At 41.4% G+C, this 144,179-nt stretch overlaps 1 protein-coding gene across 1 annotated transcript; it reads right to left on the bottom strand.

Annotated features, from left to right (window-relative positions):
* Positions 1-43,855: 43,855 nt before the first annotated feature.
* On the bottom strand, positions 43,856-116,639 carry LOC128700665 (zinc finger protein 84-like). Its single transcript, XM_070079966.1, has 2 exons — positions 116,540-116,639; positions 43,856-50,636 (listed from the first exon to the last, which is right to left on the bottom strand). Exon 2 carries the CDS (start codon positions 50,080-50,082, stop codon positions 48,610-48,612), a length of 1,473 nt encoding a protein of 490 aa, XP_069936067.1. The 5' UTR covers positions 50,083-50,636; positions 116,540-116,639; the 3' UTR covers positions 43,856-48,609.
* Between the last annotated feature and the right edge of the window lie 27,540 nt (positions 116,640-144,179).

The raw sequence follows: 144,179 nt of genomic DNA on the forward strand, positions 1-144,179 counted from the left end.
GGTCAGTTCTAGCTCCAGTGCTATTCTTGGTATATATGAATGGCATGACAGAAGGGATAGACTCAGAAGTGTCCTTATTTGCAGATGATGTGAAGTTAGTGAGGAGAATTAAATCAGATGAGGATCAGACAGGTCTACAAAGAGACCTTGACAGGCTGGACATGTGGTCGAGCAACTGGCTTCTAGAATTTAACCCTGCCAAATGTAAAGTCATGAAGATCGGGGAAGGGCAAAGAAGACGGCAGACAGAGTATGGGCTAGGCGGCCAAAGACTGCAAACCTCACTCAAGGAGAAGGATCTGGGGGTAAGTATAACACCGAGCACGTCGCCTGAACCCCAAATTAACCAAATAACTGCTGTGGCATATGAGTGCCTGACAAACCTGAGAATAGCGTTCCGATACCTCAGTAAGGAATCGTTCAAGACTATACACTGTGTACGTCAGGCCCATACTGGAGTACGCAGCACCAGTTTGGAACCCACACCTGGTCAAGCAAGTCAAGAAATTAGAGAAAGTGCTAAAGTTTGCAACACGGCTAGTTCCAGAGCTAAGGGGAATGTCCTACTTAAAAAGGTTAAGGGAAATCGGTCTGACGACACTGGAGGACAGGAGGGTTAGGAGTGACATGATAACGACATACAAAATACTGCTTGGAATAGATAAGGTGGAGAGAGACAGGATGTTCCAGAGATGGGACACAGAAACAAGGGGCTACAATTGGAAGTTGAAGATTCAGATGAGCCAAAGGGATGTTAGGAAGTATTTTTTCAGCTACAGAGTTGTTAGGAAGTGGAATAGTCTGGCAAGTGATGTAGTGGAGGCAGGAACCATACATAGTTTTAAGACTAGGTATGATAAAGCTCATGGAGCAGGAAGTGGGAGGACCCAGTAGTGGTCAGTGAAGAGGCGGAGCCAGAAGCTGAGTCTCGACCCCAGCAACCACAATTAGGTGAGTACACACACACACACACACACACACACACACACACACACACACACACACACACACACACACACACACACACATGCCTGAGGCATGGAAGACAGCAAATGTAGTCCCAATCTTTAAAAAAGGAGACAGACATGAAGCATTAAACTACAGACCAGTGTCACTGACATGTATAGTATGCAAAATCATGGAGAAGATTATCAGGAGAAGAGTGGTGGAACACCTAGAAAGGAACGATCTCATCAACAGCAGCCAACATGGTTTCAGGGACGGGAAATCCTGTGTCACAAACCTACTGGAGTTCTATGACATGGTGACAGCAGTAAGACAAGAGAGAGAGGGGTGGGTGGATTGTATTTTCTTGGACTGCAAGAAGGCGTTTGACACAGTTCCACACAAGAGATTGGTGCAAAAACTGGAGGACCAAGCAGGGATAACAGGGAAGGCACTACAATGGATCAGGGAATACTTGTCAGGAAGACAGCAGCGAGTCATGGTACGTGGCGAGGTGTCAGAGTGGGCACCTGTGACCAGCGGGGTCCCACAGGGGTCAGTCCTAGGACCAGTGCTGTTTCTGGTATTTGTGAACGACATGACGGAAGGAATAGACTCTGAGGTGTCCCTGTTTGCAGATGACGTGAAGTTGATGAGAAGAATTCACTCGATCGAAGACCAGGCAGAACTACAAAGGGATCTGGACAGGCTGCAGACCTGGTCCAGCAATTGGCTCCTGGAGTTCAATCCCACCAAGTGCAAAGTCATGAAGATTGGGGAAGGGCAAAGAAGACCGCAGACGGAGTACAGTCTAGGGGGCCAGAGACTACAAACCTCACTCAAGGAAAAAGATCTTGGGGTGAGTATAACACCAGGCACATCTCCTGAAGCGCACATCAACCAAATAACTGCTGCAGCATATGGGCGCCTAGCAAACCTCAGAACACCATTCCGACATCTTAATAAGGAATCATTCAGGACCCTGTACACCGTGTACGTTAGGCCCATATTGGAGTATGCGGCACCAGTTTGGAACCCACACCTAGCCAAGCACGTAAAGAAACTAGAAAAAAGTGCAAATGTTTGCAACAAGACTAGTCCCAGAGCTAAGAGGTATGTCCTACGAGGAGAGGTTAAGGGAAATCAACCTGACGATACTGGGGGACAGGAGAGATATGGGGGACATGATAACGACATACAAAATACTGAGAGGAATTGACAATGTGGACAAAGACAGGATGTTCCAGAGATTGGACACAGTAACAAGGGGACACAGTTGGAAGCTGAAGACACAGATGAATCACAGGGATGTTAGGAAGTATTTCTTCAGCCACAGAGTAGTCAGTAAGTGGAATAGTTTGGGAAGCGATGTAGTGGAGGCAGGATCCATACATAGCTTTAAGCAGAGGTATGATAAAGCTCACGGCTCAGGGAGAGTGACCTAGTAGCGATCAGTGAAGAGGCGGGGCCAGGAGCTCGGACTCGACCCCCGCAACCTCAACTAGGTGAGTACAACTAGGTGAGTACACACACACACACACACACACACACACACACACACACACACACACACACACACACACACACACACACACACACACACACACACAGAAAAGAAACTAAAGGTTTGGTACAAAAACGCGGATGGAATAACGAATAAACATGAGGAGTGGAATGAAAGAATCAGTGAAAAATCCCCAGACATCATAGCAGTCACAGAAACAAAACTCGCTGAGACAATAACAGACACAATCTTCCCAACAGGATATCAGATCCTGAGGAAAGATAGAAGGAGTAGAGGGGGAGGAGGGGTTGCACTGCTCATAAAACACCGATGGGGATTTGAGGAAATGGAAGGCATGGACATGATTGGAGAAAGAGACTATATTGTAGGTACAATTCAGTCCGGAGAACATAAAGTAGTCATTGGAGTGATGTATAACCCACCACAGAACTGCAGGAGGCCAAGAGAGGAGTATGAAGAAAACAACAGGGTGATGGTGGACACACTGGCTGAGGTGGCAAGAAGAGCTCACTCGAGCAGAGCAAAGTTACTGGTAATGGGCGATTTCAACCACAGGGAGATCGACTGGGAAAACCTGGAGCCACGTGGGGGTCCCGAAACATGGAGAGCCAAGATGATGGATGTGGTACTTGAAAACCTCATGCATCAACATGTCAGGGACACAACCAGAGAGAGAGGGGAGGATGAGCCAGCAAGACTGGATCTTGTGTTCACCCTGAGCAGTTCGGACATTGAGGACATCACTTACGAGAGGCCCCTTGGAGCTAGCGATCATGTGGTGCTGAGTTTTGACTATATAGTAGAGTTACAAGTGGAGAAGGTAACAGGAACTGAAGGGGACAGGCCAAACTATAAAAGGGGGGACTACACAGGTATGAGAAACTTCCTGCAGGAGGTTCAGTGGGACAGAGAAATGGTAGGAAAATCAGTAAACGAGATGATGGAATATGTGGCAACAAAGTGCAAGGAGGCAGAGGAAAGTTTTGTTCCCAAGGGAAACAGAAATAATAGGAAGACCAAAACGAGTCCTTGGTTTACCCGAAGGTGTAGGGAGGCAAAAACTAAGTGCAACAGAGAATGGAAAAGGTACAGGAGGCATAGGACCCAGGAAAACAAGGAGATTAGTAGAAGAGCCAGAAACGAGTATGCACAGATAAGGAGGGAGGCCCAGCGACAGTATGAAAACGACATAGCATCGAAAGTCAAATCTGACCCGAAACTGTTGTATAGCCACATTAGGAGGAAGACAACAGTCAAGGACCAGGTGATAAGGCTGAGGAAAGAAGGTGGAGAACTCACAAGAAACGATCAAGAGGTATGTGAGGAGCTCAACACGAGATTTAAGGAAGTATTTACAGTAGAGACAGGAAGGACTCTGGGGGGACAGACCAGATGGGGACACCAGCAAGGAATACACCAACAAGTGTTGGACGACATACATACAGATGAGGAGGAGGTGAAGAAACTGCTAAGGGACATCGATACCTCAAAGGCAATGGGACCGGACAACATCTCCCCGTGGGTCCTTAGAGAGGGAGCAGATATGTTGTGCGTGCCACTTGCCACAATCTTCAACACATCCCTGGAAACTGGGCAACTACCTGAGGTATGGAAGACGGCAAATGTAGTTCCCATTTTTAAAAAAGCAGACAGAAAAGAGGCACTAAACTATAGACCTGTGTCATTGACGTGTATAGTATGCAAAATTATGGAGAAGATTGTCAGGAGGAGAGTGGTGGAGCACCTGGAACGGAACAGGAGTATAAATGCCAACCAGCACGGATTCACGGAAGGCAAATCCTGTGTCACAAACCTTCTGGAGTTCTACGATAAAATAACAGAAGTAAGACAAGAGAGAGAGGGGTGGGTTGATTGCATCTTCTTGGACTGCAAGAAGGCCTTTGACACAGTTCCTCACAAGAGATTAGTGCAGAAGCTAGAGCATCAGGCGCATATAACAGGAAGGGCACTGCAATGGATCAGAGAATACCTGACAGGGAGGCAACAACGAGTCATGGTACGTAATGATGTATCACAGTGGGCACCTGTGACGAGCGGGGTCCCACAGGGGTCGGTCCTAGGACCAGTGCTATTTTTGGTATATGTGAACGACATGACTGAAGGGTTGGATTCAGAAGTGTCCCTGTTTGCAGATGATGTGAAGTTAATGAGGAGAATTAAATCTGATGAAGACCAGGCAGGACTTCAAAGAGACCTGGACAGACTGGACACCTGGTCCAGCAAATGGCTTCTCGAATTTAATCCTGCCAAATGCAAAGTCATGAAGATAGGGGAAGGGCACAGAAGACCCCAGACAGAGTATAGGCTAGGTGGCCAAAGACTGCAAACCTCACTCAAGGAGAAAGATCTTGGGGTGAGTATAACACCGAGCATGTCTCCGGAAGCACACATCAATCAGATAACTGCTGCAGCATATGGGCGCCTGGCAAACCTGAGAACAGCTTTCCGATACCTTAGTAAGGAATCATTCAAGACACTGTACACCGTGTATGTCAGGCCCATACTGGAGTATGCAGCACCTGTTTGGAACCCGCACTTGATAAAGCACGTCAAGAAACTAGAGAAAGTACAAAGGTTTGCGACAAGGTTAGTTCCAGAGCTAAGGGAAATGTCCTATGAAGAAAGATTAAGGGAAATCGGCCTGACGACACTGGAGGACAGGAGGGTCAGGGGAGACATGATAACGACATATAAAATACTGCGTGGAATAGACAAGGTGGACAAAGACAGGATGTTCCAGGGAGGGGACACAGAAACAAGAGGCCACAATTGGAAGTTGAAGACACAAATGAGTCAGAGAGATAGTAGGAAGTATTTCTTCAGTCATAGAGTTGTAAGGCAGTGGAATAGCCTAGAAAATGACGTAGTGGAGGCAGGAACCATACACAGTTTTAAGACGAGGTTTGATAAAGCTCATGGAGCGGGGAGAGAGAGGGCCCAGTAGAAACCGGTGAAGAGGCGGGGCCAGGAGCTAGGACTCGACCCCTGCAACCACAAATAGGTGAGTACAAATAGGTGAGTACACACACACACACACACACACAATGCAAACACTTGCGTCACTGCTTTAAAGATTACTTCAGTTTTTGTTAAATCTTTCACACTGATGTTATTAACTGTAGTTGTTCTGATGATACATGATGAATATGCATTAGTTAAGTTCTTCGTTGTTATGAGGTTATGATATAAGTGTTAGGGTGGTTTGTGTTGTAGTGTGTTAATTATATATGAAGCTCTCTTCTTACACTCCCTGGGAAAATATGAAGAATGTGAAGAATTGGTGAATGTAGACGCGCTCTTCTTCCAGGTATTTGGGACAACATATTCTTTGTACACAAAGAAAACATTGTAGTGCAGCGCTGAATTTAGTCTGTGTTTTAGTCGAACATAAATGAAGCAAATTCGTATTGTTTTTGGGTTTACGATAAACCAGGAATTTCAGTGAGTGATTGTTTGTGTAGTGAAGTAACTAGAGATGGGTCCGCCTCTTATATTTCTTCTTCTCAAGTAAACCAGGCTAATGGCTCTCTTTGATTAAATAAATCCCATAGATCTCCTTAAATATGACCTCACATACAACCTTACATACGACCCTCACATACGACCTCACATACAACCTTACATACGACCCTCACATGCGACCTCACATACCTTACATACGACCCTCACATACGACCTCACATACAACCTTACATACGACCCTCACATACGACTCTCACATACAACCTCACAGACGACCTTACGACCTCACAGACGACCCTCACATACCTCACATACGACCTCACATACCTCACATACGACCTCAAATACCTTACATACGACCCTCACATAGGACCTCACATACGACCTCACAGACGACCTTACATACGACCTCACAGACGACCCTCACATACCTCACATACGACCTCACATACGACCTCACATACGACCTCACATACGACCTCACATACGTCCTCACATACCTCACATACGACCTCACATACGACCTCACATACCTCACAGACGACCCTCACATACGACCTCACATACCTCACATACGACCTCACATACGACCTCACATACGACCTCACATACGTCCTCACATACGACCTCACAGACAACCCTCACATACGACCTCACATACCTCACAGGCGACCTCACATACGACCTCACATACGACCTCACATACGACCTCACAGACGACCTCACAGACGACCTCACATACCTCACATACCTCACATACGACCTCACATACGACCTCACATACGTCCTCACATACGACCTCACATACCTCACATACCTCACATACGACCTCACATACGACCTCACAGACGACCTCACATACCTCACATACGACCTCACATACCTCACATACGACCTCATATACGACCTCACATACGACCTCACATACATCCTCACATACGACCTCACATACATCCTCACATACGACCTCACATACCTCACATACCTCACGACCTCACATACCTCACATACCTCACGACCTCACATACCTCACATACGACACTCACATACGACCTCACCTCACAAACGACCTTACATAGGACTCTGCTCACTGAGCGTGGAAGTGAAGTGAAGATTTAGTGAGGCCATATGAAAGTTTTTTTAGGAGTGACATGTCTGGAATAGATTAAAATCTTCACAAACTATGTTCATTATTATTAATCTAATTTATACAAGCAAGAACGTGTATTCATATTGCAATCAATTCTATTTTTGATGATGCTTGATTTAATTATATTTCGTTCAACTACAGGGGTCGTCCCACAGCTGCTAAAAACAACAGACATAGCCGCACTCCACAAAGGAAGCAGTAAAGCAACAAGGAACTACAGACCGATAGTGCTAACGTCCCATATCATAAAAATCTTTGGGAGGGTTCTAAGAAGCAAGATCGCCACCCACCTAGATACCCATCAGTTACACAACCCAGGGCAACATAGGTTTAGAGCAGGTCGCTCCTGTCTGTCCCAATTACTGGACTACTATGACAAGGTCCTGGATGCTCTAGAAGACAAACAAAGCACAGACTTTGCAAAAGCCTTGGACAAGTGTGACCATTCAGCGTGATAAAGGAATAACAGGAAAAGTTAGTAAATGGGTCTATAATTTCTTAACAAATAGAGCACAAAGAGTAGTAGTAAACAGAGTAAAGTCTGAGGCGGCTACGGTGAAAAGCTCTGTTCCACAAGGCACAGTACTCGCTCCCCTCATGTTCCTCATCCTCGTATCTGACATAGACAGGGACGTAAGCCACAGCACTGTGTCTTCCTTGGCAGATGACACCCGAATCTGCATGACAGTGTCTTCCATTGCGGACACTGCAAGGCTCCAGGCGGACATCAACCAAATCTTTAAATGGGCTGCAGAAAACAATATGAAGTTCAATGATGAAAAATTTCAATTACTCCAATATGGAAAACGTGAGGAAATTAAAAATATTTCGGAGAATAAAACAAATTCCAACCATACAATAGAGCGAAAAATTACTGTCAAAGACCTGGGAGTGATCATGTCAGATGATCTCACCTTCAAAGACCACAACATTGTATCACTCTCATCTGCTAGAAAAATGACAGGATGGATAATGAAAACCTTCAAAACTAGGGATGCCAAGCCCATGATGACACTCTTCAGGTCGCTTGTTCTATCTAGGCTGGAATATTGCTGCACACTAACAGCACCTTTCAAGGCAGGTGAAATTGCTGACCTAGAAAATGTACAGAGAACCTTCACGGCGCGCATAACCGAGATAAAACACCTCAATTACTGGGAGCACTTGAAGTTCCTCAACCTGTACTCCCTGGAATGCAGGCGAGAAAGATACTTGATTATACACTTGGAAAATCCAAGAAGGATTAGTACCAAACTTGCACACGAAAATCACTCCCAATGAAAGCAAAAGACTCGGCAGACGATACAACATCCTCGCAATGAAAAGCAGGGGTGTCACTAGCACGATAAGAGATAACATTATGTTGCAACCCCTGAATGGGTTACAATGATTATTATGTATATATATATATAATGTATATTACCTTTTCATATAATTTTATATTGCTTATATTTGCGATAATAGCTAAATCGTAAATGTATTGCTTTATATTGTTATTTGACTTATGTTGTTAGGATGTAACATATTATGTGCTCAGGTCAATTCTTGATTGTCTAACTACTGTAATTATCGCTTGTTGCTCGTTATACTGCCGGCTTCTGCTTCTTGCTGGGCGACTTCTGCCCACGGAGCTATCACGTGATCGAGGGGGGGGGGTGTCCTCACCTCTCTTGAAGTACTCAGTCTGCTCTAGACTCGCTTGGTGGTTGGACAGATTGTCTGTCTCATTATTCTTGTTAGTTCTGTAGAACTCTGTTCTCAGAACATTGTATAGACTTAGTGATTTTCGACGTTGTACTGAGGTTGTGTGTCACATAGACACTCGAAACATCTCAGGTCCTGAGCTGTTGCTTTTGACTTAATTTGTACTGGTTTCTGTGTATTATCACAGTCGGGGTATTTTCTTATGCTGAACTTAGATTCAGTAGTATGGGAGTTTTGTGACTTTTGTGGAGGATCTGCAGATGGTCCCTACTTAGTGTCGTCTTATTATCTCCTTGTTCCTGATTCTGTGTTGCAGTTGCTTGTTATATTGTTGTTCGACTTATCAGTCGTTTTGTTGTTCAAGCAGACTGTTCTGGTTGCCAGTTGGTCAAGAAGTTAGTTTGAGGACTTTGCCAGTCACTTGTTTAAGTCTAGTCGAGTCTTGAGACATAGCGAACTACTTAGAGCACTTACACACATACACACTTACTTGTACATATTTGTAATATCTTATTAAATGTTAATGTACCAGACGGTACTTAAGAATTATAAATGTGATATGTGCTTTCAGCACAATAATATTGAACTCGAGAGAAATGATATTATTTTGATTACTGTGATTAATTTAATTTAATTTGATATACCTCTAGACAACTTAATGATTAATAAATTTATTAAATTTTAATTTCTCTAGTTAGTAGCCTACCAGTTGTAATCCTGAAGCACTATTGAATCTTAATGAATTCTAATGGATAATTGGACAAGGATACTGACTACTTGTTATGAAAACCCAGTAACAGGCTGGATGCTAGAAGGGCAGTCCTTTCTAGTATTCACTGGAGATTTCTAAGCTTTTAGAATCGCGTTTTTTGTAACACATAATAAGTGTCAGGGACCCAAGACTGTTCAACTGCCTCCCAGCATACATAAGGGGGATTACCAAAAGATCCCTGGGTGTCTTCAATCAGGCACTGGACAAGCACCTAAATTTAATCAATACCTGACGTAACGGGCTGTGGTTCGTACATCGGGTTGTGTGCTTCCAACAGTAACAGCCTGGTTGATCAAGCCCTGATCCACCATGCGGCCTGGTCACAGACCGAGCCGCGGGGGCGTTTACCCCCGAACTCTCTCCAGGTAAACTCCAGGTATGACCTTGCTTGGTACAAACATCTCGGTCTTTTCAGAATCAAATAAAGGGTTAAAATCTGCAAGATGGATATTTTATTTAAACTAGACCGCTCAACAGAATTCTTTCTGTCAAAGCCAAATGGTAGAGATATGTAGCCGGTGTTCTGTGCTTATTTTAAAGATCACAGATATGTGGCCGGTGTTCTGTGCTTATTTTAAAGATCACCGATATGTGGCCGGTGTTCTGTGCTTATTTTAAAGATCATAGATATGTAGCCGGTGTTCTGTGCTTATTTCCAAGATCATAGATATGTGGCCAGTGTTCTGTGCTTATTTTGAAATTCATAGATATGTAGCCGGTGTTCTGAGCTTATTTCCAAGATCATAGATATGTGGCCGGTGTTTCTGTGCATAACCCCCAGAAAGCTCTGGCAACAACTAAAACAGTTGGGGTATAGCCATAAACCAGTAGACAGGTCTAACATCCACAATGAGGTATGCCAAGGAACATCTAAGGTGGCAAATTGTTTCAATTCCTACTATACATCTGTTGCATCAACACTAGTAAGTAAACTACCAGCTGCATCAAATACCTTTAACACAGACTCTGATAAGTTTCAAACATACTATACCAATAAAGGGGTAACCCCAAACAGTTGTCAACTAGTAAGTGTATCTCATGACTTTATTCAAAAAGAACTAAGCAGGTTAAACCCAACTAAGAGCACTGGCCTGGATAACATCCCGTCTAAGTTCCTAAAAGATGGTGCTTCTGAACTGTCAATCCCTATTGCTCACATAATAAATCTATCAATCACCACTAATACCGTACCGGAGGGGTTCAAGGAGGCCAGAGTTACTCCTATCTTCAAGAAAAATAGTAGGTCTGATGTAAGCAACTATAGGCATGTTAGTATACTCAGTAAATAACAAAAAGGCACAATACCGTGACTGGAACGATACACAAATAACCCGCACATAAAAGACAGAAGCTTACGACGACGTAGTATACTCAGTATAATATCCAAAATTCTAGAGAGAGCGGTGTACTGTCAAGTAGTTAAGTACCTTAATGACAACAACATTCTCCATAGCTATCAATTGGGCTTTAAAAGATCTTACTCAACCGACACTTCCCTAATTAATCTGATGGATTACCTGAGAACTGAAATGTCAATGGGGAACCTCATAGGTATGGTAACCTTAGACCTGCAAAAGGCCTTCGATACTGTCAACCGCAATATATTATGTAAGAAACTTCAAGCTATCGGTATAGATTCTGTAGACTGGTTTAAGTCCTACCTTAGCAACAGGAGACAAATTGTCAAAATTAACAAAACGGAATCAGAACCCCTGCCGATAGCATATGGAGTTCCCCAAGGTAATATTCTGGGTCCCTGATTATTCTTATGTTATGTCAATGATATGCCTATCAGTGTCAAGTGCAAACTCCTACTGTATGCAGATGACAGTGCTCTGTTAGTGTCAGGTAAAGACCCACAAGATATAGCTAATGTATTATCACTGGAACTGGAGTCCTGCAGCAAATGGTTAGTAGACAACAAACTATCATTACGCCTCGGGAAAACTGAAGCCATTCTCTTTGGCACGAAACAAACTGAGAAGGGTAAATAATTTTAATGTCCAGTGTAATGGGGAGCCCATCACTTTGGTTTCATCAGTAAAATATCTGGGAATCCCCTTTGACCCATGCATGTCAGGAGAATTGATAGGGAACAGTGTAGTAAAGAAAGCGAATGGCAGACTGAAGTTTCTCTATAGACAAGCACAGTGACTACCTACTGAGGCTCGCAGGACCCTATGTCTAGCCCTTATACAGTGTCATATGGATTACGCTTGCTCTTCATGGTACTCTGCCTTGACAAAAAAAACTGAAAGATAGACTGCAAATCACCCAGAACAAAATTGTAAGATTCATCCTGGACCTGGGTCCAAGAAAGCATGCAGGGCAGAATGAATTACAGCAGTTGGATATGCTGAATGTTGAAGACAGAGTAAAACATCTGAAGCTAAATCATGTTTGATGAAAGTTAAGACACTTGTGCAACATCTGGTTATCTTTATTGTAGACGTTTCGCCATCCAGTGGCTTTATCAATACAGATTCTTGGACATAATTAGAAAACAGAAGAACTATATACAAAAGATGAGGTAATCAGTCCCTCAGCCTTGGAGGTGGTGTTTACAGCACCATGGTTGTAGAGATTCTGAAGCACAGGTAAGGAGATTGGTGCTTATATAGGCGTCAGTGAATAGGAACGTGTAGCAGACGAGGGCATAGTCACTGGTAGGCGGGATTTTCCAGTGGAAGTAGGTCTTTCCCAAATTGATGGACTAGTTGTAGAAATCGTGAAGAAGGTCAAGTAGATATCCTCTGAATCAAGATACCATGATGTTGCAGTGCCTGACAAGTTGTGCAAGACAGGTATACAATACCGACAAGATGAAAGTTAAGACACTTGTGCAACATCTGGTTATCTTTATTGTAAACGTTTCGCCATCCAGTGGCTTTATCAATACAGATTCTTGGACATAATTAGAAAACAGAAGAACTATATACAAAAGATGAGGTAATCAGTCCCACAACTTGTCAGGCATTGCAACATCATGGTATCTTGATTCAGAGGACATGTACATGACCTTCTTCACGATTTCTACAACTAGCCCATCAATTTGGGAAGGACCTTCTTCCACTGGGGAATCCCGCCTACCAGTGACTTATGCCCTCGTCTGCTACACGTCCCTATTCACTGACGCCTATATAAGCGCCAGTCTCCTTACCTGTGCTTCAGAATCTCTACAACCACGGTGCTGTAAACACCACCTCCAAGGCTGAGGGAGTGATTACCTCATCTTTTGTATATAGTTCTTCTGTTTTCTAATTATGTCCAAGAATCTGTATTGATAAAGCCACTGGATGGCGAAACGTCTACAATAAAGATAACTTGTCGGTATTGTATACCTGTCTTGCACATAAATCATGTTTATAAAATTGCTCACAAACATTGTCCAGAATATCTTGCTGTCAATTTTGTCAAGGTTGGGAACCAAAGCAATCATAGTACTAGGGGGAGAGAGCACAACTTTGTAGTACCCACAGTCATTGGCCAGGCATCAAACACCTTTTATTGTACAGCAATAAAGACATGGAACAGACTGCCTGGACATGTCAAAGCCAGTCATTGCATGAACCTGTTCAAGAAGAGTGCCAAAAGGTGTCTGATGAATGTAGCTACAGAAAGGGAGGGGAATGATTTTTTATTTTTTTAGCTAAAACAAGTGTAATTTTACCTTATTCCTAGTAATGACCCTCACATTGTAGATAATCTTAATGACCCTCGTGTAGTAGATAGTCTTAATGACCCCCGTGTAGTAGATAGTCTTTTAGTATATTAATAAGATTTTATCTTCATTATAGAATAATAAGAACCTATTACATATAACCTTTATATTATAATAATAAGGTAAAAGGACCCCAATGGAAATAAGTCACTGTGTCTGACTTTTTTGGGTTATCCCAGGTTCTCTACACATATGTTGCTATGTATGATAATCTATGTAACTGTATTTGTGTATACCTGAATAAACTTACTAACTTACTTACCTATTATTCTAACCTCTACTACATATTGCCGACCGCCTTGTAGTCCCCATTAGTAATTTGAAGGAGCAAATTGAGACATACTCTCATCTTACCGCTTTTTGTGGGGACCCTTCTCCATCTTCTGTTGATGAGCTGGTGTGCCAGTTTCTGACCTTAGTTTTGACTGTATCATCATGTTTTATTCTTCAAACCTCAGGCAGGTATTCTCAAACATGCATGCCTTGGTGGTTTCCCGCATGTGCCCATGCAGTGTATTTGAAACATACTGCATGGGGCCATAATCAATAAAATCGAATCACTGATCGTCTTTTGGATTTTAAGCATCATATGCAATGCCAAACGCACTTGTTAACAATGCTATGATTCTACCATTATCTCGACTCTCCCAATGTGTGCGGTTTGGAAGAAGGTACAGAAGTTGTGTGGCAAGCACGCTCCAGACCCAGCTTCCGTTTTGGGGGTTGCAGAACCTCTTGAAGTTGCCATGGAAATCAGGAATTATCTTGTCTATGTCTCCCAAGGGCTTCACCTCTGTCCATCATTTCCCACTTCTAAGTCTGCCAGGAAGCAATCCCCCTTGGATTTCTCTTCTAATGGGATGGAGCCGAATAATGCACCTTTCACTCTCTTAGAGCTTGAACCCACACTTTCCACTTGCCAGTCATCGGCAGCTGGGCCTGATGATATTCACATCCATATGCTACAGCATCCACATTCTACAGCCCTTAGTCCTTTTGTGTCTCTTCAATCTTATTTGGACACGAGGGGTTCTTCCTCAACAATGGAAATCTGCCATTGTACTACCATTTCACAAACCAGGCACTTCAGCATTTGATACCTTTCACTATCATCCCAATGCTCTGACCAGTAGCAGTCTTTTTTGATCTTAAGAAGACAGATGACACCACTTGGAGGTATAACATCGTAGCCCAGACCAACTCCATAGGACTCCGTGGTAATCTACCGACCTTCCTTGTTCCTTTCTTATCTGAAAGACATTTTCGTATCCGTGTTGGCGTCTCTCTTTCCTCACAAGGTTGTGTCCTTAGCACTACCCTTTTTCTCTTGGCTGTAAATGACCTACCTTCCGTTCTTCCATCACATATGTGGATGACACTGCTACAGCTTATGCACGTGATGACTGTCACCTAGTAGCAGCCTCCCTTCAAGTTGTGACTGACCATGTTTCCCATTGGGCCATTCTCATGGATTTAAACTTACTAGTGCAAAAACCCATTTCATTGCCTTCACTACATGTCCACTTGTCCCAGATCTTCCATAGTATTTACATGGCTCATGTATCTTGGAGTGTGATACGGTCAAGTTTCTTAGCCTTCTATTCAATTGTTGGTGGACATGGAAACCTCACATTTCCTCTGTGAAAGCAGCTTCCCACGGTTGGCTAATTCTTGCGCATCATTCATGGGGAGCAGATCACCGGACACTCCTCTGTTTGCACACCGCCCTAATCTTGTCAAAGCTGGATTATGGTGACCAAGTCTATTCTGTGGCTTCTCCTGCAACTCTTTCTAAGTTAGATCCCCTTCGTCATTGGTCTACGTTTATGCCTTGGTACCTTTCGTTCATCCCTTGTTGTTGAAAGCTCAGGCAAATGTTCCTTCCTTAGCCGATCATTGTGATATTCATTGCCTTTGTTACTCTGTCTGCTCTCATGACCTTTGTGTCCCTTCTATGTACCTGAAGTTTTACCTAGAGTTCCGGGGGTCAGCGCCCCCGCGGCCCGGTCTGTGACCAGGCCTCCTGGTGGATCAGAGCCTGATCAACCAGGCTGTTGCTGCTGGCTGCACGCAAACCAACGTACGAGCCACAGCCCGGCTGATCAGGAACTGACTTTAGGTGCTTGTCCAGTGCCAGCTTGAAGACTGCCAGGGGTCTGTTGGTAATCCCCCTTATGTATGCTGGGAGGCAGTTGAACAGTCTCGGGCCCCTGACACTTATTGTATGGTCTCTTAACGTGCTAGTGACACCCCTGCTTTTCATTGGGGGGATGGTTAGTCTCAGACATTAGTAGAAGTCCGTTATTTGATCGGCTTCCCTGCTTACTCCATCCATTTTCTCTTCATTTTCAATCACTCCTGTCTTCTTTCCAGTTGCCTCCCTTGTATGTTCATGTAGTGTCTGCCTTTTCCCTTCCCCCATGGGAGGTTCTGACAGTTCATATCTGTTCTCCCCTACTGATGTGCACCAAAGCACTCCTATCTACAGCTGCTTCTCACTCTCTTTTTCTTTATCATGGCTGGTCGCATGCTCATGCTGTAGCTGTTCATACAGATGGTTCCAAATCTTCTGAAGGTGTTGGGTTCGCAGAGGAGTTCCCTGATGTTGTTGTCTGGGGTCATTTGTTAGACTCTGCTAGTATTTTTACAACCGAGTTCTATGCCATCCTCAGCATTTCTCTGTATTACATACATGTCTCCTTCGGTGTTTGTGATCATTTCAGATTCCCTCAGTGCTATACAGGCCATTAAACAATTTGATTCCCCTGATCCAATGGTCCTTCATATTCAACTTTGGATGCACTGTGTAGCTAGCAAAAACAAAAACGTCATTTTCTGCTGGGTCTCTGGACATGTTGATATGCAGGGCAATGAACAGGCAGATGCTGCTATGCAGTCAGCGGTGGGTCATCTACCAGTTTCCTATAGAGGTATTCCATTCAGGGATTAATTTGCCATCATCTCTGCCCAACTTCGCGGCCACTAGCAACAAATCGCACTCTATTAAACCACTTTCAGGTTAGTGGCCATCTTCTTACCACCGTTGCCATACTCGGGAGACTGTGCTCTCCCATCTCTGCATCGGCCATACTCACTTTACCCAAGGGTATCTCATGGAACGATACCCTATTCCTCTCTGTGAGGTTTGTCGGGTCCCTATTTCAGTTCTTTACCTAGTCTTGCCAACAAGTGCATTTAGTGTCGTATATGATGCTGTGAGCAACTGTCTTGCCCGCTTAAAATCCAAAAGACGATCTGAGGTCCAATTATATTGGACTTCAGATTATATCATACCACGGCATGCATATCTGAGAATGCTTGCCTGAGGTTAGAAGAGCAGAACATGATGTTGCAGTCAAAATTAAGGTCGAAAACTGGTGCACCAGCTCATGAATAGAGGACAAAAAAGGGTCACCACAAAAAGCTGTCATAGCCGACTGCCTCGTAGTCAACAGGGGCTACGAGGCAGTCGGGAATACGTAGTAGAAGTAAGAAGAATAGGAAACTGACCACTGTCATGCAATTCCAGGAGAAGAGACCAAGCATAATCAAGTGCAATTGATGAGGAGCAGATAGAAAGATCAATGCATGAGAAAGACTATGTGCGAGAGTCAAGTGGGAGCACCTGTATTTAAAACATGAGGATGAGAAGCGAGAAGACTGATTACCACGAGAATCACAGTGGGACCCTACCCAAAGATGATGGTGAGCATTAAAATCACCTAACAAGATGGGCAGCAGTAGAAATCAAGAACTCAATATCCGAGAAACAGAATGCATGCGAAGGGGAGATATAGAGAGAGGCAGATGGTAATCTGGGCAAATATATACGGGCTGCAGTATAATGCAGCAGAAAACAAAGACCTTTAGAAACAGTATACTAACATGCACAAGAAGTGCACTCTTATTAAATTATTCATCAAGAAAGGGATCAAAACAATGCAACAGCACATAGCCTAAACCAGGATGAATAATGGCTGAATGAATTTTGGGCTCTTGTAACCCATCACACACTGGGGAAAACTGGGAGAGCAACACTTGGAGCTCTCCCAAATTACCCCAGAGGCCATGAATATTCCATTGTAAATCAGTCATTATTCACAAAGACAGGTATGCCAACAATAAGAAGCAATAAAAACTATGGTCCATTAGGGTCAGTGAAGTCAATGTGTGGAGGCAATGGAAAGCGTGTAAGCAAGGAGGAATCAGAATGCTGTGAAGGAAAAGATTGTTACAAGGGTCTTGAAAAATAAGGAGGGGTAGAAGGAGGCACGCCGGTGTCTTTCAAGGGTTTCGTCTCTGCAATATAGTCGGAGTTAGTGTCAAGTGTCTCAGCAGACAAGGAAGATGCTGATACCATGATGTCAGAGATAGGTGCCTTAGAGCAAGTAGAGATCAGGGAGATTATGGAGAGAACCAAAGAGGTCTGAGAGGGGAGGGGAGTATGAATCTGGAGAGATTTGCTGGCAGTGGCAGAAGAGTCCTGCAGTGGAACAGGAGAGGAAGGAGGATGGAAGGTAACTGGAGAAGAAGTCTGGGGGGGTGAGCAGAAGAAGAGGGGACCACACAAGGGGGTGTGAGCCTCCACCTTTGTGCGAGAGTTAGAAAGGGGGCAAGAACTAAGCACCAGGGCCAAAAAGGAAAACTGTTGGGGAATTGTAAGCACAAGAGGAATGTGAAGAGAATTGGGCCTTCGGACACAGGTTCAACTTCGCTATATTCACCAAGAAGATGCAGGTGTGCGAGGCTTTGCAGACTGAGAAACTAGCAGGAGAGAAGATGAAGTAGAGGTAGGAAGAGGTAAAGAAGTGGGGGTTTCAGAGGGTAAAACTGCAAAAGAATTAGAGACGGGGATGACCCCTCAAGACACAGCACTAGAGGAGCTGGTAGGCGGGTAGACAGCCAAAATTTGAGGTCTCATAGCTACTTGAGAATAAGAAACACGGGGAAGATTCCCCTGAAGGTGGAGCTAAGAGACAGCCATAGCATAAGTAAGGCCTTCACTCTCCTTAAGACAATAGATTTCACGTTCATTAAGAGAGACCTGACATTGTAGGGAAAAAGAAAAGTGGGGGGGAAGACTGCAAGATGTATTGGCATGATTCGCAACACCGCAGACCGAGCACTCCGCCACAGACCTGCAATATTTAGCAGGATGTCCAAAGTGCCAACAATTTCGACACTGTTGGGGTGTAGGGACCACTTTATGAACCTCTAGGTGATGTCCCATAATATAAACAGAGGATGGGAGTTCACGACATGATGTTACTGGGAAAGCGCCTCCTCCCGCGAGTGGCCAGGACATATGTATCCACTTTCAGAATTGGAAAGACCTGAAGGGCTAATTGCTCTACACTATCATCACCACAAGACAGAAAATCTTACTGTACAATGGTACGTGGTAAGATCACCATACCATTGCAAGAATTGAGAGTAGCATGCTTGTGAACCATGATAGGAAGGTTATCAATGGAAATAAGATGGGAAAGATCATGAGCTTGTCCTGTGTTCTGAACAGTAACAATGCATGCACATAAAAAACCTGGAAGCTTTCTACAACAGATGGGAACATAAAAAGTCTGGGCTGAATGGTACTGCCCTTGATACTGGCCATGTAGTCAGAAACTGTAAGGCTGGAGGTGATGCCCTGGTAGTCAGTAAATGTGGGGCTGATAGTGCTGTCCTGGGAGACAGTAATGGTGAAGCTGGAGGTGCTGTCCTGGGAGACAGTAATGGAGATTTTGGAGATTTTGTCCAGGAAGTCGGGAATTATACGCAGGAAGGAATACATATAAATGACCTCATAGGGGACAGGAGCCGTAGTGGGGAAACAAGTGTAGTCAAAGATAAGATAAAACCAATATTGCAAACTAGAAATACCACAGGAAATAGCAAACAAGAGGACTCCACTAGCAATAGTGAGGATATATTACCAAAAACAACTGGTGGGAGCTCCATTGTTGGTGCTAAGGAGGATAGGAATAAGACAGGTAAACATGCACCAACAAGGAATACAATCACAGAAACCCAAGGCAAACGGAAACCAAGCCTGTGCACATACTATGCACTTGGTATCTGCAGACATGGGAAATCTGGAAAAAGAGATGGGACGTGCAACTATGACCACCCTAGAAAATGCAATGCCCATATGACAACAGGAAAATGCAAACTCCCTTCCTGTAAGCTTTTTCACCCTGAAATGTGTACCTCTTCAGTACAGGAAAGACTGTGCTATAACTTAAATTGCCAGGCACACCATCTAAAGGGGACAAAAAGATACAAAACATCCAGGCCATGGGAAAACCTGGGTAGCCACAGCCACTCAAGAGGGAGAGGTTTTTTAGTGCCAGGAAGGAAAAAAAACTGGCAGGAAATGGCAGAAATCGTACACCAAATCCAGTCATTCCTGGAGTGGAACCACAGTCGATGGCCTCCACTCCAAACCAACAGATACAGATACTAATGCCAGAAAAAAAATCCCCCCCCCCAGTACCAACAATACCACCAGTCCGATGACATTCTTCTTTGCCAACAACAAACAACAAAATACCTTTCATCTGTGGACTGCTTGCAGAGGCAAAGGCAATGTTCGCGGCTTTCACTGAGACCCGCATAAAGGATCACTTGGGCAACGAAATATGGATCCCAGGTTACAAGCACCTAAAGTCAGTTCCTGATCAGCCGGGCTGTGGCTCATACGTTGGTTTGCGTGCAGCCAGCAGCAACAGCCTGGTTGATCAGGCTCTGATCCACCAGGAGGCCTGGTCACAGACCGGGCCGTGGGGGCGTTGACCCCCGGAACTCTCTCCAGGTAAACAACCTATACAGATGTGACAGAGTGAACAGGCAAAAGGGGGGGGGGGGTTGGCCTGTACATTGCAGAGTCACTTGTTTGCACAGAACTGCTTAATGCCTCAAATGATGTAGTGGAAGTTTTAGCAGTAAAGATCGAGAACCAAAACCTAGTCATTGTGATAGTCTACAAGCCTCCGGATGCAATATCCCAGCAATTCCAGGAACAGCTGTTAAAAATTGACCACTGTCTGGAAAATCTTCCAGCTCCTGCACCCAACATCTTGCTCCTGGGGGATTTCAACTTAAGGCACCTAAAATGGAGGAATATAGCAAATAATATTGTTGCAGTAATAACACCAGGAGGCAGCTCTGATGAAAACTCACACTCACACGAGCTTTTATATCTCTGCACAAAATTAAATTTAAACCAGCAAATAATAGAGCCTACTAGACTGGAGAATACACTAGACCTCATCTTCACTAACAATGATGATCTGATAAGAAATGTCACCATATCAAAAACAATATACTCAGATCACAACATAATTGAGGTTCAGACATGTATGCGTGGAGCCCCAGACCGACATAATGAGATTAGTCACGAGGGAGCATTCACCAAATTCAACTTCAATAACAAAAACATAAAGTGAGACCAAGTAAACCAAGTCCTAACCGATATAAGCTGGGAAGATATACTAAGCAACACAGACCCCAACTTATGCCTAGAACAGATTAACTTGGTGGCACTCTGAAGAGCATGAAAAGATATATTTTGGTCAATGTGTTGTAAAAGAGCTTTACCGATACTGTGGCCTGAAAGATAATCATGTGTTTAACCATGTCCCCGGCTTCCCCAAATATGGTGCATTGGTTTCAGATTATTCACTTGCCTCAGGTTGGGCTGCCCATGGTCCTACGCAAGGAAAATAATTTGGTCCACTGTGTACTTGTAAACATGGTGCATACAGAAGCGGGTGTCGTGTAGGTCGTTTCTTGGTGGAATGAGCAGAAACTGAAAGACTCTCTCAGCAATTCATCTGGAATGTTTAGGTGTAGGGCTGTGGGGAGTCTGACCTGAGGTAGGTGGGTGATCCAAAAACTGTCGCCCCGTATTTGGGGAAGCCGGGCACATAGTTAAACACATGCAAAGGGCAGAGGCACTAGAAGAAATGGGCAAAGCTTCGGCACCTGGAGCAGGTGGTAAAGCATCACCACTAGGGTTATTATAATCATTGGGGAGTGCTAAACCCATAGGATTATACAGCACCACCAGTAGGAGGTACAGGGGAATGGGAAGTCTGGAGAATGGTCCAATAATGAAGCTGGGTCAGAACAGGTTGCAGTAACAAAAAGGGGCCTGGGAGGAGGAGGGGGGTCACAGAACAAAGACTCCATGATGGCAGTACTGCTTTCTTATTATAATTTTAAGGAAAAAAAAGGAGGACAGTGGAGGGACAATTACTAGAAGGCATAAAAGGGCCATAAGTTCCTCCTCTCATCCAAGAGGACCTCGACACCTCCAGCAATGTAGATGCAGTGTGGAACCCATGCCATACCTTACCCTTCATGGCAGTAAACCAGTGCTCCGGGATAGCAACCTCACATCCACTGAGCCACCTCAGTGAACAAAAGAGAGGGTGGTCGGATATCTGCCACAAAGCATACCTTCTTCGGTTGCCACCTCCCAGAACCAACAGGCAGCCTCTGGAAATACACACATCACCTGCAGGACACTCCACCCTACCTCCTGGAAATCCAGGGAAGGAAGCAGGGTGCCTCCAGATGATCCAGATTCCACGGCAAACTACACCCCTTCCAAGGAACCCCACAGAGTGGGAAGAACCCTGGCACACTTCCCCCCTGTGTAGAAATCATAATGCCAAAGGGGAGGACCCCAGAGGCTACAAACAGAACAGGGAAAAGGGAGGGTTGGGAGGGTGGGGAGGAAAGGGAAAAGGGGAGAATGGGATAGAGAATGGGAGATTGGGTGGTAATTAGGTTCAGTCTGAGGAAGGAGACCAAAAGGTCTAATTCCTCAGACCAAAATGCTCTTCACCATGCCAAGGAGCCCCCTCCCCCACCGATCCCTTTGAAGAGGAGTACCACTGCAAGAAGTGAGAGAGAGATATTTTTCAGTTGTCATAGGAATGGCATCTATGGGTGTAAAGAGAGAAAGATCATGAGCTTGGCTAGCTTTCTGGACTGTGACAATGCATGCACTGCCCTTGGGAGCGTGAAAAGGAATATTACAACCAATATGGCATAAGAGTGCCTTGCTGATAACGTGATCAAAAAGATATTCTGAAGAATATGTCGGTTGTAGAGTGAAAAACTTCATCCATTGTGTACTATGATGTGTAGTATATAAATGAAGTGATTGACATGCTGGTCTTTCCTGAGCAGAGTGAGAGGCAGGCAAAATAGTGCCATAAGAAGGAGGTCATGGTTGTTTAGATACAGGACCGGAGGTGGTCTGTTTTGAGGTATGCACGTGATCCAAAAACCACATCACATGGGGGAGAAGCAAGAAGTATAGTCAAAGATGTGCAGAGGTCAAAGGTGTCAAAGGAGTCAGATACAGTCTCTATATCAAAAGTGTGGGACAAAATGTCACCTGCAGAAGATACAGGGGCAGTAGGAAGGTCCAAAGAATGGTCTGGTAACAAGACAGGTTCGTCAGAGGGTGCTGCTACAGGAAGGGGCCCAGGAGGAGGAGATACATGGACTTGGGACTCCATGGTTAGGTCACTCTTTTTTGTTTTTAAGAAAAAAAGAAACAAAAAAAAATAAAAATAAAAAAGGGGAAGAAGCATGGAGGAGCAGCTCCAAGGGGAAAAGGACTGCAAGCCTTCCCTTCCATGCCCAAGATGACAACTCAGCACAGCCAGTAGTGCAAATACAGCATGGAACCCATGCCTACTCTACCAGCAATCCGGGATATCAACCTCACATCCACCAAGCCACCTCAGTGGAGAAAAGGGAGGATGGTTGGAAACCTGCCACAAACCATACCTCCTCCTGGAATCCAACAGCCAGACTCCAGAGATACACCTGTCACCAAAAGAAACCCAGTCCTCCCCTAGTAGACTGGAGAGGGATCGGGATGCCTAGATGATCCAGATTCCATGGCAAACTACACTACCACCAAGGACCTCAATGAAAGGACATGGACCCTGGAACCCCTTATCAGGTCTAGGAACTACAAAGCCTAAGGGAACAACCTCAAAGGGAGACAAAGGGAAATGGAAAGTGGAGGGATGGGGAGAGGAGAATTAAAGTGAAGGGGGGATTGGGGAGTAATTAGGTTTGGACCAAAAGGTAATTCCTCAGACCAATAGCCTCTTCACTGCATCAAGGACCCCCCACCCCTTGAAGAGGTTCAGTTTAACAGCAGATTAGTTTATCACCTGTATTAACTTGTTACCTTAAGAGAATCTTGCCAGTCACTTCATAGGTAAAATATTTCAGTCACACTAAACACTGATAAAGTTTCTCTCTTGTGTGAAATTGTCTTGGTTCTACAAGAACACAGTTCTTCCTGCTAAAACATTTCAGTTAGAATACTAATGAGTCCTTTCCTGTACGAAATTTTAAGTGCCTTAAACTAGTATCCCTTATTTAAAACATTTCAACACTGAACACTGCTCATCAAAAATCCATTCATGGTAGAGGATCCTTATGATGACATCATAAATTTCCTTTCCTAAAAGAGTTTTTTTTGTCATGTTAATCTTCACTCTGAACAATAATGTATTTTGTCTCCAATAAGAAGTCTGAAAAATATTTCAAGAAATAACAGGAAAAGCGGGTAGATAAACCTGTGACTTCCTAACAAAGAGAACACAAATAGTAACTGTGAACAGAATAAAGTCAAAGGCAGCTACAGAGAAAAGCTCTGTTCCACAAGGTTCAGGACTTACTCCCATCCTGTTCCTCATCCTCATATCTGACATAGACAGAAATGTAAGCCAGAGCACTATGTCTTCCTTTGTAGATGACACCTGAATTTGCATGACACTGTCATCCATCAAAGACACTGCAGATCTCCAAGTGGACATCAACCAAATCTTTAAATCGGCCGCAGAAAACAATATAAGTTCAATGAAGATAAATTTAAATTTCTCCATTAAGGATAATTATTATTATAATCAAAAGAAGTGCTAAACCACAAGGGTTATACAACACAGCAGGGCAAGGAAGGATGCAGGGGAAATGGGTAGCAAAAGGGAGAGGGATGATTATTAGGGTATGGAGTGCAGCTGGGCAGTGGATAGCGCAGAGGTAGAGGGTAGCAAGAGATTAAGGTAGAAAGGATGGAGGACAGTGCTAGAGGCATCATCATCATCATAGTTTGTGTAGTAAATCAGTTGATGTCAGAAAGTCAATGAGTAAATTAGATGATGTCAAAAAGTCAATGAGAGAGTCTGGATTAAAGGAGGGTCCATCAGCAAGAAGGGAAGGAAAAGTAAGGGCAGTAGAGTGGAGACGACGTTGGAGGTAAATTGTGTGTGCTCGTTGATAGAGTGGGAAGCCCAACAGAATGTGGCTAACAGATACTGGAACCTGACAATTTGCACAGAGAGGAACAGGGCGCCTCTCCATGAGATACACGTGAGTAATACGAATGTGGCCAATGCAAAGATGGGAGAGAGTAGTCTCCCAACCCCGACAATGATGACAAGAAGACAGCCAGAAACCTATATTCGGTTTAATAGAATGAAGTTTATTATGGAGCAGATCAGACCAACATTGTTGCCAACAAGTGCAAAGGTGGGTAGCAATTTCAGCAAAATAGTCTGTGATGCCATGTACTGCTGACCGCACAGCAGCATCTGCCTGTTCATTGCCCTGTACATCAACATGACCAGGGACCCAGTAAAAAAATATCTTTGTGCTTGCTAGAGTTATGGCATAACCAAAGATGGATACGAAAAACTAGAGGGTGAGGTGTATCAAATTTTCATATAGCCTGTACCTCACTAAGGGAGTCTGAGATGACCACAAATGGTGATACAGGCATAGATGCTATACGGATAAGTGCTACAAGAATGGCATACAATTCAGCCGTAAAAATGCTAGCTGAGGATACTAGATGTCCTCACACAACACTGTCCAGAAACATTGCTGTGAATCTGATGCCATCAGAAGACTTAGAACCATTGGTGTACACTGCGATGGCATAGATGGCATAAGAATGAGAGTGAAGTGGTCAAGAAAAAGGGAGGAGGGAGCCACCGTAGGGAGTTGGGCTTTCGTGCATGGCAGTGGGAAAGAACAAACATGAACAGTTGGAACTTCCCAAGGGGGCAGGGAAAAGTGAGATGCAACATGAACATAGAAAGGAGGTAACTGAAGAGAAGACAAGAGTGAATGGAGGCGGAGAAAAAATGGGCAGAGTAAGCAGAGGCGATGAATAAATAACGTCTACAAACATCAGTGACCATCCTATGTACGGAAGGATTGTGGTGATGAGATTGATCATAATAGCAAAGGCAATGAGCATCATGGCAATCAGACAAGGATGGAATGTTTGCTTCTGCATAGAGGCTCTCAACAGGGGATGAACGATAGGCACCAAGGCACAGACGGAGACCTCGGTGATGATTGGGATCTAACATAGACAGAGTTGTGGGAGAGGCCCCAAAATAGATTTGGTCATCATAATCCAGCCTGGACAAGACTAGGGTGGAATGCAAACAGAGGAGAGTGCGACAATCTGCTCCCCATGAAGGATGAGCAAGAACTTCAAGGAGATTTAGCCAACTATTGCAAGTTGTCTTTAAAGAAGAAATGTGAGGTCTCCACGTCAGCTGGCGATCAAAGAGCAGGCCCAGAAACTTGTCTGTATCACATGTCAGAATATGTGAACTGTGTAAGTACAAGGGAGTATCCGGAATAAGAGGACGTCTAGTGAAGGTAATGAACCTGGTTCTTGTACTAGAGAATTTAAAGCCGTGAGAAGTGATCCAATGGGAGACTGGGTCTATCACAACCTGAAAAGAGGCTGCTACTAATCAACAGTCAACACCTGAGTAAACTATAGCAAAGTCATCAACATAAAGTGATGACCAAACATGAGAAGGAAGAATGGAAGGGAGGTCATTTATAGTTAACCCTTTCAGGGTTTCGGCTGTACTAGTACGGCTTATGCACCAGGGTTTTTGACGTACTAGAATGACTAAATTCTAGCGCCCTCAAATCTAGTGAAAGCTGGTAGGCCTACATATGAAAGAATGGGTCTCTGTGGTCAGTGTGTGTAGTATAAAAAATCCTGCAGCACACAGTGCATAATGAGAAAAAAAAACTTTGACCGTGTTTTTTGGATTAAAACAGCGACTTTGCACTGTATTTTCGTATAGTATTTATTACTGTATTCTAGTTTTCCTGGTCTCATTCTATAGAATGGAAGACATATTACAGAAATTGAGATGATTTTGACTGATTTTACAATGAAAAGTACCTTGAAATTGAGTTCAAAGTGTTCGATTTTTACCAAAGTTCAAAAGTAAACAAATCATGCTAAGCGTCCAATACACGTCAACTGGTGAGTCTAATATTCTTTCACAAGTGCACCAATATTATTTATACCATTTTTTACACTAATGCAGCAGTCTGCATAACAGTAAATCTTCTATTTTTTGTGAGAATAAAAATTCAAAGTGGAAAGCAAAAGAATGTAAGAAGGGCATTGGGAAGTGACTAGTGAACAGAGGAAATGTCATTTTAGTGCCAGGAATGTCTTTCTTGTTTATTCTGAACCCTATTTGGAAACTGGCATATTTTGAAATTTGTGTGAAATTGGCAAAATTGCTAAATTCTGACCACTGTATTGGATAGTTGAAATCAGTAAATGGGTGGTTTCTTGCACTCCTTCGATAGAAAAAATGGAGTTCTAGTGAAATATTCATGATTTTTGTCGACTAGTACAGTGGAATTGGCCGAAAATAGGGCTCAAAGTGGGCAAAATCACCGATGCGTAAACATCGTCGAGACCGCTAACTTCGCGAGAGCATAATTCCATAAGTTTCCCATCAAATTTCATACTTTTGGTGTCATTATGATCAGGAAAAAATTCTCTATCCTTTCATAAGAAAAAATAATTTTTTTTTTAAATTTGGGCAACCCTGAGAACAAGTCTCTGAGAGGGCCTGTTGACCCTGAAAGGGTTAAGAGAGAAAGAGTAGTGCTGAAGACACAACCTCACGGAACTCCCTCAGCTTGTACAAAGTCCGAGGAAAGTGAGTGCCAATACGGACCTGAAAATGTCCATCGGACAATAAAGTAGCAATGAAGTTTGGTAGATTACTGCGGAGGCTTAAGGAGTGGGCTTGAGCTATTATACTTGCAAGTGGTGTAATATGCCTTCTCTAAATCAAAAAAGACCACTAGGACAGAGTGGTTGTTAGCAAAGGCATTGCAAATATACGTATCTAAGTGGAGCAAGGGATCTACAGTACAGCGGCCTTTGCGAAAGACATAGTGGCGAGAGGAAAGGCTACTGTGTGTCTCTGAGAACCACATCAGACGTCTATTCACCAATCGTTCAATCACCTTGCAGACCACACTGGTTAGGGCAATGGGACAACAGTGAGAGGTGTCAAATCCCTAGGTGCCTGGTTTGCGAAACAGTAATATAATAGCCGATTTCCAGTGTTGAGGGAGAACCCCTTGCATCCAAATTAGATTGAAAAGATGTAAAAGAATGGGAAAGACCATGGAATGGAGATGTTGAAGCATACTGATGTGGATATCAGGTCCCAGTGCCAATGGCCGACAAATGGAAAGTGTGGACTCCAGTTCTTGAAGAGTAAAAAGTACCTTATATGGCTCCAACTGATTTGAGGAGAAATCTAAGGGCAACTGCTCTTTGATAGGCTTAGACACAAGAAATGAGGGACAGAGGTAAAGCTCTTGGGCGATACGGACAAGATACAGTGGACCCTCGATAATCATAAGGCTCGAAGGTCATAATTTTCGAAAATCGTAACGTTATTTTCATCAAAACATTGACTCGCGAATCGTCATTTGACTCGAAAATAGTCGTTCATCTTGGACACATACACACAGCCCCGAGCCGCCTCACACTCCATTCCCAGCCAGTGTACCATTGTTTATCAGTGAGTGAAGATGATCCCATGAGTTCATACAATACATTTCATAATATTCCATTCGTTTTAGTGCTTGCAACTGCTAAATCAGTCACCATGGCTCCAAAGAAAGCTTCTAGTGGCAGAGGGAGGGGAGGCGAGTTTATTGCTGGAGAATATGACACTAATACCAACTCTATGGCTCATTTATCTATCACAGTTCAATTTATATGACAAAATAAACAATATTAATAACATAGAAACATGAAATATACTCAAGAATGAATAAAATAAGTCATTATATATGTCACAAGAAGTGTTGTGTTGTTGTTGTTGGGTGTATAAGGGCCACTGAGATCACAAGCTGTCCATAATGGTAGTGAAGCAGCAGCTGAGGAACCGGTGTTTTCTGTAGCCCTATATAACTCCAACAACATTGGAGGAGTTAGTAGAATCGCTGAATCACTGAACAAGGCACCGTCTACCACTATCACAACCACTACTACCCTCTACCACCATCACTACCACCCTCTACCATCACTACCATCCTCTACCACTATCACAACCACTACTACCCTCTACCACCATCACTACCACCCTCTATCACCATCACTACCATCCTCTACCACTATCACAACCATTACTACCCTCTACCACCATCACTACCACCCTCTACCACCATCACTACCACCATCTACCACTATCACAACCACTACCACCATCACTACCATCCTCTACCACTATCACAACCACTACTACCCTCTACCACCATCACTACCACCCACTACCACTATCACAACTGCTACCACTCTACCACCACCACTTTTGTATTTTTCTACAAACTTTTTCTTAAATTATATGTGTGAGAAACACATGTGTGAGAAACACATAATTTAAGAAAAAGTTTGTAGAAAAATACAAAAGTGGTGGTGGTAGAGTGGTAGCAGTTGTGATAGTGGTAGAGGGTGGTAATGATGGTGGTGGAGGGTAGTAGTGGTTGTGATAGTGGTAGAGGATGGTAGTGATGGTGGTAGAGGGTGGTAGTGGTTGTGATGGTGGTAGAGGGTGGTAGTGATGGTGGTAGAGGGTAGCAGTAGTTGTGATAGTGGGAGAGGATGGTAGTGATGGTGGTAAAGGGTGGTAGTGATGCTGGTAGAGTAGTAGTGGATGTGATAATGGTAGAGGGTGGTAGTGGTTGTGATGGTGGTAGAGGGTGCCTTCTTCAGTGATTCAGCAATTCTACTAACTCCTCCAATATTGTTGGAGTTATAAAGGGATACAGAAAACATTGCTGCCTCAGCTGCTGCTTCACCATTATGGACGGCTTGTGCTCTCAGTGGCCCTTATACACCCAACAACAACAACACAACACTTCTTGTGAAATACATAATGACTTATTCATTCTAGTGTATATTCAATGTTTCCATGTTATTAATATTGTTTATGTCATATTAGTTGAATTGTGATAGATAAATAAGCCATATAGTTGATATTAGTGTCATATTCTCCAACAATAAACTCGCCTCTCCCCCTCTGCCATACACCAAGTGTCTTCAATAAAGGTGTGATGTTAAATGTTCATTTATACATTTTATTAGTGCTTTACATTTATTTGGCATTCTTTTCTGCATGTAAATCTATATTTAAGTTAGGGAAATGGATAGGGAAGTGGCTAGGGAAGTGACCCCCGAAATAACTTAGTCCTTATGGAGGGGGATTCCCCTTCCAAACAATAACCTCTCTTCCCTCTCTCCTCCTCTCTGTCTTCCATTCATCAACAACAGTCTTCAATAAAGATAACTGTCATGTTGAATGTTCATTCTTTTGTGCATGTAAATCTATCTTGAAGGTAAAAAAAATTGCTGTTGATACTTCTGGGTGTCTGGAATGAATTGCACCTACCATCCGACTTACGACCTGCTCAACAAACGTCCACTCGACTTACGACCGTGCATCTGGCAGCTGGGCTGGGCCGGCTGATGCACACCACTACAATATTTGACAATACTCGCGGCGGCAATGCGTTATGCAGGCAGCATCAGTTTGAGTAACCCTGTCCTATCAGCAGCATCATACTGTATTAACTGTACTAACTGGACAGTAAATTTCACCATGGCCCCTAAGATGAAGTCTGAATCTTGCACTGGAGATTGTGGCAAGAAAGGCTCTTACTCTCGAACTCTCTATTTGTTTTCACTGTTGCACATAAACCTGTCTGTATTTGCCTATATATTTGTGTATCTCTGTGTGTCTGTTTATATGTCTGTCTACCTGTGTGCCTGTCTTTCTGTCTACCTGTGTCTATGTCTACCTGTGTGTCTGTCTTTCTGTCTACCTGTGTGTCTGTCTACTTGTGTGTGTCTTTATGTCTACCTGTGTGTGTCTTTGTCTACCTGTGTGTCTGTCTACCTGTGTGTGTCTGTCTACCTGTGTGTCTGTCTACCTGTGTGTCTGTCTACCTGTATGTCTGTCTACCTGAGTGTCTGTCTACCTGTGTCTGTCTGTCTTCCTGTCTGCTTGTCCATCTCAGAGCCACTCATTAAGAGTGTAATTGATCTTGAAGATGCTATATTAATAATGATGATAACACAATAATAATCACTGAGGCGCATTAAATGTGTATAAAACGTTAATATAGACATTTTGTTTAATCAATCTATGATTTCTTTTTCAAAATTATATAATAAACATGCTACATAACATATAAAAATATAAATTAACAAATATGAGATGTTTTTCTGGTCGGCTTGACAGAGTGAACAGGAATCATTCGTGTCTGGGCTGGTAACAACAACAACAACAACAACAACAACGTTTGTTTACATAACTCGCCAACCTTCTACACACTCATTCGTTTATTCATTTAATCTTGTTTACTCACCTCTTACTCTACATTAAGACAACAGATATTTTAAGGTAAGCAATGAGTGGACACAATTATTATATTATAGTTTAATAATAATATTATTAATATTAGTACATATGTATTATTGTAATAATAATAATTATTATTAATATTATTAATTTAGAGCACTGGAGCACAGATCCACTGTATAGCACTTTGTCTGGATTACTTGGGTTATCCTAGGTAATTTATACTATGTATGATAACTTTACTTACGTGTACCTGTGAGAGAGAGAGAGAGAGAGATACAGAGAGAGAGATACAGAGAGAGAGATACAGAGAGAGACAGAGAGAGAGAGACAGAGAGACAGAGACAGAGACAGAGAGAGAGAGAGAGAGAGAGAGAGAGAGAGAGAGAGAGAGAGAGAGAGAGAGAGAGAGAGAGAGAGAGAGAGAGAGCCACCTTCAGTCAGCCAATCACCCACCCGGCAAGCCAGCCAGCTACGTATTATACGTGTTCCAGAGTTGTTTCTCTTTACTTAGGGTATAGGTTATACTACATTCTGGCAGGATGACACTACCAGTGGTATTCTCCCATTCCACTGTGTAGACAATATATAAAGATAACAGTAACATATGATACTGTATGCGATGTAAAATTTACAATACAGTTCACTACCATGAATACATTATATACAGTAAATGAATAATTAAAATATAACAACAGAAGCAAATTATGGTAAAAAATGAAATAATGATTGAACATTACATTACAGTACTATGTAGGTAGTTTATATAGGAAAAGTTTGACATTATGCCCTACCCAGTATGTCGGCAATTTTCAAAGGTTCGACTTACGTCCATTTTGACTTACGACCGGTTGGTCGGAACCAAGCTTGGTCGTAAGTCGGATGGTAGGTGTAATTGGATTTACATTACTTCTTGTGGGGAAAATGGATTAAAAAATCGTCAATTTCGATAATAGTCACACTTCCAGGAACAGATTAATTACAAAAAATGAGGGACCACTGTAGTTCCCAATTGCTGTGGCAACTTCTAAGGGTTCCACGACATCAACTCCAGCAACCTTCAAAATGGGAGCTGGGTCCAAAGTGAACTTACCACACAATTTCCGAACCTTTTTCTAAATCGTGCACATAGGGGAAGATGAGTCAATGGTAGATACGTAGTGCATTTAGCGTCGGGGATGATGCAGCGAGCAACTGCCCTTGCCCACTTGAAGTCCAACAGATGCTCTGCGGTACAATTATATCGATAACGGGTCCACACAGCATGTTTTAAATGCACTGCATGGGCGCATGTAGACCACCAAGGTACGCTCGCCTGAGAATGCCTACCTGAGGTTTGGGGGATAGAACGTGTCACTGCAGTTAGGACCAAGGTCAAAAAATGGTGTGCCAGTTCATCAACAGAAGACAAAAGGGGGTCCTCACAACAGGCGGTAAGATGGGAGTATAAGTCCCAATCTGCTTGGGCAAACTGGCAACGAGGGCTACGAAACGGGCAGGCACACACAGTAGAAGTAAGAAGGATGGGAAAGTGATCACTGTCATGTAAATCTGGAAGAAAAGACCACACGAAATCAAGTGCAACGAGTGATGAACAGATAGAAAGATCTGTAAAAATGGGTAGGAGCACCCGTGTTTAAAAAATGAAGAGGATGAGATGTGAGAAGAGTCTCCAACTGATCACCACGAGTCACAAATAATAATAATAATAATAATAATAATAATAATAATAATACAGCATTTACCTTGGAGAAGAGATGCTGGTGAAGGTTGTTAAGGTAGAAGATATGCTGGACACAGCAGCGTATGATGTCAGGAGTTCATTTCATTTCGTCCTTTTTCTATCTCTTAATCGCTTAATTGATACACTCTTAATGCTACTCTCTTAAAGGTACACTCTTAATTGTACACTCTTAATGGCACACTCTTAATGGGACAGGTCCGCCATCACAAATCCGGCAATCAGTTATTCGGTTCCTTCAGTTATTCGGCACTAATTTTAACTAGCATAATTTCAAATTTCCAGGGTCGCCACACCAACCAGCTGGTACTGTTTGGTGGTGCTACTTGCTGCATAAGTCATTCCAATTTCTTTTTCTCCATTTGTTTTAACCTGCTTACTTTAGCCCTAGCCATGGTTCCAATGAATAAAAGAAACGTTTCTCATTATGTAAAGCACCTACACAGTACATTATCCATTAAAGATAAGGTGGCTTTGAAGCCACTGTCGGTTGCCATGAGCTCAGTCTCATGAAGCAGGAGAATATGCTTTATTATTATGCTAATATCAACGCTACAGCTTATTTGCCTATCACAATTGATCTAATATGACATAACAAACAATATAAATAACATAAAACATGTTAAATACTCCAGAATAAATAATATTTGGCATAACACCGAGCAGTTCGACAGAGTTATGAAGAGGATATGGTAAACAAATACCATTCTCCTATCCTTGTCTTGGGGACTTATATTAGAGAAAACAGAGTATAGCACAGGGCTAACTATGATATACACTCGTACTCCACCATAAACATGCATGAAACAAACAAGTTATTTTCTCTATATAGATTATCACACATAGCAGCATATGTGTAGAGAACCTAGGATAACCCCAAAAAAGTCAACGTGGCTTATTTTTAGTACCTGGCTTGGGTTAGCCATATATGATTTTTGGTAAATATTCGATTCCCAGCCAGGGTAGAAACATTAGGCGTGTTTCTTTACACCTGTTGTCTATGTTTACCCATCAGTAAATGGGCACCTGGGTGTTAGTCGACTAGTGTGGGTGTTATCCTGGGACACTGACCTAATTTTCTTGAAATATTCAGCATAACAAGTGCCTTTCTATACAGTAGTATGTCACTGATGTCAGCTAGGCCTGTATACCTTATACATGTACGTGTAGTAAATAAAGATTATTATTATTATTATTATTATTATTATTACATTTTCTCAGTTGTTTGTTGGGTTATCTTATTCAAACTTGGGCAATGTATGATGGAAAGATACTTCTTCATGTACACCAAAAATGAAAGAAATCAGACCATAAATAGCGGAGTTCGTTTCTCAGCCATTAGCGGCCGCTTAGCGGTATATTTTTGTATGGTTGCTATGGTTATATTCTCATTTTTTCGGTCACATTTGATAGAATGAATGATATATTACAGAAATAGATATGATTTTGATTGTTTTCATGATGAAAAGTACCTTGAAATTGTGCTCACAGTAGCGAAAATGTTCTATTCTTTAGCGAAGCTCAAGAGTAAACAAATGACATCACCGTCCAATACCTGTCCACCTGCCAGTCTAAATTCCAGTACGGAGTCAAGAATGGATTAACATTATTTATACAATTATTACAATAATGCAGTAGTCTGCATAACAGTAAATCTTCTATTTTTTGTGAATAAAAATTCCAAATGGTAAGCAAGAGTAATAAAAGAGGGGCCTGTAGCCATGAATAATGAACAGAGAAAATGTTATTTTAGTGCCAGGAATGTCTACATTGTTTATTCTGGATCCTATTTTGAAATTGGCATCTTTTGAAATTTGTGTGAAATCGGCCAAATTGCCAATTTCTGACCACTTTATTGGGTAGTTAAAATAAGTGAATGAGCAGTTTCTTGTACCCAGTTGACAGACTAGAAGTAAATAAGTTTATTCAGGTATACACAAATACAGTTACTGTACATAGATTATCATACATAGCAGTGTATGTATAGAGAACCTAGGATAACCCAGAAAAGTCAGACAATAAGACTGATTTCCAGTACCTGGCTTGGGCTTGCCATATACGATTTTTGGTAAATATTTTTTTTTCTCGGTTGTTTGTTGGGCTATCTCATCGAAACTTGGGCAATGTATGATGGAAAGATGCTTCTTAACGTACAACAAAAATAAAAAAGACGGACGATAAATAAGGGAGTTCAATTCTCAGCCATTAGCTGCCTCTTTGCAGTATATTTTCATATGGTTTTTATGGTTGTTTTCTCATTTTTTGGACTCATTTGATAGAATGGAAGATATATTACAGAAATAGACATGATTTTGATTGCTTTCATGACGAAAAGTACCTTGAAATTGAGCTCAAAGTAGCGGAAATGTTCGATTTTTGCCGATGTTCAATGAACTGTGTAAGTCAAGTTCGTTAATTTTATAAAGTGTATTCTAACCTAACCACTCAGTAATCCGGCACACTACAGGTCCCAATGATGCCAGATTTGTGATGGAGGACCTGTACACTCTTAATGGTACAATCTTAATGGTACACTCTTAATGCTACACTCTTAATACTGCACTCTTAGTTTGTGTTCATCAATGATTTCCTGCTTTAATTCCATGGAAATCATCCTCTTTTTCTTCTCAGCAGTCCTTTGCACTTGCTTTCTTAGGACCCATGGTTAGAAACAAGAAATTCTGCAAAACAACTGCAAGAAACATAAAGAAATCATGAGAATTATCTCCACTGCCAGCTGAAGTACATGCACACTGAGTGTTGTTTTAATACACATAATGCCATCTTGTGATGGTATTCTCAAACTCACTTATAATTATTATAGCATTATTTATTATTAGTAGTACATACGTATTATAATAATTTATATTATTATATTACATATATAATTATTATAATACATATTATTATTATTATTATTATTATTATTATTATTATTATTATTATTATTATAATAGTAATAATAATACTCTTGTTTACCATTTGTAATTTTAATTCACACAAACAATAGAAGATTTACTGTTATGCAGACTACTGCATTATTGTAATAATTGTATAAATAATGTTAACCCATTCATGATTGCGTGTTTGGAATGGCTACTCAGACAGGTATTGTTTCCTTTTGAACATCGACAAAAATCTAACGTTTCTGCTACTTTGAGCTCAATTTCAACGTACTTATCATCATGAAATCAATCAAAATCATATCTTTCTGTAATATATCTTCCATTCTATCAAATGAGACCAAAAAAAATGAGAATACAACCATAAAAACAATACAAAAATATACCGCTAAGGGGCGGCTAATGGCTGAGAAGTGAACTTCGTTATTTATGGTCCAAATACTTTTAATTTTGTGGTGCACATTAACCCTTTAGCAAGTTTCAGTAAGATAGTCCAACAAAGAAATGAGATCCAATTCCCTAGATCAAGAGCAAGAACCCCTAACCAGGGTCAAGGAACCTCCCTTGAGGCCCGCTCGCATCTGGAAATTTCGCTTGTGTCTGTAAGCAAAAAATCAACCGAGCGACTGTTCACATCTGGAAAAGCTCGCACATGGGTGCACTCATAAGTAGAGGTTTCACTGTATAGGGCAGTGTACTCATCATTTCTTATGAGCTTTATTTTCAGTCCTCATCTTATAAAAATTTACAAAATACGAAAATAAATACAGTGGTCCTTCAATAATAGTCCGGCCTGAAAGTCGTCCATTTCGGAAATACTAGTCCCATTATTTCTTCTAAACATTGGCTCGCAAATGGTCCAAAACTCGCTAATTGTCCTTCGTCCTGGACGCGTACTCACGCTCTGAGCCGCCTCAGCCTCCCTTCCCAGCCAGTGTGCCATTGTTTACCAGTGAGCGACGGTCCCCTCACCTGTTCATATGAAATATTTCATAATATTCCATTCATTTTAGTGCTTGCAAGTGCTAAATAAGCTACCATGGCTCCAAAGAAAGCTCCTAGTGCCAAGCCTTTGGTAAAGAAGGTGAGAATTTAAGAAAAACATCATTGAACAATATGAAAGTGGCGTACGTGTGGGCGAACTGGCCAGGATGTATAAACAAACCCCATGCAACCATATCTTCCATCGTGGCAAAGAAAAAGGAAATCAAGGAAGCTGTTGTTGCTTGGAGAAAATTGTGGCCAGATTGTGTCCACAAGAGGGATTTTGAAGGGTTTGAGGCGGCCCCTGATGAGCCTATGTCAGTTGTGAACTCTATTGTGGCACTGGGGAATTCCATGGGGTTGGATGTGAGTTTGGAGGATGTAGAAGAGTTAACCACTGAGGAGCTGCAAGAGCTTCAGGAGGAGGAGCAACAGATCGCAGCTCAGAATCTTGCTGCAGAGGAGGAGGAAGAGAGATGGAAGAAGGTGCCTTCTTCACAAATTAAGGAGATTTTTGAAATATGGGGTAGGATGGAAAGATTTATGGAGAAACATCACCCTGAGAAGGATGTTGCAAGCCATGTTGGCAACATGTACAGTGACAGAGTCTTCGGCCATTTTAGGGAAGTTTTAAAGAGACACCAGAAACAGAGCTCTCTGGACAGTTTTTTGCGAGACAGGACTCCAGTGACTCTCAACCTGGTCCTAGTGGCATTAAGAAACAGAGAAGAGAAGTAACCCCAGAAAAGCACTTGGTAGCTGAGGTGTTGATGGAAGGGGATTTCCCTTCCAAACAGTAATTCAATGTCTCCTCCTCCAGTCTTCCATACACTAAGAAGAATCACCAATAAAGGTAAGTGTTGTGCTGTTAATGTTTCATTCATCATGTCCCATTGTATTATGTACTATATCTATATTTCATGTAAAAAATTTTTTTTTTGTTTTAATACTTCTGGGTGTCAGGAACGGATTAATTGTATTTACATTATTTCTTACGGGGAAAATTGATTCGAAAATCGTCTATTTCGATAATAGTCCCACTTCCAGGAACGGATTAAGGACGATAATTGAGGGATCACTGTAGCAGGAAAAATAATTTTTACAATACAGTGGACCCTCGACCAACGATATTAATCATTCCTGAGAGCTCATCGTTAGTCGAGTTAATTTTCCCCATAAGAAATAATGGAAATCAAATTAATCCGTTCCTGACACCCCAAAGTATTGAAAAAATAAAATTTTACCACATAAAATATTAATTTTAATACACACAAACTGAAGAAGACATGTACAATTACATGACACTTACCTTTACTGAAGATCTGGTGATGATTGATGGGATGGGAGGAGCAGGGCCAGATTACCGCATAGGCAAACTAGGCATTTGCCTAGGGCCCCGCGCATTTGGGGGCCCCACGGTCCAAAGGGTTCAGGGGCTCATCCAAGACAGCGCACATGGTGCAAGTGCAAAGGGGTCCCTACCTAAAAAATTCAAGTGTTTGGAGAGTAAAATTTATTTTTAAAAATTAACCAAAACAAAAATAAATAATGAAATAAAATAAAATAAAAATAAATAAACCTAACCATAGATGGCAACACTCAACACGCCTTTGTTTACATCAGAACAGCTGTGTTTTCCTGCTAATGGGTGAGTATGGGAGATTCCTCTACAATTTTCTGTAGTAATTACACGTTATCTAGTAATACTATGCTGTCTTGAGTTTATTCTCTTTAAAATGCATGTTGGTAAATGGTTTTGGTTGTCTTGATGTACTTTCCCTATTAAATTTAATCTAAATAGCCAGAATGTATTTAATTAGACCTTAAACAGGCTCACACTGAACCCCCCCCCAAGCTGGAAGGGGTCACTTCGCTTACCCGTAACTCAAAGGAACCCCACCAATCTGAATAGCCTATGGCCCGGAGACTTCTTTAATCCAGCCCTGGGGAGGAGGGGAGAGTGTGGATGGCGTTAGTGTTTAGAAGGGGAATCCCCTTCCATTAGGACTTGAGGTGTCAAGTCCTTTTCCGGGGTTACTTCCATTCTTCTTTTAATGCCACTAGGACCAACTTGAGAGTCACTGGACCTCTGTCGCACAACATATCTGTCCATAGAGGCCTGTACCTCCCATTTCTTTGACATTCCTAAAGTGTTTCACAACATTGTCAGTGTAATAGTCACCAGCACGGCTTGCAATAGCTGTGTGAGGGTGATTTTCATCAAAAAAGGATTGCACTTTAAGCCACATTGCACACATTTCCTTAATCTTTGAAGCAGATAACTTCTTCAATTTCTCTCTCCCCTCCTCCGGAGCAGTTTCCTCAGGTCTGGCCTCTTGCTGTTGAAGATGATCTTGCAGTTCATCAGTGGTTAGTTCTTCATTGTCCTTCTCCACCAACTCTTCCACATCCTCCCCACTAACCTCCAACCCCAAGGACTTCCCCAATGCCACAATTGATTCCTCAACTGGCATAGGCTTCTCAGGATTAGCCTCAAATCCTTCAAAATCCCTTTTGTCTACACATTCCGGCCACAGTTTCTTCCAAGCAGAGTTCAAGGTCCTCTTATTCACTTCCTCCCAAGCCTTACCTATAATGTTTACACAATTGAGGATGCTAAAGTGATCTCTCCAAAACTTTCTTAGAGTCAACTGAGTTTCTGAGGTCACTACAAAGCACCTTTCAAACATAGCTTTTGTGTAGAGTTTTTTGAAGTTTGCAATGACCTGCTGGTCCATGGGCTGCAGGAGAGGAGTGGTATTAGGAGGCAAAAACTTGACCTTGATGAAGCTCTTGTCCCCAGAAAGTCGCTCTGCCAAGTGTGAAGGATGACCAGCAGCACTGTCTAATACCAGGAGGCACATAAGGTCCAATTTATTTTCCAGGAGGTAATTTTTCACAGTGGGGGCAAATGCATGGTGTAACCAGTCATAGAAAAAGTCCCTAGTGACCAATGCCTTACTGTTTGCCCTCCACAGCACACACAAATTAGCCTTGAGGACATTATTTTTCCTGAACACTCTGGGAGTTTCTGAGTGATACACCAATAAAGGCTTCACTTTGCAATCACCACTAGCATTAGCACACATCAACAGAGTAAGCCTGTCTTTCATAGGCTTATGTCCTGGGAGTGCCTTTTCCTGAGTACTGTAGGTCCTGCTTGGCATTTTCTTCCAAAACAGGCCTGTTTCATCACAATTAAACACTTGTTCAGGTTTCAATTCTTCACTATGTACTCCTTGAATTCCTGCACATATTTTTCAGCTGCTTTTTGGTGTGAACTGGCAGCCTCACCATGCCTTATCACACTATGTATGCCACTACGATTCTTAAATCTCTCAAACCAACCTTTGCTGGCCTTAAATTCACTCATATCACCACTAGTTGCAGGCATTTTTCTAATTAAATCGTCATGCAACTTCCTAGCCTTTTCACATATGATCGCTTAAGAGATGCTATCTCCTGATATCTGTTTTTCGTTTATGCACACCAATAACAGTCTCTCAACATCTTCTATCACTTGCAATCTCAGTTTCGAAAACATAGTTGCACCTTTGGCAAGAACAGCTTCCTTGATTGCCGTTTTCTTGCCCACAATAGTAGCGATGGTTGATTGGGGTTTTGTGTACAACTTGGCCAGCTCGGAGACATGCACTCCACTTTCATACTTAGCAATGATCTCTTTCTTCATATCCATAGTAATTCTCACCCTTTTTGCTGTAGGTTGGCGCTAGAAGCTTTCTTGGGGCCCATGGTGACTTATTTTGCAGGTGCAATCGCTAAAAATGCTGTGATAATATGAAATGTTCCGATTGTATGTTTGGATGCAACCGCGGTGGCTGGCTGGCTTGTAAACACTGGCACCCATGGGACAAGTGAGGCGCACTCAGGCCACATGTGGACACGTCTTGAACGGAACGAATCGCGTTGATCAAGTTTTTTAACGCTAGTCGAGGCAAAATTTTTTGCGTTAAAATGTATTGCTAGTCGGATTTAACGTTATACGATGCCATCGTTGGTCGAGGGTCCACTGTATATCAAACAAGTTTTGGATTTTATATTACTCAAATTAGTTTAAATGGAGTTTTCAAACTCTTTTTCCAAAATGCCCAAAGAGTCAACTTCATTGCACGAGTGATAATTACCAATATCAATTACCACTGAATGGAAGAAAATATCATTATTTAGCTATTCAGCTATGCTTGAATACTGTATTCCATTCAGATAAAATAATGTATTGATCCCGCTCTTGTGAACCACCTTATCCTGAACGTGCTAACAACCAGTGGCAGATCATTGAAAAATAGAATGGGGGACTGCATGACTGCAAGCCTCATAATAGAACAGCATAATAAACATTATTAACGTAATAATTAAAAAAAAAAAACTAAATTTAATAATGTTAAGCATTCACACATATACGTACCTGTAGAGGTCGTCACAGTCTTGCTGGTGGAGACGTGGCTAGCTGAGGTGATGTTACAACTATTTGAAAATAAAATCGGAGTGTCAATTTTCCACTGTCATCGTTTATCAAATGGTAATTAAATTTAATGCTATTGGAAAAAATTTAAACAGCCACCAACACCAATACCGGCCACACGTTTTAATGTGCATGCTCAAAACGTAAATAGACTGATTGCAACTGGGTGTGTGCTGCATCAAATGCAGCTCCTCTCTGCCAGATGTAACGCCAGTAATACCTATACTATTGTACCGCATCAAACTTCTATTTTTTAGCATTTTTTATCTCATTTCAACAAAAAATACATTGAAAACAACACGCAACAGATTTTTCCTGTAATATATTTGTCAGTTGCAAATTATTTTAGTGTAAGGTTGATGAAGTCATATGTCTGGCAGAGAGCATCTGAGGGAACTGCAGCTCTGTAGCTCCTATGGACGAGCCGCCACTAGCAACAGCTGTTATTTAACTAAGTTTTCTCCTGAAACCTGCAGTCCAACTAGAACACTCAGAAGGTCCAGATTCAGACTGCAGGCCACCAATTGAGTAGCCCTGTCCTAGAGGGACTAGTCTCAAATCTGCACACGAAAATCACTCCCTATGAAAGGAAAATACTTGGCAGATGTAACATTCCCCCAATGAAAATCAAAGGTGCCACGAGTATGCTAAGAGACATCACAGTAATTGTCAGGGGCCCAAGACTGTTCAACTACCTCCCAGCATACCTAAGGGGAATTACCAATAGACCCCTGGCTGTCTTCAAAGAGCTGTACAGGCACCTAAAGTCAGTACCTGATCAGCCGGGCAGTAGTTTATACATCAGTTAACATTCGGCCAGCAGTAACAGCTTGGTTGATCAGACCCTGATTCACCACAAGACCTCGTCGTGGACTGGACCACGGGGGCGTTGACCCCTCAAACCCAGATATACTCCAGGCATACTCCAGGTAACCTTAAACTTATAGTTGAAATATTTTAGGTATTTTTAACAATGATACAGTTAACTTCCGGAATGAATTTTTCATGCATTGCATGAGTACTTTTATTTGATAAAACATTTCAGACACTCTGAACCCTAATAAAATTTCACTCCTATATAAATATTTTTAAGATCTACAGGAATCCTCATTTGGCTAAAAGATATCAAACATTCTGAACATTAGTAGGGTTTAAATCCTGTATGAGCTTCTTAACTCTTTTACTGTCGAGACCCCTGATCCCAAACTCGCTCTCAGTGCTGTAGATCAGTGTTGAAAAATATTAAAAAAAAAAAATAATTTTTTCATACCAAAATCTTAAGGATGTTCATCTGATTGTTTTAAAAGAAAAAAAATTGCTATCAATACTTAACGAAATATAGAGGTGTGAAGTTGACAGAAAGTAAACCGCTTATGGCAACATCGGTGACTGCTCACTCAATAATATTATTTTCACTTTCATTCAATTTTTTCTTTTCTTTTCTAATATTTAATATTTTCATGTAACTTTTGTGGCCTGTGAGACCAATATTATGCATGATGTACAGTGGACCCCCGCATACCGCACGCATCGCATACCGTACAATCCGCATACCGCTCGCTTTTTTCGCAAAAATTTTGCCTCACATACCGCCCAAAAACCCGCTCACTGCTCTTCGTCCTAGACGCGTCCAATGTGCAGCCTGAGCCACGCTCACATGTTCCGCCGGTGGCATTGTTTACCAGCCAGCCTCCGCGGTAACATCCAAGCATACAATCCGAACATTTCGTATTATTACAGTGTTTTTGGTGATTTTTTCTGGAAAATAAGTGACCATGGGCCCCAAGAAAGCTTCTAGTGCCAACCCTACAGCAATAAGGGTGAGAATTACTATAGAGATGAAGAAAAAGATCATTGATAAGTATGAAAGTGGAGTGCGTGTCTCCGAGCTGGCCAGGTTGTATAATAAACCCCAATCAACCATCGCTACTATTGGTGGCACAGCTGCTGCTGCTGCTGTACCACCGTCAGCTGCTGCTGCACTGTCAGCTGCTGCTGCACTGCCAGCTGCTGCTGCTGTTGTACCACCGTCAGCTGCTGCTGCAGTACCGTCTGCTGCTGCTGTAGCATCATCTGCTGCTGCTGTAGCATCGTCTGCTGCTGCTGTAGCATCGTCTGTTGCTGCTGTAGCATCGTCTGTTGCTGCTGTAGCATCGTCTGCTGCTGCTGTAGCATCGTCTGTTGCTGCTGTAGCATCGTCTGTTGCTGCTGTAGCATCGTCTACTGCTGTTGTACCACCGTCAGCTGCTGCTGCTGCTGTAGCACCGTTGTTGGTGTGGCTTATTGAGAATACCAAGAAACAATTAACCCCAGAGGATTTGCCACCCAGGATAACCCAAAAAAGTCAGTGTCATCGAAGACTGTCTAACTTATTTCCATTGGGGTCCTTAATCTTGTCTCCCAGGATGCAACCCACACCAGTCGACTAACACCCAGGTGAACAGGGAAAAATGCCTGGAACTAGTGCTCATATTGGTGAATTTAAAGCCAGCAAAGGTTGGTTTGAGAGATTTAAGAATCGTAGTGGCATACACAGTGTGATAAGGCCTGTTCTGGAAGAAAATGCCAAACAGGACCTACAGTACTCAGGAGGAAAAGGCACTCCCAGGACACAGTGTCTCATCAGTCATTGCTGCATCTTCAATAAAGGTAAGTGTCATTTATTCTTCATTTAGTAGAGTAGTACATGCACAATATATATTGTGCATGTACTACTCTACTATTGTGCATGTATCCTTCTCTTTGTGTGTAGGAAAATGTATATTTCATGTGGTAAAAAATTTTTTTTCATACTTTTGGGTGTCTTGCACGGATTAATTTGATTTCCAATATTTCTTATGGGGAAAATTCATTCGCATACCGAACATTTCGCATAACAATCAGCCCTCTTGCACGGATTAAAGTCGCTATGTGGGGGTCCACTGTATATACAGTGGACCCCCGAGTTTCGGCAGCCTCGACTTTCATGAAATTCGACCTTCGGTGAGTTTTTTTTGGAAAAATTTGGCCTTGAGTTTCGTGAAAAGACTCGTGTTTTGGCAACCGTCCGGTGCCCGTCACTGCGCACACCAAGCCAGTCTCCCATGCCATTCACGCTCAGTGTGCCATTGTTTACCAACACATGACCATCACCCCGCGTGGTTCATACAATACATTTCATAATAATCCATTGTTTTTTTGTGCTTGCAACTGCTAAATAAGTCATCATGGACCCAAGGAAAGCTAGTGCAAGCCCTTTGGTAAATAAAGTGAGTGACAGGGATGTGGAAAAGTTGGTGGAGGACCACAGGGAAGAGCTAACCACTGACGAACAGCATCAGACCACAGCCGAAGAACTTGCTTCAGAGGAGGAGGAAGAGGGAGTGGATGAGGTGCCTTCTTCAGTGATTAAGGACATGTGTGGAATGTGCAATGAGTTGCAAAGTTTTGTTGAAAAGTATCACCCTGACCAAGCTGAAACAAGCCATATCTGCAACATGTACAATGACAGTGTTGTGTCCCACTTCAGGGAAATCTTAAAGAAACGCCAGAAAAAGACCTCTCTGGACAGATATTTTGTGCGACAGATAAGATAAGATAAGATTTCGTTCGGATTTTTAACCCCGGAGGGTTAGCCACCCAGGATAACCCAAGAAAGTCAGTGCGTCATCGAGGACTGTCTAACTTATTTCCATTGGGGTCCTTAATCTTGTCCCCCAGGATGCGACCCACACCAGTCGACTAACACCCAGGTACCTATTTGCTGCTAGGTGAACAGGACAACAGGTGTAAGGAAACGTGTCGAATGTTTCCACCCGCCGGGAATCGAACCCGGGCCCACCGTGTGTGAAGCGGGAGCTTTAGCCACCAGGCCACCGGGCCACCAAGCGACAGGGGTCCAGTGACTCTCAAGTTGTTCCCAGTGGCATAAAAAGAAGAAGGGAAGTAACCCCAGAAAAAGACTTGCTACCTAAAGTCCTAATGGAAGGAGATTCTCCTTCCAAACAATAGTGTACACCTTCCTCCTATCCCCTCCTCCCGTCTTCCATCCACCCAGAAGTCTTCAGTAAAGGTAAGTGTAATGTTATTATTTTTTTAAATGCATGTACAGGTCCTCCATCACAAATCCGGCATCATTGGGACCTGTAGTGTGCCGGATTACTGAGTTTACCGAATTACAGAGTGGTTAGGTTAGAATACACTTAATAAAATTAGCCAACTTGACATACACAGTTCATTGAACATCGGCAAAAATCAAACATTTCCGCTACTTTGAGCTCAATTTCAAGGTACTTTTCGTCATGAAAGCAATCAAAATCATGTCTATTTCCAATCTATCAAATGAGTCCAAAAAAATGAGAATACAACCATGAAAACCATACGAAAATATACTGCAAAGAGGTGGCTAATGGCTGAGAAGTTAACTCCCTCATTTATCGTCCGTCTTTTTTATTTTTGTTGTACGTTAAGAAGCATCTTTCCATCATACATTGCCCAAGTTTCAATGAGATAGCCCAACAAACAACCGAGAAAAAAAATATTTACCAAATATCATATATGGCAAGCGCAAGCCAGGTACTGGAAATAAGTCTTATTGTCTGACTTTTCTGGGTTATCCTAGGTTCTCTATACATACACTGCTATGTATGATAATCTATGTACAGTAACTGTATTTGTGTATACCTGAATAAACTTATTTACTTCTAGTCTGTCAACTGAGTACAAGAAACTGCCTATTCACTTATTTCAACTACCCAATAAAGTGGTCGGAAATTGGCAATTTGGCCGATTTTACAAAAATTTCAACAGATGCCAATTTCAAAATAGGGTCCAGAATAAACAATGCAGACATTCTTGGCACTAAAATAACATTTTCTCTGTTCATTATTCATGGCTACAGGTCCCTCTTATATTACTCTTGCTTTTCATTTGGAATTTTTATTCACAAAAAATAGAAGATTTACTGTTATGCAGACTACTGCATTATTGTAATAATTGTATAAATAATGTCAAGCCATTCTTGACTCCGTACTGAAATTTAGACTGGCAGGTGGACAGGTATTGGACGGTGACGTCATTTGTTTACTCTTGAACATCGCTAAAGAATAGAACATTTTCGCTACTGTGAGCGCAATTTCAAGGTACTTTTCGTCATGAAAGCAATCAAAATCATATCTATTTCTGTAATATATCTTTCATTCTATCAAATGAGACCGAAAAAATGAGAATATAACCATAACAACCATACAAAAATATACCGCTAAGTGGCCGCTAATGGCTGAGAAGTGAACTCCGCTATTTATGGTCTGATTTCTTTCATTTTTGGTGTACGTGAAGAAGTATCTTTCCATCATACATTGCCCAAGTTTGAATAAGATAACCCAACAAACAACTGAGAAAATAATAATAATATACGTAATAATAATATCTTTATTTACTACACATACATGTACAAGGTATACAGGCCTAGCTGACATCAGTGACATACTACTATATAGAAAACTGCTTGTTATGCAGAGCATTTCTAGAAAATTAGGTCAGTGTCCCAGGATAACACCCACACTAGTTGGCTAATACCCAGGTACCCATTTACTGATGGGTAAACATAGACAACAGGTGTAAAGAAACACGCCTAATGTTTCTACCCTGGCTGGGAATTGAATATTTACGAAAAATCATATATGGCTAACCCAAGCCAGGTGCTAAAAATAAGCCACGTTGACTTTTTTGGGGGTTATCCTAGGTTCTCTACACATATGCTGCTATGTGTGATAATCTATAGAGAGAAAATAACTTTTTTGTTTCAGGTTTATGGTGCAGTACGAGTGTATATCACAGTTAGCCCTGTGGTACACTCCATTTTCTCTAATATAAGCCCCAAGACAGGGATAGGAGAATGGTATTTTTATACCATATTCACTTCATACCTCCATCGAAGTGCTCGGTATTATGCCAAATATTATTCATTCTGGAGTATTTAACATGTTTTATGTTATTTATATTGTTTATTATGTCATATTAGATCAATTGTGATAGGCAAATAAGCTGTAGTGTTGATATTAGCGTAATAATAAAGCATATTCTCCTGCTTCATGAGACTGAGTTCATGGCAACCGACAGTGGCTTCAAAGCCACCTTATCTTTAATGGATAATGTACTGTGTAGGTGCTTTACATGATGAGAAGCATTTCTTTTATTCACTGGAATCATGGCTAGAGCTAAAAGTAAGCAGGTTAAAACAATAAATAGAGAAAAAGAAATTGGAATGACTTATGCAGCAAGTAGCACCACCAAACAGTACCAGCAGGTTGGTGTGGTGACCCTGGAAATTTGAAATTATGCTAGCCAATATTAATGCCGAATAACTGAAGGAACCGAATAACTGATTGCCGGATTTGTGATGGCGGACCTGTATTTGATTTCTGATTGTTTTCATTATGTAAATCTTTATTTGAAAAAAAAAAATTATTTTAATATTTTTGGGTGTCTGGAATGGATTCATTTTATTTCCATTATTTCTTATGGGGAAAATGGTTTCGAGTTTCGTGAATTTCGACCTTCGGCGGGCTCTCTGGAACGGATTAATCACGAAACTCAGGGGTCCACTGTATATCCACTCATTGTATGCAACACAATAACTGCAAAAACATTATCATCATTATATTGTTTATAAAACTTGCTTACACAAATCCATGCTGCCTTCTCCACAACCCACACTGCCTTCCACACCAACCATGCTGTCTTCCCTATCACCCATATGAAAATAAGTCACTTTGTCTGACTTTTTTGGGTTATCCTAGGTAATCTACACATATGCTGCTATGTATGATATTCTATGTAAATGTATCTGTGTATACCTGAATAAACTTACTTACTTACTTATTCTTTGAGACATGGGAAATTATGAGTTTCCTCTTTTGCTGTGGTACAAGTGAACATGAATGGATGGCCCAGCACCAGAGGTGGAAGGCTGATGATCATCTGGGTTTTCAGCTATTTCTGGTATCCTGGGCATTGTTTTCAGTCACAAACTCCTCAAAACCATGAGATTCATCTTCATTGACACTTCAATCTGTGTTAGAACTCTCACTTGGGAAGGGAAGAGTCCCAATTCACTGGAAAGTAAGGTATTCCTTACTGCTAGGCTTGGTGACCAAGGCATACTGAATTAGCACTCCCACAATGCACTGCACCCTCCCTGATTTTTTTTTATACTGCTCACACTGACCACACAGACCCATTCTCTCACATGTAGGTCTACCAGCCTTCTTCTGCTAGATTTGAAGCCGCTAGAATTTTGGTATATTAATGTCGCCAACACTGGCTCATAAGCCGTACCTATACGCCACCAACAGTGAAAGGGTTAATGTGCTCCAAGACCATTTTTTTCTACTATAACATCTTAAACACAGTGAATATGATGTGGACTCTTCATTGCATGAACTCCCTTACACTTACATGGTTCATTTTCCTGTATGAACTTGTTTATGATGTACAAGATTGCTTTTTCTGCTAAAACATTTCAGACATTCTAAACACTGATAAGGCTTCTCTCCTGTATGAACTCTCATGTGTATTACAAGATGACTTTTAGTGCTAAAACATTTCAAACATTCTGAACACTGATAAGGTTTCTCTCCAGTATGAATTTTCTCGTGATCTACAAGTTTACTTCTTTGGCTGAAACATTTCAGACACTCTGAACACTGATAAGGCTTTTTTCCAGTATGAATTTTCTTATGTCTTAAAAGATTACTTTTACTACGAAAACTTTTCAAACACTCAGAACACTGATACGGTTTTTCTCCTGTATGAATTCTTATGTGTCCTTCAAGATTTATTTTACTACCGAAACATTTCAAACATTCTGAACACTGATAAGGCTTCTCTCCTGTATGAATTTTCTCATGTTTTATAAGATCACTTTTATTACTGAAACATTTCAAACATTCAGAACACTTATAAGGCTTCTCTCCTGTATGAATTTTCTTGTGCTTAACAAGATCACTTTTATTGCCAAAATTCTTCAGACACTCTGAACACTTATAGGGTTTCTCTCCTGTATGAATTTTCTTATGCTTAACAAGTTCACTCTTAGTGCAGAAACATTTCAGACACTCTGAACACTTATAGGGTTTCTGTCCTGTATGAATTCTTGTATGTCCTTCAAGATAACTTTTAGTGATAAAACATTTTGTACACTCTGAACATTGATAAGGTTTCTCTCCTGTATGAATTTTCACATGTCTTATAAGACCACTTTTCTTGCTAAAACCTTTCAGACACTCTGAACACTGAAATGGTTTATCTCCTGTATGAATTCTCAAGTGTCCTTCAAGACAACTTTTAGAGACAAAACATTTTACACATTCTGAACACTGATAAGGTTTATTGCCTATATGAATTTTCTCATGCTTTACAAGATAACTTTTATTGCTGAAACATTTTAAACATTCTGAACATTGATAAGGCTTCTCTCCTTTATGGATTTTCTCATGTTCTACAAGATTACTTTTTTGGCTAAAGTGTTTTAGACACTCCAAACACTGATAAGGTTTCTCTCCTGTATGAATGTTCTCATGAATAACAAGATAACTTTTTTGACTAAAACATTTCAGACACTCTGAACACTGAAAAGGCTTTTCTCCTGTATGAATTTTCTTGTGCTTTACAAGATAACTTTCTTTACTGAAACATTTCAGACAATCTAAACACTGATAAGGCTTTTCTCCTGTATGAATTTTCTTGTGTTCTACAAGATTACTTTTTTGGCTAAAACATTTCAGACACTCTAAACACTGATAAGGCTTAACTCCTGTATGCACTCTCATGTGTCTTTCAAGATCACTTTTATTTGTAAAACATTTCAGACATTCTGAACACTGATATTCTTTCAAGAGAGGTTCCTGGAGGTCAATGAGGGGCACATGATCCATAGTATTAGACCTGACCTTCTCTTCCTTGGACTGAACCTGACTGCCTTCCCTTCCTCCAGGTCAGAGTTACATGTGGTGTTTTAATAAAGCCTATAAATGGTAGAAGATCAAAGCTGATTAAGAAAGTGTTCTGTCCCCTTATATGGTTAGCACTCCCCAAGAATGCAATAACAATAATAATGATAATAATAATAATAATGAATACTCATATAGTTACCTGCAAGAGCTCTCATTAACACAGATATGGTTTACTTTCTAAATGAACACTTTTTGTGTGTATTAAAAACATTTTTAACATATAAAGAGGCTAAGTTTATATATTTCTCTTTGAGATCACTCATGTTTTTAAAGATTTTCCTTAAATATCTGAGCAATAAATACACTTTTTTTTACAGTTCATTACAACACATTCAAAGTTGTTTATGTGGTACTGTAAATAGCAAGGGTAAAAAGAGTATCAGATGGTGTTAATAAACTTCCACAGATGCTTCAGGAAACACTGGAGATCTTAAGTGTCAGCAAACAAGGAGGGTTGTTGTTGTTCCTCAATATAACTGTGAATTAGAAAAGTGAGTCAGCAGTGCTGTGTTCTAGAATTAAGAGGATACATATACTGAATAAAACAAACATTTTGGTACAAATTATTAATTATTATTATTATTATAATCAAAAAGAAGCGCTAAGCCACAAGGGCTATACAGCGCTGCAGGGTAGGGAAGGAAGCAAGGGAATTGGATGGCAGAAGGGAGGGGGGATGATCAGCAGGTTACAGAAAACAGCGGGGCAGGGGATAGTACGGGGGTAGAGGGTAGCAAGAGATTGAAGTAGAAAGGGCTGAAGGTATCAGAATTTGTGAAGTAAGTCAGTTGTTGTCAAAAAGTCAATGAGAGAGTCCGGATGAAAGGTGGGTCCATCAGCGAGAAGGGAAGGTAAAGAGAGAGCAGCGGAGCGAAGACGACGACAGAGGTAAATTCTGCATGCTCGTTCATAAAGTGGGCAGTCCAACAGAATGTGGCTGACTGATAATGGAGCTTGGCAATTCTCACAGAGAGGAGCAAGACACCTCTCCATGAGATATCCATGAGAAAGACGAGTATGGCCAATGCGAAGACGGGAGAGAATAGTCTCCCAACCTCGACGCTGGTGATAAGAAGACGGCCAGTAACCTATACTCGGTTTAATAGATTGAAGTTTGTTGCCGAGCATAGTAGACCAATGTTGTTGCCAACGGGTGTGAAGGTGGGAAGATATTGCAGTAAAATAGTCCGTAAATGGAATACCTCTATAAGAAACTGGTAGGTCATGTACTGCTGACCGCTCAGCAGTGTCTGCCTGTTCATTGCCCTGTACGTCAACATGACCAGGGACCCAACAAAAAACAATATCTTTATGCTTGGTAAAGATGCGGCGTAGCCAAAGTTGGATACGGAGGACTAAGGGGTGAGGTGTATCAAATTTTTGTATAGCCTGTAAAGCACTAAGGGAGTCTGAGACAACCACAAATGATGACACAGGCATAGATGCAATACGGATAAGTGCTGTAAGGATGGCATATAATTCAGCAGTAAAAATACTAGCCGAAGATAGTAAATGCCCTTGTACGACGCTGTCCGGAAACACTGCTGCGAATCCTACGCCGTCAGAAGACTTAGAGCCATCTGTGTACACAGCAATGGCATGAGAATGAGAGTGAAAGTGGTCAAGAAAAAGAGAGCGGGAAGCGACCGTAGACAGTTGGGCTTTCGAGCAAGGGAGGGAGAAAGAACAGACTCGAACAGCTGGAACTTCCCAGGGGGGTAGGGAAAAGTGAGATGCTACATGTACATAGAAAGGTGGTAGTTGAAGAGAAGACAAGAGCGAATGAAGGCGAAGAGAGAAGGGACGGAGTAAACAGGGGCGGCGAACAAATAAAGAATGTCTACTAATATCAGTGACCATTCTATAAATGGAAGGATTGCGGAGATCATGAGAGCGTACATAGTAGCGCAGGCAATGGGCATCACGGCGATCGGATAAGGATGGAACATTCGCTTCTGCATAGAGGCTCTTGACAGGGAAAGAGCGAAAAGCACCAAGGCATAAACGTAATCCTTGGTGATGAATGGGGTTAAGGCTAGAGAGAGTAGCAGGAGATGCCGCTGAATAGATCTGGTCACCATAATCAAGTTTCGATTAAATAAGGGTGGAATGTAGGCGAAGGAGGGTTCGACGATCAGCTCCCCATGAAAGATGAGCAAGGGTTTTAAGAAGGTTCAGCCGGCTGTGACAAGTTGCCTTCAGAGAGGTAATGTGAGGTTTCCAGGATAACCTACGATCAAAGAGGAGGCCCAGAAACTTGACTGTATCACGTTCAGGGATACGGGAGCCATAGAGGTGCAAAGGATGATCGGAGATGACAGAGCATCTAGTGAAAGTGATTTGGTGGGTTTTAGTGCTGGAAAATTTAAACCCACGTGTGGTGGCCCAATTGGAAACACGGTCGACTGCATGTTGGAGAGAAACTGTAATGAGGTGACAGTCAGCGCCTGCACAGGCAATAGTGAAGTCATCAACATAGAGTGATGACCAAATATTTGATGGAAGACTAGAGGCCAAATCATTAATAGCAAGGAGAAAAAGTGTTGTGCTCAGAACACATCCCTGGGGGACACCTTCAGCTTGGATAAAGTCTGGGGAGAGCACATTATTAACCCGAACACGGAAATGCCTGTCAGTTAAAAAGTTCTTAAGGAAGGATGGTAGATTGCCTCGAAGGCCTAAGGAGTGGGCTTGGGCTAAAATATTATACCTCCAAGTTGTGTCATATGCCTTCTCAAGGTCAAAAAATATGGCAATAACTGAGTGGTTATTCGCAAAGGCATTACGAACATACGTATCCAAGCGTAGTAAGGGGTCTATGGTAGAACGTCCCTTACGAAAGCCATATTGACGAGTGGAGAGACTGTTGTGTCTCTCTAAATACCACACTAAACGTCTATTTACTAGGCGTTCCATTACTTTGCAAACTGCACTGGTAAGAGCAATGGGACAATAGTGGGAGGTTTCATGTCCTGTAGTGCCTGGTTTGCAGAAAGGGAGAACAATGGCGGATTTCCACAGCTGTGGAAGAACTCCTTGTGACCAAATAAGATTGTAAAGGCGTAATAGGACTGCAAGGGCTGACTGATGTAAATGTTGTAGCATACGAATATGAATGTCGTCGGGCCCAGCTGCCGATGATCGACAAGCTGAGAGTGTTGCCTCCAGTTCTTGAAGTGTAAAAGGCACATTATACTGTTCTTCTCTGAGAGAAGAAAAGTCCAAGGGTGCTAACTCTCTGGCAGACTTTGAGGAAAGAAATGAGGGGCATAGATGGAGTCCCTGAGAAATACGGACCAGATGATTGCCAATTTCATTGGCAACATCTAGTGGGTTTGCTATATCAACACCGGCAACCCGCAGAACAGGAGCCGGGTCAGGAGAATATTTACCACTCAGTTTTCATACTTTCTTCCAGACTGCACTCACAGAGGAAGCAGAGGTGATAGTGGAGATATAATCTCGCCAGCAAAAGCGTTTAGCATCACGGATGACAAGGCGAGCGATCGCACGCTTCTGTTTAAAATCAAGGAGTCGCTCTGTGGTTCTATTGTACCGGTACCTGCCCCATGTAGCGCGTTTCAAACGTACTGCACGAGCACAAGTAGGAGACCACCAAGGCACGCATTTCTGAGAATGCCTGCCCGAAGTTTGGGGTATAGAATGAGAAGCTGCGGTGAAAACGGAGGATGAGAAGAGGTGTAAAAGCTCATCGATGGAGGACGAAGAAGGAACCTCTTTAAAAACAGTTAGGTGTGAGTAAAGGTTCCAATTTGCCCGATTAAATTGCCAGCGTGGGGTGCGAAGAGGTGGCGAATATGAAGGGGAAGTAAGAATGATTGGGAAATGATCACTGTCATGTAAGTCTGGGAGAACAGACCAAGTGAAGTCTAATGCGGCGGAGGAAGAGCAGACTGAGAGATCGATGCAAGAGAGAGTATGAGTCCGAGGATCAAAATGGGTGTGAGTACCTGTATTTAAAACATGGAGGGGGTGGGTGGCAAGAAAAGCCTCTAACTGAATTCCACGGGAATCACAGTGAGACACCCCCCCAGAGGAAATGGTGGGCATTAAAATCACCAAGTAACAGAATCGGTGGCGGTAATGACGAAACAAGGAAGGCAAAATCCGGAATAGATAATGCCCGAGAAGGAGAGAGATATAAAGAACAGAGCGTATACCACCTATGTAAGTGGATACGGGCTGCTGTGTAATGCAGCGAAGTATGAACAAATAGCTGATGGTACGGAATATCAGTGCGGAGAAGAAGGGCACTTTCATTAAAGGTCCCATCAGGAAAAGGATCTGAAGAATACAATAAATTATAGCCTGAGATGTGAGAAATAACAGCAGAGTGTAATTTTGGTTTCTGTAAGCAAACACCAACAGGGGCAAACTGGGAGAGTAACATCTGAAGCTCACCCCGATTACCCCTGAGGCCGCGTATATTCCACTGTAAATAGGCCATGATTGGCAATGATAAAGATACTTGAAATCCGCAGGTAAGGGTTCCTACGGACTAGAAGGGTTAGAAAAGTCCACATGCGGAGGCAGTGGAAAACGTTCAGGCAGCGAAGGAACGGTGCGCTGTGAAGAAAGGAGTTGCGCAGATGGAGCAGAGGAGAGAGAAAGAGCGGAAGGTGGATCAGTGTCCATTGATGGTTTGGTCTCTGCAATATATTCAGAGATTGCTTCAAGTGTTTCGGAATTCAGAGATGTTATATGGGAGACAATATTGGGAATGGTAGGGGGAGGATGAGTAAAGATTGGAACTGTATTGGACTGTACCAAGGTACGGGGGGGGCGAAAGGGTGGAGGGAACTGGAGAAGCGTGGCAGGGGACAGAAGAGGCAGGAACCTGGGAGGTGGCAGAAGAGGAAGAAACTTGGGAGGGAACAGGGGAGGAAGGTACAGTACGAGGAGGAGGGTGAACCTCTACACTTGTAACTGAGCCAGTGAGAGGGGAAGAACCAGGGACAGAGACAGGGAGGGTAAAATGAGGAGGTGGAGGATGGGTAGGAGGTGTTAACGGACCTTTTTTTGACTTTTGAGAAGTAGAGGGACGATTGGGAGGAGGTGTCGTACGAGGTCTCGTCGATACTGAGGCTTGTGAGAGAGAACTCGAAGAAGCGAGATTAGACTGAGGCGTTGAAGTAGGGACGTCTGAGCCGAGGACAGCAAAAGGATTAGATACAGGAGTGATTATGGGAGAGGTAACCACAGAGGTGGGTGTAGAAGATGGGATACCAGAAGTGGGGGGACGTTTTGAAACACGGGAATAAGAAACACGTGGGAGTCTCCCTTGGAGGCGGAGATGAGAAACTGCCATAGCATAAGGGAGACCTTCTGTCTCTTTGAGGTAACGGATTTCCCGCTCGTTTAAATAGACCTGACAACGGCGAGAGTATGAAGGGTGAGCCTCATGACAGTTAAGGCAAGAGGGAGATCGACTGCAAGACGTAGTAGAATGGTCATCGGCACCACAGACTGGGCATTCGGCAATAGATCTGCAATATTTCGCTGGATGGCCAAATCGCCAGCAATTTCTACACTGTTGTGGTGTAGGGATCACCTTTCGAACTTGTAACAGATGTCCTGCTATATAAACTGAGGATGGGAGTTCTCGGCTGTCAAAAGTTAAACGAGCCACATTGCTAGGGTATCGTCTCTGCCCACGGGCAGGAAGAACGTAAGTGTCTACCTTGAGGATTGGGAGATCTTGGAGTTCCAGCTGTTCAAGAATGTCAGTGCCACATGTCTGGAAATTTTGTTGAACTATGGTATGGGGCAGAATGACGGTACCACTACAAGAATTGAGGGAATGATGTTTTTCAAGAGTGACAGGAACAGTATCGATATGGGAAAGACGAGAGAGCTCATGAGCCTGGGTAGCATTCTGTACGGTAATGATGCGCGTACCGCTCTTAAGAGCATGAAAAGAAATATCTTTACCAACATGGCGTAGGAGTGCCTTGCCAATACTATGGTCAGAAAGATAGGCAGTAGAGGAAGTTGGTCGTAAAGTGAAGAATTTAGTCCATTGTTCAGTCTGAAACTGAGCGTGGAAAGGTAGTGAAGGACGTGTCGATCGTTTCTGAGAAGAACGAGAAGGTGGAGAAGTATCATCAGCAGGTAATTGTCGTTGGCGTTTAGGCGTGGGACCAGAGTTGGTCCGACGTGGAACGGGTCGGCGATTTGAAAATTGCCGCACCGTAGAGGGAGAGGCCGGAAGCATAGTCAGAGGAGAGCGAAGGTCCGATAAATCGAAGGAGTCAGTCGAGGCCTCAGTACCTGAAGCAGGTGAGGAAACAGCACCGGCAATAGGTACAGAGGCATGAGGAATGTCTGAAGAGTGGTCCAAAGATGAGGCGGGGTCAGAACGGGGTGCGGTATCAAGAAGGGGCCCGGGGGTACCAGGTTCATGGACTAGGGCTGCCATGGTTAGGTTACTTCTTTCTTTTTGTTTTTAAGAAAAAAAAGAAAGAAGAAAAGAAAATAAAAATAAAAAAAAGAATAAAAAAAGGGGGGACTGGGGAGGGATAGTTCCTAGGAGGAATGAAAGGGCCAGAAATCTCCCTCCGCACCCAAGAGGACCTCAGCACCACAAGTAGCGCAGATGCAGCATGGAACCCGTGCCATACCCTACCCATCATGCTAGTAAACTAACAATCCGGGATAGCAACCTCACATCTGCCGAGCTACCTCGGTGGACAAAAGAGAGGGCGGCCGGATATCCGCCACAAAGCATACCTCCTTCGGCCACCACCCCCGGAATCCGAAAGGTGGCTTCCAGAGATACACTCGTCGCCCGAAAGACACCCAAAGCTACTCCGGGATACCGGAGAGGGATCGGGACATCCCCAGGCGATCCAGATTCCACGGCAAACTATGCCACCGCTAAGAACCTCAATGGAATGGGATGGACCCCGGTATCCTTTCCCCTACCTAGGAACTAGCGCGCCTGTGGGAGAAATCCCAAAGGACAAAAAGAGGAAGGGCAAAAGGGAGGGGTGGGGAGGAGGAGGAGGAGAAAAGGAAAAAGGGGAGGATGGGATAGGGGAGGGGAGATTGGGGGGTAATTAGGTTCGGTCTGAGGAAGAAGACCGATAGGTCTAATTCCTCAGACCAAGAGCCTCTTCACTACGCCAAGGAGCCCCCCTTGAAGAGGACAAATTATTAAGTTCTGTTTCATGAAATTCATATTATTTTTTAACCCTTTGAGGGTCGACAGGCCCTCTCCGAAACTCGTTTTCAGGGTCGGCCAAATTTAAAAAAAAAAAAAAATTATTTTCTCTTATGAAAACATAGAGAATCTTTTCCCGATCATAATGACACCAAAAGTTTGAAATTTGATAGAAAACTTACGGAATTATGCTCTCGCAAAGTTAGCGGTCTCGGCGATGTTTACGGATCGGCGATTTTGCCCACTTTGAGCCCCATTTTCGGCCAATTTCACTGTACTAGTCGACAAAAAACATGAATATTTCGCTAGAACTCCATTTTTTCTATCGAATGGGTGCAAGAAACCACCCATTTATAAATTCAACTATCCAGTACAGTGGTCAGAATTTAGCAATTTTGCCAATTTCACACAAATTTCAAAAGATGCCAATTTCGGAATAGGGTCCAGAATAAACAAGAAAGACATTCCTGGCACTAAAATGACATTTCCTCTAGTCATTAGTCACGTCTCAAGGCCCCTCTTATATTCTTTTGCTTTCCACTTTGAATTTTTATTCTCACAAAAAATATAAGATTTACTGTTATGCAGACTACTGCATTAGTGTAAAAAATGGTATAAATATTATTGGTGCACTTGTGAAAGAATATTAGACTCACCAGTTGACGTGTATTGCACGCTTGGCACGATTTGTTTACTTTTGAAGTTTGGTAAAAATCGAACATTTCTGCTAATTTGAGCTCAATTTCAAGGCACCTTTCATTGTAAAACCAGTCAAAATCATCTCAATTTCAGTAATATGTCTTCCATTCTATAAAATGAGACCAAGAAAACTAGAATACAACAATAAATACTATACGAAAATACACTGCAAAGTCGCTGATTTATTAAAAAAAATGGAAAAAGTTTTTTTTTTCTCATTATGCACCGTGTGCTGCAGGATTTTTTTTAGACTATGCACACTGACCACTAGACCCATTCTTTCATATGAAGGCCGACCAGCTTTCTCCCACTAGATTTGAGGTCGCTAGAATTTATGAGTACTAGTACGTCAAAAACCCCTACGCGTAAGACGTACTAGTACGACGAAAACCCTCAAAGGGTTAAAGACTCACAACTCCTACTGTATATTAACAGGCATATAAAACAACCCTTTTTATGCAATAATTTTAGTGTATTTGAAAAGACACTAAAGCCATATGGGTCATACAGTGCAATGTTGAAATGGACTGTTAGGGTATGGCCTAGTCATGGGCTGACCGGGATGCAGAGGCCTGGTTATGGACCGGGCTGGCTGGGTTGACCCCCAGAACAACCTCCAAGTAGGGATGAGGGGAGTTAAGAGTTAATGAGGGAGGGTAAAATTAGCTTCAATTTCGTGTAATAAGTAAAAGTTAGAGAACTGAAGATGTTAAAAGTAAATTTTGCATGAACTTTGATAGAAAGTATAGTGTAGACAGTATAGTCTTTTAACATACAGTAAACATCTTGGGCTACCTTGCAGTCATCCCAGAGATGCGAATTTCCAGCTGCCCAATCATAGCTAAAATATGTCATTACATATGTTAGGAATTGTGACTGTGGCAGAGTGTGTTTGGAGATAGGACAAGATAGTCCTTTGACACTAATATCAACTCTATGGCTTATTTATCTATCACAATTCATCTAATATGACATAATAAACAATATTAATAACATAGAAACATGACATATACTCTAGAATGAATAAAATATGTCATTAAGTATGTCACGAGTGTTGCTGTGTTGTTGTTGTTCTTGTTGGGTGTATAAGGGCTACTGAGAGCATAAGCCATACATAGTGATGGTGAAGGCAGCAGCACAAGCAGCAGAGATGGCAATGTTGTCGGCCACCCTATATAACTCCAACAACATTGGAGGAGTTGGGTTCGTACTGTCCTGTCTCTATCAATTAATCACTTAACTTACTTGCTACACTGTTAATGCTACACTTCATCGCTGGCTGGTGCTAAAGCCTTCATTGACTTGTGCTGCTTTAGTATCGTACATATTATAGAATCACTGAAGAAGGCACATTCTTCCCTCTCTCTTCCTCCACTTTGGTACTCTGCTACAAGTTCTTTCTTGAATTATGTAGTCTTTCTCTTTCTTTTTCTTGAATTATATAGTCTTTCTCTCTCTTTACCAAAGGCTGTCACTAGTACAATATTTTATGATGCTTTCATGTGTCTTATGACTGTTCATGGTTCAATAAGTTAAGGAAGCAGTATTGTTAGGCTAAGTAATTGCTATTGTGGGAACTTATTTGGTCCTAAGTTCCACAGGGTAAATAAGCCGTATGAAGCCCCAAACATTCCACGAATAGACTGAGTTTAGCAGGCCTCACATCTACCTAAAACACACACACACACACCCGGGTTGGCAGAGGTAGTTGGAAGGTACTTCTTAATTGATAGATTTACCCTTCAAGGAAGATGTAGGTAGTTTATACTGTTAGTAACTAATATTAGGATTACTGAAGCAACTGCAGATATTAATAATGTAGACCTAAGACCTTAATGTAGGCAGGAATAGGCCTTTAATATAGGCAAACACTAGGTTATAATAGCTAGGGACAACTGGCAGTCCCAACCTTGAATGATGAGGCGGGGATCTTTGAGATGCTAGTGCTTCCTTCTAAGACCAGACACCATTGGAGTAACAATACTAGACCTGGGGAACACAGTGTAGGGATCCCAAAGTACTGTGGATATTCTTCTCTATACAGGTCCATTTCAGTAAGACAAGACCTCCCTTTCTTTCTCAGTATTCTGGCCAGTTTTCTGGTGGTAAATGTGAGTGAGCTGAACTGTGGGTCTTGTGCAGTCAGATGCTCGCAGACCAGTACTTACTGACATCCCCTAGTGTCACTTACTGCATAGATTATTATAGGGGATACACACCCCCTTTGTAATCAGTGATTGCTGAGGTGCAGGCAAGACACTAATACCTTCTGACTATTGCAGGAATTAAAGCTTTGACTGCACGTGGTGATTTGAAGGGAGAGTCCTAAGGGGGCTAAGGCTTAGGGAGGTTGGAAGACTGGGTGATATATTCTCCAATACCAAGTAAGTTAGTTCTTTATTCGTGTATGAAGATTGGAATTCTTGCAACATCAGTTATTTAGTGAAATGTGAGGCTGAGGCACCAACCTTGGGGTCTGTGTCAACAGAGCTTTCTAGGGTAGACAACTCACATGGAGGCAGTCCAGATAAATTTCCACATTGGTCCTTCGTAACCGTGATGTGGAATAGCTAGGTTAAGTTAACATAGCTAGGCCACAGTTAGGTACCAGAGATTAACAAAAGTTAGGCCCAGAAGCTGACTACTCACAGAAGTTTACTATTTACAGTGGTTTACAGGCAGGCCAGAGTAGACTAGTTGAGCTTGTAAATCTAATTCTTTCTTTCAACAAACTGGCCATATCCCACCAAAGCAGGGTGGCCCAAAAAGAAAAACAAAAGTTTTTTTTAATTCTAGTAATATATACAGGAGAAGGGGTTACTAGCCCCTTGCTCTCAACATTTTAGTCTCCTCTTACAACACGCATGGCTCACGAAGGAAGAATTCTGCTCCACTTCCCCATGGAGTAAATCTAATTATTTACAGCAATTTACAGGCAGGCCAGGTTGGCTAGTTAAGCTTGTGAATTTAATTATTTACAGTGATTACATGTAAACCAGGGTAGGAAACTTGTATGTTGATTATTTACAGTGGATTTGCAAGGTAGCCACAGTAAGGCTAGGCCTCTGCAATATTTACAACAGTTATACCAGGTAGGTCAGATTTAACCTAGTTATTATTTACAGTGAATTATAAAGCCAGATTTAGGCTATAGCTGCACACTAATTTCAACAGTTATAGAAGCTAGGTTAGGATTTACCTTATCCAACTAACCACACTGAAATAAATAAGCTGGGCACAGTTAGGCCAAGCTATTTACACACATTATTTACTTACTGTTTCATAAGTTGTATTACTGAATATATTCGTGCTAACCAAGTGAATTTTAATCTCGCAAGACTGCATTTTTACTGTGTGAATTTCACTGTCATTGGCATTTTAATGTGTGATTTGTGATTTGTACCAGAGGCTAACTTAAGTCCTGTAACTATTTACTGACATTGTACAGGAAATTGCTAGGTTAAGCTTTTATAACAACCATACACATGTCAGTTGGGTTAGAGAGCTAACAGCATACCTTTTAATTCAGAGTCGAATCAATATACAGTGGAACCTTGACTTACGAGTGTCCCAACTTACAAGTTTTTTGAGATACGAGCCGTCCCTGGGTCGATATTTTGCTCTGAGTTATGAGCCAGCTCTTCCCTCCCTCTTCCCCCTCAACCCAAAACCTGGACACCTCGCTTGTTTATCTGTGATTTCATGCTTTAATTCCATGGAAATCATTCTCTTTTTCTTCTCAGCAATAATAATATAATAATAATATTATTATTATTACAGTCAAGTCACTCACTAAGTCAGTCAAGTCACTCAATACATCAATCAAGTCACTCAATAAGTCAGTCAACTCATTCATTCATTCAAGTCATTCAGTAAGTCAGTCAGTCAAGTCACTCAGTAAGTCAGTCAAGTCACTCAGTAAGTCAGTCAAGTCATTCAGTAAGTCAGGCCACTCAGTAAGTCAGTCAAGTCACTCAGTAAGTCAGTTGTCACTCAATAAGTCAGTCAAGTCATTCAGTAAGTCAGGTCACTCAGTAAGTCAGTCGTCATTCAGTCAGCAAGTCAAGTCATTCAGTAAGTCAGTCAAATCATTCAGTAAGTCAGTCTAGTCATTCAGTAAGTCAGTCAAGTCACTCAGTAAGTCAGTCAAGTCATTCAGTAAGTCAGTCAAATCATTCAGTAAGTCAGTCAAGTCATTTAGTAAGTCAGTCAAGTCATTCAGTAAGTCAGTCAAGTCACTCAGTAAGTCAGTCAAATCATTCAGTAAGTCAGTCAAGTCACTCAGTAAATCAGTCAAGTCACTCAGTAAGTCAATCAAGTCACTCAATAAATCAGTCAAGTCATTCAGTAAGTCAGTAAGATCACTCAATAAATCAGTCAAGTCATTCAGTAAGTCAGTCAGATCACTCAGTAAGTCAGTCAAGTCATTCAGTCAGTCAAGTCACTCAGTAACTCAGTCATGTCACTCAGTAAGTCTGTCAAATCATTCAGTAAGTCAGTCTAGTCATTCAGCAAGTCAATTGTCACTCAGTAAGTCAGTCAAGTCACTCAGTAAGTCAGTCAAGTCATTCAGTAAGTCAGTTGTCAGTAAGTCAGTCAAGTCATTCAGTAAGTCAGTCAAGTCACTCAGTAAGTCAGTCAAGTCAGTAAGTCAGTCAAGTCACACAGAGATAAGATAAGATTTTGTTTGGATTTTTAACCCCAGAGGGTTAGCCACCCAGGATAACCCAAGAAAGTCAGTGCGGCATTGAGGACTGTCTAACTTATTTCCATTGGGGTCCTCAACCTTGTCCCCCAGGATGCGACCCACACCAGTCAACTAACACCCAGGTACCTATTTGCTGCTAGGTGAACAGGACAACAGGTGTAAGGAAACGTGTCGAAATGTTTCCACCCGCCGGGAATCGAACCCGGGCCCACCGTGTGTAAAGAGGGAGCTTTAGCCACCAGGCCACCATATCAGTCATGTCATTCAGTAAGTCAAGTCATTCAGTAAGTCAGTCAAATCATTCAGTAAGTCAATCAAGTCATTCAGTAAGTTAGTCAAGTCACTCACTAAGTCAGTGCACTTAGGAGTCTGTGGAGACAAAGAACTTTGTCCTTGGAGGCAAAGAGGGTAATGTATGAGAATATAGTTTTACCAACGCTCTTATATGGGTGTGAAGCATGGGTGATGAATGTTGCAGCGAGGAGAAGGCTGGAGGCAGTGGAGATGTCATGTCTGAGGGCAATGTGTGGTGTGAATATAATGCAGAGAATTCGTAGTTTGGAAGTTAGGAGGAGGTGCAGGATTACCAAAACTGTTGTCCAGAGGGCTGAGGAAGGGTTGTTGAGGTGGTTCGGACATGTAGAGAGAATAGAGCGAAACAGAATGACTTCAAGAGTGTATCAGTCAATAAATAACAAAAAAAGGCACAATACCGTGACTGGAACAATACACAAATAACCCGCACAACGACGTTTCGGTCCGACTTGGACCATTTACAAAGTCACCAAATGGTCCAAGTCGGACCGAAATGTCGTCGTAAGCTTCTCTCTTTTATGTGCGGGTTATTTGTGTAGTGTATCAGTCTGTAGTAGAAGGAAGGCAGGGTAGGGGTCGGCCTAGGAAAGGTTGGAGGGAGGGGGGTAAAGGAGGTTTTGTGTGCGAGGGGCTTGGACTTCCAGCAGGCGTGCATGAGCGTGTTTGATAGGAGTGAATGGAGACAAATGGTTTTTAATACTTGACGTGCTGTTGGAGTGTGAGCAAAGTAACATTTATGAAGGGATTCCGGGGAAACCGGCAGGCTGGACTTCAGTCCTGGAGATGGGAAGTACAGTGCCTGCACTCTAAAGGAGGGGTGTTAATTTGCAATTTAAACTGTAGTGTAAAGCACCCTTCTGGCAAGACAGTGATGGAGTGAATGATGATGAAAGTTTTTCTTTTTCGGGCCACCCTGCCTTGGTGGGAATTGGCCAGTGTGTTAATACAGTGGACCCCCGGTATTCGATATTAATCCGTTCCTGAGAGCTCATCAAATACCGATAATATCGAAAACCGAATCAGTTTTCCTCATAAGAAATAATGGAAATCAAATTAATCTGTGCAAGACACCCAAAAGTACGAAAAAAAAAAAAATTTTACTACATGGAATATTAAGTTTAATGCAATAGAATAATAATAAAATAATTGACACTTACCTTTAATGAAGATCTGGTGATGATTGATGGGATGGGAGGAGGGGAGAGGTGTTAGTGTTTAGAAGGGGAATCCCCTTCCATTAGGACTTGAGGTAGCAAGTCCTTTTCCGGGGTTACTTCCCTTCTTCTTTTAATGACAATAGGACCAGCTTCAGAGTCACTGGATTTCTGTCGCACAACATATCTGTCCATAGTGGCCTGTACCTCCGGTTCCTTTATGACATCCCTAAAGTGTTTCACAACATTGTTAGTGTAATAGTCACCAGCACAGCTTGCAATAGCTGTGTTAGGGTGATTGTCATCAAAAAAGGTTTGCACTTTAAGCCACATTGCACACATTTCCTTAATCTTTGAAGTAGGCAACTTCTTCAATTTCTCTATCCCCTCCTCCGAAGCCCTACCCGGAGTTCATTACCTTTGTAATTTGTAAGTTCATTACCTTTGTAAATTGTGAATTAATTACCTCTGTAACTTGCTCAGCTATCAAAACTTTGGAGTCCAGTCCCTGGACCAATTATGTACCTCTGTAATCTTTTGACTACCGCCCACAGGATGGGTATGGGGTGCATAATAAACATATTAAACTAACTAAACTCCTCCGAAGCAGTTTCCTCAGGTCTGGCCTCTTGCTGTTCAAGATGATCTATCAGCTCATCAGTGGTTAGTTCTTCACTGTCCTCCTCCACCAACTCTTCCACATCCTCCCCACTAACCTCCAACCCCAAGGACTTCCCCAATGCCACAATGGATTCCTCAACTGGCATAGGATTCTCAGGGTTAGCCTCAAATCCTTCAAAATCCCTTTTGTCTACACATTCTGGCCACAGTTTTTTCCAAGCAGAGTTCAAGGTCCTCTTATTCACTTCCTCCCAAGCCGTACCTATCAGGTTTATACAATTGAGGATATTAAAGTGATCCTTCCCAAACTCTTATAGAGTCAGTTGAGTTTCTGTGGTCACTATAAAGCACTTTTGAAACATAGCTTTTGTGTACAGTTTCTTGAAGTTGGAAATGACCTGCTGGTCCATGGGCTGCAGGAGAGGAGTGGTATTAGGAGGCAAAAACTTGACCTTAATGAAGCTCATGTCCCCACAAAGTCGCTCTGCCAAGTCTGTAGGATGACCAGGGGCATTGTCTAATACCAGGAGGCACTCGAGGTCTAATTTCTTTTCAGTTAGGTAATTTTTCACAGTGGGGGCAAATGCAGGGTGTAACCAATCATAGAAAAAGTCCCTAGTGACCCATGCCTTACTGTTTGCCCTCCACAGCACACACAAATTAGCCTTGAGGACATTGTTTTTCCTGAACACTCTGGGAGTTTCAGAGTGATACACCAATAAAGGCTTCACTCTGCAATCACCACTAGCATTGGCACACATCAACAGAGTAAGCCTGTCTTTCATAGGCTTATGTCCTGGGAGTGCCTTTTCCTCCTGAGTAATGTAGGTCCTGCTTGGCATTTTCTTCCAAAACAGGCCTGTTTCGTCGCAATTAAACACTTGTTCAGGTTTCAGTCCTTCACTGTCTATGAAATCCTTGAATTCCTTCACATATTTTTCAGCTGCTTTTCGGTCCGAACTGGCAGCCTCACCATGCCTAATCACACTATGTATGCCACTACGATTCTTAAATCTTTCAAACCAACCTTTGCTGGCCTTAAATTCACTCACATCACCACTATTTGCAGGCAATTTCTTTACCAAATCGTCATGCAACTGCCTAGCCTTTTCACAAATGATCGCTTGAGAGATGCTATCTCCTGCTATCTGTTTTTCATTTATCCACACCAATAACAATCTCTCAGCATTTTCTAACACTTGCGGTCGCTGTTTCGTAATCACAGTTGCACCTTTTGCAAGAACAGCTTCCTTGATTGCTGTTTTCCTGGTCACTATAGTAGAGACTGTTGATTGGGGTTTATTATACAATCTAACCAGCTCCGAGACACGCACTCCACTTTCATACTTTGCAATTATCTCTTTCTTCATTTCTTAAGTCATTAGTGACTTTTTTCTTAAAGGGTTGGCACTAGAAGCTTTCTTGGAGCCCATGGTGACTTATTTTGCAGAAACAAGCACCAAACACAGTGATAATATGGATAATATGGAATGTACCGAATGTATCCTTAGATGCGCGCACACTGGCTGGCTTGTAAACACTGGCACACAAGGGGCAGTTCAGGCCACACGTGGACACGTCTCGTACGAATTGTATCAAATACAGTGGACCCCCGCATACCGCACGCATCGCATACCGTACAATCCGCATACCGCTCGCTTTTTTCGCAAAAATTTTGCCTCGCATACCGCCCAAAAACCCGCTCACTGCCCTTCGTCCGAGACGCGTCCAATGTGCGGCCTGAGCCACGCTCACATGTTCCGCCGGTGGCATTGTTTACCAGCCAGCCTCCACGGTAACATCCAAGCATACAATCGGAACATTTCGTATTATTACAGTGTTTTTGGTGATTTTTTCTGGAAAATAAGTGACCATGGGCCCCAAGAAAGCTTCTAGTGCCAACCCTACAGCAATAAGGGTGAGAATTACTATAGAGATGAAGAAAAAGATCATTGATAAGTATGAAAGTGGAGTGCTTGTCTCCGAGCTGGTCAGGTTGTATAATAAACCCCAATCAACCATCGTTACTATTGGTGGTACAGCTGCTGCTGCACTGTCAGCTGCTGCTGCTGTTGTACCACCGTCAGCTGCTGCTGCTGCTGTAGCATCGTCTGCTGCTGCTGTAGCATCGTCTGCTGCTGCTGTAGCATCGTCTGCTGCTGCTGTAGCATCGTCTGTTGCTGCTGTAGCATCGTCTGCTGCTGCTGTAGCATCGTCTGTTGCTGCTGTAGCATCGTCTGTTGCTGCTGTACCATCATCAGCTGCTGCTGCTGCTGTAGCATCGTTGTTGGTGTGGCTTATTGAGAATACCAAGAAACAATTAACCCCAAAGGATTTGCCACCCAGGATAACCCAAAAAAGTCAGTGTCATCGAAGACTGTCTAACTTATTTCCATTGGGGTCCTTAATCTTGTCTCCCAGGATGCAACCCACACCAGTCGACTAACACCCAGGTGAACAGGGAAAAATGCCTGGAACTAGTGCTCATATTGGTGAATTTAAAGCCAGCAAAGGTTGGTTTGAGAGATTTAAGAATCGTAGTGGCATACACAGTGTGATAAGGCCTGTTCTGGAAGAAAATGCCAAACAGGACCTACAGTACTCAGGAGGAAAAGGCACTCCCAGGACACAGTGTCTCATCAGTCATTGCTGCATCTTCAATAAAGGTAAGTGTCATTTATTCTTCATTTAGTAGAGTAGTACATGCACAATATATATTGTGCATGTACTACTCTACTATTGTGCATGTATCCTTCTCTTTGTGTGTAGGAAAATGTATATTTCATGTGGTAAAATTTTTTTTTTCATACTTTTGGGTGTCTTGCACGGATTAATTTGATTTCCATTAATTCTTATGGGGAAAATTCATTCGCATACCGAACATTTCGCATAACAACCAGCCCTCTTGCACGGATTAAGGTCGCTATGCGGGGGTCCACTGTACTGGGTTTTCAATCAAATACCGAGGAAAATTTTTTGCGATAAAATGTATCGAATACCGGATTTATCGAATACCGATGCCATCGAATACCGGGGGTCCACTGTAATAATAATAATGATAATAATGATAATAATAATAATAATAATAATAATAATAATAATAATAATAATAATAATAATGAAAGAAATCTAAGCATAAATAATGGAGTTCACTTCTCAGCAATTAGCCACCCCTTAGCGGTAATTTCAAATGGTTTTTATGGTTGTATTCTCGTTTTTTTTTGTCTCATTTGATAGAATGGAAGATATAGTACAGAAATAGATATACAATTTTGATTGCTTTAATGATGAAAAGTGCCTTGAAATTGAGCTCAACCTAGGAGAAATGGTCCACTGCTTGGCTGTTTCTGAGTAAACAAATGACGTCACTGTCCATTCCAATATGCAGCTGTGAATGGGATGACATATTTATACAATTATTGCAATAAGGAATAACAGTAAATCTTATATTTTTTGTGTGAATAAAAATTACAAATAATTTATATAATAATAATAATAATAATAATAATAATAATAATAATAATAATAATAATAATACAGTGGACCCCCGCATAGCGATTTTAATCCGTGCAAGAGGGCTCATTGTTATGCGAAATGATCGGTATGCGAATGAATTTTCCCCATAAGAAATAATGGAAATCAAATTAATCCGTGCAAGACACCCAAAAGTATGAAAAAAAAAAATTTTACCACATGAAATGTTAATTTTAATACACACAAACTGAAAAAGGCATGCACAATTACATGACACTTACTTTTATTGAAGATCTGGTGATGATTGATGGGATGGGAGGAGGGGAGAGAGAGTGTTAGTGTTTAGAAGGGGAATCCCCTTCCATTAAGACTTGAGGTGTCGAGTCCTTTTCTGGGGTTACTTCCCTTCTTCTTTTAATGCCACTAGGACCAGCTTCAGAGTCACTGGACTTCTTTCGCACAACATATCTGTCCATAGTGGCCTGTACCTCTCGTTCCTTTATGACTTCCCTAAAGTGTTTCACAACATTGTCAGTGTACAGGTTGCCAACACGGCTTGCAATAGCTGTGTGAGGGTGATTTTCATCCATGAAGGTTTGCACTTCAAGCCACTTTGCACAGATTTCCTTAATCTTTGTAGTAGGCAACTTCTTCAATTTCTCTCTCCCCTCCTCTGAACCAGTTTCCTCAGGTCTGGCCTCTTGCTCTTGAAGTTGATCTATCAGCTCATCAGTGGTTAGTTCTTCATTGTCCTCCTCCACCAACTCTTCCACATCCTCCCCACTAACCTCCAACCCCAAGGACTTTCCCAATGCCACAATGGATTCCTCAACTGGCATAATCCTCTCAGGGTTAGCCTCAAACCCTTCAAAATCCCTTTTGTCTACACATTCTGGCCACAGTTTCTTCCAAGCAGAGTTCAAGGTCTTCTTAGTCACTCCCTCCCAAGCCTTACCTATAAGGTTTACACAATTGAGGATATTAAAGTGCTCTCTCCAAAACTCTCTTAGAGTCAGTTGAGTTTCTGAGGTCACTACAAAGCACCTTTCAAACAGAGCTTTTGTGTACAGTTTTTTGAAGTTTGCAATAACCTGCTGGTCCATGGGCTGCAGGAGAGGAGTGGTATTAGGAGGCAAAAACTTCACCTTAATGAATTTCATGTCCCCATAAAGTCGCTCTGCCACGTCTGTAGGATGACCAGGGGCATTGTCTAACACCAGGAGGCACTTAAGTTCTAATTTCTTTTCAGTTAGGTAATCTTTCACATTGGGGGCAAATGCATGGTGTAACCAGTCATAGAAAAAGTCCCTAGTAACCCATGCCTTACTGTTTGCCCTCCACAGCACACACAAATTCTCCTTGAGGACATTCTTTTGCCTGAACGGTCTGGGAGTTTCAGAGTGATACACTAATAAAGGCTTCACTTTGCAATCACCAGTAGCATTGGAACACATCAACAAAGTAAGCCTGTCTTTCATAGGCTTATGTCCTGGGAGTGCCTTTTCCTCCTGAGTAATGTAGGTCCTGCTTGGCATTTTCTTCCAAAACAGGCCTGTTTCATCACAATTAAACACTTGTTCAGGTTTCAGTCCTTCACTGTCTATGTACTTCTTGAATTCCTGCACATATTTTTCAGCTGCTTTGTGGTCCGAACTGGCAGCCTCACCATGCCTTATCACACTATGTATGCCACTATGCTTCTTAAATCTCTCAAACCAACCTTTGCTGGCCTTAAATTCACTCACATCAGCACTAGTTGCAGGCATTTTTTTAATTAAATCCTCATGCAACTTCCTAGCCTTTTCGCTTATGATCGCTTGAGAGACGCTATCTCCTGCTAGCTGTTTTTCATTTATCCACACCAATAAGAGTCTCTCAACATCTTCCATCACTTGCGATCTTTGTTTCAAAAACACAGTTAAACCTTTGGCAAGAACAGCTTCCTTGATTGCCTTTCTGGTGCCCAGAATAGTAGCGATGGTTGATTGGGGTTTCTTGTACAACCTGGCCATGTCGGCGATACGCACTCCACTTTCATACTTATCTATGATCTCTTTCTTCATCTCTATTGGAATTTTCACCCTTATTGCTGTAGGGTTGGCACTAGAAGCTTTCTTGGGGCCCATGGTCACTTATTTTCCAGATAAAGCACCGAAAACAATGTAATAATACGAAATGTTCCGATTGTATGCTTGGATGTTACCGCGGAGGCTGGCTGGTAAACAATGGCATGGGCGGCACATGTGAGGCTGGCTGAGGGCGCACATTGGACGTGTCTCGGACGAACAGCGGTGAGCGGGTTTTTGAGTGGTATGCGAGGCAAAATTTTTGCGATTAAAGCGAGCGGTATGCGGATTAATCGTTATGTGATGCCAACGGTATGCGGGGGTCCACTGTAATAATAATAATATGTATAATAACAATACATAAAATAATACAATAATAATAATAATAATAATAGTATAATACAATAATAATAATAATAATAATAATAATAATATAATATGTATAATAATAATACATATATAATAATAATGTACTACATATAATAATTATAATAATGTTGTTGTTTGTCCGTCGATTCGACAAGGACCATCTAGTCATCCTGGGGTGGAAGTTGGTGGGTACGCAGATGACTGTCAGGCCAATCCGCGCATGAAACGTTCTCTGGCAGTGTGGACAGGGAAGGGTGGCGGCATCGAGGGGTCTGATGGCTCTGGTCTTCCTCTCCTGCCTGCGCTGCTCAGCTAGTGAGATTCTGCTTGCCTCGTAGGATGTTACCCCTTTCTGGACAACTGCTCACCAGTCATTCCTGTCCTTAGCTATCAGCTCCCACATGGTGTGGTTGATGTTGAAAGCTTTCAGAGCAGTCTTAAGGGTGTCCTTGTAGCACTTCTTTTGGCCTCCTTGAGAGCGCTTTCCATGCTGCAGTTCGCCAAACAAGAGTTTCTTTGGCAGCCGGTGGTCTGGCATGCGAGCAACATGACCTGCCCAGCGAAGCTGTGTCTGCATCAGGATGGTGTAGATGCTAGGCAGGCCAGCTGTAGTCAGCACTTCTGTGTCTGGGATCTTATCTTGCCATTTGATGCCGAGAATTTTTCTGAGCCGTGTGGTGTGAAAGTGGTTCAACTTTCTGGCGTGACGTTTGTAGATAGTCCAGGTTTCGCAGTCATAGAGAAGTGTGGTGAGGACTATGGCTCTGTACACCTTGATCTTGGTGCTTGTGGTGATGCCACTTCGGTTCCATACATTCTTGTGGAGCCTGCCGAAGGTGGCACTGGCTTTGGCAAGTCTGGCAATCACCTCATCATCGATGGCAACGTTTCTGGAAAGGGTACTGCCGAGGTAGGTGAATTTGTCTACGGCGTTCAGTCGCTGCCCATTGATGGTGATGTTTGGCTCAACATACGTCTTTCCCGGAGCAGGCTGGTGCATCACTCCAGTCTTTGTTGTACTGATTGTCAGCCCGAAGTTGTTGCAGGCGTCAGAGAACTTGTCAACACTGTGCTGCATGGCGGCTTCTGAAGCAGCGTTGAGGGCACAGTCATCAGCAAATAGCAGGTCATTGATGGTGTCAGTTGCAGCCTTGGTTTTTGCTTGAAGACTCCTGAGGTTGAAGACAGACCCATCTGTACAGTACCAGATGCCGATTCCTGCGTCTGTGTCCCTGAATGCGTCTGCAAGCATGGCCGAGAACATCAGGCTGAACAGGGTGGGAGCAAGCACGCAGCCTTGTTTCACTCCAGTTGAGACTGGGAATGGTTTAGACGTCTCTCCGTTGTCTTGGACTCTGGCCAGCATTCCATCTTGAAGCTGGCGTACGATAGCAATGAACGTCTTTGGGCAGCCGTACTTTGCCATGATTCTCCAAAGGCCCTCTCTACTAACAAATAGACAGCTTCAAAAGGCCATCACTAGATGGCAGTGTTTACCACAACAAAGAGGGAGCGGTTGTGGCCGCCTCCACCTGTTACATAATGACATATTTTATTCATTCTAGAGTATATATCGTGTTTCTATGTTATTTATATTGTCTGTTATGTCATATTAGATGAACTGTGATATATAAATAAGCTGTATAGATGATATTAGCGAAATTATTCATGAAGTATTTTGCCTGGTCTCCAGACAAACTCTCGTCTACCGCCGACACCGCCCATACAACTAAATGAATGACAAATTTTATTCATTTTAGAGTAAATATCAGGTTTCTATGTTATTTATATTGTTTATTATGTCATATTAGATGAAGTGAGATAGATAAATAAGCCGTAGAGTTGATATTAGCGAAATTACTGAAGTACAGAATTCCACAGGAATGGATTAATTGCATTTCAATTAATTTAAATGAGGAAAATTGACTCTGCAAACAAGTAAATCCAGTTGCGAGCAAGGTCATGGAACGGATTAAACTCACAAGTAGAGGTTCCACTGTACATTTGCTTTGATTTACGTATTAGATTTGTGAGTATTGATGTGTATTTTTTAGTAAATTCTTTAGTAATTAAGCCTAATCTGAACTGTTTTTCAATTTGGTGTTTTTTATTATTGGTGTTTTTTATTAGCCATGGGCTGTTTAGCCTCTTTTCTGTGATCTGTTTCATTTTGATTGGGCAATGTTTGTTGTAGAGGTTTAGGGTTTTATGTAAAAAAAATTTGATATCTTTATCGATATTATTACTGTCATCTAGCTCTCTCTGCCAATCAGTAGCACCTAGTGCTAGTTTTAGGTTGTTTATCGATGTCTCATCATGCAGGCGAAATGAGATATTTCTTGTTTCTTGAGGCAGTTTAGATAAGTTGGTTATGAGAAAGGTAGGGTAGTGGTCTGTAGTGTTATCTGTGATTATACCTCAGTAAGTAAGCCAGTCAGTCAGTTCAGTCAGTCAGTCATTCAGTAAGTCAGTCATTCAGTCAGTCAATCACACAAACTCATGTTAACCTCTTTTTCTGTGTACAAAGTAACACTTCAGTTAAGGCTAGAGGTTATCTCTTGTTAATTCTAAGACTTATGTGCTTATAATTGCTTGGCAGATACAAGATATAGCAATTAAAATATCATAACACAATTGACAAACACAGCTGCCTTGTAGCACAGAAAGACTGGACATGTATGAATTACGAATGCTGGGATGGTGGGGTGGTGTCGGTGAGTGGTAGGGGATGGCTCCCCGGCTGCTCCCCAACAAGGCGGCCGCTTGAGCAAAACAAAATTTTTTTTTCTTCCCACAAACTAAACCATGTTAAATTAATTATACGATGTGTTACATAAAATTGTGCAGCAATTCTTCAATGGCAGTCTACTGTATTATTATAAAAACGACAGAGCTTCAGTTCTCTAAATTATTAATAATAATAATAATAATAATAATAATAATAATAATAATAATAATAATAACAATGATAGAGCTTCAGTCCCCTAAATTAATTATAATAACAACAATAATAATATAATAATAATATTATTATTATTGTAATGATAGAGCTTCAGTTCCCTAAATTAATAATAATAATAATAATTATTTTTCACTTTCAAGTTTATTCTCTATAATGGCTACAATGTGGGGTTTACAGGTTTTGGGTATTGTGTGGTTTACATGCATAGAGCAGCGGCAGCGGCAGCAACGGTATCCAGCCAGCTCTTCTTTCTCAAAAAACATCGCTCAACAAAACTTGTGATGGCCTAAAGTGAAAGTTCAACTACATGAACCCACGTAGACCACAACATGACCCAAGAATACTAAGAATGTAACCCAAATCTTGACAAAATTAGAAGATCTAAGGAAGACAGCCCTGCTAACCCAAACACTGCCTCCGCTGCCAGACAATCACTTAACCCAAGCTCCGAGAAAACAAGCCTTCTCCTCCATTGCTACACAGTATCTACTTCAGTGATACTATGAAAGGATATCGCAGAAGAATCAACACCAGTAATAAAAGAATAACAGCAAGGACCCTAGAACTCAACTTGTCTACCCAGCAGGACGCTAGTGTATCATCAACCCCTCTCTCCGCCGCCACCCAAGGAACAACAACAACAGCAACAACAAACATGGCTGACTCCCCCTCCAACTCCACTCCCTTCAAAGGATTCACCCATGATAACTCAGGTATGATTATTCCTGACAATATCAAGGACTACATCGTTGCTCTAGAAAATGAAATCAAAGATATCAAAGCAACACTCGAGCGACGAGAATCCAAGATAACCAACCTCGAGAATAAGATCCAAAACCTTGAAGAGAAGATTACATCGGGAAGTGTTGACACAGAAAATACTCTAAAAGCAGCTATAGCCAGTCACACTGAGCAAATAACAACAATAAATATGAAGGTTGAAGAAGCAATCAAGGACTGGAATCAGAACATGCACACTCGACTAAATGAATACCTTGATTTCCAAGACGACAAAACTGAACAAGATAAGTTGTCTGATGCAGTAATAATAAACAGTCCACACATTCCTAGTGACATAACACAAGCACAGTGCAAAGAAACTGCTATCAGGATAATACAGAACCACGTACAAGTCATCGTGCAAAACAATGAAATCAAAGAAACACGTTTGCTAGGAAAACCAGGAAGTAAACACAGTATAATGATCCGACTTCATTCATACGATAAAAGAAAGGACTTAATTAAATCAGCAATTACAATGAAAAATGGAGTGTACATAAATGAGTGTCTAACAGAAAAACGTCAAAACCTTCTGTTCAGGCTGAGAAAACTTAAACAGGAAAACAAAATACATCAGTGTTTCACGCGAGATGGGAAAATACTAGTAAGGAAAACATCAACAGGACAACAATATACTATCTCAAATGAACACGATTTCTCTACCTTCCTTAGAAAAGCTGACATTTTTGTAACAGATTAGATAAGTGCCCTTAATACATATATACGTGTGGTGCATATAGTGTACGTTACTATTATATTGTACATTATTATTTTTATTATTTTTCATCACTAGCTAATGAAATACCTCCAATACTCTATACTTCTTTCTTACCACTATAAATTGCTCATAATTTTAAATTACAAGTCAAATCTTACTCCAAATTAATAATATTCATTATTCTTACCTGTCCATTTAATTTTGTTTATCACTACTTGTTTTTTAGTCACTTTTTATTGTGTATGCAATTAGTGTATATTCCAATTACTTTTTTGCAAGTACCAAAACTATCTTTTGCTAGCTAGTACCAACTACCTCATTTTTTTTACTTTTATTGTGCAATAAACTGCTCAATTTATTTAATATTACAAATCAGATCTTACTCCTAAACCAATATTATTTCATAGTGACCACCTGTCCATTTAACTTTGTTTACCATTACTTAATTTTAGTCCCTCATATATTTTCTCCTTTATTTTAGCTTTATATAACTACCCTAGTTTATACATTCACAATTGTTAAAATAATCAAGGTGCTATTCTCAGGTGCTAAAGTAGAATAAGTTCACAACTTTGCCATTATATTCCAAAACTACCTTAGCTCATTATTTTACATTTGTTAAATAATTCAGGAGCTATTTTTTAGCTTAAGACTATTTACTTTGTTTTATACTTAATTCTAACTATAGATTCACTACAAATCTTATGATTACAAGCATTGATCCTGATACCAACCTCTTATTTAACGACTTAAATGATTCAAACAGTTACTGTAATTACTACACTGCAGAACAATCAAAGGCACTTCTCAGTGCCAACAACAACATAACTATCTTTAACTACAATATCAGATCTTTAAGCAAGCATTACGATGACCTCATAGCATTACTAAATTCCTTACATGCCAATATGTCCATCATTACACTAACTGAAACCTGGCTAAAGCCTGATAGTACAGATGTCTATGCCATTCCTGGTTACACAGCCATACACAACTGTAGGCCAGACCAACAAGGGGGTGGCACAGCCATATACTACTCAGACCAACTAGAATGTATCACTAATACTTGCACAAGGGATGAACATGGGGAATATATAATAGCCAAATTCAAATCCAAATACCTACAAAAACCTCTCACATTGATAAACATTTACAGAGTTCCACAGTCAAACATTAGCCAATTTAGTCAAAACCTAGGAAGTATGATAACTGATGCACGCATGAACAAAGATCACTTACTACTCTCAGGTGACTTCAATATAAATCTCCTGCAAGACCAGGACCCACACGTTACTGAATTCACAAACACAATGAGTAACTGTATGTTGCTACCAACAGTAACAAAACCTACAAGAGTTACAGAGACTAGTGTTTCCCTACTTGACCACATCTGGACCAACACCATATCCCCTTTAAAATCAGGCATAATTACAGATAATACCACAGACCACTACCCTACTTTTCTCATAACAACTCTTGGTAAATTACCCCAAGACTACTAAAGTCACCTTCAGACTTCACAATGAGGCAGCCATTAATAATTTCACAACAGAAGTAACAAACATTGACTGGCACACTGAGCTAGAAATCTATACAGATATTGACGAATGTATTAATAATTTTCTAAAAAAGACCCAATACCTCTATAACAAGCACTGCCCTAAAAAAACTAAACAGATGACAGCTAAGAGACTGAACAGTCCCTGGTTAACACCCAGCATTCTCAAATCCATAAATACAAAACACCAATATGAAAAACAGTACAGAATGGGTCACATAACCAGAGACCAAACAAAACGTTACTCGTCAATCCTAACCAGCCTGATAAGAAGGGCAAAAAAATTGTATTATGAGAACAGATTATCCAACTTACGAGGTGATATAAAAAAGACCTGGAAAACCCTATCAGAAATTCTAGGAACAAAAAAGATATCACGAAATAGCGAAATAAAATTAGCAAAATCAGATGAACCCCAACTCCCACCAACAGAAACAGCAAACAGACTCAATGACTTCTTCTCCACTATAGGACAAAACCTTGCCAATAAAATCCCAAGCTCAGATACCCCACCAAATGACTACCTCACTGGCAACTACCCGAACACACTGTTCCTAGCTCCGACTAACCCATACGAAGTCTCCCTTATTATCAACACGCTAAAAAACAAGGCAGGAGATTTAAATACCTTACCACCCTTTATATACAAAAAAGTGTCACAAGTGCTATCACCAATCATTGCAACACTCTTTAACAAATCCATTGAATCCTCCACCTTCCCCACAGTACTCAAAATAGCAAGGGTCACCCCGATCCACAAAGGAGGAGACCAAACAGAGTTGAATAACTATAGGCCAATATCCAACTTACACCCTCTCTCAAAAATCTTCGAAAAATTAATTCATAAACGAATCTACTCCTACCTTATCTCCCAAAACATACTCAACCCCTGCCAATTTGGATTCAGGCCAAATAAAAATACTAATGATGCTATTATACACATGCTAGAACATATATACACTGCAATAGAGAAAAAAGAAGTCCCACTGGGGATCTTCATTGACTTACGTAAAGCTTTTGATACAGTTAACCATGACTTGCTCCACGTAAAATTGTCACACTATGGTATAAGAGGGCACTCCCTCAACTACCTCAAGTCATACCTCAGCAACAGAAGCCAATATGTGTATGCAAATGGGGCAAACTCTTCTGCACAACCAATTACAGTTGGTGTCCCACAGGGAAGTGTCCTTGGCCCTCTTCTCTTTCTCCTATACATAAATGACCTACCAAATGCTTCGCAATTACTCAAACCCACACTATTTGCAGATGACACTACATACGTCTTCTCCCACCCGAGCCCAGTCACGCTAGCCAATACTGTAAATACAGAATTACAGAAAATATCTACCTGGATGAGGACTAACAAACTTACACTAAACATTGACAAAACCTACTTCATTCAGTTTGGTAACAGAGCTACAGATGTCCCTCTTAACATAATGATAAACGGATCACCTATCACAAAGCTAACAGAGGGAAAATTCTTAGGAATCCACCTTGATAATAGACTCAAATTTCATACACATATACAACAAATTTCTAAGAAAATTTCCAAGACTGTAGGCATACTATCGAAGATACGGTACTATGCTCCACAGTCAGCCCTCCTGGCCCTATATCACTCTCTTATTTACCCCTATCTCACCTATGGAATTTGTGCATGGGGCTCAACAACAAGTAACCATCTCAGACCACTAATTACCCAACAAAAGGCTGCAGTTAGAATGATAACAAATTCTCACTATAGGCAGCACACTCCACCAATATTCAATACACTAAACCTATTCACCATACAAAACATTCATACTTATTACTGCACCTATTACATACATAGAACACTTAACTCTGATATTAACCCTCCCCTCAAACATCTCCTTGCCAACCTCAACAGAACACATGACCATAACACAAGGCACAGATCACTCTTTGATGTTCCTCGTGTCCATCTCACACTTTGCAAAAACTCAATGCACATAAAAGGCCCTAAAATCTGGAACTCATTACCTGTAAATATAAAAGAAACACTACCTGTTTATAAATTCAAGTCTCTTCTCAAAGATCACTTACTCACCCAAAACCAAATAAATACTGAATAACTGAACCTTATAAATTGTATATCTTAAATGTTTCTCACAATTATATCACATAAATGTTAAACCTAAAACCCAATCTAACTTTATTATTTTTTAAATACACTACCTAACAGAATACTCCATTCTACTGAATGTACAACAATGCATACAACCATATGACCTGTCTTTGTAATACTCACTTGTGCTTTATAGTAATCTGTTTACATTAAAGTTTTATCACCGATGTCATCATTGCTTAGTTCATCTTAAGTTAATTTTAAGCCAGCCCGTAATGCTATGCATAGTATAAGTGGCTTTGGCATACTGCTCTTTTCTGTATTTTTTGTACCTCTGTATGTGTGCACAAATTTTTAAATAAATAAATAAATAAATATGAAATACTAATTACAGAGGGGGCCACTAGGACACCTAGCATGGCTAGGCATTTCGAGCAGACTTAGATTAAATCTTAACATTAAGTCCTTACAGATTATTAAGGCTAAGTGACTACATCATAATTTTGAGTTTAGCAATGTGAATGCTTTTGTTTTGGCACAACACAAGGTGTCTATATTTGAGTAACATAGGCAAACTTATGACTAGTTAGGATTTATTACTTTAAGATTAAGATTAGTATTTCTGGGTTTATAGTCAGTGGATGAGAGAGTGTAATTTTGAACCATCAGGTGGTTATCATGTAGTTAGTTGTCGGGGTGTATCAGGGAGATAAGATGTTTTCTAACTGTAGTTTTGAAAGTGATGAATGTGTCTGCAGTTCTAGAGTTTTCAGGTAGGGTGTTCCAGATTTTAGGTCCTTTGAAATACATTGAATTTTTGTAAAGGTTTAGTCGAACTCGGGGAATGTCATAGAGATGTTTGTGTCTGGTGTTATGCCTGTGGATCCCGTCACAACTATCAAGAAAGCATTTTAGGTCAAGGTTAATATTGGAATTTAAGGCCCTGTAGATATAGATTGCACAGTAGTAAGTGTGGATGTTCTGAACAGGGAGTAAGTTTAGATCTATAAAGAGTGGGGGGGTGTGTTGCCAGGGATGGGATTTAGTGATTATTCTTACTGCGGCTTTTTGTTGGGTTATTATTGGCTTTAGGTGTGTTGCTGCAGTTGAACCCCAAGCAGAGATAGCATAGGTGAGGTATGGTTATATAAGTGAATGGTATAGTGTGAGAAGGGCAGTTTGCGGCACGCAGTATCGTATCTCAGACAGGATCCCCACCGTTTTGGATACTTTTTTTGTTATGTGTTGGATATGGGTGCTGAAATTTAGGTTGTTGTCGAGGTATAGGCCAAGGAATTTGCCCTCATTATGTCTGGCAATTAGAGTGTTGTCGATCTTAATGTTAAGTTGCACAACACTTGCTCTGCTACCAAACATAATATAGTAGGTTTTGCCAGTGTTAAGTGTAAGTTTATTGGCTGTCATCCAAGTCGATATTTTGATCAGCTCCTCATTAACAATGGTGTTGAGGGTGGCAAGATTAGGGTGAGAGATGACATAAGTCGTGTCGTCAGCAAAGAGAGTGGGTTTCAGGTGATGGGATATGTTTGGAAGATCATTGATGTAAATGAGGAAGAGCAGGGGTCCAAGGACACTTTCCTGCGGAACTCCAGTACCAAGTGGCTGTATTGATAAGGCTGTGTCTTTAATGGTGACATATTGACACCTATTAGAAAGGTAGGATTTAAAATATGCAAGCGCATGGCCTCTTATACCATAGTGGTCAAGTTTGTGGAGTAGGATGCCGTGGTCTACTGTGTCAAACGCTTTTCTTAGGTCAATAAAAATTCCTAGTGGATATTCCTTATTTTCCAATGCTTTGTAAAGCAGGTCTAGCATTTTTATAATTGCATCATTAGTGCTTTTATTTTTCCTGAATCCAAATTGGCAGGGATTGAGTATGTTTTGTGACGTTATAAATGAATATAGTCTCCTGTGCACGAGTTTCTTGAAGATTTTGGATAGCAATGGTAAGTTTGATATTGGCCTATAGTTGTTTATGTCTGTAGGGTCACCACCTTTCATGTATTGGTGTAACCCTTGCTGATAGAGCTTCAGTTCCATAAATTAATAATAATAATAATAATAATAGTTATTTAATAATAATGCATAATACGTACGTAATAATAATTCAGATTGCTTCTGCTAGTTGGCACAACTGATAGCACAGCTGGTAAGCAGTAAACATCTTTAGATCGCTGTGGGGGCAGTTCTCTCATGCTTGTTTGCATTTTTTTACAGTCATTTGGCCAAATTTCTTTTTTCTAACCATGGGTCCTAGTGATTTACTACAGTTAGCCTCAAAAATACTCCATTTTCTCTTACAGTAAGAACAAGGTGAAAATACTAAAGTCAAATTGGGACAGAAATGGTGGACGCTTCTGCCGCTGCTGCTGCCTCTGCCTATTTTATTCATTCTAGAGTATATATCAGGTTTCTGTGTTAATTATACTGATTATTATGTCATATTAGATGATGTGGAAAATAATTTCCCAAAAATTATGTTGTACATTTTTTATAATGTAAATATACATGATTAATGCATTACTATTGCTCTAAAGTGTATTTTAAAGAAGAGAACTGAGGGAATCTCTGCGCCTGCACTGATGGGCAGAGGAGAGAAGCCAAGGAGGTGGGAGGGTTTTGAATGGAGTTAAGAAGCTGGGAAAAAATGGGACCAGGAAATTGGCATCCATGGCAGCCTAAGGATTAATATAAGCCTCACTTCGTAATAGGAAGTGTTGTAACTGTTCCTGATAAGAGGGAACGTGATTTACAGGACCACCGTAATAAAGTGGTAAAATTAGTGAATACTGGTAGGCATTGGCATGACGCCATGGAGTGTGTTTAGGGGAAAATACACGTGATTTAATCATCACTCATCAGTCTCAGATCTTAATGGAGTGACCTCTAATGTGCATAATAGTTATGAGATATTAAACCGTATGGTGGGCTGTGAAGTAATCAGTGATAATAGCACTAAGTTACGAGAATGTGTGAAGTGAAATGAGTCGCCGTTCTCCGAGTGAGCATCTGTTAACCTTGTGGTTCCTGTCCCAAGGATAGTGGAGTTTATGGAGCCACGATTTCTAAACCGGGACAAACCAACGGATACCTCGTCCTGCTGACATAAGAACCGTATTGGTGTAGCAGGACATCGAAATGAGATGGTGAATGGAGGAAATAAGGAGCATCAATCACCCACAGTTAAGTAACCCTTCTAGTTGTAGCAAACTGATACTGGCCAGTTAGGTATGTTGTAATTGGATGGGTTGTGGGTGATCCAGCTACATCAAGTGACCACCAGAAAATATCAGGTAAGTGGTGGTATTATATACAAGTGTTTTTTCCTTGATGGATGTATATGTGTGTAACCTACACCCCCCTTTTCATTCAGTGAAACCAATATAATCTATACAGTCCACAATTAATTAGTAGCGCCGTATCTGTGGGTGCTATCTACTTCATACTGGTCTCGGATAGATGTGGGTAAGATTGTGAGGTCGAAGGAACCACCTGCAGTGACCAGAGGTGGCTAAGTTTTCTCACATGACTACATGGGGTAACTACTGTAAACAATATACAGTGTATGGTTGTCGCCTCCCAATGAGATTACGTGTATGAATGTAATGTTGAGGTACATACAGGTAACCCCATATAAAACTCTCCATAGATGAATTGTGATAGATAAATGAGCCATACAGTTGATAATAGCATCAAATTCAAGTATTTTTTCTCGTCTCTCCAGAGTGCAGGAACGAATTAATGGCTTTTCAATTAATTTATATGGGGAAAATTAATTTGATATATGAGTAAATTGAGTTACAAGCTAGCTCCTGGAATGGATTAAATTCATAAGTCAAGGTTCCACTGTATAATAAAGGGAGTCGTTAAGCTTGTTGAAGAGCTTTAAGACTCATTTATTCTTGACTAATACAGTATCGTGCTGTCGGGTGGGCTAATTAAAGTACAAATTAGTGCCGTGCTCTTAACTAAACCATGGCAATGATGGGTGAAGGTCGAGTACCAGCTGGCTCATCTCTAAGTCATCTAAAGCAGTCTATGGGAGCCTATAAGGGACGCTTAAACATAGCACGTGAGGAGTGCCGAATTACCAGACAAGATGAGAATGTAGATTGTGAGGAACTAGAGAGCTGCCTGAAACCTTCAGAGGAAAGGCTGGAGGCCTTTGAGAAAGCATTTATCCATTATGAGACAGAAGCCTATGTTGCAGGTGAGTCGGATGATACTGTCGAGGTAGCTCGGAAGGAATATGACTAACGAAGGGCTGAATTTAAAGCAGAGATAAAACTCTGCAAGCAGTTAGTGAAAACATTGAAAGCTAATATGGCAGGGAAAACAAATAACATTGCGGGTACCACGAGCAGCCACACACCTGTCAATATGTTACCCAGGCCACCCTAACTGAATTTACCAATGCTTGACGGAACCTTAACAGAGTACTGCACATTGCTTTCTGGGATCAGTTTAAAGCCCAGATAGGAACGATTTGTTGGATGCCGTCAAATTACTGTGTTTACGTTCACAGCTCAAAGGTAAAGCCTTAGACTTGGTCTGGTATTACCAAACCACGGACACTAATTATCAACATGCCAAGGATCAATTAAAGGATATGTTTGGCAACACTGAGGAGATAAAGGTGGCTATACTTTATCAGTTGGTGAATCTAGAGGCTTGCCATCACGACCATCAGAGCTTAGAGAAGTTCCGCATTGAAGTTATGAGCTTGACAATAGTCTCAAAGATTTACATGATTTGGGAAGAACAGAATGGATCATCAGCCAGTTGATTCAAAGAAAACTGGCTAACACTACAATGTATGAGCTACATTTAAAATATTGGACAAACCGGGTCATGATACAACAGATGGTTGAGAGACTGGGAGAGCTTGGGTCTCACCTAAGTATGGTTGAGGGACTGGGAGATCTTGTGTCTCACCTAAGTATAGGTCAGGGGGAGAAATTGCCCACCAAGGCGAAATCGGTCAATTTCTCCAGACACTTGAGAGATAGAGCTAAAGCACCCCCCTACTAGGGTCGGCACATATTATGCCCAGGACAAGTTCTCAACCAATGGGACCAAGGGAGAAGCAACTAAGACGGTCAGTATGAGATGGTGTGTTCTGTGAAGGAGAGCATATTAGTTCAGGGTCCTCGAGCTTCGCCACCCATGACCAAAGGCTCCAGCGACTAAGAGAGTTGAGACTCTGCTTCAAGTGTTATGGGGGACACTTTGCCATGGACTGTAATGCCCAGCTCAATGAGTGTCGAGGCTGTCGGAAAGGTAAGCACCATAGTGCACTGTGTCCTGATACCAAATCAGCCCAAGCTAAGGAGAGAAAGCCTCAGGAAAGGGCAGAGAGCAAAGATAAGCTCAAAGTAGTGGCGAATGTGGTGAGTATAGCACAGGGGATTAGATCTGGTGAACAGTTTCAAGGTTCGGAAGCCCTGCCCATGGTAATGGCAGTGGTTGTGAATGGGAAGAAGTCCAAAACAACCCGCTTGTTTTTTGACACTGGGGCCCAAAGATCCTTCATAACATAGACTCTAGCAGCTAAGCTGAAGTTGAAGTCAGATGGTAAGGTTGACATGAAAGTGGAAGGGTTTGGTGGCCAGGTCCTACACGGGTCTTATCCAGTTGTAGATGTCGCAGTTAGATTAGGTGGGCATCACCAGAAGATTTCAGCCTTGATAGTGAAGAGGCTGCCCGATATCATTACCGCCAAGGGCCTGGCTGTGGCAGCCAAATGTTTGAGAGAGTTAGGTGTGATGCTTGCAGAACCAGATACTGTATTGCTATAGATAACATCAGTGATGTAGGAATTATGGTAGGGGGAGATTACATACATGAATCTGTGTCTACGAGAAGGGTTATCAAGGAGGGTGCTGGCCTGTACAGGACTCCAGTGGGGTATATTGTAGGAGGCAGGATACTGGCTCATTTCCCTGCGACGCTGGAGAATTGGGGCTCTGGCACTACAGCAACTGAGGCCGTGCTAGTGATGCGAATTGGTCTGCGTGAAGATCTATAAGAAACACGTCTGCATAGCCGACAGTGAGCCAGTCCATAAACTATGGAACCTGGATGTAGTAGGGATTAAGGGTGATCAACCGCCGCCTGAACACGAAGAGACTTATCAGGATTACTTGAACCATGTACGGTTCAAGGATGGCCAGTACTGGGTGTGACTACCTTGAAAACCGGTACACCCAACGTTGCCCACTAATTTCAAGAAGGCATGGGGTCAGTTGAACTCATTGGTGAACAGCCTGACCAAGAAGCGTCTTGTGGGGAAATACGATGACATCATTAAGGGTTCATTGAGAAAGTGCCTTATGCCAGTCCTGGGGAAAATAATCATTATCTTCCACACATGGCAGTCACGAAGGAGTCGGTAACCACTCCCATCAGAGTGGTCTTCAACTGAAGCTCACAGGCTAGTAGCTCACAGGTTAGTCCCTGAGAGCCATCATTGAATGATTGTCTATTCACAGGACTCTCTCTGACACAGAAATTAGTAGATGTGTTACTAAAGTTTAGGACAGAGCAGTATGCCTATGCAGCAGATATCAGTAAAGCAGTCACAGGATAGGGATTACATGAGGATATTGTGGTTGGCTAACAGTAAGGTGCCCGAGCATGGGTATGAAACCTATAGGTTCAAGGCGGTGCTATCTGGCGCTACTAGTTCAATGTTCTTGTTGCAGGCTACCATAGAGTACCACCAGGTGAATTCTAACAGTCCTCTTGAAGAATTGCTGAAGACCCTATTTTATGTAGACAACATACAGGGTACCATCTCAGATGAGGGATTGTTGATGGACATTTACCGAGAGTCTAATCAGGAGATACTCTCAGACGACATGCCATTGAGAGAATGGATAATGAACAATCCCAGGTTGGGAGACATGGCGGAGCATGATTATGTGGGCTACACACTGCCTTCAGTAACCTCGGTGTTGGGACTGGAATGGGAAATCAAGGAAGACAAACTTAGGATAAAGAGGAAACCTGATGGTGAGGGGAAGCTAACCAGGAGGTCCTTGTTGAGTAAAGTGCAGACTGCCTTCAACCCCTTGGGTATGTTAACACCCATTACCATTTGAGGGAGAATGCTAGTACAACAGACCTGGGAGCTGAACCTAGGTTGGGACAACACCCTGCCAGAAACTGTCAGGAGTGGGATCTGGTTAGCAAAGATTTAGCAGAGTTGCATGAATTCACATTCCCGAGGTCCCTCAGGTGCACCGGGTGAGACTATGACTTGCATGTCTTCTGTGATGCCTCCTCCAGAGCCTATGGGGCTGTAGCGTACTTGGTGACTGGGGACCAGATCAATTTGGCCACCAGCCACACATGAGTGACACCCTTAAAAGAATATTCAATCCTCAAGTTAGAGCTCACAGGGATGTTGCTGGAAGCAAGACTGGGGAAGTATGTAAAGGAAGTGTTGAGTAACCTGAGGGTGATGCACACATATATATGGACAGACTCGGAGGTGGCCTTACAGTGGGTCCAGAATGACAGGTCCAAACTCCTCTATGTCAGGAATCGGGTGAAAGAGATATGGGAACTGCAGTCAGCATCTACAATCTTGAATGTGCCTACAGATCAAAACCCAGTTGACCTGACAGGCAGAGGGGTGACACACAAAAAGCTGAGTAAAAGCAAGATTTGGTTCAAAGGCCCAGACTGGTTACCAGCGAAGGAGTGCTGGCCAGAACAGAAATTTGGGAAGACAACCAGCAGCATAGTGCACTTTGTGGGGAAACCTGACACCGAACTATTTGACCCCCAATGCTACTCCTCATGGAGAAAACTGATAGGAGTCACAGAAATGGTGTTTCGATTTGTGAGAAAGCTGCATGACAAGGTAAGCAGAGGCCGACAGTTGTTGCTCATGGGTCCCAGAGAGTACTGGATATGGCAGTACCAAAGGGAGAGATTTCCAGGAATTCTGGAGTTGCTGGCGACTGGGCAGCAGGATGTAACATCGGGTCTTAAGCCCAACGGCGGCTCAGGGAACAGTAAATTGGTCCACTCACTGGGATTGTTCTTAGATCATGCCGGTCTGATAAGATGCAGGGGAAGACTACATGACTCCGAGCTCAGTTACAGGGCCAAACATCCCGTGTTACTAGGAAAGGAGGGGTGGTTGTCAGAGTTAGTGATATACGATGCTCATCACAGGACCATGCATGGGGGGTTTGGAGATACATGTACCTTTACCTGCCTTCGTCAGAATTACTGGGAGCTGAAGGGCCGAGCTGCTGTCAAAAGGGTGATAAGGAATTGCACTGTCTGCCGGCAGTATGATGGCAGGCCTCTACCATACCCAGGACCACCACTGCTGCCTCAGGAGTGGGTACATAGTTACAGGCCCTTTGAGACTAAGGATAGACTATATTGGGGCTATCACAATGAAGAACCCAGAAGAGAGGATAGGGTAGGCCCACAGAAGGTATATGTCTGCCTGTTTACTTGTGCAACTACCCGAGCTGTACATTTGGAATTGGCAAAAGACATGTCCACCGAGACTTTCATGAAGTTGTTCAGGAGGTTTACAGCTATGTTCTCTTGCCCACGATTGATTATCTCGGACAATGGCACAAGCTTCCGAGCGGCCGATAAAGTCTTTAGGAATCTTTTGGACAATGGAGAAGTGCAAAAATACCTGAAGAGGATAGAGTGCAAGTGGAAGTTCATAGTTCCCAGAGCGCCTTGGCAAGGGGGTTTCCATGAACGAATGGTGGGCATGGTTAAAAGATGCATTCACAAGGTCTTGCACAGTAGGAAGGTGAACACCGATGAGTTGCTGATGGTGTTAGCTGAGATAGAGGGGAGTCAATAACAGGCCCCTGACCTATGTGCAAAATGGGATTGACGAGCAGGAAGCTCTCACCCCCAATCACATGCTATTTGAGAGGAGGATTGAGCCCTTCCCTGCAATCTTGAGCCAGTCTTCCAAGGAGCAGGACTATTATGGGCCAGAAGGATCCCCCATCAATGAAGAATTAGAAGTGTCACAAGAGACTGGTGAACGTTCTGGACAAATGGAACCAGGTGTGGCACAAAGATTATTTGACAGCTCAGCGAGAACATTTCTATGGGGCTGGCCCCGAGGAAAACAAGGTGACGCTGAGTCAAGGGGACCTGGTGCTAGTAGAAGCTGAGGCACCCAGGGCATATTGGCCTCTAGGCCTGGTGGTGTTGACCCACCTAAATAAGGCTGGACAGCTGAGGATGGTGAAGGTGAGAATAAATGGTGCTGAGACCATAAGGTCCATCAACAAGCTTTTGCTTCTCGAGGTCCACATGGTGGGACCTGGACAAGAGAAGTTAGACCAGAGTCTGCTCAACCAGAACAGCCGGATGACCCATTGAACGGCGCTCAAGTCCAGGGCTCATAGGGAGGGCCTGTGGGAGGTGGACTTGATCTAGACTTAGCAGCCACCTTCACCGGTGAGAGGACGTGGGAACTTATTTGGTCCTAAGTTCCAGAGGGTATTTACCCCTAACATTCCACGGATAGACTGTCTGAATTTTGCGGGCCTCACACCTACCCAAAACAAACACGCACACCTGGGTTGGCGGAGGTGGTTGGAAGGTACTTCTTAATTGATAGATTTACCCTTCAAGGAAGGTGTAGGTAGTTTATACTGTTAGTAATTAATATTAGGATTACTGAAGCAAATGCAGATAATAATAATGTAGACCTAAGACCTTAACGTAGGTAGGAATAGGCCTTTAATATAGGCAAACACTAGGTTATATTAGCTAGGGAGAACTGGCAGCCCCAAGCTTGAACGACGAGGCGCAGGTCTTTGAGAAGCTAGTGCTTCCTTCTAAGACCAGACACCATTGGAGTAACAAGCGCTGTGAACAGCAGGGCAGCACCTCCACGTGTCTACACATACTAGACCTGGGGAACACGGTGGAGGGATCCCAAAGTACTGTTTATATTCGTCTCCGTACAGGTCCGATTCAGTATTCTGGCCAGTTTTCTGGGGGGAAATGTGAGTGAGTTGAACTGTGAGTTTTGCGCAGTTGGACGCCCATAGACCAGTATGTACCCATTTATTTCGTAATCCCATTTATTTCTCCCCACTGAAACTCCCCTAGCCCCTTCAGCTTTGTTTCACTTAGGGCTAAGACATCCAACTTCTTTTCATTCATAACATTAGCAATCATCTCTTTCTTACCATCTGCACCACATCCATGCACATTCAAACATCCCAATTTCATAAAGTTTTACTTTTCCTTGTTTTTAGTAGTTTATACAGAATCAATCAATCAATCAAGTTTATTCTCTATAAAGATTACAATGCAGGGTTTACATATTTTGGATATTGTGTGGTTTACTTGTTATAAAATACTAATTACAGAGGGGGGCCACTAGGACACCTAGCATGGCTAGGCATTTCGGGCAGACTTAAATTAATTCTTAACTCTAAATTAATACAGATTATGGAGTAAGCTCATATTAAGGCTAAGTGACTACATTATAATTTGTGAGTTTAACAATGTAAATGCTCTTGTTTTGGCACAATACACAGGTTCTATATTGTAGTATCACAGGCAAACTTATGACTAGTTAGGATTCATTATTTTATGATTAAGATTCGTATTTCTGTGATTATAGTCAAGTGGGTGAGTGAGTGTAAGTGTGAACGGGTGGTTTTCATGTAGTTAGTTGTCGGGGTGTATCAGGGAGATAAGATGTTGTCTAAGAAGAAAGGGTTACTAGCTCATTGCTCCCATCATTTAGTCACCTCTTTTGACACACAAAGTTTATGGAGGAAGAATTATGTTCCACTTCCCCATGGCCTCTTAAAGACTTATAAGACACTCTTAGTAATTTTAATATGTACCTGTAAGCCAGCACAGTAAGTTTATCTAGGTACAAGTACACATAAGTACATATAATTATCAGCGTACAGTAAACCCCCACAAATTCGCAGTTCCAAATTCGTGACTTCAGTAATTCGCTGATTTTTCCTTAGAACATAATAATTGTTTGCAGAAATCCCCGCAAATTCGCAGAGTTTTTTTGGCTTTTTTTGTGGTAAGATATAGTTTTTTATGCATTTTAACACTAAATTAAATTATTTCCACGTATTTACTATACGTATACCAAAGAAAATGGGGTTGCATGAATGATAGTATACCAAAGAAAACAGGCTTGCATGAATTACAGTACATATGGGGGTAACATTGGTATTTTACATTCTAGCACTTTGGAAGATATAGCAGTACAGTACACTGTATACATGGGTTAATCTTTACAATCTTTTTTATAAGGGTTTTACCTGGAGTTTACCTGGAGAGGGTTTTGGGGGTCAATGACCCCGCGACTCAGTCTGAGACCAGACCTCATAGTGGATCAGGGTCTGTAAACCAGGCAGTTACTGCTGGCCACACACAAATTGACATATGAGCCACACCACGGTTGGTCAGGTATTGACTTTAGGTGATGTATGAAATTAAATTAAATGTTTTGGGGGTATATTTAGTATTTAGATAAGGCTAAAGAGGTTTTTGTGGCATTTATGGATTTGGAAAAGGCATATGACAGGGTGGATAGGGGGGCAATGTGGCAGATGTTGCAGGTGTATGGTGTAGGAGGAAGGTTACTGAAAGCAGTGAAGAGTTTTTACGAGGATAGTGAGGCTCAAGTTAGAGTATGTAGGAAAGAGGGAGATTATTTCCCAGTAAAAGTAGGCCTTAGACAAGGATGTGTGATGTCACCGTGGTTGTTTAATATATTTATAGATGGGGTTGTAAGAGAAGTAAATGCGAGGGTCTTGGCAAGAGGCATGGAGTTAAAAGATAAAGAATCACACATAAAGTGGGAGTTGTCACAGTTACTCTTTGCTGATGACACTGTGCTATTGGGAGATTCTGAAGAGAAGTTGCAGAGGTTGGTAGATGAATTTGGTAGGGTATGCAAAAGAAGAAAATTAAAAGTGAATACAGGAAAGTGTAAGGTTATGAGGATAACAAAAAGATTAGGCGATGAAAGATTGGATATCAGATTGGAGGGAGAGAGTATGGAGGAGGTGAATGTATTCAGATATTTGGGAGTGGACGTGTCAGCGGATGGGTCTATGAAAGATGAGGTGAATCAAAGAATTGATGAGGGGAAAAGGGTGAGCGGTGCACTTAGGAGTCTGTGGAGACAAAGAACTTTGTCCTTGGAGGCAAAGAGGGAAATGTATGAGAGTATAGTTTTATCAATGCTCTTATATGGGTGTGAAGCATGGGTGATGAATGTTGCAGAGAGGAGAAGGCTGGAGGCAGTGGAGATGTCATGTCTGAGGGCAATGTGTGGTGTGAATATAATGCAGAGAATTCGTAGTTTGGAAGTTAGGAGGAGGTGCGAGATTACCAAAACTGTTGTCCAGAGGGCTGAGGAAGGGTTGTTGAGGTGGTTCGGACATGTAGAGAGAATGGAGCGAAACAGAATGACTTCAAGAGTGTATCAGTCTGCAGGGCCGGATTAAGAAGTCTCCGGGCCCTAGGCTATTCAGATTGGCGGGGCCCCTTTGAGTTACGGGTAAGCAAAGTGACCCCTTCCAGCTTGGGGGTGGGGGGGTCAGTGTGAGCCTGTTTAAGGTCTAATTAAATACATTCTGGCTATTTAGATTAAATTTAATAGGGAAAGTACATCAAGACAACCAAAACCATTTACCAACAGCCATTATAACTATCTTGTTAAATCATGCATTTTAACCCTTTGAGGGTCGACAGGCCCTCTCCGAAACTCGTTCTCAGGGTCGGCCAAATTTAAAAAAAAAAAAATTATTTTCTCTTATGAAAAGATAGAGAATCTTTTCCCGATCATAAAGACACCAAAAGTTTGAAATTTGATAGAAAACTTACGGAATTATGCTCTCGCAAAGTTAGCGGTCTCGGCGATGTTTACGCATCGGCAATTTTGCCCACTTTGAGCCCCATTTTCGGCCAATTTCACTATACTAGTCGACAAAAAACATGAATATTTCGCTAGAACTCCATTTTTTCTATCGAATGGGTGCAAGAAACCACCCATTTATGAAATTCAACTATCCAGTACAGTGGTCAGAATTTAGCAATTTTGCCAATTTCACACAAATTTCAAAAGATGCCAATTTCCGAATAGGGTCCAGAATAAACAAGAAAGACATTCCTGGCACTAAAATGACATTTCCTCTAGTCATTAGTCACGTCTCAAGGCCCCTCTTATATTCTTTTGCTTTCCACTTTGAATTTTTATTCTCACAAAAAATATAAGATTTACTGTTTTGCAGACTACTGCATTAGTGTAAAAAATGGTATAAATATTATTGGTGCACTTGTGAAAGAATATTAGACTCACCAGTTGACGTGTATTGCACGCTTGGCACGATTTGTTTACTTTTGAAGTTTGGTAAAAATCGAACATTTCTACTACTTTGAGCTCAATTTCAAGGCACCTTTCATTGTAAAACCAGTCAAAATCATCTCAATTTCTGTAATATGTCTTCCATTCTATAAAATGAGACCAAGAAAACTAGAATACAACAATAAATACCATACGAAAATACACTGCAAAGTCGCTGATTTATTCCAAAAAAATGGTCAAAGTTTTTTTTTTCTCATTATGCACTGTGTGCTGCAGGATTTTTTTTAGACTGTGCACACTGACCACATAGACCCATTCTTTCATATGAAGGCCTACCAGCTTTCTCCCACTAGATTTGAGGCCGCTAGAATTTATGCGTACTAGTACGTCAAAAACCCCTACACGTAAGACGTACTAGTACGACCAAAACCCTCAAAGGGTTAAAGAGAATAAACTCAAGACAGCATAGTATTACTAGATTAGGCTATTAAAGTAGTGACATCATGTACCTATTATATTCAGCATAACCACTACAGCACTATTATTCCCTTTATAAATCACTGACCATTATTATCATTGCATCATGCATAAGACTATCAAATCATATAAACTCAAGAAAGTAAAGAATTGTTTATATTCACAGGCACTTCTTAAATAAATTTTTTTCTGGATTTCTTATTGGCAAAATCATCAATTATATTCTGAAAATCAATATTTCTTGTTAGATCAGACTCAATGGTCAACAAGGCTAGGTTACACAATTTGTCTTGGCTCATTGTTGAACGGAACTGGTTTTTCACTCCTTTCAAAACAGAAAATGAACGTTCTCCTTCACAATTAGTAGCTGGAAGTGTTAGGTAAAGGCGATACACTATGTCAACATTAGGGAAGGTTTCTGAGATACCTGCATTTCTTAAATGTTTCAAAGCAGCTGAGGGTGCACATTTTTCAGGTGGAGCTTTAATCTGATTCATTTACCCAGAAAAATTAACTATTTCTTCAACAAATGTGTCCTGAACATCTGCTGAAAGGTGTTGTTGCAACTTTAACCCTTTGACTGTTTCCAACGTATAAATACGTCTTACGAGCCAATGTTTCTGACGTATTTATACGCATAAATTCTAGCAGCTTCAAATAAAGCAGGAGAAAGCTGCTAGGCCCACATGTGAGAGAATGGGTCTCCATGGTCAGTGTGCACCATATAAAAAAAATCGGGGAGCCAGTGGTGCATTGTGGGAATGCCATTTCAGTTGTCATTTTTCAGCATGTCTAGTGGTAAGAAATATGTGATTCCCCAGCAAATCTGGGACTCTTCTCTTCCCAAGTGATGCTCTAACACAGATGGAAGTGTCAGTGAAGATCAATTTCATGATTTGGAGGAGTTTGAGACCAAAAGCAATGGAGGAGGAGGAGGGGGAGGAGGGGAGGAAGAGGAGGAGGAGGAGGAGGAGGAGGGAAGGAAGAGGAGGAGGAGGAGGAGGAGGAGGAAGAAGATGTAATAATATTGTTCCCTTGAAGCAAGAAAAAAAAAAGTCCACCCCATGACAGTGACAAGATAAGGGGAGATAACATCTGATAAGAGCTGACTTTGATGAGGTAAAGGAGGGTAATATTACATGACCATCGCCTCCCTTTGTTTTTGCTGGTACACAAACATTTCTGTCTGTCTATTTGTCTGTCTGTCAAGCTCCCTGTCTGTCCATCTAGCTCTCTGTCTCAGAGAGAGCCACAAGACTGTGTCATCACGTTTACTCACATCTTCAAGCAGAGTATAGCACTTTGTCTGGATTTCTTGGGTTATCCTAGGTAATTTACACTATGTATACTTGTATTTATGTGTACCTGTGAGACAGAGATAGGCAGACAGAAAGAGAGACAGATTGAAAGATATAGAATGAGGGAGAAAGATAATTAGATAGAATGGAGGAGGGGAAGCAGCATCCGACCCCATTGTTTTGACAGGGGTAGGGGTAGTGACTAATGAGATAATATGTCACTTTGACAGCTGCCGACTTCTGACTCAAAACAATTATAAGCCACACACTCGCACACAAGGAGGAGGAGGAGAAGGAGGAGAAGAAGGAGGAGAAGAAGGAGAAGAAGAAGGAGAAGAAGAAGGAGAAGAAGAAGGAGAAGAAGAAGGAGAAGAAGAAGGAGAAGAAGAAGGAGAAGAAGAAGAAGAAGGAGAAGAAGAAGGAGAAGAAGAAGGAGAAGAAGAAGGAGAAGAAGAAGGAGAAGAAGAAGAAGAAGAAGAATTGTTTGTTTGTGTAAACAAGTTTTGTAAACAATATATTGATAATTATGTTTGTGTGCTTATTGTGTTGTATACAACGAGTGTATATATATACATTGCACCTTACTTTGGTCTCATAGGCCACATAAGTTATGTGAAAAAATAAAATAGTGAAAAAAACAACAAACCTTCAAATACAAGTAAACTAAAGTTTACCGGGTGAGCGGCAGTCGCCGCTGTTGCCATACGCGGCTCATTTTCTGCAAACTTCACGGCTCTATATCTCGGTAAGTACCAATGGCAAAAATTTTTTTTTTGGACTAAAACACTCAGAAAAATAATCTTAACATTTTCATAAGAAAAAATAATTTTTTTTTTTTTTTTAATATTTGGCGACATAGAATGACAGTTTCAGAGAGGGGCCTGAAACAGTCAAAGGGTTAATGCAGCTTCTCTCAATTCTGCATCTGGCATAGTAGTAATTTTGAACAGAAATCCAAACTTGTCATTGAGATTCTGGTAGATTTCTTTTCTTTTCACCAATTCTGTAATCAGTGAATCCAGAATGACGAAGTATGTAGCTGTCTTACATTTCTGCCTTGGTAGCAACACAATTTCATTGTCTGGCTCTTCAAAATTGCGTTTCCTCTTCCTTGACCGCTGATGATCAGCCCGGTAACTGTAGTCTTTCACCAGCAGTTTAGCTTTCTCTTCAAACATTTCAAAAGCTTCATCATTGCGAAGTGAGCTTACAAATTCCACTAAGCCTGCATAGAGGTTAGCACAAGTAGCCATTTCAATTTCAATTTTCTGAAGTGTCTTGTTCGTGGCATTTAACCATTCCAGTATACAGTCCCAAAGCACACAGAGTAAGGCCAATTCAAAATCTTCCAATTTTGATGCTAAGCAGGCTGCTTTGCTTCTTGTAGTTGCTGTCTGGTCTTCATCCTCTGCTATTTGGATCAAAGCAGAACGTATTTCAGCAAAGCTGTCTTTCAAAGCATGTGTTGCATCATGCTGCACTGACCACCTTGTTGTTGATAATGATTTGATGACATCTCCATGAATGGTTGACTTGAGTATACTCCACCGATGCATTGAAGCAGAGAAAAAATTAAAGAGTGCTTGTAAAAGTCCAAAAAATGAAACTGCAGCGACACAACACTCCGCAGCACATGACCCAACAAGATTAAGAGAATGTGCTGAGCAGGGCACATATTCAGCAAGTGGGTTGATTTGCTTGATACGGGCTTGCAATCCATTATATTTACCCGACATGTTACTTGCATTGTCGTAGCTGTGGCCACGGCAATCCATAATAGAGAGATCATGTTCAAGCAGAGTATCCAGTACTACATTCATCATTGTTTCTCCATCATGGCCTGAAAGAGGAATGAATTTTATAAAGCGCTCTACAGGCTTACCACTGGAGTCGACAAAGCGAACAATGAATGTCAATTGATCTGTATATGAAATATCTGGTGTTGAATCTACACTTATTGCAAAGTATTTTGCAGTTTTCACAGCTGCTATGATGTTATTGAGGACCTTCTTAGTCATCAGTTCAATAAATTCATTGCATATAGTAGATGACATGTAAGATACAGTGCCTCTTCCTGCATTCCCAAGGCATGACACATGATTTGCTAAGAATGGATCGAATTGTGCTAACAGTTCTATGATCCCTAGGAAATTGCCATTGTTTTCCGAACCAAAAACCTCATTTTCTCCACGGAAAGCAAGTCCTCTTAGAGCTAAGAATTTTACAACAGCAACAACTCTTTCTAGAACTTTTCTCCAATAAGTGCGCTCTTTTTCAGTTTGATTTTCCAAATGAGAATCCAATAAGCCTTTTTTCTATGCACGAAATACACTGGCTAAAATGCAGCTCCTGTGAGTGGTGCTGTTTTCATGTTCCTCGAAATGCTTGGAATTTTTCCAGTCATTGAACCCCTGTGTGAAGGTATTTTCTTTGGTAGAAAATAGCTTGCATGCTGAACAGTACACTTTTCCTGAGCTTTCAGAGTACACCATCCATGATCTTTTCACAGTTTCTGAATTTGCAAGCTTCCTATAAAACATAGATGACTTTAAACAACGACGACTTCAATCATCATAAATCCTTGCTGATTTCCTAAAGTTAATGTTCAGAGTTTGACTGAAGTTTTCTGCAATGAAAGCATTACGTAGAGAATCTGGGATTACATTTGGCCATGAGGCAGGATCTTTTAAGACAAATCCTGTGGATGAAATGTCCGTTGAGACATTGAGAGGAGACACAAAAGAAGTAGATGCTGGCTGAGAAATAATGGAGGGAGGGCTTCCTGTATGATCTAACGTATCTGCAGATTCAACTGTACTGGTAACATCAGAAACTGTTTTCGTGAGCATGTCTGTGATCTTTCTGCAGCTTCCTACATCTTCCTTCTTCTGTTCTTCTTCTTGAATTTTCTTCTTTCTTTTCTGTGACCCACTCGCATAAGAACGTCCAACATCACGTTCACGAGATGCCATAATGAGGATGTATCACTGTCTGTAATCATGCAAATACAAATTTTTCATTATCAATTATTATTAATTTTTTAATTATTATTAAATTTTTTTTTCTGTCAATTGGGGGGATATGGCCCTTGTAGCCCCCTTTCCTCTGGCTGCGCATCTAAAAATTCAAAACGTTACCAGAAAGGAGTCATATACAGAACTTTTACCATAGATTAGGTTAGTGATTTGGGCTACGAATATTTTACTAATTCATCCTCCTTGATCTCCAATTTACTTAAACAGAAATCATACCGAGTCCAAGAACAATGCACAATGGTATTTATATTACCATTTTCATAACTAAACTAATCATTATGTTTTGCATGATATATGGCCTACCACCATAGATAAGGACATGAGAATTAAAGAATGCAGGGACAATTTTCAGTTTCACCCAACCAACGATTTTCTGATGTGGCTTATGTGTTTCTGGGGAAATATGTAGTAAATTAATTGATGTTCAACATCACTTCCGTCGCAACTTGAAAACTAAGCATTTGCGACGGAAGTGATGTAGAACATCAATCAATTGAGATCTGTTATTGAAATGATAAAGACTTAAAGACAGGACAAAGTGCTTTTAAAACTTACAAACGGAAGTCAGTTTGCGTTTTTAGGTTTTTCTTTATAGTATTTTTACCAAAAATGCGTCTTTACTGGTCCATGCGTCTTTACTGGTCAAGTAACCCTATCAGGTACCTCCCTTAACATTTAGAGGCGAAAACAAACATTTATCCATACACATCAATGTCTAACAACAACACTTCAGTTAATTTGTCACAGTACAAGTCTAGATAATGTGTAATTACTACAGAAAATTGAGAGGAATCTCCCATACTCACCCATTAGCGGGAAAACACAGCTGTTCTGATGTAAACAAAGGCGTGTTGAGTGTTGCCATCTATGGTTAGGCTTATTTATTTTTATTTTATTTTATTTCATTATTTATTTTTGTTTTGATTAATTTTCAAAAATCAATTTTACTCTCCAAACACTTGAACTTTTTAGGTAGGGACCCCTTTGCACTTGCACCATGTGCGCAGTCTTGGATAAGCCCCTGAACCCCTTGGACCGCGGGGCCCCCAAATGCGCAGGCCCTAGGCAAATGCCTAGTTTGCCTATGCGGTAATCCGGCCCTGTCAGTCTGTAGTGGAAGGAAGGCGAGGTAGGGGTCGGCCTAGGAAAGGTTGGAGGGAGGGGGTAAAGGAGGTTTCGTGTGCGAGGGGCTTGGACTTCCAGCGGACATGCGTGAGCGTGTTTGATAGGAGTGAATAGAGACAAATGGTTTTAATACTTGACGTGCTGTTGGAGTGTGAGCAAAGTAACATTTATGAAGGGATTCAGGGAAACCGGCAGGCCGGTTACAGTGCCTGCACTCTGAAGGAGGGGTGTTAATGTTGCAGTTTAAACTGTAGTGTAAAGCACCCTTCTGGCAAGACAGTGATGGAGTGAATGATGGTGAAAGTTTTTCTTTTTCGGGCCACCCTGCCTTGGTGGGAATCGGCCAGTGTGTTAATAATAATAATAATTTAGGGTTTAAACTCTAAAAACAGACATAGGTATTTTTTAACCCTTAAACTGTCCAAACGTAGATCTACGTTTTTTTTACATTCTTTCTCATGGAGAAAATCAAGATTGGAGCGCTACGCATGCAAACGTAGATCTACGTTTGGACAGTTTAAGGGTTAACCACGTCCAGAATTCGTGGTTTTTCCAAATTCGCAGGTGGTCTTGGAACATAACCCCCCATGAATTTGAGGGAAATAACTGTAAAATACTTGAAATTTTGGAAAGTTTCTAGACGTAATGGAGAGACGTGCTCACAGAGAATGTAAACAAACCTGGTGGCATGCATTGACCGTATTAGAGATTCAGGTGGGGGGAGCCGTATAATAAGTTTTGGTCATAATTGGAACCCCAGTTTTCATCTTTAATCCATTCCAGAAGGTCGGCAAAAAACTGATTTGAACAAAAACTGAAAATAATGAGAAAGAAATATAAAGTCCTAAATTTAATGGATAAATGACCATTTAAATCAGTTTTACCTTCATCGAAGACTGTTGTTGGTGTATGGAAGATGGCGAGGAGGGGAGAGGGAGGAGAGTGTATTGTTTGGAAGGGGAATCCCCCTCCATAAGAACTTCAGGTATCAAAGCCCAAAACAGGACTCACAGCAAAGGGTTCAAGTTTGAAAAATTTTGATTTATTTATTTATTTATTTAGTAATTTGAGCATACATACAGAGGTACAAAAAAATACGGGTAAGAGCAGCATGCCAAAGCCACTTATATGCATAGCATTATGGGCTGGCTTAAAATTAACTTAAGATTAACTAAGCAATGATGAAATCAGTAATAAAACATTATTGTAAACAGATAACTATAAAGCACAAATGAGTATTACAAAGACAGGTCATATGGTTGCATGCATTGCTGTACATTCAGTCGAATGGAGTATTCTGTTAGGTAGTGTATTTAAAAAATAATAAAGTTAGATTGGGTTTTAGGTTTAACATTTATGTGATATAATTGTGAGAAACATTTAAGATATACAGTTTATAAGGTTCAGTTATTCAGTATTTATTTGGTTTTGTGTGAGTAAGTGATCTTTGAGAAAAGACTTGAATTTATAAACAGGTAGTGTTTCTTTTATATTTACAGGTAATGAATTCCAGATTTTAGGGCCTTTTATGTGCACTGAGTTTTTGCATAGCGTGAGATGGACACGAGGAACATCAAAGAGTGATCTGTGCCTTGTGTTATGGTCATGTGTTCTGTTGAGGTTGGCAAGGAGATGTTTGAGGGGAGGGTTAATATCAGAGTTAAGTGTTCTATGTATGTAATAGGTGCAATAATAAGTATGGATGTTTTGTATGGTGAGTAGGTTGAGTGTTTTGAATATTGGTGGAGTGTGCTGCCTGTAGTGAGAATTTGTTATCATTTTAACTGCAGCCTTTTGTTGGGTAATTAGTGGTCTGAGATGGTTAATTGTTGTTGAGCCCCATGCACAAATTTCATAGGTGAGATAGGGGTAAATAAGAGAGTGATATAGGGCCAGGAGGGCTGACTGTGGAGCATAGTACCGTATCTTCGATAGTATGCCTACAGTCTTGGAAATTTTCTTAGAAATTTGTTGTATATGTGTATGAAATTTGAGTCTATTATCAAGGTGGATTCCTAAGAATTTTCCCTCTGTTAGCTTTGTGATAGGTGATCCGTTTATCATTATGTTAAGAGGGACATCTGTAGCTCTGTTACCAAACTGAATGAAGTAGGTTTTGTCAATGTTTAGTGTAAGTTTGTTAGTCCTCATCCAGGTAGATATTTTCTGTAATTCGGTATTTACAGTATTGGCTAGTGTGACTGGGCTCGGGTGAGAGAAGACATATGTAGTGTCATCTGCAAATAGTGTGGGTTTGAGTAATTGCAAGGACACTTCCCTGTGGGACACCAACTGTAATTGGTTGTGCGGAAGAGCTTGCCCCATTTGCGTACACATATTGGCTTCTGTTGCTGAGGTATGACTTGAGGTAGTTGAGGGAGTGCCCTCTTATACCATAGTGTGACAATTTTACGTGGAGCAAGTCATGGTCAACTGTATCAAAAGCTTTACTTAAGTCAATGAAGATCCCCAGTGGGACTTCTTTTTTCTCTAATGCAGTGTATATATGTTCTAGCATGTGTATAATAGCATCATTAGTATTTTTATTAGGCCTGAATCCAAATTGGCAGGGGTTGAGTATGTTTTGGAAGATGAGGTAGGAGTAGATTCGTTTATGAATTAATTTTTCGAAGATTTTTGAGAGAGGGTGTAAACTGGATATTGCCCTATAGTTATTCAACTCTGTTTGGTCTCCTCCTTTATGGATCGGGGTGACCCTTGCTATTTTGAGAACTGTAGGGAAGGTGGAGGATTCAATGGATTTGTTAAAGAGTGTTGCAATGATTGGTGATAGCACTTGTGACACTTTTTTGTATATAAAGGGTGGTAAGGTATTTAAATCTCCTGCCTTGTTTTTTAGTGCATGGATAATAAGGGAGACTTCGTATGGGTTAGTCGGAGCTAGGAACAGTGTGTTCGGGTAGTTGCCAGTGAGGTATTCATTTAGTGGGGTATCTGAGCTTGGGATTTTATTGGCAAGGTTTTGTCCTATAGTGGAGAAGAAATCATTGAGTCTGTTTGCCGTTTCTGTTGGTGGGAGTTGGGGTTCATCTGATTTTGCTAATTTTATTTCGCTATTTCGTGATATCTTTTTTGTTCCCAGAATTTCTGATAGGGTTTTCCAGGTCTTTTTTATATCACCTCGTAAGTTGGATAATCTGTTCTCATAATACAATTTTTTTGCCCTTCTTATCAGGCTGGTTAAGACTGACGAGTAACATTTTGTTTGGTCTCTGGTTATGTGACCCATTCTGTACTGTTTTTCATATCGGTGTTTTGTATTTATGGATTTGAGAATGCTGGGTGTTAGCCAGGGACCGTTCAGTCTCTTAGCTGTCATCTGTTTAGTTTTTTTAGGGCAGTGCTTGTTATAGAGGTATTGGGTCTTTTTTAGAAAATTATTAATACATTCGTCAATATCTGTATAGATTTCTAGCTCAGTGTGCCAGTCAATGTTTGTTACTTCTGTTGTGAAATTATTAATGGCTGCCTCATTGTGAAGTCTGAAGGTGACTTTAGTAGTCTTGGGGTAATTTACCAAGAGTTGTTATGAGGAAAGTAGGGTAGTGGTCTGTGGTATTATCTGTAATTATGCCTGATTTTAAAGGGGATATGGTGTTGGTCCAGATGTGGTCAAGTAGGGAAACACTAGTCTCCGTAACTCTTGTAGGTTTTGTTACTGTTGGTAGCAACATGCAGTTACTCATTGTGTTTGTGAATTCAGTAACGTGTGGGTCCTGGTCTTGCAGGAGATTTATACTGAAGTCGCCTGAGAGCAGTAAGTGATCTTTGTTCATGCGTGCATCAGTTATCATACTTCCTAGGTTTTGACTAAATTGGCTAATGTTTGACTGTGGAACTCTGTAGATGTTTATCAATGTGAGAGGTTTTTGTAGGTATTTGGATTTGAATTTAGCTATTATATATTCCCCATGTTCATCCCTTGTGCAAATATTAGTGATACATTCTAGTTGGTCTGAGTAGTATATAGCTGTGCCACCCCCTTGTTGGTCTGGCCTACAGTTGTGTATGGCTGTGTAACCAGGAATGGCATAGACATCTGTAGTATCAGGCTTTAGCCAGGTTTCAGTTAGTGTAATGATGGACATATTGGCATGCAAGGAATTTAGTAATGCTATGAGGTCATCATAATGCTTGCTTAAAGATCTGATATTGTAGTTAAAGACAGTTATGTTTTTGTTGGCTCTGAGAAGTGCCTTTGATTGTTCTGCTGTGTAGTAATTACAGTTACTGTTTGATTCATTAAAGTCATTCAATAAGAGGTTGGTATCAGGATCAATGCTTGTAATCATAAGATTTGTAGTGAATCTATAGTTAGAATTAAGTATAAAACAAAGTAAATATTCTAAAGCTAAAAAATAGCACCTGAATTATTTAACAAATGTAAAAATAATGAGCTAAGGTAGTTTTTTAAAGCTAAAATAAAGGAGACAATATAAAAGGGACTAAAATAATTTGTGGTGAACAAATAAAGTGATGATCAAAAAATGGAGCTTGGGAATATGATAGTAGGTAGTTCTTTAAAGGTAATTCTTTAAAGTTAGAATTATAATATAAAATTATAATATAAAAGGGACTAATATAAGTTGTGGTGAACAATAAAGTCGTAATCAAATAAATGAGCTTTGGAATATAATGGCAAAATAGTGAACTTATTACACTTATTAAGAAAGAATATATGAAACCACTGATCTGGTAATAGAATTGTACGTGAATGGAACAAATGCGCAAGTAGTATTATTTAAGCAAAAAAAAAACTTGGGATAAACCAAGGTATAAACAACACTAGTAACCATATTTCACCTTAAATATGCAAATAAATTTGATAATATCCAGTAGCTCATGTTGGCTGCTTCCCTCACTTTGTTTACACAACAATTAAAACAGAGCATTGTGGTAGGCCTACTAACTCATGGTAGGTAAGTCTTACTCAAATCTTTTCTCACTTATATATCTGTCCAACCTATTTTTAAAAATCCCCAAATATTTTAGCTTCAATGATCAAAGGTGGGAGATAAAATGGGAAGAAAGGCATGGAGAGTGTGACACATACATACATACATACATACATACATACATACATACACACACACACACACACACACACACACACACACACACACACACACACACACACACACACACATGCGTGCGTGGGGCCAGGAGCTTGGACTCGACCCCTGTAACCTCAATTAGGTGAGTACACACAGAAGGGATAGACTCAGAAGTGTCCCTGTTTGCAGATGATGTGAAGTTAATAAGGAGAATTAAATCAGTCAAGGATCAGGCAGGACTACAAGGAGACCTGGACAGGCTACAAGCCTGGTCCAGCAACTGCCTCCTCGAATTTAACCTCGCCAAATGCAAAGTCGTGAAGACAGGGGAAGGGTAAAGAAGACTGCAGACAGAGTATAGTCTAGGTGGCCAAAGACTGCAAACCTCACTCAAGGAAAAAGATCTTGGGATGAGTATAAAACCAAGAACATCTCCTGAGGCACACATCAATCATATAACTGCTGCAGCATACGGGCATCTGGCAAACCTAAGAATAGCATTCTGATACCTCAGTAAGGAATCGTTCAAGACCCTGTACACCATAAACGTCAGGCCCATACTGAAGTATCCAGCACCAGTTTTGAATATACACCTGGTTAAGCACTTCAAGAAATTAGAGAAAGTGCAAAGGTTTGCAACAAAAATAGTTCCAGAGCTAAGGGGATTGTCCTACAAAGAAAGGTTAAGGGAAATCGGCCTGATGACACTGGAGGACAGGAGGGTCAAGGGAGACATGGTAACAACATATAAAATACTGTGAGGAATTGACAAAGCAGACAAAGACAGGATGTTCCAGAGATGGGACACAGAAACAAGAGATCACAATTGGAAGTTGAAGACTCCTATGAGTCAAAGGAATGTTAGGAAGTATTTCTTCAGTCACAGAGTTGTCAGGAAGTGGAATAGCCTAGTAAGCAACATAGTGGAGGCAAGAACCACACATAGTTTTAAGAAGAGGTTTGATAAAGCTCATGGAGCAGGGAGAGAGAGGACCTAGTAGCAATCAGTGAAGAGGCAGGGCCAGGAGCTATGACTCAACCCTTGCAACCACAAATAGGTGAGTACACACACACACACATACACAAATGCAAAAAGCTCATGGAATAGGGAGAGAGCGGACATAGTAGCAATCAGCGAAGAGGTGGGGACAGGAGCTGTGACTCAACCCCTGCAACCACAACTAGGTGAACACACACACACGACCCCTGCAATCACAATTAGGTGAGTACAATAGGGTGAGTACACACCATGTGTGTGTGGGGGAGGGGGGTGTAGGATGTGTTATAATGTGCTCCACAAATTTCATTAGATATTGCTTAACTATGAAGGTTGGTGAGGAAGCAACTGTTCAGTGACACTGTACTTCCTACAAACACTAGCAGAAGTAAGATAACTCTTTATGGAAAGTAATATCGGCAAAATCAGTGATATTTAGTGTTTTATGGTGGCTTAGTGTGTACGAGGGAATGCTGGCAGGCCTAAGTATTGACATCACTATTGCCTTCACAGTGGGTATCTAATATACTCACTTTGGTGCTATGTAATAACATTGGGTGCTTTATAGCGACGTGATTGTGAACATCTGTAACATCGTGATTTGTGTTAACAACTTTCAATAGAAGGAAACATGGATAACATTCAAACAGTTTGTTATTAAATGATAGCGTTAAGGCTGTGGAAAATTTGATGCAATTTTCCCAAAAAATTATACTGTCTAAATTCTACAATAGGAATATGTACAATTAATGTGTTGCTGTTGGTTTAAAATATATTTGAAAGTGAAAAGAGAACCAACAGCAGGAGTCCTGGCACATGCGCAAGGAGACACATGGGCATGGGTAGTCACGTAAGTATTCACAAATGGTGTGGGTGTCTGGCTAAAATGGAGTTAGGGATTTGGCAATCATAAAAGCTGAGGTGTAATTAGAGACCTCACTTCACAATACGGAATGTGGTAATGGTTCCCGAGTTGCAGTGTGGAACATCAAGTCCAGGAAACCCCTATAATAGGGTAGTGAAGTTGTTAAACAGTGAGGGATGCTGAGCCAGGAACAAGGCGACTATACCTGTCGCTTCAATCACCACTCATTGGGCTCATGTCTTCATGGAGCAATTTCTAACACGTGTAAATTAATGGGACATTAAGTCGTCTTGGGAACTGTGGAAGAATTAGTGACAATAACTTTAATTTAAGGGAATGCGTGAAGTGATACGAGTCACCATTCCCCGAGTGACTGCGTGTTAAACTCATGGCCCTGTTCCAAAGACCACAGAGTTTTTATGGAATCTCATCTCCTAAATTGGGACAACCCAAGTGATATCATAGTCCTACTGGAAGAAGAACGACACAGATTTGGCAGGACATAGAGAAAGACAAAGAATGCTGCCTCCTCACCCACAGTTAAGTAACCCTTATTATATCAGACCAATAACTGGCCAGTTAGGTATTATAACAGGACAGGTACTGTGGGTGCTCCAACGACCTCCAGTGACTACCAATGAAATTGGGTAAGTGGTGGTCTTATTATGTTGACACGTGTAACCCTTCCTCCCTCTTCTAATCAGTCCACTAGTAATGGTAGCACCATACTTGCTGGTGCTATCCATCTTTAATCCATAGTACTGGTCTAGGATAGATGTGCCTAGTGTGTGTGGTATCGGAGAGAGTCGCTTGGTGCGACCAGGAGTGACTCAAGTTTTCCCACAAGCCTCTGCGGGGTAACTACTGTAAACAATGTATGGCTGTCACCTCCTAATGAGATTATTTGTAAGAATGCGATGATGAGGCTCATACAGGTAATCTTTTAATCCCCCACAAAGGCTATCACTTAATAACAAGAACACTCTCCTGGCTGGCTGGCCACCACCCACTACCACCCACCAAAACCTACCCCCACAACCTATCCTCACAACCTACCCCCACACTACCACCACACCTACCACTCTCTCCTGCAGATCTTAACTGTAATCTTGCAAACTTTCCTCTGTGATGCCTTTGCATTGCAAAATAGCAAGAATATCTTCACTATCTGGCTATTATGCTAAGAGCTACTGCAGTGTTTGTGGATATACTACAAGAGACAAAATACTTCTGCCACAGACTGCATGACAGAAGTATTTTGTGTAGCCAGATAGAATATCTCAGGAGCTTGAAAGACATTCAAGTTCCTATGACACAACACTAAGTTTCAGAGGCCCCTCAAGTACTCCACTCAAATAATCAAGACTGCCCTAATGAGATAATCATCAAGGAGAATAACTTCATAAGCTCCACAACACATTAGATTTTGTTCCATGTATTGCAGAAGGCCAGCCCAGGTTAACATCAAGGGACATTAGCTGATCAGTTGATGCAGATACTATTGACAAAGCCTGGAATACTCACACTGAGAATAACCCAACAACAAATACCTGGTGAAAATCTGTCAGTACTAGGGCTTCACAGACATACAGAGCTCAAAACATTGTATCTGAAAATTTTAATACAACTTCTTTGACCACTGCAGAGGGAACAGATCTATTACCCAGTTCTCCTACACCTGACATCACTGCTCCAACACCTGCCAGTACACCTGAGAATACACCTGCCATCACTGCTCCAACACTTGCCAGTACACCTGAGAATACACCTGCCATCACTGCTCCAACACCTGCCAGTACACCTGAGAATACACCTGCCATCACTGCTCCAACACCTGCCAGTACACCTGGCAGTTGCAGCATTGCTCCATCTGCCAATACCAAGCCAGGATTTTCTCCACTAGATTGATGTAGCTAATAAACAGGTGATCAACACTGCTAAGTGCTTAGCAGGCTGCTACTGCTAAGTACAAGACTTGGAGAAGGTATAACAGGCATCCCACTATCTACAACAGGAACATGTACAGGCAAGCCTGTTGGCAAATGGGAGAAGTCCAAAAGTGGGTCATCTCTAGATGGGAGACTGACACATTTATTTATTTATTTTTATTTTATTTATTTAATGTCTTTGCAAACAGTACATTGAGATTGTGTATATACAATAGTGGGTTGCAATACAAAGAGAGCCTCTATTATGCCTTGGCATTATGGGCCAACTTAACATTATTGGCTTACATTCTACTTAATACTAAGGAGTAGTATATCATAGTTGTACAGTAGGAAAGTAATTATTTCATAGTTGTACAGTAGAATATTAATTATAAATGAATCAAAATTTGTATAATACAAAGATATATTTATATTCTAAAATGCTTTTGTGAAAAACAATGATTCAATTATATTCCTGTCAGCAATGGATAAAAGGTTCAATGTGATTGTTTCAGTTATGATGTGGGAGTACATAGGTGAGTAAATGTGTACTGAGTATTTAGCATTTAGTCTAGGGTGATTAAGTGGCTTTTGAGAAGAGTCTTAAACTGATTTTCAGACTGGGTTACTTAAATATCTTCTGGTAATGAATTCCATATTTTGGGGCCCTTTATGTGCATAGAGTTTTTACACAGTGTGATATGGACACGAGGTATATCAAAAAGAGATCTGTGTCTTGTGTTGTGGTCATGTGTCCTGTTTAGGTTGGTGAGGAAAAGTTTGAGTGGGGGGTTTATATTTGCATATATTGTTCTGTGTATGTAGTAGGCACATGAATAAGTATGGATGTTCTTAATGGTAAGCAGATTCAGACTTTTGAAAATTGGTGGAGTATGCTGGCAGGAGTGGGAATTTGTTATCATTCTTACTGCTGCCTTTTGCTGGGTTATTAGGGGTTTTAGGTGATTGGATGTTGTTGATCCCCATGCACAAATTCCATATGTAAGATAAGGGTATATGAGTGAATGGTACAGTGCTGGCATCAGGTAGACTGAGCTCAAAAACCTGGTGGTCCTTGGTCAAGGACAGACGAAATTATTCCACCTTTAAATCAACTGTATGTGACCACCGACATTTTTGCCGAACGCTATGCTGCCAAGATGCAAGTTCCTGGTTCAGCAAGGGAATCTACTTGGCTACTAGCCACAAGAACTGTCAAAATTATCAGTAGTGACAATAAGGGAGAATGAAAAAGTACCTTCTCCTTAAATACCTGGACCAAAAAAAAAAAAAAATGTGGGCCCCAATAAGTTGAGCCCAAGACTGCTAAGTAGATGAACAGACCAGCTAGTAGCACTGTTAACTCACATCTATCAACATTGCCTAACACAGTGCAAATGGTTTTCTCTGTGGAAAGAGGCAAATGTAGTTCCTGATCACAAAAAGAAGAGCAAAGCAGAAATCAGCAACTATAGACCAGTGTCACTCATGTCAATCACTGAAAAGATCCTTGAAACAATAATCTCAAGGCAGATGACAGAGTTTGTCAACCATTCGTTTCTTTGTGACCATTAATATGGCTTATCTGCTGTTGGACCTCTCCACTAAGTGGTATCAGACACTGGATTAATCGAAAATCAGTTGGACATTGCTGGTGCTTTTGACTGAGTATGACACCAGGGACTCTTGGCAAAACTTCAACCACTGGGAACTGCAGGCTCTGCACTATGTCAACCCTGTGATTACCTTCAAGATAATCACAGTTCTCAATGGGACAGAGTCAGCAAGACGTCCTATTCGTGCAAGTGTTCCACAGGGAAGTTTACTTGGGCCATTATGGAATGTCTACTTTAATGATCTTCATCTCATCCCAGAATCCCAAGCACATGCAGACGACTGTACTCTAACATTTACTTATCCAAGAGAGGAAATGCCAGCTGCTCTAAGTTACATCAACCACCATCTTACAGCTATATCAGCCTATGGAAAAACAATGGCAGGTCACATTTACTTCTGAGAATTATTATTATTATTATTATTATTATTATTATTATTATTATTATTATTATTATTATTATTAGAGGGGAGTGCTAAACCTGTAGGATTATACAGTGCATGTGGGGTAGGGAACAGAAGGTATTCAGGCTCAGTTCAGGGAACTGAAGCACAGATCCAATTCCCTAGATCAAGAGCCCCTCACCTGAAGGGTGCTTCTGAGAAAACACAAATGATGATCTCTAGGCATCATGATGGTAATGCTGGAGCAGTGGAATGAATGAATTGGAAAGTGTTGGTACCCAGGGATGAAGGTGATATCCTTGGGGTGATATTTGATTCCAGACCGACTAAGATTAGATTAGATTTTTTATTTTGACAAATTACATGGTTGTACAGAGGAATATAATAGTTGGGTGTACATGCCAAAAGCCCCTCTGTATGCTGAGCATTTTGGGCAAACTTAAAGATTAACTTAAGAATAGTAAGGCAATAATACATAGTCCATATGGTCATTAGATGAGTTAGAGTGAGTACAGGAGAATTAAATATTATATCAGGTGATGCTACATGGTTTTGATAAGTCTAGTAGAGGCTTTTTACACTGTTGAATTAGTTAATAAAGATTACAGTATTACAATGTAACAATTTAAAACAATTTACAGTGTGATGTATTACAATTTAGTACTGTTTAAAACAATGAAATCTGGTATTACAATGGAACAATTTACATTATGATGTACTGTATTACAATCTACTATTATTTAAAACAGTGAAAAGAACAGACATCCTAATTTCATAGTAGTAAGTGGTTGAGCATTCATCAGCACAATATGAGTAGCTTTCGAGAAACTGGTAGTGGTTAGGTATGGTTTGTCTGGTTAATTTTGGGTAAAGAGGTGATTTCTTATTTGGGCCTTAAACTAATCTGCAGACAGGGGTCCTTTAGTTTGTTCTGGCAATAAATTCCAGATCCTTGGGCCTTTTATGTGCATAGCATTTTTACATAGGGAGAAATGAACATGGGGAGATCCAAGAGTGATCTGTGTCTTGTATTATGGTTGTGTGTTCTGAAGGAGTTTAAGAGGAGGGCTTACATTAGAGTATAGTGTTCTGTGCATGTAGTAGGCACAATAATAAGTGTGGATGTTTTGTATATTTAGTCTCTTGAAAATTGGTGGAGTATGTTGTCTAACGCAGGAGTTAGTAATCAATGGCACTGCAGCTTTTTGCTGGGTTATTAAAGACTTAAAGTGATTTGCTGTGGTTGATCCTCATGCATAAATACCATAGGCAAGGTAAGGGTAAATGAGAGAGTGGTACAAAGTTAGAAGAGCTGTTTGGGGTACATTATACCATATCTTTGAAAGGATGCCTGCTGTTTTGGAGACTTTCTTGAAAATTTGCCGTATGTGTGTCTGAAATTTGAGACTGCAGTCAAGGTGGAGACCTAGAAATTTGCCCTCTGCCTGTCTCAAGATAGGTGAACCATTTATCAGTATGTTTAGCTGTACATTTGAAGCTCTGTTTCCAAAAAGCATGAAGTAGGTAATGTCAATATTGAGAGTAAGTTTGTTGGTAAATATCCAAGTAGATATTTTCAGCAGTTCACCATTTGCTGTGTCTGTTAGTATGGTTGGGTTTGGGTGAGGAAAGACATAAGTTGTGTCATCTGCAAATAAAATGGATTTAACCTCTAAACGGTCCAAACGTACATATACGTTCTCTTCCCCAGAGCCCTGAATATTTTGAAAAATAAAAAAATAATTTTTGTCCACTGAAAAAAGGAGAAAAACTTTCTAAGTGTTATAGGACTAAAATAAAAAAATTAGGGTCAGTACTTACTGAAATATGAGGCTGCAAAGTTGGCACCTAATGCTCACCTGACGGCAATATCGAGTCCTGCTGCTTGAGGAAGTGTTGCCAATATACCATTTTTTCTCATTTCTATATTACATAGTTTATATAATTTTTATGTTCTGATAATGACAATTTATTGTAGCTCATGGCATTTCATAACCAATCTTTGTTCTGACACTAATATTAGGTACTGAAATTGTTCTCAGATTGTCACAAACACATTGACAGGTGGACATTTACACCTGCCTTGGTCATTTACTATTGTCAAGGAAAATATACAAAATATTTATAGGTCCCAGCAATGTTTTGGATATATGGGAGTATAGAAGAAGAAGAAGGAAGAAGGAGGAGGAAGAAGGAAGAAGAAGGAAGAAGTACGTATAACTGTATCTGTGTGTAAATACAAAGCACCTATACGAAAAACAGTACAGAATGGGTCACATAACCAGAGACCAAACAAAACGTTACTCGTCAATCCTAACCAGCCTGATAAGAAGGGCTAAAAAACTGTATTATGAGAATAGATTATCCAACTTACGAGGTGATATAAAAAAGACCTGGAAAACCTTATCAGCAATTCTAGGAACAAAAAAGATATCACGAAATAGCGAAATTGAATTAACAAAACCAGATGAACCCCAACTCCCACCAACAGAAACAGCAAACAGACTCAATAATTTCTTCTCCACTATAGGAAAAAACCTTGCCAATAAAATCCCAAGCTCAGATACCCCACCCAATGACTACCTCACTGGCAACTACCCGAACACACTGTTCCTAGCTCCGACTAACCCATACGAAGTCTCCCTTATTATCAACACACTAAAAAACAAGACAGGAGATTTAAATACCTTACCACCCTTTATATACAAAAAAGCATCACAAGTACTATCACCAATCATTGCAACACTCTTTAACAAATCCATAGAATCCTCTACCTTCCCTACAGTTCTCAAAATAGCAAGGGTCACCCCGATCCATAAAGGAGGAGACCAAACAGACTTGAATAACTATAGGCCAATATCCAATTTACACCCTCTCTCTAAAATTTCGAAAAATTAATTCATAAGCGAATCTATTCCTACCTCATCTCCCACAACATACTCAACCCCTGTCAATTTGGGTTCAGGCCTAATAAAAATACTAATGATGCTATTATACACATGCTAGAACACATATACACTGCAATAGAGAAAAAAGAAGTCCCACTGGGGATCTTCATAGACTTACTAGACTTACGTAAAGCTTTTGATACAGTTGACCATGACTTGCTCCACGTAAAATTGTCGCACTATGGTATAAGAGGGCACTCCCTCAACTACCTAAAGTCTTACCTCAGCAACAGAAACCAATATGTGTACACAAACGAGGCAAACTCTTCAGCAAGGTACTAACAACATTGATTGTAGCTCTAGTTCCATGGATCAAGACACCTTCAGCATTAACAAGGTACAAACAACATTGAAGGTAGCTCCACTTCCTTGGATCAAGAGACCTTCAGCGTCATCAATGTACTAACAACTTTGAAGGCAGCTCTAGTTCCATGCATCAAGAGACCTTCACCATCATCAATATACTAACAACCTTGATGGTAGCTCTAGTTCCATGGATCAAGAGACCTTCATCATCATCAAGGCAGTAACAACCATGAAGGTAGCTCTAGTTCCATTGATCAAGAGACCTTCAGCATCATCAAGGATATAACAACCTTCAAGGTAGCTCTAGTTTCATGGATCAAGAGACCATCAGCAGCATCAAATTAGTAACACCTTTCAAGGTAGCTCTAGTTCCATGGATCAACGGATCTTCAGCATCATCAAGGCAGTAACTCATGTTCCATGGAACAACACACCGTCAGCATCATGAAGGTAGTAACAACCTTGAATATAGCTCTACTTCCATGGATCAAGAGACCTCCACCATCATCAAAGTACTAACAACCTTGAAGGTAGCGCTAGTTCCAAGGATCAAGAGACCAGCATCATCAAGGCAGTAACAACCTTGAAGGTAGCTCTAGTTCTTGGGATCAAGAGACCTTCAGCATCATCAAGTTACCAACAACTCTGAAGGTAGCTCTAGTTCCATGAATCAAGAGACCTTCAGCATCATCAAGGCAGAAACAACCTTGAAGGTACCTCTAGTTCCACGGATCAAGAGACCTTCAGCATCATCAAGGTACTAACAACATTGAAGGTACCTCTAGTTCCAAGGATCAAGAGACCTTCAGAATCATCAAGGTAATAACAACCTTGAAGGTAGCTCTAGTTCCATGAATCAAGAGACCTATAGCACCATCAAGGTTCTAACTACCTGGAAGGAAGCTCCAGTTACATGGATCATGAGAGATTCAGCATCAAGGTACTAACAACCTTTAAGGTAGCTCTACTTCCATGGATCAAGAGACCATCAGCATCAACAAGGCAGTAACCACCTTGAAGGTAGCTCTACTTCCATGGATCAAGAGACCTTCAGTATCAACAAGGCAGTAACACCCTTGAAGGAAACCCTAGTTCCATGGATCAAGAGACCTTCAGCATCATCAAGGTACTAACAACCATGAAGCTAGCGCGTTCCATGGATCAAGAGACCTTCATCATCATCAAGGTACTAACAACATTGAAGGTAACTCTAGTTCCATGGATCAAGAGACCTTCATCAACATCAAGGTACTAACAACCATGAAGCTAGCTCGTTCTATAGATCAAGAGTCCTTCATCATCATCAAGGTACTAACAACATTGAAGGTAACTCTAGTTCCATGGATCAAGAGACCTTCATCATCAAGGTACTAACAACATTGAAGGTAACTCTAGTTCCATGGATCAAGAGACCTTCATCATCAAGGTACTAACAACATTGAAGCTAGCTCATTCCATGGATCAAGAGACCTTCATCATCATCAAGGTACTAACAACATTGAAGGTAACTCTAGTTCCATGGATCAAGAGACCATCATCATCATCATCAAGGTACTAACAACATTGAAGGTAACTCTAGTTCCATGGATCAAGAGACCTTCATCAACATCAAGGTACTAACAACCATGAAGCTAGCTCGTTCTATAGATCAAGAGACCTTCATCATCATCAAGGTACTAACAACATTGAAGGTAACTCTAGTTCCATAGATCAAGAGACCTTCATCATCATCAAGGTACTAACAACATTGAAGGTAACTCTAGTTCCATGGATCAAGAGACCTTCATCATCATCAAGGTACTAACAACATTGAAGCTAGCTCGTTCCATGGATCAAGAGACCTTCATCATCATCAAGGTACTAACATTGAAGGTAACTCTAGTTCCATGGATCAAGAGACCATCATCATCATCAAGGTACTAACAACATTGAAGGTAACTCTAGTTCCATGGACCAAGAGACCTTCATCATCATCAAGGTACTAACAACCATGAAGCTAGCTCGTTCCATGGATCAAGAGACCTTCATCATCAAGGTACTAACAACCAAGAAGCTAGCTCGTTCCATGGATCAAGAGACCATCATCATCAAGGTACTAACAACCATGAAGCTAGCTCGTTCCATGGATCAAGAGACCTTCAGCATCATCAAGGTACTAACAACATTGAAGGTAACTCTAGTTCCATGGATCAAGAGACCTTCACCATCATCAAGGTACTAACAACATTGAAGGTAACTCTAGTTCCATGGATCAAAAGACCTTCACCATCATCAAGGTACTAACAACATTGAAGGTAACTCTAGTTCCATGGATCAAAACACCTTCAGCAACAACAAAGAACTAATAACCTTAAAGAGAGTTCTTGCTCCATGGATTAAGAGACCTCCAGCATCATCAAGGTACTAACATCCTTCAAGGTACATCCAGTTCCGAGGATCAAGAGACCTTCAGCATCAACAATGTAGTAACAACCTTGAATTTAGCTCTAGTTCTATGGATCAAGATACCTTCAGCAAGATCAAGGTACTAACAACACTGAAGGTACCTCTAGTTCTATGGATCAAGAGCTCTACCTTCAGCATCATCAAGGTAGTAACAACCTTCAAGGTACCTCTGTTTCCATGAATCAAAAGACCTTCAGCATCATCAAGGTAATAACCTTGAAGGTAGGTCCAGTTCCGTGGATCAAGATACCTTCAGCATCAAGGTAGCAACAACTCTGAAGGTAGCTCAAGTTACATGGATCAAGAAACCTTCAGTATCATCAAGGTACTTGCAACGATGATGCTAGCTCCAGTTCCATGGATCAAGAGACCGTCAGCATCATTAAGGCACTAACAACCATGAATGTTGCTCTAGTTCCATGGATCAAGAGACCTTGAGCATCATCAAGGTACTAGCAACCTTGAAGGTAACTCTAGTTCCATGGATCACGACACCTCCATGATCATCAAGGTACTAAAAACCATGAAGCTAGTGCTAGTTCCATGGATCAAGAGACTTTCAGCATCATCAAGGTAGTAACAACCTTAAAGGTAGCTCTAGTTGCATGGATCAAGAGACCTTAAGCATCATCAAGGTACTAATAACCTTGAACATAGCTCTAGTTCCATGGATCAAAAGACTTTCAGCATCATCAAGGTACTAACAACATTGAAGATAACTCTAGTTCCATGGATCAAGAGACCTTCATCATCATCAAGGTACTAACAACATTGAAGGTAACTAGCTCCATGGATCAAGAGACCTTCATCATCATCACGGTACTAATAACATTGAAGGTAACTCTAGTTTCATGGATCAAGAGACCTTCAGCATCATCAAGGCACTAACAACATTGAAGGTAACTCTAGTTCCATGGATCAAGAGACCTTCATCATCATCAAGGTACTAACAACATTGAAGATAACTCTAGTTCCATGGATCAAGAGACCTTCATCATCATCAAGGTACTAACAACATTGAAGGTAACTTTAGTTCCATGGATCAAGAGACCTTCATCATCATCAAGGTACTAACAACATTGAAGGTAACTCTAGCTGCATGGATCAAGAGACCATCATCATCAAGGTACTAGCAACATTGAAGGTAGCTCTAGTTCCATGGATCAAGAGACCTTCATCATCATCAAGGTACTAGCAACATTGAAGGTAGCTCTAGTTCCATGGATCAAGAGACCTTCATCATCATCAAGGTACTAACAACATTGAAGGTAGCTCTAGTTCCATGGATCAAGAGACCATCATCATCAAGGTACTAACAACATTGAAGGTAACTCTAGTTGCATGGATCAAGAGACCTTCATCATCATCAAGGTCCTAACAACATTGAAGGTAGATCTAGTTCTATGGATCAAAAGACCATCAACATCAAGGTACTAACATTGAAGGTAGCTCTAGTTCTATGGATCAAGAGACCTTCATCATCATCAAGGTACTAACAACATTGAAGGTAGCTAATTCTATGGATCAAGAGACCTTCAGCATCATCAAGGTACTAACAACATTGAAGGTAGCTCTAGTTCCATGGATCAAGAGACCTTCATCATAATCAAGGTACTAACAACATTGAAGGTAGCTCTAGTTCCATGGATCAAGAGGCCTTCAGCATCATCAAGGTACTAACAAGGTAGTACCTTGATAAGGTAAGTGTAATAAGCAGTAAAACAAGACTCAGCTGATCCTCCTCTGATGTTGACACAAAAATATTATTCAAACCTCACCTAGTGGTGCCTGCAGCAGGTGGTGCAGCTGCAGCAGACGGTGTACAGCAGCTGGTCGTACAGCAGCTGGTTGTTGTTGTTGTGGTTTACAGGGCCACTGACAGCGTACGCCGTATCGAACCCTGCATCCCAGCGCTTGGTGTAAGAACCTCCAGTAAGTAAGTTTATTCAGGTATACACAAATACAGTTACATATATTATCATACATAACAGCATATGTGTAGAGAATGCGCAAGTACAAGCCAAAATCTTCTGACGGTCGAGAGGGCCAACCCGCTCCCCACTGAGAAGGAGAGGTGGCCTGGTGGCAAAGGCTCTCGTTTCACACGGTGTGAGTCCGGGTTCGATTACCAGCGAAGTCTTAGCTTATCTTCATTATGCACTCTATGCCTATCCTGTGGGCGGAAGTCAAAGGATTACAGACGTACATAGTGGGTCAAGGGACTGGGCTTATGGAAATTTCTAGGGGTGTTATCTGTACATACCTCAACATTACATGCACATGAGTAATCTCATTGGGAGACAACAACTATATTGTTTACCGTAGTCACCTCGTGTAGACATGTGAGAAAACTTAACCACCCCTGGTCACTGCAGGTGGTCCCTTCGACCTCACAATCTTATCCATATCTATCCGAGACCAGTATAAATTGGATAGCACCCACAAGTACAGCGCTACTAATTAATTGTGGACTGTATAGATTACCTGGAGTTTACCTGGAGAGAGTTCCGGGGGTCAACGCCCCCGCGACCCGGTCTGTGACCAGGCCTCCTGGTGGATCAGAGCCTGATCAACCAGGCTGTTGCTGCTGGCTGCACGCAAACCAACGTACGAGCCACAGCCCGGCTGATCCGGAACTGACTTTAGGTGCTTGTCCAGTGCCAGCTTGAAGACTGCCAGGGGTCTGTTGGTAATCCCCCTTATGTGTGCTGGGAGGCAGTTGAACAGTCTTGGGCCCCTGACACTTATTGTATGGTCTCTTAACGTGCTAGTGACACCCCTGCTTTTCATTGGGGGGATGGTGCATCGTCTGCCAAGTCTTTTGCTTTCATAGTGAGTGATTTTCGTGTGCAAGTTCGGTACTAGTCCCTCTAGGATTTTCCAGGTGTATATAATCATGTATCTCTCCCTCCTGCGTTCCAGGGAATACAGGTTTAGGAACCTCAAGCGCTCCCAATAATTGAGGTGTTTTATCTCCGTTATGCGCGCCGTGAAAGTTCTCTGTACATTTTCTAGGTTGGCAATTTCACCTGCCTTGAAAGGTGCTGTTAGTGTGCAGCAATATTCCAGCCTAGATAGAACAAGTGACCTGAAGAGTGTCATCATGGGCTTGGCCTCCCTAGTTTTGAAGGTTCTCATTATCCATCCTGTCATTTTTCTAGCAGATGCGATTGATACAATGTTATGGTCCTTGAAGGTGAGATCCTCCGACATGATCACTCCCAGGTCTTTGACGTTGGTGTTTCGCTCTATTTTGTGGCCAGAATTTGTTTTGTACTCTGATGAAGATTTAATTTCCTCATGTTTACCATATCTGAGTAATTGAAATTTCTCATCGTTGAACTTCATATTGTTTTCTGCAGCCCACTGAAAGATTTGGTTGATGTCCGCCTGGAGCCTTGCAGTGTCTGCAATGGAAGACACTGTCATGCAGATTCGGGTGTCGTCTGCAAAGGAAGACACGGTGCTGTGGCTGACATCCTTGTCTATGTCGGATATGAGGATGAGGAACAAGATGGGAGCGAGTACTGTGCCTTGTGGAACAGAGCTTTTCACCGTAGCTGCCTCGGACTTTACTCTGTTGACGACTACTCTCTGTGTTCTGTTAGTCAGGAAATTATAGATCCATCGACCGACTTTTCCTGTTATTCCTTTAGCACGCATTTTGTGCGCTATTACGCCATGGTCACACTTGTCGAAGGCTTTTGCAAAGTCTGTATATATTACATCTGCATTCTTTTTGTCTTCTAGTGCATTTAGGACCTTGTCGTAGTGATCCAATAGTTGAGACAGACAGGAGCGACCTGTTCTAAACCCATGTTGCCCTGGGTTGTGTAACTGATGGGTTTCTAGATGGGTGGTGATCTTGCTTCTTAGGACCCTTTCAAAGATTTTTATGATATGGGATGTTAGTGCTATTGGTCTGTAGTTCTTTGCTGTTGCTTTACTGCCCCCTTTGTGGAGTGGGGCTATGTCTGTTGTTTTTAGTAACTGTGGGACGACCCCCGTGTCCATGCTCCCTCTCCATAGGATGGAAAAGGCTCGTGATAGAGGCTTCTTGCAGTTCTTGATGAACACAGAGTTCCATGAGTCTGGCCCTGGGGCAGAGTGCATGGGCATGTCATTTATCGCCTGTTCGAAGTCATTTGGCGTCAGGATAACATCGGATAGGCTTGTGTTAATCAAATTTTGTGGCTCTCTCATAAAAAATTCATTTTGATCTTCGACTCTCAGTCTGGTTAGCGGCTTGCTAAAAACTGAGTCATATTGGGACTTGAGTAGCTCACTCATTTCCTTGCTGTCATCTGTGTAGGACCCATCTTGTTTAAGTAGGGGCCCAATACTGGACGTTGTTCTCGATTTTGATTTGGCATAGGAGAAGAAATACTTTGGGTTTCTTTCGATTTCATTTATGGCTTTTAGTTCTTCCCGCGATTCCTGACTCCTAAAGGGGGAATTCAGGGGTAACTTTTTTTTTTTTTTATTTTTCGTTCGATTTCTTTCATTTTTTTTGTACGTAAAGAAGCACCTTTCAATAGTAATGTGACCAAGTTTCAATAAGATAGCTCAAAAAACAACTGAGAAAAAAATTATTTACTAATAATCATACATATTGCAAGGTACCGTCGAAGTGGGACTTGGAGAAGTTGTTTTGGCATTATCTACGCATAAAACAATGCTAAACTGTATTTCTAGTGGATAGCCGTTCTGTAATTTATCCTTTCTTCATTCTTAAAAAAAATAAATTTTGTATGTTTTTTGACTTTCAGCCAAATATCTGACTTTTGCCCTCACAAAAATCAAAAACAAATTATGATATCTCAAAAAGCGATCCACTAGCTTGTAAAACAATCTTTCCTTTATGTTCTCTGTGAATTTCATTACATTCCTGCTATTATTAACGAAGGGGTTTGCTCATATATGTGAATAACTTACTTCCGAGATAATCCGCGAAACAGCCGGACCACCAATTTTTTTTTTTTTTTTCGAGAAAATAACATTTTTCTCAGTCTTATACTGCATTACGAGTGTATATCATAGTTAACCATGTTAGTTTTCTTTAATATAAGGACCCTGGAGGTGAGAGAAAGAGAATGGAAGCCCCTCTCTGAGAATGGGAATCTATTATTCCCGATGGAGCGCTCTGGGAATATGCCATATATTATTCATTCTGGAGTATTTACCATACTTCTTTGTTATTTATATTGTTTATTATGTCATATTAGATCAATTGTGATAGATAAATAAGCCGTAGAAGCTATAATAGCGTTATATTTAGCCATATTCCCCGGCCACCCCGAGACTGGAATTTTCCATGACGTCAGCAAAATGGTGTCGGGAGGTTCCTGGTTGGTTGGAACTCTACGTATAAGTCCCACCCACTGTATTATGATACCAAATCGTCAATTATTATCTTAGAAAGAATAATACAGTAAATACACGAAAAAAAAAACGGAAAAAAAAAAAATTGATGACGGGTGAGCACACCTGTCGCGGGTGGTGACGTCACCCCAGGTGTATTTAAATGACCATAATTCCTTGTAGGAATGTCGTAGAACAATGATTCTGGTACCATTGTGTTGCCAGAGAGTGAAGCTATTTTTCTATAAGATTAACTCAGTTTGTGAATTTTTTTCGACAAAATTTTTCGTTCGCGCTGAGCGCCTGTCTCTTTCTGTTTTACATCTACTCCTCCTTTTTCTTAGAGGAATAAGCCTTGTGCATACATCGAGTGCCACCGAGTTAATCTGTTCTAGGCATAAGTTGGGGTCTGTGTTGCTTAGTATATCTTCCCAGCTTATATCAGTTAGGACTTGGTTTACTTGGTCCCACTTTATGTTTTTGTTATTGAAGTTGAATTTGGTGAATGCTCCCTCGTGATTAATCTCATTATGTCGGTCTGGGGCTCCGCGCATACATGACTGAACCTCAGTTATGTTGTGATCTGAGTATATTGTTTTTGATATGGTGACATTTCTTATCAGATCATCATTGTTAGTGAAGATGAGGTCTAGTGTATTCTCCAGTCTAGTAGGCTCTATTATTTGCTGGTTTAAATTTAATTTTGTGCAGAGATTTAAAAGCTCGCGTGAGTGTGAGTTTTCATCAGAGCTGCCTCCTGGTGTTATTACTGCAACAATATTATTTGCTATATTCCTCCAATTTAGGTGCCTTAAGTTGAAATCCCCCAGGAGCAAGATGTTGGGTGCAGGAGCTGGAAGATTTTCCAGACAGTGGTCAATTTTTAACAGCTGTTCCTGGAATTGCTGGGATGTTGCATCCGGAGGCTTGTAGACTACCACAATGACTAGGTTTTGGTTCTCGACCTTTACTGCTAAAACTTCCACTACGTCATTTGAGGCATTAAGCAGTTCTGTGCAAACAAGTGACTCTGCAATGTACAGGCCAACCCCCCCCTTTTGCCTGTTCACTCTGTCGCATCTGTATAGGTTGTAACCTGGGATCCATATTTCATTGTCCAAGTGATCCTTTATGTGGGTCTCAGTGAAAGCCGCGAACATTGCCTTTGCCTCTGCAAGCAGTCCACGGATGAAAGGTATTTTGTTGTTTGTTGCTGGCTTTAGACCCTGTATATTTGCAAAGAAGAATGTTATCGGACTGGTGGTATTGTTGGTACTGGGGGGGGATTTTTTTTCCGGCATTAGTATCTGTATCTGTTGGTTTGGAGTGGAGGCCATCGACTGTGGTTCCACTCCAGGAATGACTGGATTTGGTGTACGATTTCTGCCATTTCCTGCCAGTTTTTTTTTCCTTCCTGGGACTAAAAAACCTCTCCCTCTTGAGTGGCTGTGGCTACCCAGGTATTCCCATGGCCTGGATGTTTTGTATCTTTTTGTCCCCTTTAGATGGTATGCCTGGCAATTTAAGTTATAGCACAGTCTTTCCTGTACTGAAGAGGTACACATTTCAGGGTGAAAAAGCTTACAGGAAGGGAGTTTGCATTTTCCTGTTGTCATATGGGCATGGCATTTTCTAGGGTGGTCATAGTTGCACGTCCCATCTGTTTTTCCAGATTTCCCATGCCAGCAGATACCAAGTGCATAGTATGTGCACAGGCTTGGTTTCCGCTTGCCTTGGGTTTCTGTGACTGTATTCCCTGTTGGTGCATGTTTCCCTGTCTTACTTCTATCCTCCCTAGCACCAACAATGGAGCTCCCACCAGTTGTTTTTGGTAATTTATCCTCACTATTGCTAGTGGAGTCCTCTTGTTTGCTATTTCCTGCGGTATTTCTAGTTTGCAATATTGGTTTTATCTTATCTTTGACTACACTTGTTTCCCTACTATGGCTCCTATCCCCTATGTGGTCATTTATATGTATTCCTTCCTGCGTATAATTCCCGACTACCTGGACAAAATCTCCAGCTTCATCATTACTGTCTCCCAGGACAGTATCTCCAGCTTCACCATTTCTGTCTCCCAGGACAGCACCTCCAGCTTCACCATTACTGTCTCCCAGGACAGCACCTCCAGCTTCACCATTACTGTCTCCCAGGACAGCACCTCCAGCTTTACTATTACTGTCTCCCAGGACATCACCTCCAGCCTTACAGTTTGTGACTACATGGCCAGTATCAAGGGCAGTACCATTCAGCCCAGACTTTTTATGTTCCCATCTGTTGTAGAAAGCTTCCAGGTTTTCTATGAAAGCAGCTTTGATGTTGTCCTCTTTTAATACCCTTGTGATTTTAGTCCACAGATTTTCCTCATTTGGGCATACCCAGAAACACTTCTCTGTTTTAATACTGCTTGTAGCTAGTTCTGGGATATCTGCACAAGGGGCGTGACACCAATTTCCACAAAAATGACAATTTATCCATGTGGAGGCCCGTTTATTTGACTGACCACAGACTACACACAGCTTCATAATGATTTGAATGGTTGATTTACTGCAATTCTACTAGCAACCTCTTGAATATTATATTAATAACCTTAAATGAAGCTCTAGCTATTTGTATTTCTGTTTCTAACTCTTTTTGTATATTGGACAGCTTACCGTCACGTTCCTGATTTTTAATGTTTGTGTTTATAAGGGCGCCTACAACCCCATCCGTTTACAGTCTGCTTTATTGTCCAACGAAACTGTTTGAAACCAGTCCCGGGTTCGGACCAGTCAAGGGTTCGGACCAGTCAAGGGTTCGGACCAGTCAAGGGTTCGGACCAGTCAAGGGTTTGGACCAGTCGATCTGCTCTGATCAGTGGGTCACTTATTTAAAACATACTGGTCGGTGATTTGAGCTAATACATGAAGGATCTACTGGAAATTATCTACCCGAGTAATATGTGATTTGACTGATACAAAAGTATAACTTGCGTGTTGAAGAGCCGGTGATATCTGGCAGCTCCTACAATGACGAACGGTCACCTCCTTGTTTATCAATCGCTGTATCTGGCTTTTCTATTTTTTTTTTTTTCCGTCTCCACCGCAATAAATGCTATATTATCACTATAGTTGACTGGTGCAAATTTTGGAGGAAGGACGCTTTTTCTGTAGTAATAATTGCTTCTCGTTGTGTATAATGCGACCGCTGGTAACTACAGGTTATATGAAATTCACAGTAACGTCTCGTATTTCAAGAAAAGAAACTAATGAAAGTCACTCCAATCCACTAAGTACCATTATAATACTGGTTAGTTGCTACTACAACACTGTATTCTGCTATTCACTGGTATCACTAGATTATATGCGAGTACACTAGCAGGCCAGGAAGATTATTAAAAACAGCTGACCTGTGGTAAGTTTCTGGCGACTTCTGGCACCTTCCTCTATAGGCTTATCCCTTCATTTACAAATTCACCTGTTTTCAAATGACACTTTAGCCTTTATCATCAATATACTAGGGAGCCACTGTAGTATACACTATACACTATGTATACTCAATGATATCAGGGAGACTTTCTTTCCTCTGACATGAAAAGTTCAATTATTATTATTTTTTTCCACACGGGACATAGGCCTATGATTCCCCTCTTTCAGTAAACTCTGCTACGCAGTGCACACTAATTCTCCTTTTTTGACTCAGTATATAATGTTTTCCGCCCAAGATTGGTTCCAGGCGCTAGAGGGATGTATCGTATAGGATTGATGACACAAATTAAAGTTCTAGCACGTAAGAGCGACCGTGAAAACACGAGAAAACCGGGAGCACAACGAGGCACGCTGACACGCTGACATGCTCCTTATTTCCTCCATTCACCATCTCATTTCAATGTCCTGTTACACCGACATATTTCTTATTCCAGCAGGACGAGGTATCCGTTGGTTTGTCCCGGTTTAGAAGTCGTAACTCCATAAAAACTTCACTATCCTCTAGACAGGAACACGAGATAAACAGATGCTCACTCTGAGAACGGCAACTCATTTCACTTCACACATTCTCTTAACTTGGTGTTATTATCACTGATTACTTCTTAGCCCACCATACAGTTTAATGTCTCATAATTATTATACACATTGGAGGCCACTCCATTAAGATCTGAGACCGATGAGTGATGATTAACCCACGGGTATGTTAACCCGGGACACACTCCATGGCGACGCGCCAGTCACCCCCGGTCCTACCATTATTCACTCATTTTACCACTTTATTACGGTGGTCTGGTAAATCATGTTCCCTCACTCTTCACCAGGAACAGTTACGACACTTCCTATTATGATTTGAGGCCTATATTAATCCTTAAGCCGCCGTGAACGCCAATTTCCTGGTCCCATGTTTTCACAGCCTCCTCACTACATTCAAAACACTCCTGCCACTCCCATACCCTGAGCAGGTGAAATTGCCGACCTAGAAAATGTACAGAGAACTTTCACGGCGCGCATAACGGAGATAAAACACCTCAATTATTGGGAGCGCTTGAGGTTCCTAAACCTGTATTCCCTGGAACGCAGGAGGGAGAGATACATGATTATATACACCTGGAAAATCCTAGAGGGACTAGTACCGAACTTGCACACGAAAATCACTCACTACGAAAGCAAAAGACTTGGCAGACGATGCACCATCCCCCAATGAAAAGCAGGGGTGTCACTAGCACGTTAAGAGACCATACAATAAGTGTCAGGGGCCCGAGACTGTTCAACTGCCTCCCAGCACACATAAGGGGGATTACCAACAGACCCCTGGCAGTCTTCAAGCTGGCACTGGAAAGCACCTAAAGTCAGTTCCTGATCAGGCGGGCTGTGGCTCGTACGTTGGTTTGCATGTAGCCAGCAGCAACAGCCTGGTTGATCAGGCTCTGATCCACCAGGAGGCCTGGTCACAGACCGGGCAGCGGGGGCGTTGACCCCCGGAACTCTCTCCAGGTAAACTCTCCAGGTTGCCCCGCACATCCACGCAGGCGCAGAGGAAACTCTTGGTTCTATTCAAAATACAATTTAGAACAACAGTAATGCAATAATCATGTATATTTACATTATAAAAAAATATACAGTATAATAATGGGAATTTATTTTCCACACTGCGGCCCGGCGGAGGTCGTTGTTAGACGACTTAAATAATGTGGAGTACAATTTTCCCATCTTCACTGGCCACCTGGCTTGGGAACTCCAACATTGGTATTTACATAATCACCCATTAATTCTTTCCACCTGTCAACTCCTCAGGTAGGGCTCCATCCAAAGCACACTCAAGCTTCCATGCTTCTGGTATTAACAATTTCCCTCTTATTGTAAGGTGTGACACTAAGCCTATGCTCTCTGGGTTAATTTATTGGGCATACTGGAATTATGAGACTTTAACAATAACAAGTCTCTCTCAGTGTCCCAAGTCAGTCCCAGCACATTACTCCAGGGCTATCCATATTTATTGATCCCTCAAAATGGACTAATTACTGTTCAATTCCCTCAGGGGCATCCTTGCACCTTGCATTATTTCGTTAACCCCTTCACATATCCTCATTAGTTCCTCTTCAGTTGACGTCACACCCGGAAATTGTCCACATAAGATTATTTACCCAATTACTTCGCTCAGTGGACCACCTGTGCACTTAAGGTGCGCATTTATCGTCGCCTGAAGTAAGAACAATTTATTATTTAACTGTTTATTAATTATATCATTATAAGCAGTCAACAATTTTGGTGTCTTGCTCAGTTCGCAGAACTGGGCCTTTAACTGTCCATATGCCATACTATAATTAGTAGATAATTCTGGACGGTTCAGCTTCCACGGAAGTCGCACCCAGTAATGTCCAGATTCAAATTTAACATCCTTCAGGTATTGTTCCTGAGCAAAGGAATCATCTGGACTTTCCTCATTTATATTAATCCCTATGCTGTCCAGCTCCCACAAATTAGACTGGTTAGTTAGTTTAATATGTTTATTATGCACCCCATACCCATCCTGTGGGCGGTAGTCAAAAGATTACAGAGGTACATAATGGGTCCAGGGACTGGGCCTCAAAGTTTTGATAGCTTAGCAAGTTACAGAGGTAATGAATTCACAATTTACAAAGGTAATGAACTCGCAATTTACAAAGGTAATGAACTCCAGGTAGGTCTAGTCACAATCATTACAAGTTACAAAGGTATTTACAGATTACAGAGGTACACAATGGGTCCAGGGACCGGGCTCCAAAGTTTTGATGGCTGAACTAGGTACAAGGTAATGAACTCACAAGTTACAAAGGTAATGAACTCACAAGTTACAAAGGTAATGAATACTGTAAGAATGGTTACTTACGTTTATACATGGCTGCAATCATGAACAAATTTTAGAGTAATGAGCAATTCACACTTCCACACCCGGTCACAACTGTAGTGAGTTATTGGTGCAAATGTTGATTGCTGAGTCTCTCTCTCTCACACACACACACACACACACATACAAATTCATACACACACACATAAACACACACACACACACACACACACACACACACACAAACTCATACACACACACGCATACACACTCATACACACACACACACACACTCATACACACACACACACACTCATACACACACACACACTCATACTCACACACACACACACACACACACACACACACACACACACACACACACACACACACACACACACACACACACACACACACACACACACACACTCACACACTCACACACATACACACAAACACACACACACACACACACACACACACACACACACACACACACACACACACACACACACACACACACACACACACACACACACACACACACACATGCACATATGTGGTAATGCTTTATTTACAGCTAGCAAAGTCAGGGTATTTCTCCAGAATGGTCTGTAATATACCACTGTGGATAAAATACTTAGCCATTTCTTGAACACTTCTGAGTGAGTTGTTTCTAAATTCATTAATTTTATCGCACTCCAGTACATAATGACGCAGGGTGTGACAATAATCCATCTGGCAAAGTTTACATTTCGTTTGGTCTACATCTGGTGGTGGTGATTTAACCTGCCAAAGATACTTGTAACCCAGCCGGAGCCGGGCGGTAGTGACATCCAAGAGTCTGCTTATTTTGTTGGATGCACCATAGACATGTGGCTCCTCCTGCATGATAGAATGATGATAGATGGACTCACTGGTGTCAATCTCCCTGAGCCTTAAGTCCATAAAATTCAGCTGAAGTTCTTTTCGTATTATTGTTCTCAAACTACTACCTGACAAGCCAAGATTGTAATCTACTCCCTCTTTGAAAGCATACAGCTTAGCCAATTTATCAGTTCTATCATGCATCTGAAGACCAATGTGAGATGGAATCCACAGCATGTGCACTCTGACTCCACTGTCCACAATCCTACCATACCTGTGTCTGGCTTCTGACACAAGCATGCCACAATTTATGCTTAATGAGTTGAGAGCATTTATGGATGACAGAGAATCAGTTACAATTAAACTGTCAATCTTTGATACATAGATGCATTTCAGTGCAAGGAGTATGGCAAACAGTTCTGTCTGAAGGGTAGAGGCCCAATTATTGATGCGTGCTCCAATTTCTTTAAGAGAGCCATCACTCTGTACGACAACAGCAGCACTACCAGCTGCACCAGTGGATTGGTGAACAGAACCATCAACGTAAATAATTTGCGAGAGTGTGTGCTGTGTGACTATGTTATCAATACAGCTTAAGGCCTCATGTTTGGCTTCAAGGCGAAGTTTTGGTTGTGATTTAAGAAGTAGTTTGGGGGGAAATGGAAGAATGGTAGTTTGGAATGGGGTAATATTCCATGGAGCGGAGAAGTGCCGCTGTTGCCTTACTTGACATAGATCATGTATCTGATTCATGCGGAGGTCGGTTCCAGTCTTTTCGATCCATCTGGAGGAGTGTTCACCAGTGCTGAGGAAAGTTTGGAGGGCTTCTGTGCAGGGGTTTGAATGAGCTTGCCTGAGCATATTAACCCCAATTAGGATATTTCTTTCAGTAACACGATCTCTGATGCTTGGAATATCAAGTTCTTTTTGCATATTTAAAATTTTGGCAGTACGAGGGCATCCTAGGATGATCCTCATTGCTTCGTTCTGCAGTTTTTCCAGCCCTCCAAGCTTCCAGTCAGACACAAGAGCAAGTAGTGGCGCAGCATAATCAACCAATGATCTAATATAAGCAAGATACATCATTTTCACAATTTTAACATTAGCACCATACCTGGGGTGAAGCCCTGCCACAACTCTAAGTGCTCTTAGTCGTTCTTTGTATTGGCGACAAAGTCTTGTTACAACAGGTTCAAGTAGTGGAACCTCAAAGCCTAGATACCTGTATCTGCTTACATATTCTAGAAGAGACCCATCATGCAATTGGATCTGACGAACTGTGCCTCTCTGTCGAGGAGGACGCCTATTGAGTATCTTTGTTTTATCAGTAGAGATTATCAACCCCAGGTCCTGACACGAGGCTAGTACATGATTAAGAATGTTTTGGGTGTTGGAGAATCCGGTGGTGTGAATCATTATATCATCAGCAAAACTAATCACATAATTATGGGGCTGACTAGGCATAGCATTAAGTAATGCATTAATTAGAATATTGAACAGTGTGGGACTGAGCACACCTCCCTGTGGGGTTCCTAATTCAAAGTCTTTAGTTACACTTCTATGTCCCTGGAACAACACAGACGATTTTCTGTTGGACAGGTAGCCTTTAATCCAGCGGAGAAGCCATCCTCCAACATCCATTCTGGCAAGTTCACTAATTATTACATGTCGGTTGGCTACATCGAAAGCGGATTTAAGGTCAAGGAAGGTAGTGTAGGAGCTGTCAGTGTGCAGGGTGAGAAAGGTGGCTATGCAATGATGCACGCTCCTTCCATGCATGAAACCATGTAACCGGGGAGACAAAAATTTTTTGATTCTGTACATGAGACGATTAAGAATCATTCTCTCAAATGTTTTACACAAGCAGCTAGTAAGAGATATTGGGCGAAATGCATTTTGTTGATTGGGCTTAGGAATTGGAATGATGAGGCTGTTGGTCCAAGATTGAGGGAGCTCCCCAGTTACATAGCTCATGTTATATAATTCAAGTAATGGATTACCTGGTACTCGACACAGCAATCTGAGTATGTTGTAAGTAATACCATCCTCACCAGGCGACGTGGAGTTGCCCTTAGTTAGCGCTGCATCAAGTTCATAATTAGTGAAAGGAATGTTGCAATCATCTGCCTTACTGAGCATAAAGCAAACAAGTCTCTCCCTTGCATCATATTTATCATTTAATTTTGCCTGTGTGGTACTGGGAAGATTGTCATAGCTAGATGTAGCAGCCCAAGCACTGACTAACTCATTCGCCCTATGCAAGGGATAAGGGTGCGCGATCTGCCCAGTTCGTTTACCCTTAATTCTATTTATGTCCCTCCATGCCCGGCTAAGTGGGGTGTGAGCATTAAGACCGTTGACAAATTTTTCCCAGTCGGTTTGCCGCAGCTCTGTCATACGCTCTCTGGCAGCAGCAAGGGCAGTTTGGAAGAGCCTCAGCATTCCAGGGGTACGATGTTTTCTATAGGCTAGGCCTAGTCTGCGAGCAGTACGTTTCAGTGTACGAAGTTTAGAATCATTGTAATAAGTATGGTTTTTGAAGGAGGTATGATTATTACGGAAGTTTGTTGGGTTTAGAGTACCAAGAGGTTGCAGTGGCGGCTCTAAGTAGTTCTGAATACTGCTCACAAGATCATTGTTAAAGGTCTCTACAGAGGAACACTCATAGGAATTATACCAGTCAGTCACATGTGCAACAAAGTCATCATGCTGATCTGTGGGAACATTAAAACGTTTCCGTTTGAATATCCCACCAGGAAGGATAGTATTACCAATATCTAGTGAGGTTAGCCTAGGGAAATGATCAGACGCTATATCTGTTACAATGGAAGACTCACAGCTGGCAGAAGTAATGTTGAAGCCCAGGCACAGATCAAGGACGCCTCCATAGATATGTGTGGGTTCAAGGTCACCTACAATTTGGACATTATCATGACTGTTTAAGAGTGACAACAGTTGATTGCCATTACGATTACCAAACTGTGAGTTTCCAATGCTTTTGTGTCTCGCATTGTAATCGCCAATAATAAGAGTAGGCTCAGAATGAGCACAAGTTGGGAGCTCCAAGTAATTAAATTTATCAGCAGGAGCATACAAGTTAAATATGTTGAGAGCAGTGTTCCCTATATAAATCCTAACACCGTGATATTGTAGCCCCTCTGTTTTCTTGTGTGCAAGAAGTTGATGGGGAAGTGATTTTTTAATATATAGAACACAAGAGTTAGTAGATTTGAGGTTATATGCAACAAATGATGGTAATTTAGGGGGTTGGGATTTTTCAGGGACTCTGCACTCTTGTAGACACACAACATCAATGGGTTCGGTGGTTACTTTATGATGAAGTTCAGGAAGTCTTTTTCTAAGTGATGCAATGTTCCAGCTTAATATAGAAAGTTTATACGAGTTTTGATCCATTATAGTAGTCCTGGGATCATCTTGAGTTTCTCAGCATAATGAAAAAATTTTTCATATAAATAGCAGAACTTATCAATGTCAACAGTGTTACCCTTGTCCATGAGTTTTGTAAGTGCACTTCCAGTTGTAAGGCCTCGTGGGAGTCTTCGTAAACCCAGAGCATGACGCTGTTTATGTGTGAATGTATGATAGGTGACACCACCACCACTCACATTCCCTCCTCCACTAACATTACACGCAACACTACAACTGTCATCACCAGCGCCACTACCAACATTGTGTTCATTACATTTGTCAACAGTATTGTATTCAACATTAATGTCTATGTGACTAACCTCATCACACTCTGCACCACCACTTATATTATGCTCATCACTATTACTAACATTATAGACACCACCACTCTCATCACACTCTTCACCACCACTTAAATTATGCTCATCACTATTACTAACATTATAGACACCACCGCTCTCATCACACTCTTCACCACCACTTAAATTATGCTCATCACTATTACTAACATTATAGACACCATAGCCCTCATCACACTCTTCACCACCACTTATATTACGGTCATCACTATTACTAACATCATTGACACCATAGCCTTCGTTATGATGCTCACTACAGTTATCAACACAAGTATTATATTCGTCATTACTGTGATTAAGAACACCACCACCACCTTGTTCAGCAGCCTTACACTTGCTTTCACAAATTGTGACAATCTTGTTATTGGTACACTCTACACATCTTTCCTTGTGTTGTTCAAGTTGTTGTTTCAGGAGAAACTGTTGTGTTTCCAGTATTTTTATGCGCGACATCAGGTTGTATACCACAGGAGCAAGACTTGGAACATCTGGAGACGTGAAGTCCCGGTCAGCTGAGCTATTTGGCTGACTGTCAGCTGACTCAGCTAGGCTGGTATTGACAGCCGACGTGATGGAGGTCTGTTGACGTGCTCCCCAGGTGAGGTGCTCAACCCCATTGTCTGAGGGCAGGCATGAGCCAGTATTCAGACCCGAGGTACCTGGTAGTCCTGGGGGGCCATTATGAGGGGTACAGGGTGAAGTGCGGTTGGCTGCGATGCGATCAGCCCTCACACTGCAGTCAGCATGAGCTGCTGTGACTCCTGAGGTCTTACAATTGATACATTGTTTAGCAACAGTCTGTTGCTGTTTGATCATAGCATAACACCGTTCAGAAGGATGAGCATTGGCACACACTGCACACCAGTGTGACTTAGATGGGCATTTCCTGGCGATGTGGCCCCAGCGTTGACACTTATAACATCGACGTTGAGGAGGTCTGTACAATGCAATGTAATAGCGTCTGTTGAGGGCTGCACGGGAGTGAATATAGCGTGGCAGAGTCCCCTGGCCAGTCCACTCAGCTAATATCAGACCGTTGGAAAGTCGACGAGGGCTTGCAACTTGCTCTGACGCCAGATATTGAGGATTCAAGTGCTTGTTGACGTTGTAGATGACAATAAGCACTTTAGGTGCCCTTGGTGGGGCAGCTCGGAGTTTGATGTTGGCATATTCGTGAGTGAGAAGTTTGTCTATAAATGCTGAATCATTAGGCACAAAGACGTAGTTATCCTCATCGCGGACAAACTTGATCGTTTTCTCATGATTGTTTACACTAGCTTCGAAAAACCAGTTAAACTTGGTCTCTTGATCAGTGTTGTCAGGGAAATCTAACCTGACAGCTTTGGGAGGGTGTGCGCCCACTGTATTGCTTTCAGCAAGCTTTCTCTGGAAGCCTCGTTCTTTTTTCCGAGCCTGTTTACTAAAATATGTTTCAAATCTGTCTTCACCATCATCTACGTCAACACCATCAGCTATACTCATAGCTGACTGGTTCAACATCATCCTCGATAGAAGAATACTTGTACTGGGTTGACCTTTTATGAGTAAGACACCATGTCTGTATTTACTACTTCCTCTAGTCATTATTACTAGGCGGTAGTCTGCCATATATTACATGGCCCGTACCAGTGTTGAGGAGAGTGACGCCGCATAGTTTTGGATTTATGGCCTTTATCCTGAATTATTACATCCAACACCGGCGAGGCTACCTCAGCTAGGCCATCACTATTGCCATTAGCTGCAACCTTTACCTCAGTCACTGTAGTGTCAGGGTTATTAACATTATCATTATTGTCACCATTATTATTAGAATTACATACACCCTTGCACATAACTGTATGGTGCCTTCCTTTGTTGCATTGATAGTAATTGTTCAGTTTGGTATGACAATCCTTTACATTATGATTATCTAGACATCTGATACATCTGTCAAGTTCTTTCATTCTTTCCACTTTAACATCCCATGAATTATAGGCATTACAATTTTTAGTGAAATGAGTACCCTGGCAGAAGAGACAGTCTCTCTTTTCCTTGCCTGACCTCTTATTAACTGGGTTACCCTTACTGAGGTACTTATTCCTCTTACCTTGATGTGAGGAACCACTATTACTGATTCCTGTCACTTGATATGTGTCTATTGAACTCTTAATTATGATTATTACCACTGGGATTATTTTTCCCTTTTGAGACTTGACAGATACTTCAGAGTCATTATGTGTTATATCCTTAGAACTGTTTGGCTGACTGGTCTGCAATTGAACAATTAATTCTCGCCGACCTAGTCTGATTTCCTCCAGACCGTACTCTGGAGGTTTTGGCAAACACATCATTTGCATTAATAGGTTGATCAACTGCCTGGCTTACACCCTTTAATTTATTCAAAGCCTTACTTTTACAAGACAGTTTTTCTTCCAATTCGTAATGTTGATTAATTAAAACATTCATTTCCATTCCATCTGCACAATTCTCCAGCAGATCTCTTTCACAGTCTTTAAACCACAATTTGTACCACTCAAATCTACTCTCTAAAGCATCTAAATATATCTTTAATTCATTAGGGTTCACGGTTCATTGATTCATTAAATCCAAGCACTTGTATGCCTTCGTCACATGGCCTTTAATAGCCTGTAATGATGCTTTCATTACTCTAAAATCCACGGACTTGTCAGCCACATTAACTCCATCAGATCCAGTCATGGTTAGAGAATTATTAATCACTGATTATACAACTTAAGTAGGCGCCTTGTAAGAGAAATTCTTGCACTTTACTCTTGTATAAATCCTAGCCACACATGTGCTAGCAATTAATTGGGCTAATTATCATCCACCACACGATCGATTAAATTTGTGTACCCTATACCCACTTTCTTCAATCAGTCACTTAATTATTAAGTAATTAATTCAATTAATTTTCTCACTGATTGCATCCGGTTCAGGAAGGACCAGCGGGCAGATATGGGAAATTTTCTAGGGGTGTTATCTGTACGTACCTCAACATTACATGCATACGAGTAATCTCACTGGGAGACAACTATATTGTTTACCGTAGTCATGACTCACGAAATCGTAATGACACGGGGTATGGTTTACCGTAGTCACCCCGTGTAGACATGTGAGAAAAACTGATGCTCTTTATTTCCTCCATTCACCATCTCATTTCAATGTCCTGTTACACCGACATGGTTCTTATTCCAGCAGGATGAGGTATCCGTTGGTTTGTCCCGGTTTAGAAGTCGTAACTCCATAAAAACTTCACTCTCCTCGAGACAGGAACACGAGATAAACAGAGCTCACTCTGAGAACGGCGACTCATTTCACTTCACACATTCTCTTAACTTGGTGTTATTATTCAATTCAGTTCAAATTCAAAGTTTATTCTCTATAAGGATTACTATGCTGAGTTTACAGAATTTGGTTGTTGTGTGGATTACATGTAGTAAAATAATGATTACAGAGTGTACCACTAGAACACTTAGCATGGCTAGGCATTTCGGGCAGACTTAGTTTAATTCTTAATCTTAAAATATTACAAATGATGAGGTAAGTAGGTATTATGGCTAAATGACTAAATACTAGTTTGTGAGTTTAGCAATGTGAATGCTTTTGTTTTGGCACAGTACATAGTTTCAGTATTGGAGTATCACAGGATTCATTATTTTAAGATTGAGATTAATATTTCTGTTTATGGTCAAATGGGCGAGTGAGAGTAAGTATGAACCACCAGGTGGTATTCGTGTAGTTAGTTGACGGGGTGTATCAGGGAGATGTTTTCTAATGGTAGTTTTGAAGGTGATGAATGTGTCTGCAGTTCTAGAGTTCTCAGGTAGGGTGTTCCAGATTTTAGGGCCTTTGACATACATTGAATTTTTGTAAAGGTTTAGTCGGACACGGGGAATGTCGTAGAGATGTTTGTGTCTGGTGTTATGCCTGTGGGTTCTGTCACAACTATCAAGAAAGCGTTTTAGGTCAAGGTTGACATTGGAGTTTAAGGTCCTGTAGATGTAGATTGCACAGTAGTAAGTGTGGATGTACTGAACAGGGAGTAAGTTTAGATCTATGAAGAGTGGGGGGGGGGTGTTGCCAGGAAGGGGATTTAGTGATTATTCTTACTGCAGCTTTTTGTTGGGTTATTATTGTCTTTAGGTGTGTTGCTGCAGTTGATCCCCAAGCACAAATAACATAGCTGAGGTATGGATAAATAAGTGAGTGGTATAGTGTCAGAAGGGCATTTTGCAGCACGTAGTATCGTATCTTGGAGAGGATCCCAACCGTTTTGGATACTTTTTTGGTTATGTGTTGGATATGGGTGCTGAAATTCAGGTTGTTGTCAAGGTATAGGCCTAGGAATTTGCCCTCATTATGTCTGGTAATTAGAGTGTTGTCGATCTTAATGTTAATTTGTGCATCTCCTGCTCTGCTACCAAACATAATATAGTAGGTTTTGTCAGCGTTAAGTGTAAGTTTATTGGCAGTCATCCAAGTCGATATTTTGATCAGCTCCTCATTAACAATGGTGTTGAGGGTGGCAAGATTAGGGTGAGAGATGACATAAGTTGTGTCATCAGCAAAGAGAATGGGTTTCAGGTGTTGGGATACGTTTGGAAGATCATTGATGTATATGAGGATGAGCAGGGGACCAAGGACACTTCCCTGTGGAACTCCAGTATCAAGTGGCCGTGTTGTTGATGCTGTGTCTTTAATGTTGACATACTGATACCTATTAGTAAGGTAAGATTTGAAATAAGCAAGCGCATGGCCTCTTATACCGTAATGGTCAAGTTTGTGGAGTAGGATGTCGTGGTCTACTGTGTCAAAAGCTTTTCTTAGGTCAATAAAAATTCCTAGTGGATATTCCTTATTTTTCAATGCTGTGTAAAGCAGATCTAGCATTTTTATGATTGCATCATCAGTGCTTTTATTTTTCCTGAATCCAAATTGGCAGGGGTTGAGTATGTTTTGTGCCATTATAAATGAACATAGTCTCCTGTGCACGAGTTTCTAAAATATTTTGGATAGCAATGGTAAGTTTGATATTGGCCTATAGTTGTTTAAGTCTGTAGGGTCACCACCTTGATGTATTGGTGTAACCCTTGCCATCTTGAGTAGTTTCGGGAAGGTGCTAGTTTCTAATGACTTGTTAAAAAGTAATGAAATAGCATGCGAAAGGACATGGGCCGCTCGCTTGTACAGTAATGGTGGGACATGAGACAGATTCCCTGAGTTATTTTTAAGTGACTTTATAATCTCGGTGACTTCCGTGGGCTCAGTTGGTGCAAGACAGAAGGAATTTGGGAAATTCCCATCTAGGTAGTCCCCGGCATGGGTATTGGTATGTGGGATTTTATTGGCGAGATTAGATCCTATGGTTGAGAAGAAGTCGTTTATCTTGTTAGCTGTGTCAGTGGGATGTAGTGGTGTTTCATTAGATTTAGTAAGGAAAATATTCTTGTTTTTTTTTCAGTTTGTGGGTCCCTAGAATCTGAGAGAGTGTTTTCCAGGTCTTTTTTATATCTCCTCTAGTGTCTGTGAATCTACTGGAGTAGTATAGTTGTTTGGCTTTCTTTATTACTTTGGTGAGAACTGATGAATAGTGTTTAAGAATATCTTTGTGTATTAAGCCCTGTCTATATTGCTTTTCATATTGGTGTTTCTTGTCAATGGATTTCAGAATGGTGCTGGTTAGCCATGGGCAACCAAGCTGTTTGTTTGTGATCTGTTTCGTTTTTATAGGACAATGTTTGTTGTATAGTCTAAGTAATTTGTTAAGAAAAATGTCTGTCCAGTCATCAATACCATTGGCCTTGGAGAATTCTGTAGGACAGTCAAGTCTCTAGGTCTGCTGTGAACTTCCTTATTGAGGCCTCGTCATGGAGTCTAAATGAGACTTTGTTGTATTCAAGTGGTGGTTCACTAATGTTTGTCAGGAGGAAGGTAGGGTAGTGGTCTGTAGTTTACCTGGAGTTTACCTGGAGAGAGTTCCGGGGGTCAACGCCCCCGTGGCGCAGTCTGTGACCAGACCTCCTGGTGGATCAGAGCCTGATCAACCAGGCTGTTACTGTTGGCTGCACGCAAACCAACGTACGAGCCACAGCCCAGCTGGTCACGAACCAGTGCCAGCTTGAAGACTGCTATCTGTAATTATCCCTGATTTAAGGGGGGCTAGTATATTGGTCCATATGTGGTCTATTATGGTTGCACTTGTCTGAGTCAGCCTGGTTGGTTTAGTTATTGTTGGTATGAGAAGTGTGTTGTTCATATTGTTGATGAAATCAGTTACAGGCTGATCATCTAGTAAGCCAAGGTTGATGTTGAAGTCTCCAGCTAAGAGAAGGTAGTGCTTATTCATTTGTCTGTTTGTTATTAGTGACTTTCATTTCTCACTGAAATTTGGGATGTTTGTGTGAGGTATCCGGTAAATGGCACCGATTGTTATAGGTGTCTTAAGGTTTTTTACAGTAAAATTATCAAAAATGTATTCCCCATATTCATCACTAAAGCAAGTGGTGCTAATACAAGATAACTGGTTAGAGTAATAGATTGCAATACCACCCCCAACTTGGTATGGTCTGCAGTTGTGAATTGCTGTGTATCCTGGTAACAACTTCAGTCAGTATTACTCAGGCTGGCTCCTCCTCAGGAAAATTAGTGAATAGAAAAAGAAATAATAACCGACAAACATAAACACTTTATTATATAGTAAATATAAAATGTAAAACACTTAAATATTAAATATTAATCCTATTTTTAAAGAAAATGAAAAATGAAAAATATAAATGATAACTGAATTCAACGCTAATTTAAATGTATATAAAACGTGGGTGTCTGGTGTTGGTGACATTGTTGTTGAAATCGTAGCCGTTGCTGATGATGGGGGGGGTCGCAGGTGTTGGTGACCACCACTGGCTAGATTTTCACAGATTATCGCCGTGAGTATAATATCCTGATGACAAGAAAGCAGGTTCTTTACCGCTGCAATGCTGTGGAGTTATGTCCTGCAATTTCATACAGGTGCACAGGTACTTCAATACAACCTGGAGAAGTCTCTGGACGTTAGTCCTTCTCCTGTTCTGCTCGTTGATTGCCAGGTGACCCTCTCTGACATCCAAGCTGGAAAGACCGACAGGTTACCCACTGCTTAAATAATCACTCTCCATGGTAGTGTACAATATTCAAAAGACGTGATTATTACAACAGTCAACCTAGAGCAAGACTGAAAGGACTAAGTTTATTATTGGTCTAAGTTTATTATTGGTACAAGGCAGGCATGTACTTACAGAAGAGTTGGGAGCTGTGAGTCTAGTGATTTACTGTTTAACCAGAGCCCCACACGTCACCTTTCGGGGGGGGGGGAAGAGGGAGGGGAAGGGATAGCGGGAACTAGACTGACCCTACCTTAACAAGCAGCCGGCAGTCAAACTATCACTTTCAGGGAGGGGGAGAAAAAACGGGAAAAACGGGAGCGTGACTTACCCTACCTTAACTAGTAGCCGGCAGACAAACTATCAATTTCAGGGAGGGGGAGAAAAGGCAGGAAAAACGGGAGATTGACTTACCCTACCTTAACTAGTAGCCGGCAGTGAAACTACTGTTACTATATATATTCCCTCTACACCTATCTATTGAACTTTTCCCTCACACTCCCCCATACCAAGACTTATAGTCAAGGAGTATAAGAAGAATAGGCGAGGAAAAAGTTCTAACATGTTGAAGTCGCGTAAGGCAACAAATCTTCTACTGACTGTCACGACTTAACCAGTCAGAGAAATAATTGGATGAACCATTGATATACACAATATGGAACTTAAAAGCCTGGAGTGCCAATGTCCACCTCAAGAGGCGACTGTTGGTTCCCTTAAAAGTTTCTAGGTATATCAAAGGTTTGTGGCCCGTTTCTAAAATGAATTCTTTTCCCAACAAATAAAATTTAAGTTTGGAGATACCCCACACAACGGCTAAATATTCCTTTTCTATTGTGGAGTATCTTGTTTCTGCGGGAAGGAGTTTCCGGCTTAGGAAGCATACAGGGAAGGGAGTACCATCATGGTATTGTAGTAACACCGCACCTAAGCCAGTATTGGAGGCATCCGTTCTCAAACAAAATGTTTTATTAATGTCTGGAATCTTAAGTATAGGGTCTTTCACAAAGATACTTTTAATCTCATTAAACTTTTCCCGAGCTACGTCGGAAAGTTCAAGAGGTTCCTTCACAGACTTTTTAAGGAAGTCCGATAAGATGCCTGTAAGATCAGCAAGATTCGGGATAAACCGTGCATAAAAATTTACAGAACCAAGAAAGCTTCGCATGAGCTTCTTGGTTCTGGGGAATTTAAATTCTAATAAAGCTTTGATCTTACTGGGGAGAGGCTGCAGAGAGTTATTAGAAAGTATCAGTCCAAGATATCTAATCTTGTTATACCCAAGGAAGCATTTCTTCGGCTTGGCAGTGAGGCCATGTGAGCGTAACCTACGCAAAACTGATGTTAATGTTTGGATATGTTCGCCCCACGTAGATGTCATTACGTAAATGTTATCAAAATAAACTGAAACATTTGGCATATTACCCAAGACCTTTCTCATCAGTCTCACGTAGGTAGCACAGGCAGTTACCAAACCGAAGGGCATAGTTCTATACTGCATCAGTCCTTGGTGTGTAGGAAAAGCGGTGTACTGCTTAGAAGAAGGATCTAACATTACTTGATGATATGCCTGCGCAATATCAATCTCTGAAAAGAAGGAAGCGTCATAAAATTTGTGTAGATCGCTATCTATTAAGGGCATAGGCTCAGCATCCCACCGAGTTATAGCATTAAGGCCTCTGAAGTCAATAGCAAGTCTATATGAATTATCCTCCTTCTTAACCATGACTACTGGTGAACAATATGAAGATACTGAAGGTTCAATGATCTTTAGTTTTAATAATTTGTCTACCTCTCGGTCAAATGCATCCCTAAGGTGAACTGGAACCGGGTATAATTTCCGTTTGATAGGATTGTCCGTCACTAAGTCAATCTTATGGACTACCGTGGAGGTAACACCTGGAATATCAGTAAAGACGTCTGAAAAGTTACTCACACATTGAAGTAGATCATGTCTCTTATGGTCATCCAAAGATTCATTAATATTAATGTTGGTTGCATCCGAGTGGTCAAGAGTCACCAAGTCATGTAGTTCTTCATCATAGTCTAAGTTAGAGGTGTCAATTACGCACAGTTTACATTCTTCAGTTGTCTTATCAAGTTCGTGTGGAAAAACTAAGTCAAAGTTGTTAAGGCAGTTAACTGAATTTCTTCGGTAATATTTCTTAAGGATGTTGATATGATAAAGCTTAGGTTTCCTCTTGACTTCTATGAGGTAGTCAACTTTCCCACAAATTTTTAATACTTTATATGGACCTTTCCATGCTACTAATAATTTATTTGACTTGATAGGCAAAAGTACAAGAACTTCATCACCTACTTTAAAACTTCTCCTCTGACTTTTGGAATCAAAATAGGTTTTGAACTGGTCCATTGATAAACTTAAGTTTTTCGAAACTATGTCAGAGGTCTCCTCAAGTTTGGATCTAAGGTCAAGGAGAAACTGGTAAGAAGACTGAACCTCAGCATTTACCTCCTCATTAGTCCATAAGTCATGAAGGATGGACAATGGGCCTCTGGCCTGTCTACCATAGAGAAGTTCAAAAGGTGAAAACCCCAAAGAGTCACTGGGAACTTCCCTCATGGCAAACAAAGCACAGGGTAGGTAACGATGCCACTCCTTAGGTTTAAGGGAGCAAAGTTTCCTTAAAATGGACTTGAGAATCGAATGCTGGCGCTCAATCCTCCCATTACAGCTGGGATGATAGGGTGTTGTGAAGAGAGGCTTCACTCCCAGAAGTTGGTATAGATGTTGCATTAAGTCAGATGTGAATTGTGTCCCACGGTCAGACAAAATTTCTCTAGGGATGCCCACTCTGGAGAAGATGGACAAAAGGGCTTCAGCCACCTCTGTAGTCGTTATGGTCTTTAAGGGTATGGCTTCAGGGAAACTCGAAGCATAATCAACTAATGTTAATATATATCTATGTCCCCCAGATGAAAGTGGAGATAAAGGACCAACGATGTCAATAGCTACTCTTTCAAACGGTACCGTAAAGATAGGCATTTTGACCATAGGTACTCGCCTGGTACCTCGGGAGGATGACAGTTGGCAAACTTTACATGATCTACAATAGGTAGTGACATCTGAGGACATTTTTGGCCAAAAATAGGTTTCCCTAATTTTATTTAAGGTTTTACGATGCGAGAAATGTCCGGCCACTGGCAGGTCATGAGCCATTTTAAGAACAGTCTCTCTGCATTGACTTGGATCAACTAAGATGGAATAGTCTATCTCATCTGAATTTAATTTGAATACTGACTTGTACAAGATACCTTTTATATATTCAAATTTATATGAAAAGTTTTTCCTTTGGATAACTTGATTTTGCTTAGCGGCATTATGGCAATTCTGAAGAGAAGGGCAATTACGTTGTAACTTGACAAAGGAGTCCTTCGATATATCTAAAGGCTTAAAGTCAGGGAAAATCAAAGGATGGACAGTATGAGAAGCCTGGGCTTTGGTCTGAGCCCTAGTCAAGACATTTATGGTATCGGAGGTGATATCTTCACTTTCATCTAACAAGTGAGCCGGTGATCCTACTACCTCGCTTTCGAGAGTAGCATCACTGGTTTTTAATCCCACATGAATCTCACGAGACATTGTCTCATTTGAACTTTCGAGGGGCTTCTCTGACTCCACAGGAAGAGGATCTGAAACACTTATATCCATCTTTGGTGATGAAAGGTCAACCTCAGAAGGAAGAATGGCACCTTTTACATTACCTATTAGTACGGAGCAAGAAGTGATGGGAGCTAGTACGGCTTCAGACCAACCTGTGAACCATTTAGACCTAATGTAACAACGGATGGTAGGAAAAGTGTCTGTACGGCCCAAGTAGTCTGAAAGTATAGCAGAGGAATGAGTTTCTTTAAGATTAGGGAACAGCTTATCAGAAATGACTATACATGTGCAGCCAGTGTCTCGTAAAATGGTAGATACATTAAGTCCATTAACTGTTCCTGAACAGAAGGGTGCTTGGTCATTGCAGTCTTTAAAACATCTTCCAACTTTTTGGACCTTCTTAGAAGGACAATCTGGACGTTTATGTCCCTTAACACCACACAAATGACAAACAGGAATAAAAGAAGTCATTTTACTTTCCACTAGAGGCTTTGATTTCTTAAGGTTTGATGAACCCTTGCCCTTAGGGTTCGATCCCTTTAGGTCTTTATAGGAATTGTGAACCTCAGCATACAGGTCAGCAGCCTCAGCAACTTCCTCAGCTTTAATCAGGTTACGTTCTCTGATGAATGTTCGTATCTGATGGGGAAGAGCTGTCAGGAACTGGTCAGCAACCATGAAGTCTCTAAGAGATTCATAACTATGATCAATTCCTGAACTCTCTATCCAAAAGTCGAACAAACGAAAGAGTGTTACCTGTAACTGCTGAAAGTTCTGGCCAGGCTGTAAGGTGGCATACCTGAAATCTTTCCTGTAAGAATTAGTGGTTTTTTGATATGCTTTAAGGATTGCCTTCTTTAGTAGGTTATAATTACATATGATATCCTGCGACAAAGTTGCATAGATATTTAAGGCTGTACCAGAAAATAACATTCCTAACCTGGTAGCCCAGGTGTCAGCAGGCCATTCACAGAGGGTAGCGGTATTTTCAAACCTGATAATGTATGAAGTTATGTCTTCCCCCTCTGTGAAGGGAGGTAAATTAGGTGTTGGAATATGTGCACTGACTGCACGTTGTTCCATTACTCCTTCCTCTAATTGTTGTTGTGTAAAAGTTAACTTTTTATTCTCTAATTCAAGGCGAGATTTTTCGAGCTCGTGATCCTTTTCTCTCTCTATTAACTCATGTTCTCTAGCTTTTTCCTCAACTTCTCTATCCCTTGCTCTTTCCTCAAGTTCTCTTAATTTAACCTGTTCTTCACGTACTCTAGCTCTTTCCTCACGATCAAGTCTATCACGCTCTTTTTGGTCTTCTCGCTCTCTTTCTAACTGTCTTTCTCGGATTTCTCTCTCAATTCTCTCTTTCTCCTTTTTCTCTTCTCTTTCGATTCTTTCTCTCTCCTTGTTCTCTTCTCTTTCCCTTTCTAACTGTCTTTCTTCTCTCTCAATTCTCTCTCTTTCAAGTCTTTCCTGGATCTTAGCACTAATGAAGGATTCTAAATTTCTCCCTGTTATTCCTAACTTACTTCCAGCATTCATCCAAAACTGGTATTCATCCATGCTTGCAAGAATAACTTAAACTATCAGGGGAAATGAAACGGGTATTAAAGAAAACGGAGGGTTCAATTCCTGCTCCGCTCAAACTGTAAATAAACCAGAGGGCTCGATCCCTGCTTCAATTAAACAATATGTATTAACGAAAACGAAGGGTTCTATGCCGGCTCTGAGCAAACAGTAAGTAGAATGGGGTCCCTTGACCATCCAATCTTCTCACCAACAAATCAAGAGTGTCCTATGACAGTTCCCTTGATATAATAACGAGCTCAATGAAACAAGTTGTCACTGGAAAATCTCGGGTCCCTAGAGTCTAATCCTCCAAAATGTTTCAAGCTCACAAGAATGGTGGCAGAATTAAATATTATATCCTGCCTGACTTGACTTACAATAAATTGAGGATGCTAGTGCAACAGACCTGGGAGCTGAACTTAGGTTGGGACGACCCACTGCCAGAAACAGTCTGCCAGGAGTGAGATCTGGTTAGCAAAGATCTAGCAGAATTGCATGAGTTCACATTCTCCAGGTCCATCGGGTGCACCGGGCGGGATTATGACTTGCACGTCTAATGTGATACCTCCTCCAGGGCTTATGGGGCAGTAGCGTATTTGGTGGCCGGGGACCAGGTCAGTCTGGCCACCAGTTGTGCGCGGGTGACACCGCTGAAGGATTGCTCGATCCCAAAGCTAGAGCTCACGGCGATGTTGCTGGGAGCAAGACTGGGTAAGTATGTAGAGGAGGTGTTGAGTAATCTGAGGGTGACACACACCTATGTATGGACAGACTCGGAGGT

Source organism: Cherax quadricarinatus, unplaced genomic scaffold, assembly GCF_038502225.1.
Source record: "Cherax quadricarinatus isolate ZL_2023a unplaced genomic scaffold, ASM3850222v1 Contig59, whole genome shotgun sequence".
NCBI lineage: Eukaryota > Metazoa > Arthropoda > Malacostraca > Decapoda > Parastacidae > Cherax > Cherax quadricarinatus.

Coding starts and splice junctions, on each gene's coding strand:
- LOC128700665 (XM_070079966.1), bottom strand. CDS start 50,082: ATGGATCATGTGCCCCTCATTGACCTCCAGGAACCTCTCTTGAAAGAA.